Here is a 144,179-nt window from a genome sequence, read left to right as displayed (position 1 = left end):
ATTTTAACCATGAATATTTATGCTCTAGGATATTCTTTCGTAGATACAAATACTAATAATCCATATCTAACTGGTTTTGTTACATCTATACATTTGCAGATCTCACAACAACGGTAACAGCACAAAATACCAGAAATTTCTTATGACAGTCTGTAATGCATGTTGCTTTACGTAATACTAAAAGCGAACACTAAACCGAAATATAGACCACGTAACATAGTTTCCAAGGTGCACTGCCGTCTAGATACAAATCGCTCCCCTGTGTGTGTTTCAAGCATATCTATAGTGCGTCAATGGCCGGTGTAAAAATAAATTAGGATTTGACTTCCGAGCTAGAGAAACGAAGGTATTTAGGTTTCATGGGAACGAGTAGAGCGCGCTCAGCGATGCTCGTATCCTTTTTCACCTGTGAGGGAAATATTTTCCGGGAGAGGCTTTGCTGGTAGCGCGGCGCAGAATTCAGCAAGTGGAGAGAGCGCGATAAATCACTGCCCACAGGCGGCCCTAAGTCGATTAGACCAGCATTAGTCGCCGGCGGACGCTAGCGTTGGTAATTTCTGGTATTAGCGCGTGATGCGCTTTAGTGCACCCTAATGGTCGCTGCGCCGTCTCCCGGATTATGGTGGCTCCGCAATTAGTTAATTGGCGCCACAACGCCGCTGCGAAAGCAAATAAACGCGCCGCGACAAAGAGTTGCCCATACACTCTCCAGGTGACTACAGGCTCCATTCTACACTGGAACTGCACGGTCAGCTGTTGATGCCTGGACCTAGCTCACCGTGTTCTAGGCTTCACTGAAGACACAGTGTGACACGAAAATGTTAACTGTGTATGTAAAGGGCAGCCCCAATGTGAAGTTCATCTTCCGTTGTTTCGAATAACTTGAGCCAATGAAATGTATGTTTTATAATTTTATGTCAGATGACTGAAATGGCTGAAATGGTGATGTTTTGCTAAACAATACATAGCAGGTTCCTGAGAAACCTAATAGATTCTACTGCCCTTTATTTATGTGCAATAGACACTAATACATCATAACTGGAGACTTCAATGCGTAATAATAATGGAAACTATGGAACGATTGTTCAGAGAAAGGTTTAGCGTATCTACATCTACATCTACATCTACATGACTACTCTGCAATTCACATTTAAGTGCTTGGCAGAGGGTTCATCGAACCACAATCATACTATCTCTCTACTATTCCACTCCCGAACAGCGAGCGGGAAAAACGAACACCTAAACCTTTCTGTTCGAACTCTGATTTCTCTTATTTTATTTTGATGATCATTCCTACCTATGTAGGTTGGGCTCAACAAAATATTTTCGCATTCGGAAGAGAAAGTTGGTGACTGAAATTTCGTAAAAAGGTCTCGCTGCAACGAAAAACGTCTATGCTGTAATGACTTCCATCCCAACTCGTGTATCATATCTGCCACACTCTCTCCCCTATAACGCGATAATACAAAACGAGCTGCCCTTCTTTGCACCCTCTCGATGTCCTCCGTCAATCCCACCTGGTAAGGATCCCACACCGCGCAGCAATATTCTAACAGAGGACGAACGAGTGTAGTGTAAGCTGTCTCTTTAGTGGACTTGTTGCATCTTCTAAGTGTCCTGCCAATGAAACGCAACCTTTGGCTCGCCTTCCCGACAATATTATCTATGTGGTCCTTCCAACTGAAGTTGTTCGTAATTTTAACACCCAGGTACTTAGTTGAATTGACAGCCTTGAGAATTGTATTATTTATCGAGTAATCAAATTCCAACGGATTTCTTTTGGAACTCATGTGGATCATCTCACACTTTTCGTTATTTAGCGTCAACTGCCACCTGACACACCATACAGCAATCTTTTCTAAATCGCTTTGCAGCTGATACTGGTCTTCGGATGACCTTACTAGACGGTAAATTACAGCATCATCTGCGAACAGTCTAAGAGAACTGCTCAGATTGTCACCCAGGTCATTTATATAGATCAGGAACAGTAGAGGTCCCAGGAAACGTCATACAACAGAACAAGAATCACAGTTGAATTAATGCGAACGACTACATTCCCTTCCCTATCATTCTTACAGGAACTCCTGGTTTACAAGGGACTTTAGACAGAACGATAAAAGAAAAATTTATCAAACAATGAAGAAATAGTACAAGATAGACGGCCTGGAACCAGTTTTGAACTTCGACTGAACTTATTTTCCTAAGACTCAAATAAATACTGTTTATACAAATTAGATTTGAGAAGGCCACAGTTGTGAACGAAACTGTTTACGAAAGTTAAGGTGTACAAATTACCCAGAAAATTTCAAACTTTACTAGTTATGTATTTAAGAAGTAGCCAAGTATTCAAGCAAACCATCTTAGGAACATGATACGACATAAAAATTGGAAAAAATCTCCTGTGCAACGTCATAGACGGTATCTGAGAATTTAAATGAAAATTTTTTATGATAAGTGATTGAAAAGAGAGATTGCTGAAGACAAATCACAGAAGTGTGTTGAGAAAGACCTGTTCTGATGGTAGATTACACAGAGAATAACAAAATTAACAAATTGTGAAACATGTGACGATTTTTGTAATGTTCGTGTAGTTCAAGAGCTGAAATAGAATTAAAAAAACCGGAAACAAAACTACTGATAGCCGAAATGATTATATATCAGAAATTATCTATTTAAACGCCTTCAAGGTTTTAAGAACGGAGTGTTGTCTGAAGTAATGGTGTTTCAATAGAAACACAGGCAACACAAATAAAACGCTCAAAACTACTTACATAACATCTGCAGGAGACATTACCCAAAATCTAATCATACTTAAATTTCCTACTTCAGGAAATGATAAACAGAAAAGGCATGCAAAAGAAAAGAAAAAAAGAACACTTATCTTCTTAATCTCTGTACTGTTACAGATATATATGAAAACTATTATCAATGAGAGACAAAACCTTTGTATACCACTCTAGCAAAGGGACCTGCTGTCTTTAGAAATGAGCTCATCAGTGGAAACCAGTTTTCACACAGTTTCGGAATCATAAAAAGAGCATAAGCACGCTTTACCATTCCATCTTGGATTCCAAACCTTGAGGAAGTTTTTGACTCCATTTCAACAAAATCTGCACTAACAGCTCCTGAGAAATAAGGACTTGTTTTAACACTTCTTAAATCACTAACGAGTATAAGCGTCAGAGCTACATTTTCTGTCACAGTTAGCCAGGAGAGTTGAAAACTTAGAATATGTTAGCGAAACAGAACACAGCAAGACTCCTCTCAGCAGCTTTGTACTTGAGAAAATTTTTCTAAACTGGGAAAACCGTGAAGGAAACTGATTAATCGAACAAACCCGAAACACTCAATTCTGCTGATGACACCTGTTTTCCTTTAGTGCACATAAACTTAAAAAATAAAAACGCACAGAAGGCATCGAAGGCATAAATGAAAAGCAAATACAGAAAGAGTAAAGCAATGTGAAAATAATAAACTGAGAAAAAGCAGTACAAATGAACAATGTAGTCATTAGTACATGTGACCCTATTATTGTTCTTACTCTTTGTTAATTATCTGTCACTGTATTTGAATCGGGAGATGATAGAAAAAAGCACTCCGTCTTCAGGCCGCAAGTGGCCCATCAGGACCATACGACGGCCGTATCATCCTCAACTAGGATGCGGATAGGAGCGGTGTGTGGTCAGCATTCAGCTCTCCTGGTCGTTTTGATGGTTTTCTTTGACCCGAGCCGCTACTATTCGGTCGAGTAGCTCCTCAGATGGCATCGCGAGGCTGCGTACACCTCGAAAAATGGCAACAGCTCATGGTGGCCCGGATGGTCACCCATCCAAGTGCCGGTCACGCCCGACAGCGCTTAACTTCACTGCGGCATAGCAGTTGCCCTAGATGATGCAAAGATTAATAAAACAGCCAATCAAAGATGAAGTCAAGGAAAATAGTAAATAATGTTTGTATTGAAATTATTAACTGGTTTTGCACAAATGGACTAATTATAAACTTTGAAAAAATGCTACTCGTGCGGTATTGCACACTCAAAATACATACCTACCATGAATGTGGCTTACAAACAAAAAATTATTAATATATTCGAAAATTTTAAGTTATTTAGTGTGAATATTGATGAACACTTCAACTGGAAAAACCATGTAGCAGACCATGGATGTCAAACCTACGGGCCGCGTATCGCAAAAAGCAAGTATCAACAAGCCCAAGAAGTAAGCGTCTCTCACACGATCGGTTGAAAAAAAAATCCCATTACAATCCGCTATGAATAGTTCTGATAAACTGAATATTTTTTGCTCAGTGGCTATTGCTACAGTTAAGTATATTATGTGCGGCCCAAAAATACTCTTCCTCCACTGTAGTTCAGGTGCGTCAAAAGATTGGGCAATCCCCTAGTAGACCTACTAGGACGTTTAGGTTCGCCTATTTTTGCCGTAAAAATAAATGCGAACTTCGGGGACGTAAAACTCAGAAAGTTGACATATTTTGCATATTTACTTTCACTGTTGTGCAGGATAGTATTCAGGATTAATTCAACGCTCAGAAAAAATTAGTCATTTCGTGAAAGAAATTAATTAGAAATGCATGTGTAGTTCGCACACGTTTACATTGCAGACATCTGTTTACATAACTGGAAAAATTAATAATAGGCTCTTAGTACGTTGCAGTCTGATATTTAATACCAGAAGCAACATGTATCAACACTTCCCTGTAATGAATTAAACTTACGCACAGATATGAGTGCAATAGTCAGCTGTAAAAGTCTTGACAATCTTCTAATTAAAATGAAATGTCTACTGATAACGGAACTGTTTTCAAATCTATTTTAAAGTCGTTTCATCCTAAGAGCCAATTTTACAGAATTATTATTGAACTGATTAATTAGACATTTAACTGAGCTTGTCAGGAGCACATTGAGAAACAGGGGTTCAGCTCTCGTGCATTCGTACCAACAGACGTGTTCTGTTCTTACTACGCCTTCCTGAATCACACAGATTTGTATTTTACTCATGATTCCCTTGTGAGTACAGCTATTTGTCCGAATTTCAAACAGTTTTCCCTGTTTTATTATGCCGAAAGCATGAACGAGCTTTGATTGTTTTCCTTTGTCTTGCCTCAATTGTCAAGCACAAGGTCAGAACCTTTTCGAAGCCCAAACTGACCGTTTGACGTATTATCAAGTTTCTTATCTGCTCTTCTGTATATTTGTCTTGAGAGAAGCTTGTGTATATGACTGTTAAATACGTGATAGTTTCAGCATTTATCTGCTCCTGCTATCTTCATAATTGTGTGGGTGATATTCTTCTGCACAAGTGTTTCAAAGGGTTTCGAATTATGCCTCTTTTACTAAACCAAGTACGCCATCAAATTCAGTGAACACTTCATTTGTCTCTCCACTTCCAAGTCAGTAGGTGGTAGAGATGGCGGTTGTTGGCATCACATGCCATCCTGATATGGTCACGGACGGACAACGTCGACGAGCATCTGAGAACATCTGCGGACATTCGAGAATGAGGGAACTATTTTGGGGGAGTGAAGTGGGGGTATTTATGTCAGTGCATTGGGGAGTGCTTCAACAACGGTACGCCCAACCCAGGAGAGACAGCACGCCGTAGAAGCCAGGAGTCGCCTTTGTGCGCTGATAACTTCATTCGTTCTCCTCTTCTTGTTTAGTCACCTCCTGAAGGAAGCTACCTGGGACCGTAGTGTTGCCCAACTTCATCTTTCAGAGGCTCTGCCTAGCGTCACCCGCTTCATCAGTTTCCCGAGTAAGTGCCCTTTCGTTCTGAATACACCTTGTCCCGAAACAGCGTCTGGGTTTCAGGCTGAATCTGTTTCCCTCAGTATGACGTTGTTTTGGCGCACGTTGGAAGAGTATTTCAAAGCACCAAACGGAGTCGTGGTGCAACAGTTCGTTGTGAATAATTTTATGATGCCTCAAGACGTTCAGATGACCTAATTCGCTAACCATAAAGAGTTTAAAGACTACGTTTGTCCCACTTGAACTTTTGTGTAAATTTAAAACCACGACCTGTTTCTGCCCCAAGAGCTTTGCCACGAGATAATTGCCTTGGGGGCAGAAATATCATGTGTTCCTAGGTACACTAATCTCCAGTTACAACAATCTCTCCTACTTAAAATGGAAAGTGGCCCTTTTGGCCCTAGCTAAAAAACCGCCTTTTTCACAGCCCGCCAAGAGGCAGGCTCTCGGTGTACCGCGGCGAATCAACCCACCTGTTTCCAGTGTTACGTACACTCAACACGAAGTTAAACATCACAAAATGTAATATAATTGAACTTATTCCACAAAAATCGTTACGCATGTGTTAAAAGGTATTCACAGGTTCTCTGTCTGTGTTTACTATATTTAACACTCACCCTATCGAGAAAAAAAATTATTATTGAGACCTTTCTGTTATGTGGGCAGCCAACGGCATGTTTGACAATTACGTGTGACATGGAGGCTAGAAGGGCTACCAGAACTGATTTTCACTTCGGGCGAAAGCTTGAGACGCCAATCTCTCAATTTACAGGTCGGAGAAACACGTCGCCCGAGTTTGATGGAAAACGGCCTCCGTATTGCGTATGCTGTACGGTATTTACACTGATCAAGGCCGAAGTGGAATAGCTGCTCAACATGGGCTTGTTTGGCGAATACCTTAACGTGTAGACTGCACGACCTGTTTTTCGGAGCTATCCGCTGTCCCGGATGGTTCTTTATACCGTCGTCTTTAGGCTTGCTATAGCACCTGAGTTGTTGAAAATTAGTTTCCGGGCCACACTAACATTGGTTTTCTTTTCATCGGGTTCAAGGCTGTTGTCTAATGTATCAGTTGTTGTGCTGGCTTCGGTCTTCCGGATTCACTTTACTGTTTGTTGTTGAAACCATCTGGGCGCTGTTCTTTAAAGTGTAGTTATGCATCCGTTATCACTGCTTTTTAAGATCTGATAAGTGAATCTTAATTAATGTCGGATGTGTTGTTGTGGAATATTTAGGTCTAATATTTTTCTCCATTTTATTTCATACCGTGCTTTAGTTGAAACAGATCTACTAGCGTGTGGCGAAAGCGATTTGATATCTCAAAATACACTGTTAAATTTCTAACTCTAAAATTGCATTATTGATGTGCTTGCATCCCTATGACACTTTATGTGTTAAAGGAATTCATAACTACTACTTGCAGTCACCTTTCAAAAACAAAACTTCCATTTCTGGTTGAAATGGCTTGTTTTGTGGCCTGGCACCTTACCGTTCCCAGTTCTTCAATAGCTACAGACTTTCAGAAAGGGAATTCCATTCGAAAATAACAAGATCAACAATAAAATCTTTGTCCTGAAACAAAAAATGAAGACACTGTCAAAGAATAGTGAGGTCCAAAAGACTGTATACAACAGGAACACTTAAGCCAAGGTGTGCCCGTGCGGTTCTAGGCGCTTCAGTCTGGAACCGCGTGACCGCTATGGTCGCAGATTCGAATCCAGCCTCGGGCACGGATGTGGGTGTGATGTCCCTAGGTCAGTTAGGTTTAAGTAGTTCTAAATTGTAGGGGGCTGATGACCACAGATGTTAAGTCCCATAGTGCTCAGAGCCATTTGAACCATTTGAACTTAAGCTAACAGGACCTGGGGATAAGGAAAACCTGAAAGCAAACGAAGGACGTTTTCTGAGGAAAATACCTGCACCTAAGAGTAATAGTAATGTTGCTTAAAAATTAACATCGAACAGTGAGTCTCTATTCGAAAAACTGAAAGCCAGCTGACGTAATGCAGAGAAGAAGACTACTGTCTTACGGACGCCAATCCCATATAGTTCTCTAAAATGAACAAATTCGAGACTGGCACTGGAATCAGAACTGGAGACAATGGATAACAGAGCAGTACTTCTTTTTGAAACAGCACAAAAGGTGCGATTTCCGGAAAGTAGAAAGAAGTGTTGAATCCAGGAAGAAAAGGCAAGACACTGTAAGAATGATGCATTCTGAGAACAAAGAAAACCAGACACAGAGAGATATGGCTGAAGTTGATTTACCAAACTCTTCACAAGGCTTATTCGAATGGATACAGAAATAGATCTGAAACCGCGTGAGTGCTACGGTCGCATGTTCGGATCCTGCCTCGGGCATGGTTGTGTGTGATGTTCAAATGATTCAAATGGCTCTGACCACTATTGGACTTAACATCAGTCCCCTAGAACTTAGAACTACTTAAACTGAAGTAACCTAAGGACATCAAACACATCCTTGCCTGAGCCAGGATTCGAACCTGCGACCGTAGCGGTTTCGCGGTTCCAGACTAGAACCGCTCGGCCACCCAGGCCGGCAAACGCTAGTGTGTGATGTCCTTAGTTTAGTTAGGTTTAAGTAATTCTAAGTTGTAGGGTACTGTTGACCTCAGATGTCAAGTCCAATAGTGCTCAGAGCCATTTGAACCATTTCGACATAAACATATTACCACTGTGGAATTTTATCGAATGCCTCCGAGAAGGAAGAGGGCACCAACCGGGTCGCAGTTTTCTCCGTGTAAGGTTGCCACTCCCGGGTGGTCCCGGAGTAAACAGTAGATTGGAGACTCCGTTTGCTCGTGTTCACGTGTCTCGACAGCCCGTGACGGAGCCGCGCAGCACTGTGCGCCCCGCGCAGCCCGACCGCAGACACGGGTTCGCGGTGAGCTGCACACGGCGCGTCCTTCACTCAGCGGTGGCGCGGGTCGATGCGGTGGGGGCTGCCGCTCCAACTCAGCTCAGCCCGCCTCGAGTCGCCACAGCTCACCCTGCCCCGGAGCGGAGCCAGCCCCACCGTTACGGGCCGCGATTCGCCCGCAGCGGAAGCGACTGTTACTCACCGGCATTAATTAGAAGCCGTCCCTCACAACAGAGCGCGCGGCCCCGCTCCTTCTCTCCGCCGTGACTCACGGGGCCGGCCGTCGTCTTTTTAAGGCAATCGCAGCCGCCGCTCCCGCCGGCTGAGCCCTTTATTGGAATACTTGCGCCAGACGTCCCTATTTCTCCGGCGTGGCCCGGCCGCGGGCATTACGGCCCCCGGCTGGCTGTCGGCTGATTTACTGGCGACCGCATCCGCCTGCGGCCGGCCGGCTCACAGTGGCTCCACCCCGCACTTTACCGTTTCTGCCGGTCTTCCGCCAATCCTACCTGCTCTAACAGTCAAGGGCCATATGTGATTCCAACACGTACCGTACGCAAATGAAGCCCCTAGCTGTCTGTCTGAAGGCATCGCGACGGCGCGGTTAAAATTCCTCCTACAGAGAATTTCCACTCACCTGTGGTGATCTCTTCCTCTGTAGCAGACCACACGCATTCAAAATGACTCATTTAACGGAAGCGCGTTCCAAGCAGAGTACTGTTTGAGCCGGTAAAGCTCGCTATTTAAAAACCTTTTGTTTTTGAAATCATACGCCTTTCAGTTCCGTTGGTTCAAATGGCTCTGAGCACTATGGGACTTAACATCTGAGGTCATCAGTCCCCTTGAATTTTGAACTACTTAAACCTAACTAGCCTTAGAACATCACACACATCCATGCCCTAGGCAGGATTCCAACCTGCGACCGTAGCAGTCGCGCGGTTCCAGATATATTTCTGTATCCATTCGAATAAGCCTTGTGGTAAATCAACTTCAGCTACATCTCTCTGTGTTGGATTTTCTTTGTTCTCAGTTTTCCTTCAGTCTTGCAGAGTGTCTCGCCTTTTCTTCCTGGGTTCGTCACTTTCTTCTACTTGCTGACCGCATTCTTTCCTGAAATCCCACATTTGAGTTGTTTCGAAAGGAAATACTGTACTGTTATCCACTATGTCCAGTCCTAATTCAGCGTCTTTTACGTCACTGTTCATTTTAGAAAAGTATGTGGAATTTGGGTCTGTAAGACAGTTGTCTTCTTCTCTTCATTACGTCAGCTGCCTTTCAGTTTTTCGAATTGAGACCTACAGTTCCATGTTAATTTGTATGCAGCATTAGTATTACTCTTAGGTGCAGATATTTTCCTCAGAAAACTTCCTTTACTTTACTTCCAGTTATTCCTTATCCCCAGGTCCTGTTAGCTTAAGTGATCCTATTGTACACAGTGTTTTGGACCTCACTATTCTTTGACGGTGTCTTCATTTTTTGTTTCAGGACAAAGATTTTTTTCTTGTAGTTTTTATTTTCGTATGGAATTCCCTATCTGAGACACTGTACCTAGTGAAGAAATGGGAGTGGTAAGGTACCAGGCCACAAAACAAGCCATTTCAACCAGAAAAGGAAATTTTATTTTTAAAAGGTGACTGCAAGTAGTTATGAATTTCTTTAACACATAAAGTTTCATAGGAATGCAGTATTCCAATCTGCGACCGTAGCGGTTGCGCGGTTCCAGACCGCCTGGTCTGAGCACGGGGCTCACAACCCGAACCACACGTGGGTCTCTTACTTAGACTGCACATAATTCATTAGGGTCAATCCAACACATTTTTTCAGATACATTAATGAAGTTACATTTGAATCTGTCTGACATTAAAGAGGAATATAAAAAAAAAAAATTTCAATATTAGCTGATTTAGTGCGTGAAGTGTGAGTTAAGCCAATAACCAGCCACACTAAATTTGAATATGTCTGACATTAAAGAGGAATAAAAAAGCAATTTCAATATCAGCTGATTTAGGGCGTGAACCGCGAGTTAAGTCAATAACCAGGTAAACTAAATTTGAATCTGTCTGGCTTTAAACAGGAATAAAAGGAAAACAATTTCTTTTTATATGTTTAAATTACAGCATTAAGGAATTCCAAATCTTTCCCTTTTCTAGGCGGAGACTGAGCCAGAAACACAGAATGCCACAAAAACACAGTTTTGCTGTGAAATCCTACAGGACACCCGGAAGCAGTAACAGACTAGGGTTCGGCACCCACAAATAACACAGGCTAAGAGTCACGCCTGGAGCACATCCTACGAGAAGTTGTTCACACTATGTTCACCACAAACTGTAGACATTCCGGCCGAACATCCGCTTGCGGTGGCTGCCAGAAGGACGAAGCAACAAACAGGCCCACGCCGTGCTTCTCACACAGGCACTTCAATTATCACAAACATCTAGGACAACACCAACTCTGGACTCCCCTCTCACTGCGAGGCTTGGCACAGTTTATACGAAATGCCTTCCAGGCAATCAGTAATCGCCGCAGGAGTTTCACGATTCGCAAACAGCCCCAGTGTAACAGACATCACACATGTGCTTACCCCCGAGCTACAAATCCGCCAGTCTCACCGGCCGCCCCAAATCGACTGCCTCTCGCTGTCCCGCGCGCCCCAGCCGAAAACGCAAAGATGTACATGCACTAGGACGCGACAAAGATAACAAGCCGATCGCTGATGATCGACCAGCGATCTGGCTCACCGCCTTTCAGTACTCGCCGCGATGTCAATACGGGGTAGTCGGAAATTCCCGATACAAACTTCTAGCACATGTAGACGGTGGTGAGTACAGTACATTTTAAACAGGAACCCATGTCCGGAAACGTATCGTTTCCGTTCTACGACAGTTTCAGTTCCGATGTGTACCCCGCCAACGTCTGCTTAGGGCAAGAGAAACCTCTCAGAGTTCCCTGTTCTGGTATGCAACAGGGTAGACACGATGACGTGTACTACGTCAAGCGATCCCCAGATGTCACTTATTGTCGGCTTTGCTGTGAGAACGAGTCAATACCTGTGCATCACCGATAGAGGAGTCCGCCCCCGGTAGCTGAGTGGTCAGCGCGACAGAATGTCAATCCTAAGGGCCGGGTTCGATTTCCGGCTCTGTCGGACATTTTCTCCGCTCAGGGACTGTCTACACATTCATGGTGGTGTCTGTTGGTTCTATATCGTGTCTCCCTACCACTTTCGCGCAACGACGCTCTGAGCGTGTTTTTTAGGGAATTAACTAGTTTGAACCTGGGACCTGTTACTGGTAAGGAGACGCCAGACCACACATGACATGTAGAATTCAGAAGAGTTCAGTGAGACTAGTGATGAAATAACGAAATACTTAATGATCTCAGCGTCAGCTCCACTGCACTCCCTGTAAAGGAATCTTAATACTAACTAAATTTAGTAGAAGGGGTTCAAGGCTTTCCTATTTTTAGTTAGCTGGTAAAATAACGTCGAAAAAGCAGTTAAGTTTACCATTGGAAATTTTATTCTATTCACAAAACATTGTTTATAAATTGCACTATTGATAAAAGGAAGTCTTTTAATACAGGATGGTAAAAACCAACTGAGTTCAACAAAAATGTGAACGAATATTCCCTGAATGGGTTTTCAAGTTCTACAATGGATCGAAGGATGACCTATGCCATAGCATGTCTATAATCTAGGTTTAAATTAAGTTTCACAAAAGAGAAAACTATCAAAATGGTCTACAGTGACGCTCAATTATCTTTAATTACTTATCTAACTTGTCGTAAATTACAGTGGCTGATGTGGCTTCTAAATAACTATATAACAGAAAAATCATCGCATTTCACATCTTTACTTCAAGTGGCAAATGTGAACACCATGAGTTTTAATTGACGATCGACACTAGTATTACGCAAAAACGGGGTGTAACAGATGAGACTTTTGCAGTTCTGAGTGAAGCCTTATGAGCTCAAAAATGCGGCATCGCGTGCGTTCATTACCATGTCAGTGTTTAGAGTGTCAGGGCGGCGGCGGGCAGCACAGCTCCGCTCACCTCGCCATCTCGGAAGCAACTCTCCCCTAACTTCTCCTTACTACAATTTACCTAAGTTGGTTTAAAAAAACTATCTGGCTGTGTTTTCATCTGACCAATCAGGGTCTCAATGTTAACCTTGAGCTCTGCCTATAAAAATTCTTTCTATCCAATGAGAAACGTTATACTTTTCGTGGTGGGGCAATGTTTTTAAATTTTGCAGAGTAACAAAGACGCGAAAAACTCTCACGCTAAAACCTTTTAGCGTTATCGTGAGATCTATACTGTTCTTCTGGAGGGCTCTATCTGTCAACATGGGCTGGGGGGTGGTCCTTGACGTAACAGGGATGGGAAAAAGTCTCACACTAAATGTGCGGGTAGTGTGGTCTTAGCGGTAGGCTGGCGACGTGGGTGTCCAGTCCGTCCCTTATCGTACGGCCTTCTAGCTTAACACGGTTCTGCTCTCGGCTTCTGTCCTCATTTCTCCCCTCGGAACTGCGTCTGCCTCACGGTGGGAAGGTACGACATGCATTTAGGCATTCTTGTGTTAGTCTGTGTTATGCCATTTGCTCACTCGTTACTCGTATTACTTTGGTTAATTTAATGTCACGGTTTATTCGGAGCTATGTGACATACTACCGGATTTGCTTATCACCTCAGGGTTTTCATGGAAGGTGTTTGATTTGCCTGACACCTTTGGGTGTTGTGTTGTTCTAATCATCATCATTTCATCCCCATCGACGCGCAAGTCGCCGAAGTGGCGTCAAATCGACAGACTTGCACCCGGCGAACGGTCTACCCGATGGGAGACACTAGTCACACATTTACCGATAGAGGAAACGTGGTGCAGTACACGTTTGCAGAATACACAGACATGCTCCTTGTGTATGGCGAAGCTGGAGGTAAGGGAGCAGCTGCTAGTCGGCTGTATCCCGAACGTTTTCCACACCGTCACACTGCATCGCATAAACTGTTTGCCCAAGTTACACAACGGCTACGATAAACGGGTACTTTCACCGCTAGGAGGCAGGACTATGTTGCTCCACGGAGACGCCGCACTCCCGAATTTGAAGGTTTACTGCGTCGCATTGAAGATAGCCCCTTAACGAGTTCCCGAACCACTGCGCGTGCAATGGCTGTTAGACACAGTACCGTCTTGGTCGTCCCGCATGAGCAACACTTACGAAGGGTACACAATATGGGTCCAGTAGATTTTTACACAAAGCGTCACCTTCTGCACATGGTTCCTGCACCGTTGCTTCGACGCGCCTTTGTTTGCACGTCGAGTTCTCTTCACAAATGAATGTAGGTTCATAAGGGAATGTGTTCTTAATGGTAGGAATAGCCATGTCTGGCCGGAGGAAAACCCTCATGCCACGCATGTTCAGAGTTTTCCAGACAGGTTTGGAATTAACGTGTGGGCAGGTATTCTGGACAGTCATGTGCTTGGGCCATACCTCCTTCCATCCAAGCTCACGGGTCCCGCATACTTAGCTTTCCTACGACACGAACTCGACCCGTTCTTGGAAATTGTCCCATTGAATGTCCATCAGAAAATGTGGTTTCAGCAAGATGGAGCAGCACCTCGCTGTCTGGAGACATCTCAGCAGACGGTATTGTGAAAGATGGATAGGCCGGGGTAGGCCTACCGCGTGGCCGCCACGATCGCCGGATTTAACCCCTTTGGACTACTTTTTGTGGGGTCGTATGAAGAGCCTAATTTATGAGACGCCTGTAGATACAGAGGAAGATCTGCTGGCACGAGTTCTGGCCGCTGTGCAAGACATTGAAGAGACACCAGGTGGGATGGAGAGAGTGTACCAGAAAGTGCTTCGGAGGTACAATGTGTGTAACAACAATGGTGGTCGCCACATCGAGCCGCTGTTGCAATGAATCGGTACGTTGCGGCTGGTGCAGCAGATGCTGAGTCCTTCTTGTTGTAGACTAGTGTAAACCATAAAGTGTAATTTGTAATGCAATTGCGTAACTATTAACGGAACGAGTCAATATTCTTTTCAGATGGATTGCAACAATTGTACTGGGTCACGGCTAAGTACGTTCCTCACGAGGGTGTGGATGAGCTAATCATCTGCATTGAAACTGTCGTAGAACGGAAACGGCACGTTTCCAGATATGGGTTCCTGTTCAAAATGTTATGTATTCACTACCTTCTACATATCCTAGAAGTTGGTAACTGGAATTTCCGACCACCTTGTACTGGGAGCGGATTGGACTTTACGATCGCCGCATATCTCTGGCGAGTTGCCTTCCCGCGCGCCGTGTTGCGGACAGAAGGAGGAAGAAGGGGCTTCCTGTAATTTATCTCTGGACTGTGCGTGTGGAGCGACGTCGGTGTCGGTGGGGAAGGCCGCTTGGTCGGTGGGCCCTGCGGAAGCAGTCGGTTAGGGACGGAGCGTCGTGGGCTCGAAGATCCTAGTGTGGAGCGCCGGTGTTGTCCAAAGGCGGTCAACATGTGGTTATTCAAGGACTGAGAAGTGATATCTGGATTCTTCTCTTCGATCCTGACGAAAAATTACTGCAAGTTTGGTGTATGAGGCGAACATAAGAATTCTAAAAAGATGCACGCTCGTGGTGTAAGCTTTGCTTCGGTACTGAAGTCACCCGTCAGAGCGCAACTTGGGAGGAGAGCATCGATATTGGGATTGTCACCTGTTTAGGTACTTTAAAGTAAATAACTACACTCCTGGAAATGGAAAAAAGAACACATTGACACCGGTGTGTCAGACCCACCATACTTGCTCCGGACACTGCGAGAGGGCTGTACAAGCAATGATCACACGCACGGCACAGCGGACACACCAGGAACCGCGGTCTTGGCCGTCGAATGGCGCTAGCTGCGCAGCATTTGTGCACCGCCGCCGTCAGTGTCAGCCAGTTTGCCGTGGCATACGGAGCTCCATCGCAGTCTTTAACACTGGTAGCATGCCGCGACAGCGTGCACGTGAACCGTATGTGCAGTTGACGGACTTTGAGCGAGGGCGTATAGTGGGCATGCGGGAGGCCGGGTGGACGTACCGCCGAATTGCTCAACACGTGGGGCGTGAGGTCTCCACAGTACATCGATGTTGTCGCCAGTGGTCGGCGGAAGGTGCACGTGCCCGTCGACCTGGGACCGGACCGCAGCGACGCACGGATTTACTCCAAGACCGTAGGATCCGACGCAGTGCCGTAGGGGACCGCACCGCCACTTCCCAGCAAATTAGGGACACTGTTGCTCCTGGGGTATCGGCGAGGACCATTCGCAACCGTCTCCATGAAGCTGGGCTACGGTCCCGCACACCGTTAGGCCGTCTTCCGCTCACGCCCCAACATCGTGCAGCCCGCCTCCAGTGGTGTCGCGACAGGCGTGAATGGAGGGACGAATGGAGACGTGTCGTCTTCAGCGATGAGAGTCGCTTCTGCCTTGGTGCCAATGATGGTCGTATGCGTGTTTGGCGCCATGCAGGTGAGCGCCACAATCAGGACTGCATACAACCGAGGCACACAGGGCCAACACCCGGCATCATGGTGTGGGGAGCGATCTCCTACACTGGCCGTACACCTCTGGTGATCGTCGAGGGGACACTGAATAGTACGCGGTACATCCAAACCGTCATCGAACCCATCGTTCTACCATTCCTAGACCGGCAAGGGAACTTGTTGTTCCAACAGGACAATGTACGTCCGCATGTATCCCGTGCCACCCAACGTGCTCTAGAAGGTGTAAGTCAACTACCCTGGCCAGCAAGATGTCCAGATCTGTTCCCCATTGAGCATGTTTGGGACTGGATGAAGCGTAGTCTCACGCGGTCTGCACGTCCAGCATGAACGCTGGTCCAACTGAGGCGCCAGGTGGAAATGACATGGCAAGCCGTTCCACAGGACTACATCCAGCATCTCTACGATCGTCTCCATGGGAGAATAGCAGCCTGCATTGCTGCGACAGGTGGATATACACTGTACTAGTGCCGACATTGTGCATGCTCTGTTGCCTCTGTCTATGTGTCTGTTTTTCTGTCAGTGTGATCATGTGATGTATCTGACCCCAGGTATGAGTGAATAAAGTTTCCCCTTCCAGGGACAATGAATTCACGGTGTTCTTATTTCAATTTCCAGGAGTGTTATTTCGATCGAAGGTGTAGGCAAGTGAGGGACCGAATCATTGCTTGTCTTATTAAGAAACCTATGTCGCCCACAGCGTGTTAAACTATGTTATCTACAGTTATAACGAGTAATTTGGCACTCTGGTAGTATCCGCGAGTAAACTTTGGAGGTACTGTTAAGTGTTTGTGGTAAAGGGGAGATGGACTGTGCAGCTTTTCAGCTGGATGCTAATGAATCGTGTTAATTGCAGTTCATTGTTACGGTTCTACTTGTCGTAGTGAAATCGCCGATAGTAGTTGTTGTCGTGGTCTTCAGTCCTGAGACTGGTTTGATGCAGCTCTCCATGCTACTCTATCCTGTGCAAGCTTCTGCAACTCCCAGTACCTACTGCAATCTACATCCTTCTGAATCTGCTTACTGTATTCATCTCTTGGTCTCCCTCTACGATTTTTACTGTCCACGCCTCCCTCCAATACTAAATTGGTGATCCCTCGAAGCCTCAAAACATGTCCTACCAACCGATCCCTTCTTCTGGTCAAGTTGTGCCACAAACTTCTCTTCTCCCCAATCCTATTCAATACTTCCTCATTAGTTATGTGATCTACCCAACTAACATTCAGCATTCTTCTGTAGCACCACATTTCGAATGCTTATATTCTCTTCTTGTCCAAACTATTTATCGTCCATATTTCACTTCCATACATAGAGACACTCCATACAAATACTTTCAGAAATGACTTCCTGACACTTAAATCTATACTCGATGTTAACAAATTTCTCTTCTTCAGAAACGCTTTTCTTGCGATTGCCAGTCTACATTTTATATCCTCTCTACTTCGACCATCATCAGTTATTTTGCTCCCCAAATAGCAAAACTCCTTTACTTCTTTAAGTGTCTCATCTCCTAATCTAATTCCCTCAGCACCACCGGACTTAATTCGACTACATTCCATTATCCTCGTTTTGCTTTTGTTGATGTTCATCTTATATCCTCCTTTCAAGACCATGTCCATTCCGTACAACTGCTCTTCCAAGTCCTTTGCTGTCTCTGACAGAATTACAATGTCATCGGCGAACCTCAAAGTTTATATTTCTTCTCCATGGGTTTTAATACCTACTCCGAATTTTTCTTTTGTTTCCTTTACTGCTTGCTCAATATACATATTGAATAACATCAGGGAGAGGCTACAACCTTGTCTTACTCCCTTCCCAACCACTGCTTCCCTTTCATGCCCCTCGACTCTTATAACTGCCATCTGGTTTCTGTACAAATTGTAAATAGCTTTTCGCTCCCCATATTTTACCCCTGCCACCTTTAGAATTTGAAAGAGAGTATTCCATTCAACATTGTCAAAAGAATTCTACAAGTCTACAAATGCTAAAAAAGGTAGGTTTGCCTTTCCTTAAGCTCTCTTCTAAGATAAGTCGTATGGTCAGTACTGCCTCACGTGTTCCAGTATTTCTATGTAAACCAAACTGATCTTCCCCGAGGTCGGCTTCTACTAGTTTTTCCATTCGCCTGTAAAGAATTCGTGTTAGTATTTTGCAGCTGTGGTTTATTAAACTGATTGTTCGGTAATTTTCACATCTTCAACACCTGCTTTCTTTGGGATTGAAATTATTATATTCTTCTTGAAGTCTGAGGGTATTTCGCCTGTTTCATACATCTTGCTCACAAGATGGTAGAGTTTTGTCACGAGTGGCTCTCCCAAGGCCGTCAGTAGTTCCAATGGAATGTTGTCTACTCCGGGGGCATTGTTTCGACTCAGGTCTTTCAGTGCTCTGTCAAATTCTTCACGCAGTATCGTATCTCTCATTTCATCTTCATCTACATCCTCTTCCATTTCCATAATATTGTCCTCAAGTACATCGCCCTTGTATAGACCCTCTATATTTTCCTTCCACCTTTCTGCTTTCCCTTCTTTGCTTAGAACTGGGTTTCCATCTGAGTTCTTGATGTTCATACAAGTGGTTCTCTTTAATTTTCCTGTAGGCAGTATCTATCTTACCCCTAGCGAGATAAGCCTCTACATCCTTGCATTTGTCCTCTAGCCATCCCTGCTTAGCCATTTTGCACTTGCTATCAATCTCATTTTTGAGACGTTTGTATTAATTTTTGCCTGATTTATTTACTGCATTTTTATGTTTTCTCCTTTCATCAATTAAATTCAGTATTTCTTCTGTTACCCAAGGATTTCTACTAGCCCTCGTCTTTTTACCTACTTGATCCTCTGCTGCCTTCACTACTTCATCCCTCAAAGCTACCCATTCTTCTTCTACTGTATTTCTTTCCGGCATTCCTGTCAGTTTTTCCCTTATGCTCTCCCTGAAACTCTGTACAGCCTCTGGTTCTTTCAGTTTATCCAGGTCCCACCTCATTCAATTTCTAGTTTTTTGCAATTTCTTCAGTTTTAATCTACAGGTCATAACCAATAGATTATGGTCAGAGTCCACATCTGCCACTGGAAGTGTCTTACAATTTAAAACCTGGTTCCTAAATCTTTGTCTTACCATTACATAATCTATCTGATACCTTTCGGTATCTCCAGGGTTCTTCCAAGTATTCAACCTTCTTTCATGATTCTTAAACGAAGTGTTAGCTATGTTTAAGTTTTGCTCTGTGCAAAATTCAACCAGACGGATTCCTCTTTCATTTCTTAGCCCCAATCCATATTCACCTACTACGTTTCCTTCACTCCCTTTTCCTACTACCGAATTCCAGTCATCCATGACTATTAAATTTTCATCTTCCTTTACTATACGAATAATTTCTTTTATTTGAACATACATTTTTTCAATTTCTTCGTCACCTGCAGAGCTAGTTGGCATATAAACTTGTACTACTGTAGTAGGTGTGGGCTTCATATCTATCTTGGCCACAATAATGCGTTCACTATGCTGTTTGTAGTAGCTTACCCGCATTCCTATTTTCCTATTCATTATTAAACCTACTCCTGCATTACCCCTATTGGATTGTGTTTATAACCCTGTAGTCACCTGACCAGAAGTCTTGTTCCTCCTGCCACCGAACTTCACTAATTCCCACTATATCTAACTTGCAACTACTGAAAAGGCTGCTGCCTCTCTATCGCCGATAGTATTTTAATAATTTATCTTGCGACGTCATTCTGTGGTTTTTGTGTGGCCGCCCCCACAAGAGCTTAAAACCTCAAATATTTTCATACTGAGTTTGCTGAGGTTTCCTTCAATAGGTTTTGATTGGTCTCTTGTCTACACCACCGTACTGCCCTTTTGTGCTGTGCGTTATAGTCGCAGTGTTCTGTAATACCGCATCTGTTCCCTCGCCCTTCTTATGATTTGGGAGCCGCATCCATATCGACGTATAATCTCAGAACGCAATTTGCGTAAGTTGGTTACTCTCTGTTAACGTTTTGTACATAATGGAAAAACTTTCCCGTGCCGCATGTGATGCTGGAGGTCAGCACGTAGCACAACAGGGCCTGACCACAACGAAATCAAAAGATTAATGGATGTAACCACTGATCTTATGAGTTGATTTGTGTGTTTTTTAGATTTATTTTGAAAGGAAAAGATTTACATACCCTGTTAATTATAGCATATATGCTTAATTATTTGTAATAATTCGTTGATTGTCGTATGCATCACATGTAGGGAGGTGTATGGTGTAGAGTGTTTAAAAGGAATAAAAATATTTTTTGATACTGTGCGCATGATGGAAGCTATGGGGTTTGACCGTACGTTGATAGTTATAAGATTTTATTGTACTTAAGCTGTTGTTTTAATTTAAATTTTGTGATCAACGTTTTATTGCCTTTAGAGAACAAAGGTGATGTCTAAGAACATTTTGCTATTTCCAGTTGGCGTTATAATCTTTTATTTGACCTCGCGTTATGATATTTCTAATTTTTTCCTTTGCATGAAAAGGTAATTTGAGTTTTATGCTTTGTAAATTGATTTTCACAGCTTTTCTTTGTTCTGTTATTATTCAAGAGACTGTTGGGTTTATAACGCTTCAGGAACTTTCATTAAGAAACTATACTGAGGATCTTGCTGATCGTGATAACTAATAATAACTTGCTGCTAAAAATCAAGTTAATAATGTTGTGAAATTATAAATTAAAAAAACTTCTATTACAGATTTTTGTGCCTGCCCTTACTCCCCACAACTTCCACGTATCCAAGGTATTGGCATTCGGGCGTTGTCTGATGTTTTCTGGGTGACTATCCCAGCTAACGCCAGCGGAGCCACGTCACTGTGTAAGTAGTCTGTTTAGGTTTTTATGTTGGTAACGTCACATAGCGATCTGTATCAAAATCACTGGCTGTGCTGTGTGCAGTCTGTGGCTGGTTGGCGTTGTTCGAATATTCGCTATTGTAATGTTGGACAGTGGGATGTGAACAGGACGTAGAGTTGCGCATTTGGAGGTGAGAAGGCAGCAGTGGTGGATGTGGGGACAGAGATGGCAGAATTTTGAGAGGAGACGATCTGGACACGTGTCCATCACAAAGAGTAAATTTGTAATATTGGATATCATGAACTGATATACACTCCTATAAATGGAGAAAAGAACACATTGACACCGGTGTGTCAGACCCACCATACTTGCTCCGGACACTGCGAGAGGGCTGTACAAGCAATGATCACACGCACGTCACAGCGGACACACGAGGAACCGCGGTGTTGGCCGTCGAATGGCGCTAGCTGCGCAGCATTTGTGCACCGCCGCCGTCAGTGTCAGCCAGTTTGCCGTGGCAAGCGGAGCTCCTTCGCAGTCTTTAACACTGGTAGCATGCCGCGACAGCGTGGACGTGAACCGTATGTGCAGCTGACGGACATTGAGCGATGGCGTATAGTGGGCATGCGGGAGGCCGGGTGGACGTACCGCCGAATTGCTCAACACGTGGGGCGTGAGGTCTCCACAGTACATCGATGTTGTCGCCAGTGGTCGGCGGAAGGTGCACGTGCCCGTCCACCTGGGACCGGACCGCAGCGACGCACCAATGCACGCCAAGACCGTAGGATCCTACGCAGTGCCGTAGGGGACCGCACTGCCACTTCCCACCAAATTAGGGACACTGTTGCTCCTGGGGTATCGGCGAGGACCATTCGCAACCGTCTCCATGAAGCTGGGCTACGGTCCCGCACACCGTTAGGCCGTCTTCCGCTCACGCCCCAACATCGTGCAGCCCGCCTCCAGTGGTGTCGCGACAGGCGTGAATGGAGGGACGAATGGAGACGTGTCGTCTTCAGCGATGAGAGTCGCTTCTGCCTTGGTGCCAATGATGGTCGTATGCGTGTTTGGCGCCGTGCAGGTGAGCGCCACATTCAGGACTGCATACGACCGAGGCACACAGGGCCAACACCCGGCATCATGGTGTGGGGAGCGATCTCCTACACTGCCTGTACACCTCTGGTGATCGTCGAGGGTACACTGAATAGTGCACGGTACATCCAAACCGTCATCGAACCCATCGTTCTACCATTCCTAGACCGGCAAGGGAACTTTCTGTTCCAACAGGACAATGCCCGTCCGCATGTATCCCGTGCCACCCAACGTGCTCTAGAAGGTGTAAGTCAACTACCCTGGCCAGCAAGATCTCCGGATCTGTCCCCCATTGAGCGTGTTTGGGACTGGATGAAGCGTCGTCTCACGCGGTCTGCACGTCCAGCACGAACGCTGGTCCAACTGAGGCGCCAGGTGGAAATGGCATGGCAAGCCGTTCCACAGGACTACATCCAGCATCTCTACGATCGTCTCCATAGGAGAATAGCAGCCTGCATTGCTGCGACAGGTGGATATACACTGTACTAGTGCCGACATTGTGCATGCTCTGTTGCCTGTGTCTTTGTGCCTGTGGTTCTGTCAGTGTGATCATGTGATGTATCTGACCCCAGGAATGTGTCAATAAAGTTTCCCCTTCCTGGGACAATGAATTCACGGTGTTCTTATTTCAATTTCCAGGAGTGTATATATGATCACTTTTGAACATTATTACGGTAAATACATTGTTTGTTCTCTATCAAAATCTTCCATTTGCTAACTACGCCCATCAATAGTTAGTGCCTTCAGTAGTTAGAATCTTTTATTTATCTGGCAGTATTGGCCCTCGCTGTATTGCAGTGGTTGAGTAACAAACGTTTTTGTGAGGTAAGTAATTCATGAAAGGTATAGGTTATTGTTAGTCAGGGCCATTCTTATATAGGGACTCTTAAAAGTTGCGCTAAAAATATTTTGTATCAGTTTAGTGTTGATATGAATAAGTAAAGAGAGAAATGTCTGAGTACTTTCAATTCTGGTTAGCTGTCTGAAAATCAAAAAACGTAATAGGTTTTCCAGCACTGTCATTTATAAAATTTTTCTAAGAGGATGTTTCAGCTGTTACTGAGTATCTTTCGGTGAAAAACCAGAGTATTACACATATCCATAGGCGCTTACAGAATGTATATGAAGACCTGGTCGTGAATAAAAGCACGGCGAATCGTTGGCAAATGCATCTGTCGTCATCGCAACAAGGTAGCGGCAAACTGTCCGATCTCTTGTGTGCCGGCCGGTCGCACAAAGCTGTGACTCTTCCGTTTTTGGAACGTGCGGACACTCTCATTCGAGGTGATCGACAGGTGACAATCAAATACCTCGCTGCACAACTTGACGCCTCTGTTGGTAGTGCTGACACAGTTTTCCACCATTTGGGGTACTCAAAGGCGTGTCCCCATAGTGCTTCTCAGCTCCGAACATAAGACCACAAAGAGCAAGGAACGACAATCTGTGCGGATTTGCTTGCACGTTACGAGACTGATCGTAACAATTTCTGTCGAACTTTGTTACAGGTTTTTTGATTCATCTCTTCGGACCAGAAACAAAACGGCAGTCCATAAAGTGGCACCATACCACGTCTTCTCGGAAGAAAAATTTAAAAGAGCTAGATCCGGTGGTAGTGTTATGGCGACAGTCCTCTGGGACACGGAAGGGGTTATTCCGTTTGATATCTTCCTTCAAGGTGCAACGATAAACTCTTTATTGTGTGGTATCGTCAGGAAATTGAAGAAACTACTTCAGCAATGCAAACGAGCTTCCCCCTCTCCATGACAACGCAAGGCCTCAAAACACGTCTACACACCTGATAGGAGCTCACAGAACTTCATTGGACTCTTCTTCCACCCTACAGCTCGAATCTCGCACAGTGAAACTTCCATCCGTTTGGCTAAATGAAGGATTCAAGGAGCAGGAAGCAGTACGTTAGTGATGGGGCTGGGGTGTAATTGACGCAGCACGACTTTGTCTCTGACGTCGACCAATAGAGGTGTACCATACAGGCATATAGCCCGTACCAGAAAGGTCGCGTAAGGCCGATGTATTGAACGGAGATTACGTTGAAAAACAGGATGTTGTAGCTAAAAACGTGTTAAATAATGTGATGTATTCGGATTCTGAATAAAATGAACTTACTCTCAGAAGAAAAATGTACCATTACTTACTGAAGGACCCTCGTATATTCTCATTCATTGTTACAGAACAGCCAACAAATCCGTGATAGTCGCAACTCATCTGCTATCGCATTCTTTCGCAACAGCCAGCCCACGAGCGTTAACAAAACTTTTCAACGGTTGTATTGCTCGCAATAATATTTTAGTACAAATCGGTCTCTTCGAAAGTTTAGTTCTCGATGACAACTAGTGTCACATGCTATGCAAATTTCAGTTAATTTAAACGTCACAGTTTACACAGAAAATTTTGAATTTCGCGCTTTCGTCCTTCTCTTTCGTATTACTTTCCAACACTCAATGGCCAAATTTAGCTCATAATTCCGCGAAATAATTATGTCTGTTCTGGTGGCTGGGCTCCAGACTTCCTCCATACATTGCAAAGCAACTCATTCAGCTCTTTTTTTCTTTCGTCTGACTGGCCAATATGCGTCATAGCCAATCTATTATCCGAATTAAGTTACTTTCTCTCGCGTCTTTTACTACGACTCAATCGCAAGATAGTACTTTTAATTAGTAATCAGTAGAAAAGCAAATTTTGAAAACGCACAAATATCTAGTTGCTTCTCTCTTTAAATAAATGAAGCATCATAATATGTTTCTTGTTTCCCAGTATTATAAACTGGCGAATTACACTATACCAATTTTCCCTGAGAGTATGATTCACCCTCTCTGACACCTGTTGTAGCCCCGCAGGCTTGGGCGCCTTGCCACGGTTCACCCGGTTCGCCACGTCGGAGGTTTCAGTCCTCCCTCGCGCAATGGTGTTTGTGTTGCTCTTAGCGTAAGTTAGTTTCAGTTAGATTAAGTAGTGTGTAAACCTAGGGACCGATGACCTCAGCTGTTTGGTCCCAAAGGAACTTAGCACAAAATGACCCTCCCTGTACAGATATACTTCACACATATTCATATATACCTTTAATAGACATAACAATGTTCTTTTATCACTTCACTTTCGCTGCTTCATTCACACTAGTAATTTACTAAATCAACAATAGCTACTGTGGCTTCCAAAATGTACTGTTTTGACTACTTAAGATTTCATAGTCCATAAGAAGCTGACTCATTTCGGTCGCAGCCGTGACTACCAAGAACTCCTGCTGGATCGGAGTGCACATCTATCACAAAAAGTGTGACTCATCGTCTGTGTGAAGCAATCTGCTATCGTCCGGCAGCAGTTGCTTATTGTTGGTGAGGTGCGCGAGTTCTTTGCTGTCGTAGACATAAATGATTTAGAATGAAATAAGAGATTAATACAGGTAACTAATTAAATAACTAATTAAATACCTGCATTACTATGTTTTTCAAGCTTACCCATTAAAGTTAGCACTTTTATTTGTGTACTATTATCGAAAATGCGGAAAGATAATAAAGTAGGGTTACAGTCGGATTTTTGTTTACGTTTTGACGCAGTAAATTTAAAGAATTTCGTTTAATTGTCCTTTTTTCTTTCCAGCAAGTTATGTAGAGTGCATAGTTTCATTTTTTTAATTCTTATTTCTAGCAAAATTTTAATTTTCTGGACATAGAAGTTTAGCACGTAGAAACTTTGTTTACATACAGTCGAGACTAGGCCTAATTCTCGTTAACATGTTTTTTTGTTCATCGGAAATTAAATTTACTTATTCTAACTAAACAGTTATTTTTAATGTGAGTGAACAGTACCGAATGTGGCGTAGAATTTTTAGCTCCGGGGTTTAGTGTGATGTATGCAGCAGTTTTCTCCATTGGGGTGACTGTAGCGGTGTGGAAACCGGGGAAGTGAATCAGGCACGTTCTGTAGGCTGTTAGTATAAATAGGAAGATAGTGGAACAGTAACAGAAAATAGCTGCCCCTCAGGATGAATTAGATAGGGTTTGGAATGATACGGACGGGTTAAGAAGGGAGAAGGGCAAAGAGACTTGGGATGTAGTAACTGCTAGCAGAAGGAACATGTTTAGGACTTCATCAGACAGCTTTGTAGAGAATGTAAGAAATAGGTTTGACATGTTGCTTCAGTTAGAAGCTGATGAGACTCAGGCAGAGTTAGGTGTACACAGGGCAGAACCAACTTTCAGTAGAAAATTGAGTGAGACTGTATGAAGGTCAGCAATGAGAAAGTAAGTTTTATTGTTACATAGGTCTCATGTCAGAGATGTAGGCCAAATTTTGCAGTATGAATTAGGATCAGAATACCAAGTGAACATGTTTTATAAAGCTTGTGCTGGTCTGGGTCGGATGACAGAGCATTTAGGTTCTCTCTGTAAAGACTTCACCAAGGAAGACACTGTGACTGTTGTGGGGAGACAGGGCGACAGTACTGACAGAGATCCTGGGCAGAATATAGAGTGACTCAGCAAAGAGTGTATCAACATCGGGACATAAAATTGTGGAGTTTGTGTATTTACTGAGATGCCATGAACGACCTCATTTGAGCGCTTTAGTTTAAATGGTTCAAATGGCTCAGAGCACTATGGGCAGTGCACTGTTATGAGCAAATTTATTGAGAGCTTCATGAACTACCTATGGGGTGTTTGGGATTTCTCTCCTGAACAAATTCTAGAGCGAAGCGAAGAAAAAGCGTCTTCAGAATGAGTTCCTGGACGGACCAAGTTGCAAACACAGAAGTGGATCGACAAGGTACTTTTGTGTGCGTGAGCTCTTCAAGTTGACGCATATAAATCGTCCACTGGTAGTGTTGACCAAAATCACGATGCTCAAAAGACGCTCACTGGAACATTTGAAGTGGTATGTTGTTGACAGTCGGACAAATTCCATCATTCGATTGTTAGATATCACTGAGAAACTTGAACAGGCGTTTAAATTTAAGCCACATAACTGGAACAGTAGACACAGGAAAGGGTATCAGTACGGCGGGAACAACAACAATATCCACAATAATTATAATAGTCATAAAAGAAATAATTAACAACGTAATAATAATTTTCAAAGAGGAAATTGGAATTGGAATTTTCGCAACTAAAATCAAATCAGGGAACGAAGATTTGAAAGACAGGAGAATAAAAGGTCGGGACTAAAGGTGGCGAAATAAAACGCTGTTGAATAGGACAAGTTACGTCAAAAATTCTATGAGTGTCGAAAATTCAGCAAATAAGCTAAAAATTTTGGAGGTCTTGAGAAATAATAAACTGAGGAACAATTTTCAGCACCACAACCGCAAAAGCGGGAGCAAGAAATGTTGTATAATGTGTAGAGAGACTGGATGATGAGAATATGGGGCTGAAAAATTTGTTTAATGAAATAAGTGAATGATGGAAAGAATGTATGTTTCTTGAAAGATTTTGTGATCAGAAGAGAGGCTGAGGTGGATCTGAGTGTATCGGAGGCTGAATTAATGACGAATTGTAATGAGGCACTAATTATTATCAACAATTGCAGTACCGTATGTCAAAGTAATGGAGATGATTTTGTATCGCAGGAGGTCACTGTCAAGACAGTGGAAATGCAGTCTCATCACCTCTAGGTGTATCGACGGGTGTTTGTAAAGATATTAAAGTGTGCGTCATTTATGATGGCGGCGGATTTTAGGTCCGTTCTGCTCATCTGACGTCACAAAACACAGTCAGCCAATGAACAGAGAACGACGTTGCCAGAGCTCGACTGCAGTGCAGAGCACGGACGAGTGTCTTCAGTTTTAGAAACGTTCGGTCATAAATAAAGTAACTGAACAAAAGCAATGTCTTGATAGCAGACTTTCTTTTATAGAAATCTTGGAAAAAGCATTCTTTATACCAATTGCTTCATATTCTATTAATTAATTTAACCAAACAAGCAATAAGCCTCCTAATTCAGGCGATAGCAGGGAAAGGTGTTTCTATCATTCTCACAAACCGCTTTCTCACAATAAAGAACAGCGGTAATTCCTTATTTCCTGTTTTACTTCGACGAAACGTGAGTAATTCATAATCATACCAACAGTGTTTGTCGATATTTTGCATGATATTTTGAAGTCCTCCAGGAGATATATTGAATGACGAGTTGCATTAGCGTAATGATTAAAGTGTGTGGCTGCTAAACGAAAGGTTCTCAGTTTAATCCTTGATCGGTGCTTGATATTTTTTTTAATTTTAAAACAATATCGAAGCGCCTTACTTCACGAATTTTATTCGTTTGAATGTAATTTTTAGAAATTTCTAGTGGCAAACTAAAATCGACCATATGGAAAGTATACGCTATGGACTTACCTCTGCAAACTCTTCAAAACTTCGTGCAATGGTTTACTACATCTAATGCTGCACAATAACTGCGTTGAACATCGAAACAAAATTAACTCATTTATGGGGGGAAGGTATCAGTCAAGAAGATGTGTAAAAATAAAATTTTTGGGCCAAATAGTTTTTGTGAAATCGAATGATAAACTGTATCCAAGCAGTCGAAACACCATGTGTATGCACAGGCGAGCAGTGCAGTGATGACAAAATCGCGCACATCGCGGAATGCAGGGAGCACGTCTCTGTAGCAGCGAAAGGGTTAATGCGGCCGTGATGGCTTTACTTCATGAACTGCGCGCTCTCCCCCAAACGTAAGTTTGCGAACTATACTATGGCGCTACTTCTCTTGGCGTGTACAACTGGCAACGCAGCAATCTCCCGCGAATGGGCGAGCATGCGCGAACCGCCAAGATAAAAGTATTCAACTATAGTGACGCCGACGTAGCAATAGTCTCGTCAGCGGGTAATGAATTTTATTATGTACCGGCGGATGTGCGTGAGTTATTGCTAAAGGGAGATAGAGGTGATGTTCTAGTTGCTGAAGTTGCGAAAGTTGAAGTTACTGATTTAGATATCTCGGAGGAAGCAATTTGTGCACTTATTTCTATTGATGGAAGTGAAGCGAGGGCTCTTGATGAAAGCATGAATTATGAGTAGATGTGGAAGGACGGATATGAAAATGTTTCACATGAATGCTAAAACACAAAGTGGCAGAGACGCCTGAAACTAGAGAAAATGTAACCGACGTGTGTATGATAAATTCTTAGCGGTGAACAGCCGCTGTGAGACTATAGCCTTTGAAGACTCTTTTGTGTTAGATCTTGAAGTGGAAAATTGGTGTCGAATATTGAATGAAGGCAGTCCGGCCTGTGGCAAAGAAGATGATTCTGTTATATCGGTGATTGATTCTGGGCGGTGATCGGCCGCAACAGTACTCTTAACTTCTGAAGACACTTTGACTCCTGAGAGATCTGAATGAGCTTCATAGTATCCGCTTTTAATATGGAACTGAGGATAGATTGAGTATGAGTTACTACTCTTCGTACAGCTTGTGATCATTTGTAAATCATCATTTTGAGCCCAGATTTGTCTTCAGCTGGTGAATATTTCGTGTATTGTGATTACGAAATGGATTTAGTTTTTGATGACTATTTAGTCTCGGACCTTTGTTGCCGTTCTCGTAACGCTCTCGACGTAACATTACTGCATTTAATTATTGTAGTTTCTGTATATATAATGTAAGTTCATATCGTAGACCATTTCCCGTTGATCGGAGGTGTCCCTTCTCAAATAAACATTATTCAACACAATTTACTGTAATTTACATGAATTACAGAGGTTTGAACAGAACCCTTGTTATTAAATTATTCGTTTAACTTTTATTTTATATTCTGTATTTTATTAACTAGCAATTCTAGCTAGTGCGTAAACTATTTGACCGTAGGATCACAGTTACAGGTTATTATTTGCATCGAATTACCTATGGTTCATGAAAGCAGACGTGTGTGGCTAGATCTTATAACGACATCGAGCTATTTTTTTAAACAGAGCCATGCATAGACCAAGTAGCTAATGTACGGGTAACTACAGGTAGAGAAGCAATTGGTTAGCTCGCATGGGATGCTGTTTGGAAGAGCAGATACACTCTGCAATCATCGTTAGGTACCGTCGCAACAGCTACTAAGTTATAGGCAATTCACAGAACTGCCTGGCCCAATGAAGGAAGCCATTAGCCTTGATTCGACAGATAACACATGTTTCAATTTTTCTAATACTTAATTAACAGTGAATGTTTACGACTTATGTGTCTACTATAGCGAAATGCAAAGGATAAAGTTCAGGTCATACTGGAACTCAAACATCTATTACAACATCCGAGGATTTCATTATAGTTTTTCTGTAGGTGGTTCACTGATGGCAGCCTTTGCCTACTTTCAAAGAAAGTTTTCTCCAAAAGATTTATACACCTTAAATATTACGAACTACTACACTCCTGGAAATGGAAAAAAGAACACATTGACAATGGTGTGTCAGACCCACCATACTTGCTCCGGACACTGCGAGAGGGCTGTACAAGCAATGATCACACGCACGGCACAGCGGACACACCAGGAACCGCGGTCTTGGCCGTCGAATGGCGCTAGCTGCGCAGCATTTGTGCACCGCCGCCGGCAGTGTCAGCCAGTTTGCCGTGGCATACGGAGCTCCATCGCCGTCTTTAACACTGGTAGCATGCCGCGACAGCGTGGACGTGAACCGTATGTGCAGTTGACGGACTTTGAGCGAGGGCGTATAGTGGGCATGCGGGAGGCCGGGTGGACGTACCGCCGAATTGCTCAACACGTGGGGCGTGAGGTCTCTACAGTACATCGATGTTGTCGCCAGTGGTCGGCGGAAGGTGAACGTGCCCGTCGACCTGGGACCGGACCGCAGCGACGCACGGATGCACGCCAAGAACGTAGGATCCTATGCAGTGCCGTAGGGGACCGCACCGTCACTTCCCAGCAAATTAGGGACACTGTTGCTCCTGGGGTATCGGCGAGGACCATTCGCAACCGTCTCCATGAAGCTGGGCTACGGTCCCGCACACCGTTAGGCCGTCTTCCGCTCACGCCCCAACATCGTGCAGCCCGCCTCCAGTGGTGTCGCGACAGGCGTGAATGGAGGGACGAATGGAGACGTGTCGTCTTCAGCGATGAGAGTCGCTTCTGCCTTGGTGCCAATGATGGTCGTATGCGTGTTTGGCGTCGTGCAGGTGAGCGCCACAATCAGGACTGCATACGACCGAGGCACACAGGGTCAACACACGGCATCATGGTGTGGGGAGCGATCTCCTACACTGGCCGTACACCTCTGGTGATCGTCGAGGGGACACTGAATAGTGCACGGTACATCCAAACCGTCATCGAACCCATCGTTCTACCATTCCTATACTTGCTCTTCCAACAGGACAATGCACGTCCGCATGTATCCCGTGCCACCCAACGTGATCTAGAAGGTGTAAGTCAACTACCCTGGCCAGCAAGATCTCCGGATCTGTCCCCCATTGAGCGTGTTTGGGACTGGATGAAGCGTCGTCTCACGCGGTCTGCACGTCTAGCACGAACGCTGGTCCAACTGAGGCGCCAGGTGGAAATGGCATGGCAAGCCGTTCCACAGGACTACATCCAGCACCTCTATGATCGTCTCCATGGGAGGATTGCAGCCTGCATTGCTGCGAAAGGTGGATATACACTGTACTTGTGCCGACATTGTGCATGCTCTGTTGCCTGTGTCTATGTGCCTGTGGTTCTGTCAGTGTGATCATGTGATGTATCTGACCCCAGGAATGTGTCAATAAATTTTCCCCTTCCTGGGACAATGAATTCACGGTGTTCTTATTTCAATTTCCAGGAGTGTAATTGCCAAAAAGTAACTAACGATAACTCATGTAGTCAATATTTGAGATTTACAGAGTTGTAATAGTAGTAATGATATTTTGAAAGTAATTTAATTTCGTGACTGAAACAAAATCGATTTGTTTAGTTTCTACCTACCAGAAAATTTTAGTTTACTGCTCAGGGGTAATTACCTCCACGTCGGGAACCACTACTCCAGAACTTTCTCTAGTGTGCAGGTTTATTCGGCGAACAAGTCACTGTAACGAACAATGTTAGTTAGTAGCGAACGTGGCGGCGTAGCAGAATCGGTGATGTGGACATGTGTTGATAGAGTCAAGTGACAGGAACAAGAATTATGTTAGAATGAGTTTAATAGGGAAATGACAGGATTATGTAGCTGTAATGGGGATGTCGAGTTATCTGCTGCTTTCTCAAGAGAGAATTGTTTTTGGAATTTTCTACTTTAGTCGAAAGGAATAACTATGGTACGGCTCAAAAACGGTTCAAATGGCTCAGAGCACTATGGGACTTAACATCGAAGGTCATCAGTCCCTTAGAACTTGGAACCACTGAAACCTAAGTGACCTAAGGAGATCGCACACACACATGCCCGAGGCAGGATTCGAACCGAACACCGTAGCGGTCGAGCGGTTCCAGATTGAGGACTGAACGGCCGACCTATGGTACGATTGGGCATGTTTCTATTGTTGGTTGTTAAATATACTACATGAAAGGATGTCATATTCTATTGCAGAAGAGCCTTACCAGCTTTTATGTTTAATTTTGCGGTAAATGGTAACATTCACCTGAAGCAAAGTTGGGCCCGCAGTTTAATTTTCTATGGTGTTCTGTCTCTCTCAAAGGTCCGATTGCAAGTTCTTGGGATCGCAGCCGCATCACTTAAAATGGCGAGGTGACGAAAGTTTTCATGCTCCAGTATCGTACGGTAGTCTACTGCTAGTGGAGCAGTGCGTTCTTTACCATACTGTATTTGTAGTCGCCACGCTATACCAGGAAATACAAGGTACTTTGTAATCTTCTACTCAGTAGAAGTGAAATGTTAGTAGTGATCGCAATCATACTGTTTGAGAGTATATAATACTCAACAGAATGAGTTATCGCATTTCAGTAAACGGCTGCAGTGTGAAAATGTTTGAGCGTTAAAAGCAAAATAAAAAGAGAAAGTAAAATGTAGACGGGCTCACTCATCTCTCTACACAAAGCGAACAGCACAACCTCTGCGATTCATTAGCTGCGATACAAAAGTTCATTTTTGTACTAAAAGGGCTGGTCGCCGTCCCCAGTGAAATACCGCCGAGAGCCGTGTTTATCGGCCGTTCCCCTCCATTTGTTTAATGCCGCAGGCGTGACGTATCTCGGATGCCACATCGCTGACCTCGGCTACACTAGCTTTTGTTTGATAAACTCGTTTCTCAGTTTCAGACAAAGTTCTTGGAAAGGCGTTCGCGGGTGCTGTCCCTTTTCACAGTTTCAAAATTACAGCAAAACTATAAATGATTCATTCCTTCTCAGAGTTCTACATTTTCCAAAGTATAAAATGTATAAATGTGACAGGTGCGTTAGTAGAACCGTAAGCTCGCTGGGTTTGCATTGTGTCCACCAGTTGACGTTACGAGAACAGTGCCTTGACAAAATGGCGGCTAAGTAAGAAAAGAGATTTTGTTTGTCGGAATATGGGAGAGGTTTATCTGCTACAATAGCACAGCTTGTGCATTCAGAAGGAATTACGGAGAAGAACCGCTATGTAAAAACAGAATTAAGATACCATTTAGGGACAGTGGTCCCTATTAACAGAAAAGTACCGGCCGATGAAGTGTGCCAGATACTCATTCCAAAAAAGTCAACGATCTCAACAAAACAGGAACTTGGAGTACTGCAGCTAAATGTGTGGAAAATTTACCAGCGGCTGTTACATTTCAGACTGTACCGTGTGCATCTCGGGCAACAATGTAAACCGAAATATTACGAACGGTTCCTTTAATTTTGCATCAAAATGTAGAAAGCACTTGAGGATGAACATTTCGCTCCCAAGTTGGTAAGAGTGAAGAAACAACCTTGCATTTATCTAGAAAGGTTAATCACCACAATGTGAGATTGAGAGAGACTTTGCGGGCCGGTTTTCTCCTGCGACTGGTACTTCTTACCTTGATATGCAGCTGCGAAAATCGTTTTCACAATTGACTATTGATTCCGATTATTTCACCATCTAGCATGGAAGGACATCGCCTGATTGAAGCATCGAAATTTGTTGCTCCCTAAACGACGGACTTAATCATCGCTGGATTGAGCGTAATGGTAAAGAAGATGATGTGGCTCTGTTCTCTTGGTGCCATAGGTCATATGACATAAAACCTTGTGACTTTTTTCTTTGGAGATACACAATAGATTGTTTTTATATACTCCACTGCCAAGAACACTGGAAAATCTCAGGTCTCGGATCGATGCTGTCTTGATTACCGTTGGCAGGCTGTTGTTACATAAGAGTATAGCGAATTTGACAACCACTTGGACGTGTGTCGTGTGACCAGAGGGGAATCATAAAACATTTGTAGAGTGATAAATGGACACCTGGTGACTTTTCGCTTGCATTCATGTGTCGGTTACGCCTGGACATGTAAAACGATGGAAAATGTACAACTTTGAGAATGGATGAATCATTTATAATACATCTGTACATTCTTCATTGTGGATAGGTAGCAGCATTTAAACATTACGTGCTAAAATTGCAAAAGAGACTAAATACATGCCCAAGCGCACGCACGCACCCACCCACCCACACACACACACACACACACACACACACACACACACACACATACAAACGCAAACTAGGCAGTATTTAAAAAAATATTCGAAAATAAAACATCCATGGTCAGGGATATTTATTTAAAACTGTCATGATTTAGAATTAAAATCATTTGAGCGTCACTACGTGGGACACCCGTGATGTACTGCCCGGCCGCTCTGAAATGGTATGTTTACGATTTTTATTCGCCAGTACGTCGTGGAATTAAATTCTACCAGTCATCGTTTCCAAGACTGGTAGTTTAGTAACAAAAAAGCATGTTGTCGCAGGTTCGTATCCTGCCTCGGGCATGGATGTATGCGATGTGCTTAGGTTAGTTAGGTTTAAGTAGTTCTAAGTTCTAGGAGACTGATGACCTCAGCTGTTAAGTATCATAGTGCTCAGAGCCATTAGTTACAGTATTTGGAATTTCAAAAAAAGCTTTGAAATTCACATATTATTTGTAGACAATTGTATCTGAAGTAGCAGAAAAAATAGCAATACCCATAATTACCATACGATGTGAAAAAAATTATTTTTAAAGTTATACCTTTGCGTAGGATTAGTAGCCTCCTGTATTTGCTCGGACGTGGGCTGTTTACTGAGGAGTAATATTACAGAGATCCTGCTCTCGCTTGATCTGGCGGTCATAGCATAGGCTATGATCTGTTTCTACGTCACTGCAATACTTTGTGCCTCCTCTAGTCTCGGTTACTAACAACGTGACAATCTCATCGCCTTTTCATTCCACGTTTGCTATATTACTTACCTCTTTAATAAGCCATCTCCCATATTTCACCTCTTACTAGCTGTTCATAGACATCCCAGCGTCGACCTCCCTGTAAGATTTGTAGACTGTTCTGATCTTTAATAAATTCGTTTCATTGTCGCGTAATATTTTCTTCCGATTTGCCATTATATTGAATCGAAGGAACAGTCAGTAGTCTAGGTGTCACTTTCGTCATTACAGTGATGTTGTCTTACGTCACGTTGCGGACTTTGTGCGTAACGTAACACATTACGTAATGCCACAGTTTTAATATATTATGGAAAGGGATTTCACATCTAGCTGATGGTGAGGACAAATACCACTTATATTAAGCCACATACTACGTAGTAACATCAAGAAGGATTCCAACTTCACGACAAATCCTGACGGCAAAGTTATTAACTTTGAAATGCCATGTCAGAGAAATCAGGATTAGCATTAGGTAGATAATGTGGCACTAAGATAATAAATCGCAATAACCAGAAAGTACTCGAAAAAAGGAACGAAAAAAATGTAGAAGCTGAGTTAATTTAGTATGTGTGAAGTTACAGTATCAGTAAATTAAGAGTTTGAAAAATGCTGCAGACAAAGTTGTGGAGCAAGCTGCAATGGCGAACTACATCTTTTATCTATTCACGGAAAATGATGATAGTCAAAACAGTTGCAGGATAAAATTTATTAAGAATTCTTGATCACGGTTTCGGTATATATAAATATACCTTCATCAGAAGTAAAATACACTAAAACCACATCCTGCAATGGAGATTCATAAAACAATTGTGCCAAAGGTGTCGTCAGTAGTTAAAACATCATCTCCATTTATACTACATAATTATGGTGAGAGGGTCAATGCGAGCACACCTTACCATCAGTACTTCACCTATGTTTTAACTACTGACGACGCCTATGGCACAATTGTTTTATTAATCTCCATTTCAGGATGTGAATTTAGTGTATTTTACTTCTGATGAAGGTATATTTATATATACCGAAACCTTGGCCAAGAATGTTTTATAAATCTTTATCCTGCACCTGTTTTGGCTGTCATTATTTACCGTGAAGAATTTCAACAGTTGCTGTTTCAGCCATGTTTAAAATCCTTTATCTATGCCAAAAGTTGAATTCTGCAGATATGTATTACTGTTCTGAAGATGATTTATGAATCAGCTAGTCACATACAAAGAAATATATACGTTTATTTTTACTGAAACGCAAGAGAATAAACTCACTCTGTAATGATTTAATAAAAAATAATATATAATGGATGACAGGATATTTCGCATTATGCTGATGGTTCTGTTAGCTAGGATTGTATACAAATAAAGTGAATTTATGTCAAGAAAGAAAATCAGATTATATCAGTAGTTTCTTCGAATACTTATTATGCAGATGACAGGTGACACAATACAGAGCTCATCGTAAAACATCAACGGCTACTGGAAGTACTCCTCAGGGACAGTCCTGTTTCTGTAAATGTCTCCCATAAAACTCGCCGACGCCTTGGGGGTCCTCGTCCGGTCTGTGCTGTTGAAGTCCACCTGGTAGAGGCCAAACCTCACCCTATGAACAACCAAAGAAGGCAACATTAAAAAAAGAGTACATAACAGCTCACTCTATGCTGATGGCACAGAATAAAAGTCAACTTACTGACAGACAATATCACGGATACACTGGCATTAACGTATTAATGTATAAAGTTCTTAGAAGCGTTTACAGTCATCGAGGTTCCGACAGGGGAGGTACGAAAATTGTAACTCTGAAAACGAAACTAAATTGCTTTAAAATACAAAGAAGTATCTATTCTAACACCAACATTGGTCATTTACGATTAAAACTGTGCTTTTGTGTGTAATCCATGTCTGAAATTTAACGAATAAAAAATGTACAGGAGGACATGCGGTGAAATCGACGTGTTCGACTATCAGGTCTACAAGATTGGTAGATTCATTAATGAGCTATTATTTGAACAGGTAATACATGAAGTAATGCCACAGTCGTATTGACCAACATAGAAGTTGCTACGTTGTACGTTCACCCTTTACTGGATATCTAAAACAACACAGTTTCAAAAGAATCAGTACAACACAACTAAATGGAACACCTCGTGGCAATGATCCCAATGACGTAAAACTTATTACTTTTTATACCTAACTGCTCCACTACTGACACACCGGAATTGACGTAGCATGTTCTCATGTAACGACTGCCAATTGTGTATAGTGTTGTTGAAGTATAAGCATTACTTCTCAACAGTACAATGAAATTATCAAATCCAATGTGATTGACGTAAAGGGTGACAGTTATTGATCTATTGGGGAAAAAGTTAAATTAGTTACAAAGTAAGGCGTGCACACAGTTTGTACAACATGTAAACGTCACTACAGATATTGTGATTTAGGTTATGACATGTTCGGTATGAGTGGCAGCCAATATGGTGGCCAATCGGGCACCATGCCAGAAGTCTGTGGGTACCCCAGAGGCTTCTCCAGGTCCCCAAAGTGCCCATCCGTAACATCAAACACTTTCCTCCTTGGAATGGTCGAGCTCCGTCTCGCATGAGCCACATGTTGTCGAAATCAGGGTCACTTCGAATAATGAGGATGAAACCATCTTCCAAAACGTCCATGTACCGTTCGATAGTCATTGTGGCCTCAAGGAATATCGCAGCGACCATTCCGTGACTCGATACTACACACCGCATAGTCACCCGTCGAGAATGAAGAAACTCATCTATCGCGAAGTGCGGCTTCTCAGTCCCGCAAATGAGCCAATTTTGCTTATTCACGAACAGATCCAAGTGAACCATACTGACGTCAAGGTCCTGTTCGTCAAATCTGTTGACAATTTTCGCGAAACACAATCGCTGTTCCATGGCCCTGGAGCTTAATGGCTGATGGGTTTCAATTTTGTATGGGAAGATATGAAGGTCTTCAACAACAATTTGCTGCAGTGTCTCCCGGTTGATTACCACCTGTTGTGCAGCTCGTCCGATCGATTTCCGCTAGTTTGAAACACAACGCGTGTTTTCTAGATGTTTTCAGGCGTTTTCACCCATTTTGGGCGTCCGATATTTCCCACACTGTTATCATGAACATTACCAGTTCTCTCAAATTTCCGAATCAAATTCTTGATTTTAAGCACACTTGGACCTGTTGTCTTCATTTAGAACTCGGTAGCAAATATCTCTGAGCCGCAGTTTGGCTATTATTTTTCCCATAGGAAGCCTTCACATGCGCTATACGCTCGGGCACGCTGTACCGTTAAATTTCCACGAGCAGATGGCCGACAACAGAAAATTGCATTCGCATGCGCATAATAATTCCCATCATACACCGAGGCCAACAGTGCAATTTGAACGTCCTAATGCAAACAGTTTAGAAGTTTTGGTGATTTTGTATCATATAAATCACTGTCACTCCGTATGTGTTTCACATTCAAAGCAAAGCCTTCAACGTGTGTCTTGCAGAGGATCCGGGTTCCAGTCCCGATTTGTTTCCTTGGTGGGCTGACTGCACTTTGACTCGAAAGGTCAATTGAGGAGCTTCTTGAATAGGCAGCAGCGGATTCTAAGTCCGCATACCGACGGAGAGAGCTTTGTAAAGATCCTTTGTGCCTTCACACAGCATTCAAATAACGCTAATCGGAGAATATGACACATCGTAGGGTCTTCACAGGACGATGGCGGAGTTTAGTTCAATTTCTGGTAACATTGAATTTTGAATTTCGTTTTGGTCTTCCCAGTTTGATGGCTTTCTGGGGTGATCACGAAAAATTTAGTAAATGTGCTGTTGAGTGGAGGGGTACAAAGAAAATTACTTTTGAACTATGAGAGTGCTGATGCTCGACTTTACAACTAGACAAAACAGATTAATGAAGGCGTCGTCAGTGTGGTTCTGAAAGTGTGTTACTGTGCGTTGAAGAAATATTGACTCATTAGCTATGAGAAAGGGAGACATTTGGATGCGAAGAGAAATTAAAGGTCAGTGTAAGTTGGTCGGTGAGACATTAAAATGGTTTTATTGTATCGGTAGTGGATATATGAAAGAACTGGGATATCTTTTCTCATGCTTCATCGGGAGTGACGGTCATTTGTAAAAAATCGGAATTGGATGAATATCAGTTCGTGGAAGAAATTACAATTCTTCAAGCAGCGAGTAAAGATTAGCGACATTTATTGCTGAAATTAGACGTTACTAAGAGAATAGAAGTACCTCTTCCAGCAACCATGTATCAGTCATTATAGCGAGATATTTACTATGCAGTACTACCATAGCGGGCTATACCTTAAAATTTAGCAGTTTCATCATTCACTAATGCTTAAAGGCCTCCGTACATTACGGTATGGAATGTAGCCTTGGAAGGATTTGAAAAGTTGACGAGAATAAGTACCGACATGCAGAAAAATTAAGGATCTTAATAATTGTGACTATACAGATGAAAGTATAAAATTATATGGGTGGATCGAATAACTAGTAAGGAGATACTGAATCGAATTGCGAAACAAACAAAAAAGTGACACAATTTGACTTACTGAATGGTTCGGTTGATAGGACACTCCTGAGGCATCCGGAAATCGACAGTTTGGTAATGGAAGTGTCAAGATTAATATTTCAGAGGGAGTGTGTGTGTGTGTGTGTGTGTGTGTGTGTGTGTGTGTGTGTGTGTGTGTGTGTGTGCGTGTGTGTGAGAGAGAGAGAGAGAGAGAGAGAGTGTTAGTATGTGTTTGTGTTTGCGGGGATATAAAGTGTTCAAGAGCAAGGTTAGATGCACCGTTCGGAACTTACACATGGCCTCATCTGAAGCTGGCTTTCTCGTTTGCCACAGTAAGATCTAAGATTTTCGTTCCTAGCGATTAGAAAATACATTAGAAGCAGAAAAGCCAGCACAATAAGTCATTTGCAAGTCGTGAATGGAATTTTTAAATGGAGCTATATATGTCACTAATGCCAGAGATTGAAAACACGTCAACATTTTTCTCTTTTCCGGAATTCAATGATATGGGTATATAAATACAGCAATATAACATCCCCCCCCCCCCCCCACACACACACACTGTGTAACGGGTATCAGAGCATATTTTTGTAACTCTTTCCCTATCATGTACACACATTTGTGTGTTGCTTGTCTTTTGCCTGCAACGAACAGCCTTCCCACAAACATGTTACAGACACTACGTGATGTTTTCTGCACAACAGTAATTTCACCACAAACTGGACCATGCTTGCCGGAATAGACTAACCCATTTGTGTTCACGCCTCTACACTTCAACACCTGACCTGTTCCTTAGAGGAAAATAAGCATTGGTGGCTTGCTCTTGTCACAGGTACTTGGAGATACTATCCAACCTAAACAATTTGTAATAACCACAATTATCAGTCAGCAAATGACGTAACTACTGATGTAATATTGTTCAGTATACCAACCCCAGTCACCAACAGCAATATCTGTACTTATACACATTACCCTCTTTATACGTCCACAACATTCAAACGAGACCAGGTCCAACAGCAACAATGAATTCTAAATGTTTTTCAAAGCAGTATTTCAATGTCGAACTTTCAGAGGTTCCTCATGAGTAAACAAAGCGAAACGTGTGTGACTTACGCATATCCAGAAGCCCATTCTATGTTGTCGATGATGCTCCACGCCATGTAACCAAAGACATTCACTCCATCTTCGTTGATAGCTTTAAGCATTTCAGCCAGGTAACTCTGAAACAAAGACAGTAAAATATTTCCAACAGTTGTGCAAAATCTGGAAACAGACTGTGAAGTAGTCGTTCCATCACGATACACGCCTTTGAAACGAGTATTTGGCATTCAGAAATGTACGGACGCGTTGGTAGCTAGTATGAAACTTTAGTCACTTTATCTTATGTGCTTTATAACCAGCTGAGAATTAATCGAAGTTGGTTGACGACCATTGCCTCAGAAAGGTAGTCTGGTGACTGTACAAGGCTGTCAGCTAGGCGGTAATTACAAATAACGTGACGAATAGTTAATGTCTTCAATATAGTCATCGTCCATGAAATAATAATGAATACGTAATTTTCCAGTTTGAACCTTTCTTTCCAGTGCATTAAATATTTCTTGTAATTGCTTCAAACGATGCTGTATCGTACCTTCGGATACATAAATTCGAATAAACTTCTCAATAAAATCAGAATTTTATTTAAATGCAAAATATAATGTGATTGATACACATATAAATATATTAAAATATTCATGTTTTGAAAACTGTCTACTCGCAGGAGAATTTCACCTCTAATAGTTGCTTTTTACAAATTTGTGTGGGAATATTATTCATCTCTGTGTATAAAAAGCTGTTTCCTAACTCACTGGCTGACTAACTGCCTGACTTCAAATCTGGCGAAGGTGTGGATCTCTTACTGCGAGCGTCGTTTCGAAATTCCATCCCCAAGGGGTGTGAAATATCGGATGAAGGGCTTTTTTGCAAAATGTTGCTATTAAGGCAATTTTCAATCTGGACTTACGAAAATTGCTATTTGGTTTCTTGGTGAGAAATAAAGAAATATATTTTTCAGTATTTGTGGGAATTAAACCCTGTGGGGATAAATTCTGAGTGAAAGTTTTCTTGAAAATGTGTCATTACTGAAGAACGACTAAAGTAATTAAAAAATCTACATCTGTGAACATTGGTATTGGACTTCTCGGTTACAAATAAAAAATACGTGTTTTAGTTTTTTTTGAGGTAGAACCCCTATGGGGTGAAATGGGGGATTTAAACTTTTATGGAAATATTTACAGACGAATGAAAAACTAGTAGAAGCTGACCTCGGGGTAGATCAGTTTGGATTCCGTAGAAATACTGGAACACTTGAGGCAATACTGACCTTACGACTTATCTTAGAAGAAAGATTAAGGAAAGGCAAACCTACGTTTCTAGCATTTGTAGACTTAGAGAAAGCTTTTGACAATGTTGACTGGAATACTCTCTTTCAAATTCTAAAGGTGGCAGGGGTAAAACACAGGGAGCGAAAGGCTATTTACAATTTGTACAGAAACCAGATGGCAGTTATAAGAGTCGAGGGACATGAAAGGGAAGCAGCGGTTGGGAAGGGAGTGAGACAGGGTTGTAGCCTCTCCCCTATCTTATTCAATCTGTATATTGAGCAAGCAGTAAAAGAAACAAAAGAAAAATTCGGAGTAGGTATTAAAATCCATGGACAAGAAATAAAATCTTTGAGGTTCGCCGATGACATTGTTATTCTGTCAGAGACAGCAAACGACTTGGAAGAGCAGTTGAACGGAATGGACAGTGTTTTGAAAGGAGGATATAAGATGAACATCAACAAAAGCAAAACAAGGATAATGGAATGTAGTCGAATTAAGTCGGGTGATGCTAAGGGAATTAGATTAGGAAATGAGACACTTAAAGTAGTAAAGAGTTTTGCTATTTGTGGAGCAAAATAACTGATGATGGTCGAAGTAGAGAGGATGGCAAGGAAAGCGTTTCTGAAGAAGAGAAATTTGTAAACATCGAGTATAGATTTAAGTGTCAGGAAGTCTTTTCTGAAAGAATTTGTATGGAATGTCGCTGTGTATGGAAGTGAAATATGGACGATAAATAGTTTTGACGAGAAGAGAGTAGAAGCTTTCGAAGTGTGGTGCTACAAAGGAATGCTGAATATTAGATAGGTAGATCACTAACTAATCAGGAAATACTGAACAGAATTGGGAAGAAGACGAATCTGCGACGCAACTACAGTAGAGGAAGTGATCGGTTGGTAGGACACGTCCTGAGGCAACAAGGGATCACCAATTTAGTATTGGAGGGCAGCGTGGAGGGTAAAAATCGCAGAGGGAGACCAAGAGATGAATACACTAAGCCGATTCAGAAGGATGTAGGTTGCAGTAGGTACTGGGAGATGAAGAAGCTTGCACAGAATAGAGTAGCATGGAGAGCTGCATCAAACCAGTCTCGGGACTGAAGACCACAACAACAACATGGAAATATTTCATTGTGCTAAAGTTTTTGAAGGTAAATCTATGAAAATTTGTATTTGACTTGTCTGTTAGGAATAAAACATGCACATGTCACTGTTTTTGGAAATTAAGCCCGTAAGAGGTTAAAGTAGGAGATGAAACTTTTTGCAAAAATATTTCATTGCAAAATCGCGTTTAAAGCTGTATCTCAGTTAGAGATAAAATACGTCTCTCAGTGCTCCTGAAAATGCAACTCCTAAGGGGGTGAAATAGGGTCAGATTGATTCAATGACTCCTCACCACCCAGTTCAAGCCGATATGGACACAAACTTGAAGTTTGGAAGAGAGTGTGGGTCTTATATTGTAGGTGTTGTTTAAGAAAGAATTGTTCGAAATTCCATTCCTAAGGGGGTGAAATTGGGGATGAAAGGCTTTTAGAAAGTTTGTCACAGTTAAAGAAATTTTGAAATTAGAACTACAAAAACTGCAATTTTTTGCTTTACAATCAGAAATTAAAAAAAAATATGTTCCAGCATTTTTGGAAATTCAACTACTAAGGGTGTAAAACAGTTGGTGAAAGTTAGGAGTATTAAAGCTACACCTATGACAGTGGGTATTCGACTTCTCAGTTAGAAATAGAAAAATATGTGTTTCAGTGTTTCTGGAAATTGAACCCCTAAGATATAAGAAATTATTTCGTTACATTAAAAAAGTTTCAAAGTAAATTTACAAAGTTTGGTATTTCACTTGTCGGTTAGATATAAAAAATTGTTTGTTACGAGATGAAAGTTGCTGTGGAAATGTCTCCACAAGAACGCTAAGGGCATGATTAACTAAAATTTTAGATTTGAGGTACCAGAATCCCTTTTAGGTCAGAAGTACATTCGGAAAAGACCATACTTATATGACCTGAATTAGCGTGAAAATTTACAAGGAATTGAAATTTGTCAACAACAAAAAATTACATTAAATGAAGACGAAGAAGAATCTCTGCAGGACCGTACAGTTTACACGAGGAAAGCAATGGGCGTTAAGCTAAACTTGTAAATTTAAAATTTTTCTGTGTGTCCCTGATAATGTTTTCTTTGTCCTATTACTAATAACTATTTTGTGTTATTAATAGATCTGCTGCCTTTATTCTTGTACAGGTCAACAGCTAATAATGTCTGTTCTCTTCGTGCATACCTAGATCGTTCACATAATTCAAAACAGAAAACTTTGGACATATGCAGAATTATTTTAATTTTCTTGTTGACGATGAGCGTGGTATCATGCGACACTTTTTTCGTCGTTCTTTGTTCCATTAAATTAAAATGTAGAGCAATACTAATTTTAAACAGTAAGAGGAAGCTATGAACACAAAGAAAACGACTGAATGTAGAGTTGACAAATAGCAATTTTAAGAAAAGAAAAATATAAAGTACGTGAAAAATGGGTAAATACAGGTGTTGTCTAGTAGGAAAATTGACTAGGTCAACGTCATATAAGAGTTAAAGTAGTATACTTTGGACGATAGACATCTTAATCGAGATGAAATCATGTGAAATTATTATTATAAAACATGCAGATCTGCAGATATCTTAGCAATGCGTTGTCCTCTAGCAAAATATGAATAGTATAGATAAATTAATTTATCGCCGATCAGAAATATTTTCAAAGGCAACTTAGAAAAATTTTAAACCAACAGAGGTCGGAGGAATCCAAATATACTCAATGGAAACAATAGTTACTAATTATGTAGGGAAATAGCTTATTTTCTCCACGTCACATAAATGGATTATTCGGATGTATAGCAATACACCAATTAGTTGTATAAAAAAGAGAAACCAAAAATGATTGACTTTACTTGATGTATTCTTTTTTCATTTACTTTGGTTCTTCTTAAGAAGACTTGTAGACGATTTCTTATTTCATAATTCGGTCCAAGCTACAAAGGTCATGGATACCTTTACAAAAAAAATTCATATGATGTTTCCATGCGGAGTATACTGGAGTCGGAACAACACTTGCTTATATCTGAAACACGCATATTCAAGCTTTGAATGACTGGTGATACAAATACTCTGACGAAAGAAGTAAGCGGAATTTTCCTCATTGGGACCCCCCCCCCCCCCCCCCCAGATTAGGCCAAAAGCACTTCGAAACAATTAATAGAAAACTACATTTTGCCCCGTTAAATTTATTTTCATCTGCTCTGGGCCTGCCTCATCCCCTTTCCATCACATTAGTTTATGTGGGTTTCTGTGTCTAAAGTAAACAGCATGTAGAGCATCAGGACGACTTTTGTCTTAAGCATATTGAGAAATGTAACCGATACTGTAAAAATTTCGATTAAGTTGTTGTTTCCAAGTCTGTTGATCTGTGGTCTCCACTCAGTGAATAGGTTAGAGAGGCGGGAACAGCGTCCATGAAGCGGCCACGTCCACATAATAAACATAAATAATGTGTTCCTCTTCATGGCTCTTATTATATTAGACTTATGAAATTAATTGTTCACCATTTTGCACTGGGTGTCAGTCAGTGTAACTGTACACACAAACACACACACATAAAGAGTTTAGCACAAGTACACTAAATCTCCCATTTACGCTATATACTATTTTCCAGCGGCATACTGTCAACAATAGTGCATTGCACTGTAAACTGGACATGTCTTTTTCATTTTTACAAGTTATCGATGTGCATCTCAGAGAGAGAGAGAGAGAGAGAGAGAGAGAGAGAGAGAGAGAGAGAGAGAGAGAGTAAGTTATGTTGCCGTTAAACCATATTTGGTCTCGTTGTGGCACAGTCTTTGTCTGTGCTGTGTCTGATACATTATTAGTTGAAGTGAAATATGTGCTGAACCTATTCAGCAGTGCTGTGTTAACTTGCGATTTGATGTGTTGGATGGAAATTTATTGAAAAGGACAGCAAGGATGAATATGATGCATATATTGGAGACCTAAAAGAACATAAATCTATAAGAATGCTATTTTCTTGAACAGAAGAAGTATGAGATAAGACTGCAGAATTGTGCGCATAGTTTGTCGAAATAATTATTGCCATCTTGTTAACTTGCTCAGAGTTGAGAGAAATGCTACCCCTCAACCCTGAGTCATGCAGTAGGATGTCGACTGACTGAGCTGTTTGGTTTTTATAGAAATTCACTGTTAACATAGTACCTTTATAGAATCATTATTCATTCTTTTAAGCATAGTATTGTACAGACGAACGTTACGTGTGATGATCATGGGAAATTTAGTTCTGTCTTTTTGAATACATACTTCATTCTACAGTCGTTGCCTTGGAATATCATTTCATAGGAATACTTGTTTTCCCCATTCCACTGTTGAAAGAAGGTTTATTGTTACGCATTACCACACTGGGCCATACGGTATGTAACAGTTTGAATTTAGTTCGGAAATTTTATTTAAAAAAGATATCTAACTTAGCCGCTGCCTGCTTGATGTTTGCTGTTGCGCTTTCGAGAAACGTGCAACGATGTTGACAGTACGCGAGGTGAGTGGATAATTTGATTGGGCCAGATAATTGTTTTACTTCAGTTGTGTGTCTAATACAAACACATTTTGTATTCAGACCAGTTACAGTTCACTTCAAATTAGGTTCTGCTTAGCCAAAGGTTAGCATACGAGTTTAAATTGGATCGTAGTTTGTGGGTATACAGTTTTTTATTTCCAAAGTGGGAAGTAAATTTGGGATGAATTTCATACAGAAACGTATAGTGTGTGGCTTTAACATGAGGACATTTTCTTCCAGCATAATTAGTTCATTTTTTTTGGTAATACACAGCCAGATAATGTTGGATTTCTTGAATGCAAAAAATACCGCTGTGCTAATTTAATATTCTAGAACTTCTTTATCCGAAAATTCATTGTGTGTTCAATTTGTGAAATTTTGTGTCGAGTGACAATTATCCATTACTTTGTTACATAAACAGTTTGTATGATAATACAGGTTTTGAGTAGACTTAATTCATTGTTGAATATTTGCTACCGCGATAGTACACTTTTAGTGTGCTTGCACCTTTGCTACTTAACCAGCTTAATTTGTATCCAGATACCATTTTTTTCCATAAGAAACCAGGAGGTTGATTGTTGCTTCTGGTGAAGGAATAGTTTTAGATTCATGAAAGGGTCAGTCGGAACTAGTGCTGGTCTCTAGAAAAAATTCGATACTGGTTAATATTGTTCAAATGGCGTTAAGCACTATGGGGCTTAACATCTGAGGGCATCAGTCCCCTAGACTTAGGATACTTAAACTTAACTAACGTAAGGACATCACACACCTCCATGACCGAGGCTGGATTCGAACCTGCGACCGTCGCAGCAGCGTGGTTGCAGACTGAAGTGCCTAGAACCACTCGGCCATAGCGGTCGGCGATATTGGTTAATACATCTGTTGCTGAGATAAATGGATGTTGACACACATTTGACAGAAAATTCAGGTGGTATATACTCACTCCATAGTAGCTGATGCGCCCTTGGTCATCGAGTTCTCCGGTGTCGGCGTAACCATTCTCCGTTACAATGATGGGGTATCCCTCGTACTCTGTGGCCACCCAGTTCAGCAACTTCCGAAATCCCCATGGTACCACCTGTTATCAGTAAAATAATACGAAATGCAAAAGAGGAGCAGTAATCAAAATTAGTTATTTATGATGTTCAGACAGTGATATGAATATTGTTCAAACAGCCTAATGCACGAAAAAATAGCAATTTCAATAACAAACACAGCATCAGAAAATTAAATATTCCGTTGTTTACTAGCAGCAATAAAAGTGCCTTAGCGTAGTTGTATCAGAATAGACACAGTAGTAGAAAATCTCAGATACGCGACTTTACAGGTAGACAAATGGAAGATATCACTAGATGTAGCTACAGATAAATAGGCCGCCAAAATCAAGCGCTTGTGGTAAGAGGAGCAGCATGTGTGCTGAGTAATTGGTTGAGCTCTGTGTATCTGGCAACTTGCCGTGATATGTTCAGACCTGCTGCTCGGCAGAGCGACTCGGCTACTGCTGCGAGGGCAGCGCCTTTTGACGTGTTACAGCGTCTGTACTATTTGGAAGTTCCGGAATGGTAGGGGGAGAATGGGCCACTGCCTGCTTGAGTAAGTTAGGCAAGATGTCCCAGAAACTGAATATGTTGCAATGAAAACCTAATGTATTCACTAGACACATCAAAACTATTTATACACACACTACAAGAATCTAAAGGCAGTCTCGGATTCGTTAGAGTGAGATGAACTCATTAAGATTATTACCATGTGTATAAAATTTTTACTAACGAAATTGTTAACATTTATGTACACGAGAAATTTGTGTTAAAATCAGTAAAAAATAGTAAAGACACCCTAAGTGACCCTGTATGTCAGCTAGGGAATGACTATACGCCTATTATTGTAAAACCAAAAACTGGCAAATAGAATTACCACTTACAAATAATTTATTGAATAAGTTAAACAGCATTCCACAAAGGATTATCACCAGCATGAGAGAGTTGTTCCATTATCTTACAATCAATCAGCTTATTTAATGACATGTGCTAGCTTAATATACTTCTTGACAGTTGCTTAGGAACGACTGACAACTCCTAACGAACGAAAGCTAGTTGCTAGAAGACAAGCGACCACTGCTACGGAACACCCGATTAATGACAGTAAAAGGAAATGTAGAGGTTCGGACGTGTTAACTGCGCGAAGCCTGTGCACATAAGCTCAGTATACATTCGATACATCATGTAGTTCGGTGTTTGACGAAGGCTGTAGTGGAACCGTTTACGGTGACATTCCGAGTGGTATAGCAACATGTTGGTAAAACATCATTTGAGTGCTTACAGACGTGGAAGAACAACCTGGACCATTCCAAGCCAGTCAGAGTGTCACTTCTGTGGTAATGGATGCGTCTCAAAATATCATGTCACGATTAAAAAAGGCCACCGAACTTGGAAGTGCTACACGAAAGCATGCAGGTGGTCGTAGATGGACCATACCGCAAAGAGGATCTATACTCCTGGAAATTGAAATAAGAACACCGCGAATTCATTTTCCCAGGAAGGGGAAACTTTATTGACACATTCCTGGGGTCAGATACATCACATGATCACACTGACAGAACCACAGGCACATAGACACAGGCAACAGAGCATGCACAATGTCGACACTAGTACAGTGTATATCCACCTATCCCAGCAATGCAGGCTGCAATTTTCCCATGGAGACGATCGTAGAGATGCTGGATGTAGTCCTGTGGAACGGCTTGCCATGCCATTTCCACCTGGCGCCTCAGTTGGACCAGCGTTCGTGCTGGACGTGCAGACCGCGTGAGACGACGCTTCATCCAGTCCCAAACATGCTCAATGGGGGACAGTTCCGGAGATCTTGCTGGCCAGGGTAGTTGACTTACACCTTCTAGAGCACGTTGGGTGGCACGGGATACATGCGGACATGCATTGTCCTGTTGGAACAGCAAGTTCCCTTGCCGGTCTAGGAATGGTAGAACGATGGGTTCGATGACGGTTTGGATGTACCGTGCACTATTCAGTGTCCCCTCGACGATCACCAGAGGTGTACGGCCAGTGTAGGAGATCGCTCCCCACACCATGATGCCGGGTGTTGGCCCTGTGTGCCTCGATCGTATGCAGTCCTGATTGTGGCGCTCACCTGCACGGCGCCAAACACGCATGCTACCAACATTGGCACCAAGGCAGAAGCGACTCTCATCGCTGAAGACGACACGTCTCCATTCGTCCCTCCATTCACGCCTGTCGCGACACCACTGCAGGCGGGCTGCACGATGTTGGGGCGTGAGCGGAAGACGGCCTACCGGTGTGCGGGACCGTAGCCCAGCTTCATGGAGACATTTGCGAATGGTCCTCGCTAATACCCCAGGAGCAACAGTGTCCCTAATTTGCTGGGAAGTGGCGGTGCGGTCCCCTATGGCACTGCGTAGGATCCTACGGTCTTGGCATGCATCCGTGCGTCGCTGCGGTCCGGTCCCAGGTCGACGGGCACGTGCAGCTTCCGCCGACCACTGGCGACAACATCGATGTACTGTGGAGACCTCACGCCACACGTGTTGAGCGATTCGGCGGTACGTCCACCCGGCCTCCCGCATGCCCACTATACGCCCTCACTCAAAGTCCGTCAACTGCACATACGGTTCACGTCCACGCTGTCGCGTCATGCTACCAGTGTTAAAGACTGCGATGGAGCTCCGTATGCCACGGCAAACTGGCTGACACTGACGGCGGCGGTGCACAAATGCTGCGCAGCTAGCGCCATTCGACGGCCAAGACCGCGGTTCCTGGTGTGTCCGCTGTGCCGTGCGTGTGATCATTGCTTGTACAGCCCTCTCGCAGTGTCCGGAGGAAGTATGGCGGGTCTGACACACCGGTGTCAATGTGTTCTTTTTTCCAGTTCCAGGAGTGTATATGACCCCTAGTAGCGAAAGGGAACAGGTATCTCACACCTAGGTAGATCGCTGCAGACCTTGCAACCGCTGCCGGTAAGACTGTTTGTGCCAAAACTATTTATCGGCGATTGAATGAGACTGGTTAGCATGACCAGAAGGCTGTTAAAAGCATCCCACTTCAATCACGCCATCGTCGAGAAATAATTCGTTAGTTTATGGAGCACGTAGGTTGTGGTTATCTGCAGTGGTCCAAAATGACCACTCCGACGAATCCTGCTTCATTGTGGCAAGTGATACTCGACACCAGTTCGTGTGGAGACAGAGAGGAGCACGTTAGACACAACAGAAAGTTCATGAACAGCACTGACATGGCATAGGTGTTATCGTGTGGACAGGCATAATGCACAATGGAAAAACACCGCTTCACATCGTTGCGCGAAGTAACGTGATGGAAACGCGGTACTGCAGGATGATTGTTATGGATCACGTCCGACTTTATAGGGGTGCTGTATGTCCAGGCTTCCTCTTTATGGACGACAACGCTCGATCAAACAGCATTGCTAAAGCGTCGGGCGCTCTGGAAAATATGAAGATATTGAAGCTATGCGTTGCCTGCATACTCCCCGGACGTAAACGCTGTTGAGTATGCCTGGTATGCTTTTAGTACGTACTTCTCAACGGACACTCCCGACCCGATCCGGGAAAGAACTCAAAACCACCTGGAGACAGAAGGGGACAATACGCTCCAAATACTCCTCAACAGTTTGGTAGATAACAGGTGTAAAATGTGTGTTAGTATCCGAGAGTCCGATATTAGGCGTTATGTTGGGAGTCTGATCTGTTTCAAACAGGAACGTTATTTGGTTATCCTGTTGTCCCATGTGGTAAAATCCGTAATACTTTCGGTTACAAATATACCATTACACCTATATTACACACATAATTTGTTTAATGTCGTGCACCATTATCTTAGATTATTCCTGTCCAACGATATCTGTGTTCCTTGGCAGCTGTCAAGCAGCGTATATCCAGTATCGTTACTTGACTAACGTAGAATTGCCGTAAAGTAGTCAGTAACGTTTTTCTGTTGATTAGTTTTACTCCATTTCCGTTTGTTTTGTGTAAAATTGCATAAAGTCTGTTCTTATTGGTGCAGTGAAAATTGAGTAATGTGGTATGACGTTTTTAATAAGCCAAAATTAATTGTGATAATATGTCGAATCCAGCAAACTGTGGCCGAGTCGTAAGCTGCTGTATAGCATAACGTAATATTCGCATGACGAGATTTGTGAATAGGCAGGCTGAGCAGAGCTTAGGGACTTTCGTCTTCGTCTTCTGGTCGTTGAGGTTGGTTCTGATAAGGTACTGTTTACTCAGAGAGCTTCTTGGGCTTAAGTATTAGTCGCAATCGTAAATACTTTCGGTGTGCAACAGTTCAGGATCTGTTCGACACTGGATTTCGACTCAAAGCCGGGTCTTCAAGGCCTGAATATTTCGACCTTGGTGAATTTGTTACTGTATGAAGACTTGTACCCAGCTGCTGAACGGGCTGTATTGGTAGTTCCGGTGATATCGAGACTTTGAAGTTCGGTTGTATGCTTTTAGTTCATTTTCGTCTCTGCCTATGTAAGCTCTGCTTGCACTGTAAAGTTAATCGTTTGATGCTATTTTGAGTCTCTCTTATATTCAGTAACGTCCAATTTGAGGCCACCATTATAACTTAAATAAACTGGGGTCAAAAATTAGTCTACTTGCTGTAGCCTCCATTAATATGTACAACTGATCTTTTGTTTAGTGATCACAATTCGTGAAAGAGGCGATCAAAAGTTTCCGTTCGAAGGCCGTACAGTTCAGAATCAGGAAGCAACCATGGTGTCCAGCAGCGTGAAGAGGCCCGTAACTGACTGCGGCACATCCTAGTCCGAAAGGTCGATCATTCAAGGAGTTTCTAGAGGACCAGCGGCGTGGTAAACATATGACGAGAAACAAGAACCACATGGTGGCCGCTGAAGTGTTCACACTTGAGTTGACGTAAATTCTGCCCAACGACATCTGTGATATGGAGAAGTGCGTTATCGTGAAACAGCAGCACCTGTTTCCGCAGTGTTCCCGGATGTTTCGCCTAAACTGCACACCGTAATCTGTCCCGTGCAGCGATGTACCGTTCCTCGTTGATGGATACACCAGGTTGCTTGGAAGAACCAGGTTGCTTGGAAGACGGAATGCCTCCCGGTAAAAAAAGAACACGATGCGCGTGACCTTCCCAGCACATGGCTTGCCCTAGCACCTATTGAGACAGTGAGATTGTGGACGCTTTCACTCAAGTTCCCAGTACTGGTTACAGCTTTTGCCGCCTGCAACAATGTGCTCAAGGAGCGTGTGGCCGTCATCGCTGAAATGCATCGGGTGCTTCGGGCAAACAGCCACACGGTTTGCTTTTTGTTCGGCGTTCAACGGCCAGTGTATCCACTAGTTGTAGACCTTACGGCAGCCTAATGCCTGATGTATAATGTGTTGCATGTTACCGAAGCTGAGGACGAGGTCCTTTTGCGAGTGCACGATTGGTTACGCACGGTCCGCCATAATAACATAATGAACTGCCTGCTTGTTGTTACCCGTAGTGAAGGAAACTGGCCTCCCGGATCGATTGGTATGTCGAATCTTGGTGCACTTCTCCACATCGATGGTTTTCAACAGACATAGTGCTCCATACATATTCATCACTGTCCGATGGAAGTCTGCCGGTTTTCCTCCTGCGGTTTATTAATAACGTCATCATAGTCACGTTTCCGCATTTACTGGAAGAACTCGGAGAGATACGAATTCCACACTTACGTACCCTCGTCACAGTCATGCTTCGTTGCAGAAACGCCTCCAAAAAGAAATCTGTCGTCCCTTATTAACTGCGTTGTTTAATTACATTACTATTTATGATTTGCTTGTTAAGGCGCTTCATGAACAATCCTTGTCTCCATAAGGCCTTGAAGTAACAATGCATGACCAAAATCACTATGACAAGATGAGCCACATCAAAAACGTACGTCCTATACTCACTTTTTGGTGGTCAGACAAGTTATTTGAATCTGACTAGCGATGATGTTTAACATTATTGTTACCACAAGTAAAGTTACACATTATAGTCAATATCAGAAAATTATTTATCTGGTATTGTAGAAGCATCAGTCAGTTGGCATCTAGAAACGGGTTGAAAATTATGAAGCGATTTAGAGAAATCACGGAAAACGTAACTCAGGATGGCAGGACGTGGGTTTGAACCATCGTCCTCCCGAATGCGAGTACAGTGTGCTAAGCACTGCACCATCTCGCTCCGTGACACAAAGGTAAGACGAGTGTCGAACGCATTACTTTAGCCACCAATTCTACATTCTATTCAACAGTCTCCATTGATGGCCGAACAATATTAACGGACTTTGGAAACTAATGGATGAAACACAATGCTTGTTATGTAAAGAACATTTAGAATCCATTTGACATAACTTCCTTAAAAATTCACATCATACTGTACTGTAAGATCACAGACAGGACAGATAGAAATGTTTATTTTTGGTACCTCCCACATTCACTATGAATCAGGTAGTAAACCATTTCTCGTGCTTTAAAGGAACATGCAGACTGAAAATTTTGGATCTCATATTAAGGCTTTGTGACCTGTCAAATTTTTGCTTGCTCTGTGTTTAAATGGGGACCAACAAACAACCAGGATGTTAAATAATGGTCTGTCTGTGGCAAGTTGAAAGGTTTGATCTTACGATTTGGCTTATTTCCTTGCTGTATTTGGTGTTTCCAAGAATGACAAGCCAATTGTTTTAACTATTTGCCATTGATTTTTATGTGTCTACTATCCCAGCATAGCCTTTCCGTCTTTATGTCTCTTAAAGTTTCGATAAACATGTTAGGAGGTATCATTCTTCCCTGACGACCTCAGCTGGCTACTTCGATAATGCAGGAATGAAATGTTTACCTACTCTGGCACTCTTCCATGCATTTTTATTAACATCAGTCAAAAGTTTTATGTGGTTTTGATTCACACTTACTTTTGTTAGACATTCCCGCATATTCATTTCATCAATGTTTTGAGTACTCAATGAATTTTAAACGTATTTCTTAAGGCTCGTTATATGTTTTGATACTTTTCATGTGATGAACAATTGATAAAGTTTTGAAAGATTCTTTTTGTTTGAGTTGTTGGTAAAAATGTAATTGTTCGGTAAATTTATAACTCAGATAATTATTGATTACATGAAACGCTGTACCAACAGAATTACAGGACATCATAATTGCCTTTGGCGCCCTAATTCATTAATATAACTGCTTTAGGATAATTCCTTAAGTTTTGTGTCCCACCTGTTTGCTAACATATGCATTTCTGCCAGTTCTTCATATTATAGTCGTCTTCTCCGGGAACATTCTTGTCTTTAAACTGTGGCGGAGCCTTTCGGAGTCACATGATCGCTACTACAACATTTGGGAATGATGGATATTGTGCAGTTTCTGCCACAGTGACTGACAGATACAGCTAACATTATATTGCACTTACATTTCAAATGATACATTGCTCATTGGTAACAACAGGTTGTCTCTTGTTCATATTCTCACTTACTTTAGATCTTACGTTTGTTATTCGCGATAAAGAATTTCCTTTTTCTGCATTCCGTTTGTTGTCTGCATGACTGAGATGTAATTAAGTTTTGTCAGATCCTTTAAGAATTGTTTCATTGAGGTGCTTGAATACACCAGTACCTCTCTCGGTGTTCTCCCCAAAAGGAGTAGGTTCGTAGTGACAGATACCTATTGCTTTCGTTTCGTGTCTGTCTTTCATCTCTGTCCAATCTCTCCAAATACTGTGAAACTCCTACGAACTCTGATAATTGGACCACTTTGCGAGGGATCAAAAAATTTTAGAAATATACAGTACTTACATGTTAATCTGGGTATGTGAATGTAAAATGAATCGTTTCACGCCATTACCATTTATGTTACAAATTAACCATGGAACATGAAACAAACTAACTAACCAGCTTTCTGAAATGCATTATTATGTACAAGTTCTTTACTTTGTATTAAAAACAATTGCTAATATACAGCTCTCTAATTTTGGTTTCCCGAACTCGTCTGTATCACTATCTGCCTGAAATAATTACTGTAATATAATTATTTCCTCACTACTGTTCTCCTGACAATATTCTCTTCCATATATGATCCACTCCAAGGATTGTTACCTTCTGTTTGATGGAGAGTCTCAATACCAATGACATAGACCATCAGTCGAAGATGCTTATTTTCGCTTGCCGAATAGTAAAGGTGAGTCAAGCGGAATGCGATACAAAATGTTGTAGCGTTCCTTCCAAATTGGACGGCTGCCAAGGAGAGAAAGTCCTGCGTAGAGCCTTGCCCATGGAGTACAGTTCACTTCCAAATCCTCCAAGCTGGTGACTGATGGAACTTCGTCAGAAAACCATTTCGAATGCAAAACCTTTCAGTCCCGTCTTTGATATAACGAAAGACGTCAGCTGCTAAGTCAACGAACAATGATTACAGTCACATGGAGTATAAAATGGTTCGCAACTAAATCAGAAGAACTTTTTAAAGAAACTATAAAAGTAATGGTTGATATATGAGTTCTAAGGAAGACGAAGACAAAGTGAAAAATTATTGTTTCTGTATGTACAGTAGTACATGTAAGACAGACCGACATTTTCCATAAATAATAATTGCAAAGGAAACATTAAATTGTGGGAATAGATCAATAACTCCATCTTACAAGTTGACAAGTTATAACAATATGTACTCTTACTGACGAGTTGAATGACAGGTAACCAAACTGTTGTGAAGAAAAGTCCATGGTAGACAAAGGAAGTAACCACAGGGAAGTAATAATAATGCGAGAATTAAATGGATGAATAGAGCTGTTGATTCATAACAAAAGCTCTGAAAGAGTCTTACTAGTGCTCATGGATGGCAAAACTGTATCAGACTCTTTTGATTGGAAATATATAGAATCTATGAAGGAAACCTGCAAGACGAAGCTGAAGGAGGTTGGGGTATACATTGTAATGCCATGAAAAGTATGTCAAAATGGTAGGGGACGGAAAAGTATTATATCTCATAGTCCAAGAAAAATTAGCTATGAGCAGCTAAAAGCAACTTCGGAAATCCTTTGAATGGTTTTACTAAATTCATAAATGTCGACTCTCCATCTCTTGAAAGGAAGAAGACATCAGTTAAAGAAAGGAATCAGTAGGTGTCGTACAAATTATGCTGGTATATGTGCAATTTGTTAAGTACCTTGGCTCTAAGCATAAGTGTCTAACGGAATTTGGGAACCTAAGACCCATACAGGCTCAGCACTGGTGAATCGTGTAACTTCGTACTTTAACAATAAATACCAAAATGTACTTAAAGAGGGAGAAATCTCCATTCTACTTTTACGGTGTCGGAATCAAAGGGATATAAGCGATATTTCTCACAAAAATGAGAGAAACGCATGTAGAGCACGGCAAAGCATGACAAATTGTTGTGGCAAATGGATAAAACTGAAATCTCACTCGCTGCCACTCTCTGGTGAACAAAAAGAAAAATTTTTACAAGATGTCACGAAACAATTAGCACCAAAGAAATACATATGCACTTGCGTCCAAAAAAACCTGACAGAAAAGGCAAATCCCAGTACCTCATCTTGTCACCCCTGTCCAAGCAATATCTAATGCATAAGGTTCATAAATCATATAATCGTCTGAACTTGCTCCCATTTAAGCCGTCTATCCAACATGAATTCTTCCTTTCGCTTCAGCATGAAGAAGGGAAACCGAAAAGAACAACAAGTGATGATCCTCTTGAAGAACTTCAACTAAATAATGATACTGTCTGGAATCAGGTTATGAGTGGACTTTTTCTTATTATAAATGTTATATCAACAAATTCATTACATTTATGTTGGGTTGCAACGATTTTTAGTGTTGTATATTATCTACTTAGACTTTTTATGATATGCTAGAAAAGGGACCTGACCCTGGTGGCGCGATAGGTTCTCAATAATGGTACAATGTGTTAAACAACATTCTTTCTTATTGTGTTTGATACTGTAAGTCACAAAAGGAATAGTTTTCATGCAGCATGACATTAGGTTTCTGTTATAGCTTTAGATATAGATTCCATGATAACTGAATAGATAACAACCAATAATAAAGCATTACAAACTAGATATAAATCACAGCCTTCTTAATTCATGGTATTTTGGGAGCAAAGGGGTTACAGTGCATATAGACTTCTACGACATGTAACATAAAACTTATCATTTGTATTGACCTGTTCTACCAGCACGCAAACGGAAAATGCTACAATGCCTCTTTCTGTCTAATTTACACAATATACTCCATTTTACAACCTCAAGATAACTCTGGAATCTGTGAACTTTAACTACGGTTTTTCAAAACTTCATGTAGTGTACTGATACCACTGCGCTTGTCACCCTCTCATTTGTTGACCTATAAAAGTGTATCACACAGTGCCACTACACTGAAGTGACGTAAGTCCTGAGGTACCCGCCTGTGATATATGTACATATCGCTTTCCCATAACTAATCACCTCACTGAAAATGACTAGTGGCTGAGCGTGAGGAACAATGGTGTCCTAATAGCCACCCTTAAGGCAGTTAGAGCCATATATTGTGGACGCATCATCACAGTCAATGTGGATAAAATTTAGCAAAAAGCTTCGACTGGATTATCCACTGGCTGTTCTCTGATTTACGTATTACTTGGTTCAAATTGCTCTGAGCACTATGGGACTTAACTGCTGTGGTCATCAGTCCCCTAGAACTTAGAACTACTTAAACCTAACTAACCTAAGAACATCACACACATCCATGCCCGAGGCGGTTGCGCGGTTCCAGACTGTAGCGCTTAGAACTGCTCGGCCACTTAAGCCGGTGTAATATTGAAATGAATTATTAACGACAAGGAGAAGAAAATAAACTCCGAGAGGAATGTCAATACAAGATGATAAACTAGACCCTTAATCGTAGAAAACTAGGTGATAACTATTGTAATTCAGAGGGAATGCTGGTTTGTAGATGGTCAAAAAAAGGCTACAGATGCCTCTCGGAAGGGAAAGGAAACGAAACTGGCCACCTACAACATGGGTGCCGGATGTCAACGAACCTATTTACTCCAGAAATCTCCAAGGCCGGAAAGGCGGTAAATCATGGAGGTTGGGAAATGAACAACGCCATTGACTGTAGCCAACTCACAAAGATGGCTTGGACGTTGGCTTTACCTTCTATGCGACTCCACGCTGCAGTCAGTAGTGTAGTCATAGTATTTGTCCTGATTCCCGTTCAGGATCACTAGTTCCTATACAGTAGGCTTGGATGTTGCTTTGATGATAGTGATGGAGATCCTAAGGTAATGTTCGATGCACAGTAGGTTACATCTGGTATACTGAAAGACACGGCGTCGTCTGAACCTTACCCTGAGCCAAATTGCAGCGCTCACTGGCCACGACTCATTGTAGAACCTGATGACTCCACTGTCGAGTTCCAACGAAGGTGAGGTACCCGATTCTCCAGGCATGACAAGGGATGTCGTGTACACGTTCAGTCCAAAGAAGTCCGACGAACCTGCGAAATGTGAAAAAACATATTCGCATAGGAAACATAAAAGTAAATCATTTGGCGTCTTGTAGTCTCGCATCTGTTCCTTGTCGAATAATAGCGTCTCTTATCACTAATACACAGGACCTTTTTTCCGAAGTTCGTCGTGTGCCACTGTTTTGTTTTCGAGAAAAAATCATCAGCCACGCCGGCTGCAGAGTTCCAGTACAAGAAGACATCGTCGTTCTGCCAACCGGTTTGTAAAAAGAGGCTTACGTCGGAGTAGAGCTACCGTTGCCTCTGTTGCCTTTGAGGTGTCACATGACTAAAGAAGGCGAAACACTCAGAAGTGACTAATGGCATGAGGACGCAAAATGCAATGGAAATAACTACAATAATTATAATTAAACACTATCCGACGGGCATACAGCATTAAAAAGTAATATCTCGAATACCATTGTGGTTGTAAATCTGAAAGGTAAACGAGTCCCACCACTATAATATCACATTGCGGATAACTTAGGAGGGACTGATGCAACGTCACAGAGCGTAGTGAAGTTTCTTTTATTCGAAGCATGCATTATTAGCAACATAGAAGTTGTATAGAAACACGAGTAGAATATGAAAAGAGAGCTGCGCATATTACAGTGCTATGGACTGAGATTACTGACGTGAAATGAAAAAAAAGTCTGATTTCTAAGCAGATAAATACAGGGCAATAGCAACAGCATAAACATGTTGTAGTCGATTTTCGTATCGACAGGAATAAAATAGTTGTTGACAGCGTGGAAACATGTGAATTACTTTTGTGAGTACTGAAACTAAACCGGAACCAAACGTCATTTTACAAGTTCACATGACTATATTACAAGGAGCTGAAGAGTGCCCAAATCGAAGCTATGTGAATGTTAAGCGCAACTGATAAAATCTTTCAAATCAACTAGAAATTTGATAATCCTAGGTGATTAGAATGATATTCATGGAAGGAAACTGAAGGTGGTGGGCGTATGTAGAGAAAATGGGCTGTAGGTAGTTAATGAGAGGGAGAGATGCTGATAGAGGTCTGGTACAGGATTCAAATATTTATAGCGAACACGCTCTTCCAAAATCACAACAGAAGATTATATAGTTGGATAAGATTATATAGTTGGATAAGAGAGAAATCAACTGGTCTATATCATAATTAGACCGAGATTCTGAAACTAATTAATATTCGCTCCTCCAACTCATGACAAACCCGTTTACAAAATGACTATGACTGCTCATACTAGCAAAATTTGTCCACTGCGGTAAAACTAAATTGTGGCAGGTGCCGATATATACTTGGAACTATACTGACAGTGAAACACGTCATGATAAGTGCAAGAGGGAGAAACTAATCGAATTATACGCCGAAATGTAACGCTGAAAACTTACGAGAAAACTCTGAAGTAGCCCATGGGCTAAATAAAGGGGTCCAAAGTAGTCTGCAGAAAAGACTAGCTTCGCATAAACGAAGGTGAGACCTAATTCTGTCTTTTAGAAATAAGACATTTTGAGATTAGGTCTATTACAAAGTTTGTAATTTAAACAACAATCATCTACAGGGGAATAAATTATATCAGTCAAACGTCTACCAGTTTTGAAATTCTTTAAAATTCAAATTTTGGTGGCTCTTATTGTTCTCTTGCTTTTCTGGTGGACCTCGTTTTGTAGTCGTTGTTAGTAATAGGCACTGAGATGTTTTTTTAATTTCTGAACGAATAATTCTCTGTCTTAGCCACCATTATGAGATGAGTGGATAACGATCATCAGCACACTTGATGATAGTAACAAAATCTATCGCCTAATTATAGTGCCTTTCAGAGGCCAATAGCTGACATTAAAACAGCCGACAATAGAAACGTGGATTGTTTTGTACAGTGCTGCTGTCCCTAATGGACCAAACAACCACGTCACATACTACCAGTAAAAGAAACTATGTCAAAAAACTGTAGTAAATGTATGGTGATAAATTACGATGAGTAACAACGCACATACGTCAATTCAATATGGCCATTTACTTTGAATATTTCAACAACAATAAGTGGTAGGAGCCAAGAAACAAGTAAATACTCAAGGGCCAATCCCTCAAGTGAAACAACAGTAATCCTTACACGTCAGCCGACACAGGTTGCGGTGAAACACATTTCCCTCCAGTGATGGCTGCAAGAGGGCGTCCTACCTCTGATTTCCTGCTTCTCCTCCTCTGTGAAGCTGGGCAGGCGTGACCTGGGTCGCCCCTCGGCTCTGCTGTTGTTGTCCACACGCTCCCGCACCACAGCCGGATAGTCGCCGTCCACGAAGATAGGGTGTGCGTACAGCCCCAACTGCAATCAGGTAATCGCAAATGTTAAACACTTCCTCCATTTATAAATGTCAATGGACTTCGTGTGTTCTTTACTTTCCCTTCTTACTAAGTATACAGAAAACCTGTTAAAACTAGGTCATTTTCTCAGCTTGTGATTGCATTTCTGATGATTGAGAAAAGAGTAGTGTCTTATTAACGAGAACGTCATTAACTAAATCGGCATGACGAATGTGTGAGACACACTGAAAGGAACCATTTCCTTCCAGGTATATGCAGTTAAAAATGGTTCAAATGCCTCTCGGCACTATGGGACTTAACATCTGAGGTCATCAGTTTCCTAGAACTTAGAAGTACTTTAAAAAAATGTTCATATATGTGTGAAATCTTACTGGACTTACTGCTAAAGTCTTCAGTCCCTAAGCTTACACTCTACCTAACCTAAATTATCCTAAGGAGAAACACACACACCCATACCCGAGAGAGGACTCGAACCTCCGCCGGGACCAGCCACACAGCCCATGACTGCAGCGCCTGAGACCGCTCGGCTAATCCCGCGCGGCGACCTACTTAAACCTAACGAATCTAAATCACACACATCCATGCCCGATGCAGAATTCTAACGTGCAAGCGTATCGTGCAGTTAAAAGATTATAGAATTCTGAAGCTATGGAGCAGTGCTTCACTCGAAATAACAACATGCTTACATACAAAAATGGTTCAAATTGCTCTAAGGACTGTGGGACTTAACATATGAGGTCATCAGTCCCCTAGACTTAGAACTACTCATACCTGACTAACCTAAGGACATTACACACATCCAGGCCCATGGCAGGGTTTGAACCTACGACCGTAGCAACAGCGTGGCTCCGTACTGAAGTGCCTAGAGCCGCTCGGTCACAAAGGCCGGCGCTTACATACAGGTTGTTTGGAAATTTCGTTACAGAATTTTGCGGTCGTGGAGGGGAGTTAGTATGTAATATTTTGAATTAGAACCTATATCCAGAAAGGTACCGTTTCCGCGCTACAACGATTTGAAAATATGATGAATCTCCTAACCATGTTAATTTCGGTCAGTTATACTATTCCATAATGTACTCCTGTGATTAGTAGGCAGCATTTTAGTCGCAGTACTTTCATATCACACTTGTGATCTGATGTTGTCATTAGGTGTTACAATTTCATTTCTGTACAGTATTTTTTCGAACTAAGAGAGGCATTGGGATTTATGGACGAAAATTGGACTTAAATTACTAACTGTGCATGTGTTACTGTCGAATGTCTGCAGAGGCAATGATATTGAAAGCATGATGTAATCAAGATGGCGCTGGTGGGAAATTCAAAAATGTAAAATACACACACACAAGCAAATGCAGTGATTACAGCGTGAACTGATAGCTTAAGCAGCAACTGTAATGTGTGAAGTTCGATTTCTGTAAGGCACAGTGCAACTTCAAATGGACTATTTACCACATCTAAATTGTTATATAGTGCTATGACACCATATTCACTCATAGTCAAAAATTCTGCAAAAATTCCTATTAAATACAGCAGGTTCGCCGGCCGTTGAGGCCGAGCGGTTCTAGGCCCTTCAGTCCGGCATCCCGCTACATCTACGGTTGCAGGTTCGAATACTGCCTCGGGCATGGATGTGTGTGATGTCCTTAGGTTAGTAAGGTTTAAGTAGTTCTAAATCTGGGGGACTGATGACCTTAGATGTAAAGTTCCATAGTGCTCAGAGCCATCTGAAACATTTTTGAAGAGAAAGATCAGTGTTTATATCAAATGCCACAATGTTAACTCCACTAATTTAATATGCTATATTTTAAATTAAATTAATATAATTTCCAGAAATAAGACGTTCTACAATGCTTTATAGACATCTAATCATTTCTTTGATATACACAAGTCTCTAAAAACTCTTTAGCAAAGTAAAGACTGCAATTATTTCGTGAAGTATTGCAACGTTGTTTCACAGACACACATACACATATGTTCATTAGACTTTGATGAATTCAACATGATTGCGAAGTCTCAAATGAAGTGCTCTGACACTAATCAAGAATTAAACTATGGTTATGTAACTGTAGAGTTGACGTATAATTCTGAAACCCAGACTCCGTTAAAAAAAGTCATAACAAGCAAAGCAATAATGAAATGTTAGTGAAACAATTTTTCCGTTGCATGTGGTATGTAGAAGAGATAATTTCCGACAATGGCTCACACCTTCCATCCCAGAAAAGAATTTCAGAGAAGAAAGCAAATAAAACCTATATATCTTGATGACAGAATCAGTTGCCACATGAGTCAACATCTCTATACTGATACTGGTACTAAAAACTAAACAGCCACCTGCTAAATAAAGCAGTTCCAGCCATGCCATAAATTGAAGCACCGTGAGATTGAGGAACTTGCCCTCTGTTACATCCAAAAGAAAGAGGGCAGACGGAAAATTAGGGATAAATTTTCACATCCCAGAAATTTGTAGGTGGCACAGAACGTTCTAGTTGGGTCACACTATTTATCACGCAGGTATAAATCCGATATTCATATGTTTTGTTGTCTAATGCAGTCGGTATCGAGTAAAAGAGTAGCCAAACTGAATGCCTTAGGCACTGAGACACTTCGATGGAATTCACCGTATCTCCACAATCAAGCATTTGAAAGGGTAGAATGCTCAAAATTTGGGACAGAAAGGGAAGTAGATTTTTATTTTTACTTTTTACATACACAGGTTAAGGGAAGACTTATTTGATATCTTTCTTTGTGTATTTGTGAATGTATGTATGTGTGTGTGTGTGTGTGTGTGTGTGTGTGTGTGTGTGTGTGTGTGTACAGGCTAGTGCAATGGAGGGAACAGATAAGAATCATTCGTGTTTTTTCGAGTAGGAATACTGCCTAAATCGTGTGCTTGTGATTATGTTAGGCAATTTTCTTGTCTTCTGTCAGTCATGACATCAGGACTACCTAGTCTTTCTATCATAGGGCTGTGTCCGCACTGGAAGTATAGTGAGAAGATAACAGACTTTCCCGCTCTCAGGTGTAACAATACTACCTCAACTGTGAGCTTATGATTAGGTTAGACCATTTTTTGGCTAGTGTCCGTCTAAAATTCTACTAAGTAGCAGATCCTGTGTTGCTTAATATGGCTAAATTTTGGCAGCACTATATTTTGGTGACAATGAAAATCTGTGCTGTACCGAGATTCGAACCAATAACTTATGCTTGCTGCAAATGGTGACCTTTACTGCCTTGCCTATCCGAGTACACTCCTGGTGCCATCCCAAAGTTCCATGTCGTAGATGCCGTCTACATCCTACCTCGCACAGATGCTGTGGGTCCCATACAGGAAGAGAGGTGTGATTAAAGTCGAATCCCAGTTGTTGGACATTCAGTACTAAATTGAAGTGCGTGGGTCCTTCAGACAAGCGTGCACTTCTGAACCAACAGATACTGTAGTCATCGGCAGGCATATGAAATACGAGAATCAGTAGTGACAATGAAAATTTGTGCCGGGCTGGGAGTCAACCTGGATCTTCTGCTTGATGCACACCTTAAGCACCTCGTGCACCGAAGCATGTTCCCCGGACTGACCCAGTGATCTACATGCTACACTCGCACTGGCACAGTGGGCCCAATACAGGAAGAGACGTCGGATTAAAGCCAAAGCCCAGTTATTAGACAAGAAAATCTAAATTGCAGTGCCTGTATTATTCTAATATACTTTTCAATGTCCATACATCGTGTATTTTGCGATGTCCTTCAGATATAAATGAATGTCCGAAGGAACAGGCACTGCAGCTATCAATAGTCGTATGTTGTTCAGTATTTCATGCGTAATAACTGCGTTTCGGCTTTATCATACGCCTCTTCCTGTATAGGACTCACAGTATTTGCAGATATTGTTCTGATACTTCATACTGCTGTCGATCGCTTCCGTGCCTGCTCTTTAAGACAACCTTGCATGCATGAATTTTGGAAAGAAAGTGCAAAGTGCAACAACACGGACATTGCAGTTAAGGTTTCCATGTCTTCGTCTAATCATACGTCACATCCTGTAAGTGAATCACAGTATCTGTTCGAGAGTAGAATATGGACGACAGCAGTGACCCGTTGAAGTTTGGGTCAGTCAGTGGAGCACGTCCGTATGGTCGACGTAGTTAAGACGGCCATTCGCATCCAGTGGAATTACTGCAGCAAATACTTGGGAATTTTCATAAGTGCTGATATGATTCTCGGGCGTCAAGAAATTTATTATTCCTTGTCTTTTTTACTGTGAGTTAGTGTTTCCAATAGATTAAAAAATGTGTCGGTGTCTTCATTGTAGACATCGATTATGATACTCTATCCTGCACAAGGTACTTCGTGTCCGTATAACCACTGCATCCTTCTGAATGACATTAGAATTTTCATCTCTTGGCATCAATTTCAGATTTTTACCCTACACGCTGCCCTCCAGTACTAAATTGGTGATCTCTTGATGCCTCAGGACGTGTCCTTCGAACCGATCACTTCCTCTACTCAAGTTGTGTCACAAATTCCTCTTCTTCCCAATTCTATTCAGTACTTACTAATTAGTTACGTGATCTACCTGTATAATATTCAGCATTCTTTTGTAGCACCACACTTCGAAAGCTTCTACTCTCTTCTCGTCAAAACTATTTATCGTCCATATTTCACTTCCATAAAGGGCTACACCCCATAGAAATACTTCCAGAAAAGACTACCTGACACTTAAATCTATGAACGATGTTAACTAATTTCTCTTCTTCAGAAACGCTTTCCTTGCCGTAACCAGTATACATTTTGTATCCTGTCCACTTCGACCATCATCAGTTATTTTGATCCCCAAATAGCAAAACTCATCTACTACTTTAAGTGTCTCATGTCATAATCTAATTCCCTCAGCATCACCTGATTTAATTTGACTACATTCCATTACCCTCTTTCTGCTTTTGTTGATGTTCATCTTATATCCTCCATTAAAGACACTCTCCATTCCGTTCAACTGCTCTTTCACATCATTTGCTGTCCCGGCAGAATTGCAGCGTCGTCGCAAACCTCAATTTTTTTTTTTTTGCCCACGAATTTCAGTTCCTATTCCACATTTTTCTTTTGTTTCCTTTACTGCATACTCAATATACAGATTGAATAAAACCTGGGATACGCTACAGCCCTGTCTCACTCCCAACTCTGCCGCTGCTTCCCTTACATGTCCCTTGCCAGTCTGGTGTCTGTACACAGCCTTTCGTTCCCTGTATTTGACTCCGACAACTTTCAGAATTTGAATGAGAGTATTCCAGTGTGATGAGTATGGTAGTGAAACGATTAAAGTGAACATGGATTCCAAACATAATTAACTCATATGCATAACCATCAAACAATATTCATTTTCCTATGAGAGGTTGAACACCCATGTTGGTATGGAAGAGGTGGTTGCTTAAATCTTGGAATAAGGTACTGACGCGGTAGCACAAAGTAATTTCATGATATAATAACCACTGTTACATTTAAGGCAGCTCTAGTATCTGCATTGTGTTATTCGTTTGCGAACAGAGATAAAGCAATAACAGTCCAATCGATTAAATTATTAAAACATCGGTAATAACGACTTATAGGCTTCACAGGTAGCTAGATGGGCAGAAAAAGGCAGACGAGTAAGATAAAATGTTAAATAGGGAGTAACGAAAGAGAAATAAACAAATTAGACAGACAGCGCTACTATGCAATATCAGTCGACCGCTAAGACTGCTTTATTGGCGCAGTTATGATTACGGCAAAAGTATGTAAAAATAGAAGTTCAAAAAAACGTTTTTTGAAAAAAGTTTGTTAGTTGCAAAGGAGGAGCCTCCAACAAAATTGATCTAAAGCAAATCTTTCGGGCATACTTCGAGCACCATCACAGATAGCCAATCCTTCTGCCACCAGAGTTCACGAAGCGAAAGTATCAATACCACAACATACATATCTGCCTCCTTGAAGTTCATTCTTCGAGATAACTTCAATGAACACTGAAAGACTCTTTTGCTCTAAGCAGTTACTTTTATCTGACCAATGCAAATATCGCAAAATTGATCTTTTAATTTACAAGAGACCCATAGAGGGGTGAGTGATAGACCCCAACAAGTGAAAGATGAAACTCATAACAGGATGACCTCAAAACCAATACGACAGTGCAATATTCATCAAACGAAGCATGCATGTACGACGGTTCGAACTTAAATAGGGGTAATTATTTATTCACAACCGATACAAAAGAGTTACATATTTGCACCTGTTACACTGCTTCAAAGTAGTCACCAGCGTTGTGTAGAACCCCGTTGCCAGCGATGTGGAAGGTGCAGTATACCGTAAGCAGAGCCTGTTCCTTTGATGGTGCGAATGGAGCGGTCTACTGCCTGTCGATTCTCTGGAACAGTTCTGAAGCGAACGTCACGAAGTGGTTCCTTCATCTTCGGAATCAAATGAAAGTCACAAGAACTTAAATCCTGGGACTATGGTGGGTAGTACAGTACGTCCTAGTCCCATCGACCGAACAGGGGAGCCACAGCTGGTGCTGTATGTTTTTACTCATTGTTGTGCAAACTAGTGGGTGGTTTACGAAGAAAGTGTCATCGCTTCTTTCGCAAAGCTGGTCGCAGATGATGCTCCAAAAGCGAACAGCAATCTGTGCACTGACGGTCTCCCGTGGAGAATCGTAATGCATTACGATAACGCCCTCACGGTCGTACACGAGAATCACCATAACTTTCACCATATTGGGGCTATGACACATTTTCGACTTTCGTGGCGTCTCATAATGACTCCGTTCATTGGAGTGCCTTTCAATCTTGATCCAGCTCCGTTGTTCCTGTTTCTAAAACGTAGTGACACAGTTACGTTAGACCGCTCGCTCAGAAGTGACTGTGTTTCCCACAGAAGGGGCGTCCGTCTAAAAGTGGGCTGGTAAAACACAGTAAGGTAGTTGTAGAAACGATTGGTATTGTAGTTGTAAATTATCGTAGCTGTGTTGGGAAAGAACCAGTGCTGCTAGTTCTAATAGAAAGCACTGAAGCTCAAATTGTTGTCGGTACAGAGAGCTGGCTAACGCCGGAAATAAGTGCAGCCCAAATTTTTTCAAACGATCTAACAGTGTTCAGAAAGGATAGATTAAATACAGTTGGTGGTGGGATATTTATTGCTGTCAGAGGTAGATTGCCTTGTAGCGAAAATGAAGTAATAGTTCATGTGAAATATTATGGGAAGAGGTTATACCTGACAATCGAACTAAACTATTAATTGGAGCGTTTTAGCGACTCACCGACTCAGAAGACATAGTTGCTGAACAGTTCAAAGAAAACTTGAGTCTCATTTCAAATAAGTACCCCGTTCATACAATTATAGTTGGTGGGGACTTTAATATACCCTCGATATGATGTAAAAATTATACTTTTAAAGCCGGCGGCAGGCATGAAACATCATCGGAAATTGTAATGAATGATATCTCAGAAAATTATTTAGAACAGTTAGTTCATGAGCCCACTAGAAGCTTAAATTTTTGCGAAAGCATACTTGACCTTTTAGTAACAAATAATCCTGGACAAGTAGTGAGTGTGGTGACGAATACAGGGATTAGTATCCACAAGGCAGTTTCTGCTAGGCTGAATACCGTAACACCTACAACCATCAAAAAGAAACGAAAAGTATATCTATTTAAAAAAGCTGATAGAAATGCTCTTAACGCCTTTTTAAGAGACAGTCTTCACTCCTTCCGATCTGATCATGTAAGTGTAAAAAAGTTGTGGGATGTTCTCAGAGAGATAGTAGCAACAGCAGTAGAGAGATATATACCACATAAATTAATAAGTGATGGTACCGATCCACAGTGGTACACAAAATGGGTCAGACCGTTGTTACAGAAGCAACGAAAAAAGCATGCCAAATTTAAAAGAACGCAAAATCCCCAAGATTGGCAAAAATTTACAGAAGTTCGAAATATAGCGCGTACTTAAACGCGAGATGCTTTTAATAATTTCCACAACGAAATTCTGTCTCGGAATCTAGCAGAGAACCCAAAGAGATATGGTCATACATAAAGCACAACAGTGAAAAGACGCAATCAATACTTTCACTCCGTGATAGCGACGATGAAGTCACTGATGACAGTGCCACTAAAGCAGAGTTATCAAACACGGTTTTTCGAAACTCCTACATCAAAGAAGACGAAGTTAATATTCCTGAATTCCAATGAGGAACAACAGCCAAAATGGGAAACATGGAAGTAGATATCCTCGGTGTAGCAAAGCAGCTTAAATCACTTAATAAAGGCAAGGCCTCCGGTCCAGATTGTATACCAGTCAGGTTCCTCTCAGAGTATACTGATAAAGTAGCTCCATATTTAGCAATTATATACAAACCCTCGCCCACAGAAAGATCCTTACCTAAAGACTGGAAAATTGCTCAAGTCACACCAGTACCCAAAAAGGGAAGTAGGAGTAATTCGATGAGTTACATGCCTGTATTACTAAAGTCGATTTGCAGTAGGATTTTAGAACATATACTGTATTCGAGCATTATGAAGTACCTCGGAAAAAAACGAATTATTGACATATAGTTAGCACGGATTCAGAAAATATCGTTCTTGTGAAACACAACTAAGTCTCTATACTCAAGAAGTAACAAATGCTATCGAGAGGGGATGTAAAATTGATTCCATATTTTTAGGTATCCAGAAGGCTTTTGGCACCGTTCCTCACAAGCGTCTTCTAACCAAACTGCGTGCCTAAGGGATATCGCCTCAGTTGTGCGACTGGATTCGTGTTTTCCTGTCAGAAAGGTCAAAGTTCGTAGTAAGAGACTGAAAGTCATTGAGTAAAACAGAAGTACTATCAGGCGTTCGTCAAGGAAGTGTTGTAGACCCTCTATAGTTCCTGATCTATATTAACGACATCGGAGACAATCTGAATAGCCGCCTTAGATTGTTTGTCTTGTGAAGTCATCAGATGATCAAAATGATTTAGATAAGAAATCTGTAGTGTGCGAAAAGTGGCAATTGACCCTGAATAAAGAAGAGCGTGAACTTATTCACATGAACACTAAAAGTAATCAGCTAAATTTCGATTACGCGACAAGTCACACAAATATTAAGGCTGTAAATTCAACTAAATTCTTAGGGATTACAATTACAAATAACTTAAGTTGGAACGATCACATAGATAACATTGTGGGTAGAGCAAATCAAAGACTGCGATTCATTGGCAGACACTTAGAAAGTGCAACAGGTCTGCTAAAGAGACTGCTTACACTACTCCTGTCCGCCCTACTCTGGAGTATTGTTGTGCGGTGTGGGATCCGCATCAGCTGGGACTGACGGATGCGATCGAAAAAGTACAAAGAATGGCAGCTCGTTTTGTATTATCTCGAAATAGGGCGGATAGTGTCACAGACATGATACGTGAATTGGAGTGGCAATCATTAAAACAAAGACGTTTTTCGTTCCGACAGGATCTTCTCATGAAATTTCAATCACCAGTTTTCTCCTCCGATTGTGAAAACATTCTGTTGGCACCCACCTACAGAGGCAGAAATGATCATCACGATAAAATAAGTGAAATCAGGGTCCGCACAGAAAAATATAAGTGCTCTTTTTCCCGAATGCCATTCGATACTGGAACGGTAGAGAGATAGCATGAAGGTGGTTCACTGAACCCTCAGCCAGGCACTTTATTGCGAATAGCAGAGTAATCACGTAGATGTAGATGTAGATTGTGCGCAGGCCGGTGACGTGGGACGGGAGAGTCCATTTGCTCGGAGAAGGTACGTATTTCAACAATCAGCGACAATAGAAGATTCCATTGTCTCCACAACAGTGTTGCCACTATTTAAGTTCCAACCTACGTCCAAAGCCTTCCTGAAAGACAAAAAGCAAAGAAACTGAAATCGTCACTAGGACAGAAGTGCTACAGCGTCACGTTGTACTACTAACCACCAAAAAGTTTTGAAATTTTTAGAACCAACCAATTTTTACCATAGCAGCAACTGCCTAAGCCAAAACGGTGAAGGACTAGAACCGTTGACAGAAGGCCCTAATCTCCTTTAACAGTTGTAAACGGCATAGTTGACGGAATGCGGACAATTTGTTTATCATGGAAACTCGTTACCAGGATGTCATGAGGCTCATAGAAGAACCCACATACAAAACATAACATCAACCAGTTACATCTAAACTTAGAAGGTCTGTGACACTGGACAATTTTGCAATGAAACAAAATGTGGAGTGATGTAGACCTAGAACTAGTCCAAGAGATAACGGAGTTGAAAGAGACACCGGAAAACTATATGGTTTCTGCAGACCTAAGAGAATATCGCGTACGTGGCGCCGGACACAAGCAAAATAAGTACATATTGTTTACCGTGAGAATTTCGGGATATATCTCTTTACTGAAGTCCCCACAAATGCCAGCAGAGCACTAATGGCATCCTTGAGTGTCAAAAGAAACTCGAATGAAGCAGGTGTTAATGATCCGGATTTGAAACAATATAACGGATGTGGATAGAAAATAATAAATAATATCGTCAATTATCTGATTTAGCGGATGCTACACCAAACGTAGTAGCAAACCAGATCTTAATAAATGGGCAAATAAAAAGTAAAATAAAAACACGGTCAAAGGAAAGCACACAACCTGAGTGGAGATCCAACCATCAATGCAGCAGAACTGATAGCAGTAGTAAAACGGGTGCAGGGAAATGAAGCCTGAATAACGTTTAGAAGAAACATTTTGGACAAGCAACTAAGGAGACGTTGCTAAAAATATTCATTATCTGGTTTTGAGACTACTGGATGCAGCGTGTATGCAAGAATGATCATGTAGTGGTTTTGTTTGAACCTGGGAAGGAACATGCAGATCCATCGCAATTCTGGCTTGTGTCTCACCTGCGCCATTTGCATAAAATTTTTGAACGAACGTTTATGAGGGAGAAGAACAAAAAATAAACAGCGGCGTATGACACCCTCGATCACCAAAAATTACTAAGAAAATTGTATAAATTAACTATAGACTATGGGCACACTTGCCTAGTAAAAGAAATCCCGTAAAAAAGGTTCATTCTGCAACAGAAAAATAGCCGACAGAGAAATAAATAAAGCGTACTACCTCAAGGAACTATGTTGGCCCCTTTCTTATACAAAACCTGTACACCTGTACCACGGATACTGCGATAACAGGACACACAATTCTGGGTTTATGTGGGCTACATGCTCATTACAGATCACGGTAAAACATACGAAGAGACAGAAGTAAAACTCTCCAAAGCCTCCGAGAACCCGACGTTATACCATGCACAGAACAAACTGAGCACTGTTGCTACGCCTCGCTTGAGGTAGAGAAAATGTTTGCTCAAGAGAACTATCACATTAACAATTACACCTGCGACCAGATGCCCAAATGTAGGGCAGAGGACACGAGTCAGTCCTGTTTACGAGCTGAAATACGAACTTCCTCGTGACGCTCCCATACCTCCCCTGGAGAACAATCAATCGTCTAACAACAGGAGTCTCCAAATGCAACAACACCATAAATCAATGGGGATACGTGAAGGATTACTCTTGCTAATGGGAAACATAAGCACAACATGACCTTCTCCTCCGCACAATCTTGCACTGAATAATGAATTTGTTTTACCAAAGCGCACCGTCGTGAAAGCTCCCTAATTCTGGAGAGGTAAGATTTAACGCACAATGAGCACGTGAAGTAGAATAACTAAATAAGAACTACATTTGAAGGAAACGCACATGAACGATGATTTCTGAAGTTGCTAATGGGTCTCATGAAAGAGACTCAGGGATGACAAAATGTAATCAGAATGTTAGTCACAGTTATTAGCCAAAACCAAAACGAAAGACTGTCGAAAATGTGTTAAACGAAGCGGATATTTATAGGTTGTATTTCAAGAGCGTTACTGATCATTGGGATGTTAAAATATGGCACAACACAGACAATAGTTCTCAGACTGCACGTTACGCTGAGTTTCAATATGAAACTAAAATCACAAGCAAGATTTTTAGCAAATAGTATTTAATTTTTGACAAGTATGCCATAAATTTACTTTTATTACAACTAAACCAGTTATTTGTATGTTCGGGCAAGATGACAGACATAGTGGTCATGTGCGGGTGGGCTGTGCTTGTGGGAATGTGTACGTGTTTCTTACTTTAGAAGAGCGCCTTTTGGTCGGAGGCTCAAATACAGAACGGTCTTTTTCTCGTGCCTGTATGTAACACAAGACCTGCTCTAGAAGGTTAGTGGCAAACTGTCCTTTACACAATACTGTCGAGTTTTGATAAGGAGAGAGTTTGCCCCCCGTAAAAATACGGGTGCTAAAAACATGTAATACTTTGGGATCCAACACGATAGTACTACACGTTCACCCATTAACTTACAAAGCACGGATTAATAAAAGTCACACCGGCATATTGCCAGCACTGTAATTTCATTCAGATCATACAGGTGATACGTTTCAGGCACGCCGAAGGAAATTCATACCTATTTCAATCTAGCTCTCAAAGAAGTATTCATTTCAATACCTCTGCAGTTCCTCGAAATTTCCAGCTTCCGACTTTTCTCCTATTTCAGATGGCTCTTGCCCTGTGCATCTTCACATCTGGTTGATAAATCTAAATATTTCTGAGCACGTGACAGTTCCGTTTTGTATATAGTTATTTCTCCCTACCTGGAATTCGAACATTCTCCTCTGCGCGTCCACACAAGCTTCCGTGTCTTCCGCCGGCTCGTACCAGTCGGTACTGAGGGTAATGCCCACTCTGCCTGCGAAACAGTGATGTATAACATGTACAATTAGCTCTTGAAATTTAATCATTTAGCGACGTTTTTCACAGCTAAAAATTTAAATAGATATCTCTAAACTACAGCAATCAAATATGGGGTTCTTCATGGAAATAGAAACGTTATTTCTATGTATTTTGATTAATATTTCACGATTTCTTTCCGACGCTGTCGACATCAATGCCCGATGCATAGTTCTTGACCAGTTATCAGAAGGATTTCATCTGCAAGAAATTTCCAAAACCAGCACAACCGTCTGAAGATACCTACACTAACTTAAGAAGCTAGCATCACGTCAGAACTGATTATCATTAGAGGAATATCATGTTGCTCTGATACTGATTACTTAATGCTGGTTACCATAAATATAACGTAACTGTTACTCCACGCAAATAACTCAGTTGTATTTTGTTCCGTAGACAGTCATGTTCATCTTGTCAGTCTAGATATCTTCAGTGGTTTCCACCTTTACTGTGCGTGTTTCTTGCACTTTATCAGTTTTCAGAACTATTCCAACTTCTTCATTTAATAATATTTGCACTCGGTGTCCTTATTCATTTCAGATATAATCCTATGTCTGTCTTTCCCTGTAGTGTTCACCTTTCAAGGTTCCATCTCGCATCATGCACGTTATTCACTGATGTCTCAAAACATGCCTTATCGCCCTGTCCGGTCTTCCAGTCATTGTTGTTCACATATTTCTTTCCTCACCGATTCTACGGAAGAATTCCATTTTTTTTTTCCCTTACCAGTTTACTAAATTTTCAACACGTTTCTGGCACACCACATCTCACACCACACATTCCACATGCTTAAATTCTCTTCGTTCCCGGTTTCCCCATCGACCATGATTCACTACATTAAATGCCGTGCTAGAAATGAGGCTTATGGTTGATTCTGAGCCGTGGCGACTGGCTCTAGTTATGCTCCACTAGCGTCGCTGATATCGGCACTCGTCTGGTCTTGTACCTCTGACTGTTCCGCCTGTGGTTTTCCGGCTTGGCGTGTGGCCGAGCTCTCTCTCCTAACAGGGGATCTGAGGGGGTGGAGTGAGTATGGGGTTTCCTAGACCTTCCTCTGTCTTGGTGGACCTGATCGTTGTTGTGTTTTCGCGGTGTTGCTATTGCGTGTGTGTCTATTGTTGTGGTGACAGGGCTTGCGTCCTTCTCTCAACGTTTCCGTGGCTCTTTGCCTGGGCCTCGCCGTCCTTGCTGTTTTGCCGCGCACTGGATGTACGGTGCTGATAAGTTGACGCGTTTGCGTGCGAAATGGTGGCGGGTCCGTCTCATCACGCTGGACTTCTTTTTCTTCGCGTAACTGGAAGCATTAAGTTACGTATGATTCGTATGCTGCTGTTAACCAGTGAAGGTGTAAAAGGGAGTAGAGTGTTACTTCTTGTTTTAAAGGTTTCTTACAGTGTTAATTTGATGTAGTATGTTAATTAGTGTGCTCTTCGCTCAGTTTCGGTTTTATACTGTCTTTTAATATGGGGGGCAGCGATTTGTTAGGTCAGTGTGATTTTAATTGTTCTTTTATTCTGTAAATGTCTCAGTTTGGTTTTTTGTTGGCTGATATCATGTGTGTGTTCGGCGTGTTTTCTGCCCTGGCTTGTAGCCTGATCATCTTCGAAATTGCTCGGCGGTTGCTTTCTACTCGTTTGTTCTGAGTACCACCGTGTATTAGCCGTGCTCCCATCCTTTAGTTACATATCCGACCTGTCCGTCGGAACGGACGAGATCTTTTTATATCATTAATGTGGTGTAAATTTTGGTTACATTAGGAATGAACTTGACAGTGAGCTTAGGGTGGTGACTGTCTGTGATGCTTTTGCAATCACATCTAATTATCCAATCTCATAGATTTTCCAAGTTTGGTGAAGGACAAGCGACCGAAATTTAAAGACTTGACATTTTCTTAAGAGAACAAAGGTCCGAATTAAATTTTTATATTGTTATTCTGAGCCTGTAATTCTGAAACAATGAAATTTTTTCTTTAGTCGAAATTATAATTATGTACCAACCACAAGTTTGTTCATCAGCAAAGATCCCTAACTTCCTATCTCCTTTGAGTGCTGTGATTAAATTGCAATTTTGGTATCTCTAGCACGTAACTTGAGCAGTCACACAGCTCAGATACCAGTAAACTTTTTTTTTTTTTGCAGAATATGCTGTATTTGCCTCTACTAATATGCTTCTCTTGTCCTCCACGGCTCGCCTGTTACGCGTTATTTTGCTTCCAAGCTAGCAGAATTTCTTATATTACGCTACTATGCTGTTTCAGAGTTTAATATTAGTTTCGTCGCTAACCTGACATCTCCTGCACCTTTTACATTTGCCTTTCTGTGGTTTACTCTCAGTCCGTGTTGTGTATTTGTTAGGCTGTTCATTTAATTCAACAAGTAATATAACCAATCTTAATGTTTACTGAGGATAGCGATGTCAACAACAAAACTTAGCATTTCATTATGAATGTTAATCATATTTCTAATCCTTTCCTGTAATTTCATTATTACTCCTTCGGTACATAAATTGAAAGGTAGTTGGGAAAAACTGTAGGTGTTAGACCCGTTTTAAACCTTGGTCGTCCAGTAACTCTGTTCACTCTTCGGTTTTGGGAGTATTAAGCAATACCTGTCCTTCCCTATAGCTTGAAACTATTTTTTGTGATTTTCTGTCATTGTGCGCTATTTTAGTTCCATTGCTTTACGAATGTCTCTTCATATCTCTTACGTCTCACTTCGATTACGGCGTGCGTTAAAATTACGTCTGTGGTGCCTTTACATTTCCTGAAGCCAGAGTGGTCTACCAGATCCACAGTTGTATTTTCTATTCTTGTATTTTATTATTGTTACCAAATTAGATTCTGTTAAGGTGATTGTAGAATTTCTTACAATCATTTGCTTTTGATATGCTCAATATAATGTTGATGGTTTCGTTCCGAAAATAGGATGGTACGTTTCTAGAATCACTGATTCTACACACATACATTGTCAAGTTCCTTCAGGGTTTTTCTAATTCTAGAGGGTTAATCCTTCTGCCTTATTTTCGCAAGTCTTTTAAAAGGCTAACAAACCCTAATTGCTCGATGCTATGTGTTTTCTTCATCAACACCCATTTCTTCTTCTGTCGCATCAACAGAGAGTTCTTTCGCCTGTACAGTTCCTCAGTGCACTCTTTCCATCTTTTCGTTCTCTCCTTTTCGTTTAACAGTAGTGTGTAACTGTGTGTACAATATCAGACTGAAAAGTAGGTCTAGTGTATTTATTCGCAAACAGGACAAAGAGTGAATCATTGATTTTATGTAGCAGTATTAAGATCTTCAGGCACTCTCTTGCATATGAACACACGTCATTGAGAGTTAATACTACTATGCACATAAGAACAACGGCGGTGATACTGGTGATTGTAGTAGTAAATCTATATGTTGTAACAACGATATCATTCTTATTATCATTGCTCTAAACAGTGTTCTTATTAGTCAGTTGTATACTGAGAACAACGACATGCCAGGAGAAATGCATAGCAGCAGAGCAGATTTGATCATGTAGATGAAGGGGATTGGTCAAGATAAAAGCTGGAATATAATGAAGGTAAATCTATCAAATAAGAGAATAATAGAAAGTGATAAGGAGAGCTGGGACGAGGCTGGCATTGTGAGATAAAGATTCACTTTCTTCTGGACCAAGTAAAGAAAGCTCGGCTGTTTCTAGAGGGTGTTACGACAACACATACATTTTAATCTTGTCTTAAACGAGGCGTGGTTTTGCATGAGAGCCAATTACAGGCTAGCTGGTTCGAATACATAAATGAGTAAATGAACTTGTCCATTTTAATTTAAGTGATAGTAGTTTCGTAGACACGTACTCCATTTTTATGAGTCTTACAAAGGGAAGGCCTCAGACACGGCCAACCGATTAGGCTCAAATTTGACATGTCGCTTGTGTACAATCTAAAACGAAGGAATCTAAGATATTTTGGGTCAAAAACTCGCGTTTTTGAGAAAATCACCCATAAAGGTAATGACGAGTAATCTACTGAAAATTGGCGTGATCGATAGATAATTGTAAATACAGCATTTTTCACCATCAGGTGTGGGACCCGAAAACGTATAGTTTCCCAGAAATCGAGGTAAGGAACTTTTACAAAAAAAAATGGCTCTGATCACTATGGGACTTAACATCTGTGGTCATCAGTCCCCTAGAACTCAGAACTAATTATATCTAGTTAACCTAAGGACATCACACACATCCATGCCCGAGGCAGGATTCGAACCTGCGACCGTAGCAGTCGCGCGGTTCCTGACTGAGCGCCTAGAACCGCGAGACCACCGCGGCCGACAAATTTTTACAACTGTCCCTTCTGAACCCAGATGGTAAACGATTTTCGCCGCCAGAACCGATAGCCCAACGGCCAAGGTAACTGCCTGAGAATCGGAGAACCCGGGTTCGAATCTCGAAGAAACTGTATTCATTCACAAAACGTATTTCATTCGGCGCTTTAACGACGGAAAAATCACTACATGTATCCGCGAGGTTCACGGCTGCCTGATGACGGAAAACAATTCTTTCCGATTGACTTCTATAAGGTTCATACTGGACACGTTCACTCTTCCAGGTTAACAACTACAATATGACGAAGAGGCATCTCTCCCTGCGTTCATTCTGTCCCGTGCCTCGCTGTAAACAAGCGTCGGCGTTTGGGAAATTAGTTTGCCTACCTTATTATTATCATTCCTCGTTGATTTACTTACCTTATTAAATCTCCTACCCCTATCAATTGAGATATGGAAAAATACAAAACGAAAGGAATGACATCCGCTTCGAGATTCGAACTCGGGTTTTCCGATTCCCAGCCACTTACCTCGGGCGTTGCGCTATCGATGCTGCCGGCGAAAAGCGTTTACCATGCGGGTACAGAAGAGGCAGCTGTAAAAGTTTCTTTCCTTGATTTCTGGAAAAGTTTGTGTTTGCGGAACCCGTACCTGATGTTGAAAAATGCTGTATTTGCAATTACCTATCGATCCCTTCAATTTTGAGTCCTTTGCTCGACATAACCTTTAGGGGTGATTTTCTCAAAATTGCAGAGGGGTTGACCCAAAATATCTTAGAGTCCTTCGTTTTAGATTGTATACAAGCGACCTGCTAAATTTGTGCCGAATCGGTTGGCCGTGTCTGAGGCCTTCCCCTTGTTAGTTGAATGTTCTGTCAACAATGTACAAACTCAGCCGCTCTGTAACGTAACGTGACAGTTGCCTTAGCCGATGTGTCACCTAGTGAAACGCTCACCATTCTGCGTGGCGCGGAACTCCTGGTCGTACAGGCGGTAGACTTTCCCGTGGGCGCGGATGAGAGTGTGTGCTGCAAGGTAGTTGCCGATGCCTGGGGCGTACTGAGAGGGCGCCTGATAGCCCACGCTCGAGTAGCCGCTCGTGAACACTGATGGCTCGTTGAACGTGATCCACCACTTCACCTGCAACAGACCACAGTCTCTTCTAAACGTGGAGCTCCAGAGAGGTGTTACGTATCAACACGGTATCAGGCAGCTGGCCGCAGTATTTCATAATTGCGAGACCTTGTTGACTGTGTGTTCCTTGCGGGAGGGTCAACAAGTGCGACACGAAACGACAGCGTTTCATCACATTAGCAGGTGAGGCGGAAAGCAGGACATCAGCTATTTGCTCGAACTGGGCAGCTAGCATCAGCAGAGGCTTAGTAAAGCAATACGACTGAGAAGTATCACATCAGTTTGTTACATGACGTAAGAAGGGTGGCGCAGTGGTTAGCACACTGGACTCGGATTCGGGAGGACGACGGTTCAATCCCGCATCCGGCCATCCTGATTTAGGTTTTCCTTGATTTCCCTAAATCGCTCCAGGCAAATGCCGGGATGGTTCCTTTGAAAGGGCCCGGCCAGCTTCCTTCCCCATCCTTCACTAATCCGTTGAGACCGATGACCTCGCAGTTTGGTCTCTTCCCCCAAACAACCTGACCCAACCAGGGCGTGATATGAATCGCTGATGCATTCGGATTACGGAAGACAAAGCCGTCATTACAAGTGACTTTGGGTCAACACCAGCCGATGTTTCACACTATAAATACTCCAGCATGGTCAGAAGGATCGATGGGGTACAAGATGCGTGTACTCGATTCCCTGACACGGTATTATTGCTGGGTATAAGCCGGTTATAGATTTCCTGCTCGTACTCAACACTGCCAACAGCCACCGCAGAGATGTCTTCTTCTCCGTAAGCACCAGTCACGAGTTCGGCGCTGTTGACAGCTTACAACGCAGATTGGAAAGCCTGGGGACCTTGGAGCAGCACACCAGTGTTCCTTACATTTCAGTGGAGCCATGTGGCCTACGTGCAAGGCATGCCAGGATCGGCGCTCTTTTCAACAGCACGACAACCATCATCGTGGTTCATAGAGCAGAGATGAGCCACAGTTACTGGAGGACATCGAGGACCCCCTAGGCAGCAGTGTGTAAGCCACATACGCAAGCGCCACCTTCTTCGAGTGCGGAGGGTGGAGACACAGCATCCACTTCCTTAGTAGCTGCTGGGCGTTAGCGGTGCACCCGGACAAGCAGCGGCATCGCTAAAGTAGAGATGTAACTGCAGAAATAAGTGGTTAAGTGACTCTTCTCTTCCTGCGCCCACCGGCGTACACAGATTACATCCATCCCCTCTTCCCTGAGGAACCGGCAAGTGGTGGACTGGGAGGGTGCCTCCTGACATACCATCCATCTGCCACGATTCCCAACAGGAGCCACCTGCAGGCTACATAAACACCACAGACTGTTCTGTTTGTTTCCTTCTTTTCTCTTCTTCTTTTATTACGATGAACAGAGTGCAGAACTGAGAGCCCGTGAGCTTGCTGGCAAAAGATAAGGAGACTAGCAGGGTCGTCAATTTTTTAGCTTAGGACTGAGCTTTAGCCTCAGGTTGTCAACACAACCATCATGCTACCCCATCCCATGTACTTTGGGCAGCGCAGGCAACTGTGCTCCATAGATAAATTTAGCATTGCTCGAAGAATCTATTTAGAAAGATAAAAATGCTAGGAAAAGAGTCATTTTCCAGAGCGCAGCGTGAGAACCACACAGTTGCCTCAGAGGCAACGCTACCCAGTAATGTTCTGTTTAAATTTCTAAAATAATCTTTTCCATGTGTTTATAGCTTTAATTTCAGCAGAGTGCGTATATTTTCATGCCTGTATACGTGGGAGCTCTTTTATTTCTCAGTTTCGAGAATGATATCATGGAATGGGAGATTTCTTTTGGCTTCATACTCTCACCACAACACTTTTCGTTGTTAAAAACGAAATCGGAGAGAGTAGATGTTTCTTTAACCTTATTACTCAAGTGTTACTGGATGATATTCGTAATGTCTGCTTCTATCAATCAGCAAGATTCCTGCTCAGACAGAGACTGCCAAGTCTGAGAGCATTAACATAGAGGACACGCGCTTGTAGTAGATTTGAACACTTGCAGCTGGTAGAGCGGGGAACAACGACTTGTTGTCAGACGACTGATGAGCTGAGCCTTGTTGTGGCACAATGTATACCTCCACTTCAGCACTGCCTGCAGGGACCGCGTAGTGTTCAACCAGTAGGGCCGCTGCTCACCGCTTTCAAGATCGTGAGTCTGGCTATATCGGCAAACAGTGCAAGCAACGACGCGATAGAAACAAGAATCCGTTCTCGCCCTTCAGGAGCCATTGGTACAGTTCTAACATTTTGGAGCTAACTAGTTGCTTTCATTACGAACTTTGGTGATTTTCCTGGTATTCGTTTCCATTTTCCGCTTTCTTTCTCTAATGAACTAACTGCTCTTATAGTCACCTCTCATATCTGCGAAATATTCTCAAAACTATCATGTCCACTCAGTTGTGCCAGGGTTAAATTTTACTATTTTAAGCCCTTGTCCAGCTATTGAAGTTCATTCAGTTGTATCTGTGGCGAACTCATGCGTCGATGTTTATGATAATAAACGTGATTATTATAGCGACCGCTTTTTTCTGTTGTAGGTAAATGATCCATCATCTCATTAATATATCTATGTGTGTGGTGAGGTTCCGATATTTTTACTTTTGATTCGGCCACTCATTTTAATTATAATTTCAATAAGACGTTTCCGTATGCGCAACACTATAATTTACTTTAAATTATTTTGCATTATGTTTAGGGTGTTTCCTTTCTCTGCAGGTCACCAGAGATCGGTCTGTGGCATCTAGATGTATGGTAACAGCACAAGACATCCCACAATACTTTTGGATAATGCGTCCAAAACTAAATTTTAACGTGTCTGGATACAGCAACTTACTATCGACATGTTTAAGTAGTTCTATTACGGGGCAGTGAGTCAAATTTAAAATGAAAAATATTTAAAGAGCAGCTATCGCAGAGTGACGAAGTGAGATATGAAGGTCAGGAATTACTAAGAGGAACAGTAAAACAAGCTAATGGATTAGGGAAGTGGACAGAGTGGTACATGTTGTTAAGAATACAATGAAAGTACATTCTTGATGGGCAGAACATTTGTCTGGGCAATAGGTGCAAGATGGACTTAGAAAATTCTTTGTCAGCGACGAGGAAACACTGTAACGATTACATAATGGAGGTTTGACAGAAGACGTTAGAATATCGGGAGCTCCATAGGTGCTAATAGCTGAAGATTATGGTGCATGGAAAAGTCTAGAGAGACATTTATTCAAGACTGTAAGACAAATAACTGATAGTGTTAAGTGATGACTATGGTAACTGACATAGAAATACACAGCTACCCAATGTTTAATATTAATAGAATTCGAAACAGATTCCCACTAGAAAAATTTATCCTTATTTTATGATCGATTTCGATGTATGTGGTCATCAGATGTGTCTACAAAAGAGAAAACAGAAGACGCAAATTTCTCAGTGAGAGCATTATAAAAGCATACAACAATGTTGTTTGTTGCACCTACATACATGATCTGAGAAGCAGCTACATAGAAACACACCAATCTCCCTAAACCTGTAAGCAGAATACGAAAAGAGAACCTGTATCCAAGTTTGGCACCTTTAAAAGACATAAGATGCTAATAAACCTGTTATAAACGCAAATATCCAGTAGTGTAGGGTCAGCGTCATCATACTGTGCTCACCAGCAACAACAACTGAAGACACACAATACATAATTACGTTCAACCAAAACCGACTGCGGGAAGACCTTGGGCTGCGGATCGGAGCCGCCAGGCGGGGAAGCCACCGGCGGTGGAGCACGCACGAAGGGGTAAACTCAAGGACGAGTCGAAAGACAGACCAACGACAACAGTTCTCTGGCAGATCTTGGGAGCGAAGACAGCTCTTTTACGCCTCATTAATGGAAAGTATTTGGATTTAACAATATTTTACTTGTACCTAAGTTCATTATAAATGCCGATTACACGTTTACTTTCAGTTTTAAGGGTTGTCAAATGGATGTAAGTTAATAGCATTATTTTTCTCGATTTCGGTAGGAAAATTACTTTTGGGGTGCACTGACACAGAGTCGTTGTGCAAAGGCATCAGTGCCGTTTACATTGCTTTTTAGAATTAGTAAGATATTAGCTACATGATTTTCTAGTAATTCGTTGGGCCTTTCAACTCTTTTATTTTACTAAAAATAATTATTTCTGTTTCACGAACAAAAATGTCTACCAGTTTGTGTGCTATGCTATTGCCAATTGCAGCACATTCTCATCTGAAATTTATTTTGTGAAGAAATCTGAAGAATTTCTGGAAAACAACAAATGCAATGGTTTCCACTTTGCTAATTATCTTGTGAGTCAGTAAATTACACTTTATAATCGTGACCTTAGTATAAATATTAGTGTATTTAGCGATGCTAACGTTGCACCATCAGGAACACTTAGGTTATTAATGAAATTAGTCAGTTCACGTGTATTCCTTACTCCGAAATACGAAACAAGTACGTTGCTTTTAATTTTGCATTTTGTATCTTATTGAGTTCATATCAAGGGCATGTCCTTTAGGTGACAGTAAATCCAATAAATAGCATGCTCCATATTTCTGACACACTGTACATTGGAACAATGACCAACTCAATCAGAAAAAATATTTGCTCTACACTAAAGTCGCACTTTTATTTGGCTACTGGAAAACGGTTTCGGTACTATGTAAAATCATCAGATCATACCACTGGTGCAGTCGTCCGTCTTTCCTAAGTGGGGGTATCATATAAATGCCCTATATACGTAACACACATTCATTGGCAAATGAGTTTGACGACTGCACATTGGGGCATGGTCTGATAGTGGTATGTAGTACCGAAATCGGTTGACAGTAGACAAAATTAAAGTGCGACTATAGATCAAAGCAAATATCCCTTTCAGGTCAAATGGGGTTGCTATTCTTACGTACTTTCACTTGAGGCATAGGCTCGGAGATACTTGTGATCGTAATTTTATGTGTCTTCCACAGTTGTCATTAAAAACTAGAGTGTTTTCAAAGATAAAGCTGTCATAAAATTTAGAAAACAGAATTTTCTCTGGCTGCTAATCTCACATTTAGATATGATTCTAACCCCATGGATATGAGAGAGCACAAAATATTGGTAAAGAAACATGCGAGGCATTACAATGTGAAAACATAATTGCTGTTACCAGTCCGCTGCTCTTAGTTTATGAAATGTTACGTCGTAGTCACGACCGATACCACCAGCCTTATCACTTTTGGTACCTCTCTGTCGACTGTATTACCACGCTTTTTTTAAACTGTGCAGACATAAAGAAGACGCGAAATTGTTTAATCCAGTTGTATACGATTAATGGTCTTTGAATCATGTTCTGTACCGATTACTGATTGATAAAACGACGTCTACAGTAATAACTCGTACGTCCTCTATATTATTACTCACGTCATAAACTGTAAAGTGGCCCCTAATCACGGCTGCAGTCCTAAGCAATCACATGGTGTTAGTAGTGTTGTTCTTTTCTTTTCATTTGATGTTTTCTCCGTACGCAGAACTGCTTCGGCTTTTAGATTATAAATTGCTCACGATATACCACATTCTCAAATCACGCACCCCTCTCTGTAGAAATTCCTCTTTGTTCCTATCTACATCCTGAATGTAGTTTTCATTTAGATTGAGAGTTATTAGCGTTTGCTTTTCAGAACGAAGGAACGTCTGATCACTCTGATGTCACAGCTTCATTCCCTGTATTCTAGACATACAGAAACGTCCTTAACCAAACTTCTTCCTGGTCTTATGTTCACCATAAAATGAAAAAAAAAAAACGCAGTGATAATTTCCAATTACATGCTCAGTAAGTATCTTCATTCAATACAGTACAGCAACGTTGACCACTTATGTTACTGAGAAGAGTGTTATGTTTGATTCCACAAGTTAGTGCGTTCGATACAGAAATAACCACACATGCATTTTCTAATTCTACACTCCTGGAAATTGAAATAAGAACACCGTGAATTCATTGTCCCAGGAACGGGAAACTTTATTGACACATTCCTGGGGTCAGATACATCACATGATGACACTGACAGAAACACAGGCACATAGACACAGGCAACAGAGCATGCACAATGTCGGCACTAGTACAGTGTATATCCACCTTTCGCAGCAATGCAGGCTGCTATTCTCCCATGGAGACGATCGTAGAGATGCTGGATGTAGTCCTGTGGAACGGCTTGCCATGCCATTTCCACCTGGCGCCTCAGTTGGACCAGCGTTCGTGCTGGACGTGCAGACCGCGTGAGACGATGCTTCATCCAGTCCCAAACATGCTCAATGGGGGACAGATCCGGAGATCTTGCTGGCCAGGGTAGTTGACTTACACCTTCTAGAGCACGTCGGGTGGCACGGGATACATGCGGACGTGCATTGTCCTGTTGGAACAGCAAGTTCCCTTGCCGGTCTAGGAATGGTAGAACGATGGGTTCGATGACGGTTTGATGTACCGTGCACTATTCAGTGTCCCCTCGACGATCACCAGAGGTGTAAGGCCAGTGTAGGAGATCGCTCCCCACACTATGATGCCGGGTGTTGGCCCTGTGTGCCTCGGTCGTATGCAGTCCTGATTGTGGCGCTCACCTGCATGGCGCCAAACACGCATACGACCATCATTGGCACCAAGGCAGAAGCGACTCTCATCGCTGAAGACGACACGTCTCCATTCGTCCCTCCATTCACCACTGGAGGCGGGCTGCACGATGTTGGGGCGTGAGCGGAAGACGGCCTAACTGTGTGCGGGACCGTAGCCCAGCTTCATGGAGACGGTTGCGAATGGTCCTCGCCGATACCCCAGGAGCAACAGTGTCCCTAATTTGCTGGGAAGTGGCGGTGCGGTCCCCTACGGCACTGCGTAGGATCCTACGGTCTTGGCGTGCATCCGTGCGTCGCTGCGGTCCGGTCCCAGGTCGACGGGCACGTGCACCTTCCGCCGACCACTGGCGACAACATCGATGTACTGTGGAGACCTCACGCCACACATGTTGAGCAATTCGGCGGTACGTCCACCCGGCCTCCCGCATGCCCACTATACGCCCTCGCTCAAAGTCCGTCAACTGCACATACGGTTCACGTCCACGCTGTCGCGGCATGCTACCAGTGTTAAAGACTGCGATGGAGCTCCGTATGCCACGGCAAACTGGCTGACACTGACGGCGGCGGTGCACAAATGCTGCGCAGCTAGCGCCATTCGACGGCCAACACCGCGGTTCCTGGTGTGTCCGCTGTGCCGTGCGTGTGATCATTGCTTGTACAGCCGTCTCGGAGTGTCCGGAGCAAATATGGTGGGTCTGACACACCGGTGTCAATGTGTTCTTTTTTCCATTTCCAGGAGTGTAGTTTGAGTTCAGAGGCATATGCCTGATAAATCGTTATACTGTATTTTCATAAAATGTGTCAAAAACACGTGCAATTACTTAAGACTAACCGAGAAATAAGAACACAGTCCTGTCTGTTATTGCACTTTTAAGAAATATTCACTGTATTTTACTAGGCATTTCCCCCCTTATTTATAGTTTCGCTTTGTTTTATGACGCTCCTCGCTCCTTCTTGCTTTCCAACATACTGACACCATTACTCCAACCGTCTTCACCAATTTCTTTAAAGTAAATGAAACTTGTTCTACGCATCTGTGTTTTCACACACGTGGCTTTTCCGCCAGTATTAAATTCTCCAAGGTATACATCATATATCTATATTTAACCACATTGAATTAAGTTACTTATTGTATGTGTCATTACAGTGTTGCATGAAGTCGGTCTTTAACGTCCATTCTGTACTGAAAATCTCATAATCCCAAATTATTTTACAAGCAAGAAAGAATCAGGCTGTGAAGGCCACGTGCGGAAATTTTTCTCTATCGAGGGAAATAGTAATTCAAATGATCGTATTAACAGAGATTTAAAGATAAAATAATACACTGTGTGAATTATAGGATAGTTATCTTTGTAGCCTCTTATGTGTTTCATTTTGTATGACTGTAGTAGTCAACAAACTAGGAAGTACTTCATACCTGAAGACCGTAATGCTGTGAAACTCTCTTCGTTCTTAAGCTCTGTAATAGTAATACAGTGTGAATTTGTAGAAGTAATACTCACCCTGTCACCAAAATTCTCGAAAAGTATCCTGGCGTATTCGACGAAGTAGTCTGCAATCAGTGGGTTTGGCCAGCCGCCGATATACTGCAAAGCTTGCGGTAGGTCCCAGTGGTACATCGTCACCTGAACACATAGGTAGAGATCAGGATACCAAGAGCAGCAGGCTACAACCGTTCATGGTAATACCATGAAACGAGAATGCAATAAAATTCTGTGCTCCTGTAAATAAATAATTATTTCCTGTCTGGTTCAATATATGTGTAGTGCTAAGTTTATTTCACTTACACCTTGTTGTCACAGGCTTTTGCTTATCGAGGTAGGGGACCATCAACACTATATCATTATACACAAGCGGTATTAATGTTTCATAGCAGTTATTATCGTTTTATCACAATGGATTTCCAATTGTTAACATTACTGCATTTGCGTTGTCGGGTTCCACGTCTCTGCTTCCGCCGACTTTTATTCAGCTTCTCGCTGATTAAAGCACTCTCGTACTCGAAAGATATAAATTCAGTTAAATTTTACAGTATATCAATGGAGCTAGCGATCTATGTTGGAGAACACTCTTTTGTTCACAACAGTCATGGTCGCAACGTATAGCCAATAATTTGTGAATCTTCAGGTTTTTTGTGGCGCAAAAACAGTTGCATTAAGTTTATGGTGTGAAGCCGCAAGATTTCTCCTTCTGCTTCTAATATTTCGGCGGCATAACGTTCACCCATCTTCAGAGTGAGCCACAACACTACCGCTCCAGTACGCGGCAGTGTTGCGGCGCACTCTGAAGATGGTTGAACGTTATACAGCCGAAATATTAGAATAAGGAGGAGAAATCTTGTGGCTGCACACCCGAAACTTATTGAAACGGTCAATAATTTACCTGTTTAATCATCATATCCAGCACCTACATTAAACCAAAGTAACACATCTAACAACCACATTAGCTTACGCGAGAATTAATCGTGTTCTTTTTGTAACCAGTTACTATTTATGATGATTACTCTTCACAGTCTATACCGCGCAGCTGCTGTTAATTCCACAAAATGCTATAAACACAATTGTGAATTAAAAATATAATTTCGTAGGACGCAGCATTTACTTTTGTGAAACTGTACTCACACATTTTTATAATTAACGGTATAAGTAGTTCTTTGTTAATATAGATGCAGAGATTCTCCGGAACCTGTGTATTTTGTCGTATTTCTGAGCATTTTTTTTCCAGATGTAGCATTATTCTACAGTGAAATTTTTTGAAAGATATTTCATGACAGTCAATATACTACACAGCTTTTGTAATACTTACAGTACTGTAGGCCATGAATTTGGCGTTATAAGGGAATGTTGAGATTTTCATGCCTATTGGCTATTACAGAAATATTCTCTTCCTCCTATCTTTTTTATCTCATCATTTCCCTTATAAATGCCTTTTTATATCCTCGACGCAGAAAAATAGGAGATTAGTTTTAGACACTTTATTGGCGAAAAACCATCATGCACGTCAGCGGCGTCGAAAAGTCGTAAAAAGAAAGCATCTTTTTGTGTACAGGAAGAGTCTTACGAGGTGGCCACGTATGCTCATCACCGACTTCGTTCAGTTTTGTAGTGTATGTAGGCTTGGCCAGATACGAAAGTGGCTGAAATACGAGCTGAAGAAATCAAAGAGTTTAGAAAAAAAAGCATTTTTGGCTCTCATCGGGTTAGACATGAGCCATTTACGTTAACGTAATTTCAAGGCAGCGATTGGTGCAGTGGAAAGTTCACGGGATGTGCATCCGTGTCTGTAAGTGGAAACTTTTTCATTTAACTTGGTTTATTTTCTATTTTAATGTTAATTGTACTGCAAGAAACCAAAATAATGTTCAGTATGTCGTTTAATTAGTAATTTCATAAAATGCGTCGAAAAGAGACAGACAAATAAACATTTGGAACTGCAAATAAATTGCTAGAAAGCGGTTGTAGCGCGAGAACTTGGTATATAAAATTAGATTCTTCTATTAACAGTTGACGATTTACGCGTAAAAGAGGAACTTATTCTTCCAATGCAGCTGTGGAGGACTGTTGACTGACAAAATAAGCCTAACACATGTCCTGTAGGATTTAATTATAATCCCCTCTAGAAAATTTATTTGCCGAGAACTCGTGATGCTAAGAGAGAGTGGGGCAAATAAACATCACCCGAACAAGTTCCAACATTTTGAAACCATTTGAGGCGGCATTAACGGAGGAGGAGAAGATCTATAGTTACTTCCAACAGGACTGAGTAATTGCCCATACAAACGGCCGAATCTTGGAGCACATTTTCATTGTCTTCAAGTCTGAAAGAGTTGTTAGCAGAGGTCGGTCTGTTCGCGGCCCTGGGTGGCCACGCAGGACGCCTGATCTGTCACGAGCTGTTACTTTTTGTTGTGAGCCCTCAAGTAAGGTGCGTCGCAACAACGGTCGTAGTCTTCAAGAACTGCAGCAGACCATATCGGAAAACGCTGCAGCATCTCCATCTGTCCAGCTACGGTCCGCCTTCAGAAACTCGCTGACCAGGGCCCAAAAGTGCCAAGAAATGAATGGTAGTCACTTTCATATCAAACTTCCTGGCACATTAAAACTGTGTGCCCGACCGAGACTCGAACTATTGACCTTTGCCTTTCGCGGGCAAGTGCTCTAGCATCTGAGCTACCGAAGCACGACTCACGCCCGGTCCTCACAGCTTCACTTCTTCCAATCTTTACAGAAGCTCTCCTGAGAACGATGCAGATCTAGCATTCCTGAAAGAAAGGATACTGCGGAGACATGGCTTAGCCACAACCTGGGGCATGTTTCTGAATGAGATTGGCACTTGCACGCAAAAGGCAAAGGTAACAAGTTCGAGTCTTGGTCGGGCAAAAGTTTTAATCTGCCAGGAAGTTTCATATCTGCTCACACTCCGCAGCAGAGTGAAAATCTCATTCTGGCACTTTCATTTCTTCTACAGTCAGGTTAGCACTGTATTTCCTTTCCTCTACTGTGTTTCTTTGTACCCTGGAACAAAGTTCTCGCGCTTAGGGCTGGAACAGCGCGACCGCCACGGTCGCTGGTTCGAATCCTGCATCGGACATAAGTGTGTCTGATTTCCTTAGGTTAGTGAGGTTTAAGTAGTTCTAAGTTCTAGAGGACTGATGACCTCAGATGTTAAGTCCCATATTGCTCAGAGCCATTTGAACCAACTCTGTTCTCCATGCTATTTTTATTTGATCCAGCCTGTAGTACAATCCGTTGTAGGGAATTATTTTCAGTGCTAGTTTTTCTTTTGCCTCTTCTTTCCACGCTTTTCTGAATATACAAGGGTATTTCGGAAAGTAAAGATACAATGTACGCCGGAGGAACAGAAGAGTTTTGGCGAGCAAGTTGGCAACACTGGTGTTAACTTTGAACCGTTAGCTTTCTCCTCGCGGTCGTTCGGTAGTTTAACGTTGCTTCTGGTAGGAGTAGGTCGTGTTTAAAAGGGCTGCGCCTATTCAGAATCCCGCCAAATGCGAAGTGCGCTGCGTCATACGTTTTCTTCATGCAAAATGTCAGCGACCATCGGATATTCACAAAGAAATTGTTTCTGTGTATGGGAACATTATGAATCGGCAACATGTAACGAAATGGTGTCGTCATTTCTCTGAAGGTAGGACCGATGTTCATGACGAACAAAGAACAGGTCGGCCATCTGTGACCTTTGATGCCCTTCTTCAGAGAACGGAGGAAGCAATTCGTGCGAATAGACGTCTCACATTGAAAGAATTGCATCAGATCATACCGGATATGTCAGTGACGTTGTGACTGTCAAGTTAGGGTACAGGAAATTGTGTGCGCGCAGGGTTCCAAAACTGTTAACGGAAGAACACAAAAAGAAAAGGATGAGCTTCGTACTTTACTTCCTCACACGCTATGCTGAAGCAGGTGATGAGTTCCTTGATCACTTCGTGACAGGTGACAAGACATGGGCTCATTACCATACACCTGAATCCAAGCAACAATCAAAGCAACGGCGGCATTCGAATTCACCAAAAGCCAAGAAATGCAGAACGTCGATTTTAGGGAAGAAAATCATGGCTTCTGTTTTTTGGGACACACAAGGCATTCTTCTGTTGGAATTTGTACCTTCTGGAACGACGATTAATGCTGCTGCATATTGCCAGACTTTGAAATGTCTTCAAAGGGCAATTCAAAACAAACGCAGGTGAATACTGACAAGTGGAGTCCGCTTGCTTCATGACAACGCTCGGCCTCACACAGCGCTCGTAACCAAAGCACTACTCAAACAATTCAAATGGGACGTATTGGACCGTCCACCATACAGTTCGGACCTTGCGCCCACCGACTTCCATGTCTTCCGTTACCTGAAGTTACATCTTGCTGGAAAATCATTCCATGACGATAAAGAGATCAAAGATGAAGTTGAAATGTGGTTCCGACAACAGGCGGCAACCTTCTATGACTGTGGGATACAAAAGCTTGTGCACTGACTTAACAAATGTTTGGAAAATTGGGGGTGAATATGTGGAAAAATAACATATAATCCAGTTAAGAAGATGAAACAGACGTTTTCTAAATAAATGTTCTATTTAAGGACTATGAGCCATTGTATCTTTGCTTTTCGAAATGCCCTCGTATTAATAAATAAAGTATACTGAGCATTATTCCCCTTGTTTTCAGTGCAAGTATCGTATGAATTGAAACTAGAAGAGATCAAAAAGTTTCTGCATGCGTAATTCAACCCAAGACTCTCGTATTACCGTTCCATACCCTTTCCGCTGCTCCAGACGCTGTACACAGCTGACCTGCCGAATTTGACATGCTGAAAATTTCAATATGCAGATGAGCTGACAATTTCATATCGGAGTGAAGACCTTTCTGAAAGTAAAGAACACCTAACGAACAGACTTACTAAACTTTATGAGTACTTTAAGACATGGCGACTGAGACCAAATGTTTCTAAAACGGAGGTAAGCCTGTTCCACCTCTCTAATCACCTTTCATCAGCAAAGATCAGTCCACAGTTCGGCCCACTTGGCGCAGTCAGATATAACGAAAGCCCAAAATACCTGGGAGTCACTCTGGACAGAACTTTAACATACAAAAAACACCTTTCAACTTGGCCAAGAAGATACAAACACGAGTGAACCTTGTGAGAAAGCTGGCAGACTGTACATGGGGAGCAACCACATCAGTCCTCCGAGGAGCATGCCTTGCACTGGTATGCTCTGCAGCAGAATACTGTGCACCAGTCTGGCTCCGAAGCTCCCACGTAGTGAAAGTAGACGTGCAACTGAAGACAGTAATTAGTGGTACAGTCCATCTACACCTAGTTGCTGGCTACCAGTGCTTTCAAACATCTGTCCACCAGGCTTCCGTCAAAAGGCTGCTCTTTACAACCCCTGTCAGCAAGTTTCTGAAAAAAACTCGATCCCTCTTCATGACGATTTGCTATCACTGCTCAGGAAATGCCTCAAATCTAGAACACCAACATATGAAATGGAAGTCCAAACGCTATCCACAGGATTCAATCAGGACGCAGAGTGCAAACGTGAGTGGGAAGCTACAAGAACCCGAAACCACGAACTTGTAGACAATCCTACAGTTCCAGTTCCAGTCTTCCACCAACCCAGGGATGTGTGCGTGCAGTTAAACAGATATCGGACTGAAGAGGGTAGGTGCAAATACAACATGCGCAAGTGGGGCTTTTCAAGTGACAGTGTGTGTGACTGTAGTGACACCCAAACAATGAGCCATATTGTGAATGACTGTCCTATCAGACGCTTCCCTGGTGGCATTGAGAAGCTCCATCAAGCATCCCACGAGGCACTCCGCTGGATGGAGTCCTCAACATCCAAGTGTAGTATGAGCCGTTTTAAAACTTATGTCTGTATATAATATCAAATATTTATTTTTTTACATATTTGTTTGTTTTGCTAAATGTGTATTACTGTAATTTATGCATACGATGATAATAATAATAATAATAATAATAATAATAATGACTCATGTCCCACCCGACTCGCTCTGGAACTGCTTTTGTTTTCTAAACGCTTGGCCATCTGGAGCTCCCACCTGCGTCCCGTTTATTTCTGGGCATGCCCTGCATACATTAAAAATTTGGACGAAATCGATTATGACCAGTATGTTCAGTGTCCTCTTCGATACTCAAAAGCTGTAGGCCACAGAAAAGTAATTATTACTGTTTTATACACATGTTATTGCCCTACTACCAATGAATTGCATTGACAAATGGTTTTAATTTTTTGCATCAACTACAGATTACTTAATGTGTTGTTGTTACTTTAAACAATAACTACTATCGTTTTATCCTTTCAATTTTGTCATTGAGCAAATAAAGGAAGATATTTAGCGACGGATTTAATTATTTGACTCACATGCTAACAGATACGGTAAATTCGTAATGGAAGAAATGAACCGAACGTTATATTGTAGAGATCTACGTTTTCCTTTGCGTCCATAAATGATTGAAGGTCTATGTTTAGAATAGTTTCTTCAATAAGTGTAAAACTTCCTTTACTTTTGTTTCTCATTAGTTTCAACATGTTATCTCCATATTTAGGTATCACGATAAGCATTGTATGGTACAAGCTTCGACAGAGTATAATGAAATTCTTAGTTTAATATTCTCACCTGATAGTAGAATCGAAACTGAATCGAATTATCTATACGTTGATTTGACGTGCTGCGCAACCTCTGACTGCCAACCAATATTCTGCAGTGTTTTTGTTTTCACAGTTCATTGGGGCCAGGTGAAAAGAGCTCACGCAACACTACAATCGAGGCTGTTTAAGAACTACGTGCCCCATTTCTGGAGAGTACAAGATTTGGTCTCACCATTGGTTCGATGCCGTTCTCGAGGAGCAGATTGATGAGGTTGTTATAATAATCGATGCCGGCTTGGTTGATTACGTCCAGGTCTCCTGTTGGTAAAATCCTCGACCACGCGATGGAGAAGCGATACACTCCCGCCTGTAAGGAAATACCAAAAGGTAATGATAGGGAAGTCGATTAGCGGTAAAATGTGTGTAAAGCACTCAATAAATGTGTCCACTAAGAAATGATCCAGAGAGGAAGACAATCATATACATTAGTCATTAACCTATAAATCGTCAGGAAAGTTCTGCATTCAAACAGCTCCATTTTTCAAAACTGGTTAAATTTTCTTTGTTTATAGGTTCCAAAACATCAATAGCTCTATTTACTTTCTGTTCTTAGCGTGTTACCATTCTTTGGAAATGTCATTTGACAATTTGTGCTGTATATTTATCGTCAGCTGCCTGTCTTCCATAATGCAGCCCATCCTCATAAATTTTCCGGTCATTTGTAGAAGCCAAGTCCTTGAAGATGAGTCTCACGAACATTTATCTTCGCCTATATCGTCAGATATCTCTCAGTTCAAGTTTTACGATATTTAATTTTCACAAATTATGTTATCTTGTTCAGTACAATAACTAACAGATATTCAATTTTCGCCAAACTGATATTCTGTCCTGATTCATAGAACTTCCCAGACGAAACATTTGTATGACAACTGCTTAGTTAGATTTTTACTATCATAGAAGCAAATTTGAGTTTCTGTTGGTAGTAGTTGAAAAACGTCATGAGGCATATCGGAATGATGAAACGACGTAGGCAACCCTCAGTGTGGCGCGGAAAGGACTCATCAAAATCTTCCATCATCTACACAGTAATTAAAAAATTTAATAGATAATGAAATTAACTTTAAACAAGGCTGAAATCATACTTTTTTGTTAACTCCCCTCTCTCCATAGAAGAATGTGTACAAACATCATTTGTGCATTTAAAAGATAAACAGACAGACAGAGTGAACATAGTTATGCAGTGGCTAAGGAAAAAATATCTTCAAACTATTGTATAAAACAGTCTTATCTTAATTTCAGTGAGAGCGACTCTCTTTGCCTTAATTTCTTTCGTCTTTTCCCTTGATTGTTTGTTAAATGTATTATTTTCCCTCGATCGTTTGTTAAATGTATTCTATGTGCTCCCGTGCGTATCTTACATGGTAAACCACTCTCTAGTAATACTGAAATTGTTCCCTGATACCTTAACACGTGTTTTATGCTGTCTCTTCTTCTTGGCGGTGTTCTCCACATCCTGCTTCCCTCTCCGATTCCGCACAGAATTTCCGTAGTTCTAATTTTATTATCTCAATTAATTTTCAACACCTTCCTATAGTACCACTTCTCAAACGGTTCCATTTTCTTCCTTATCGATTTTTCCACAGTCCGTGGCTCACGTTGCATTCAATGCTGTGTTCCAAGTGTATACTCTCAATATATTTTCCTATAATTAAGGGATGTATTTGATTCTACTGATCTCCTTAGATAGTTGGTTTTTATGTCCTCCTTGTTCCGTCAGTCACCCGTTGTTTTGCAGAATTCCTTAACTCTGTGTACCTCATGGTCCCCAGTTCTAACATTAAATTTATCGTGAATTTCAATTCTTTTACGTCTCATTAATTTCGTCTTTATTAGGTTTGCTCTCAACAGCGTTTGGCGGTCGTTAGGTTGCTAATTCCATTTTACAGACCCTGTAATGCTTCCTCACTTTTACTGATAGCAATATTACCGGCAAACCTTAACATTTCCGTCCATTCAGCCTGACCCAAACCCTAGTTTCCCTCATTATTATGATGGCTTCTACAGTGTGAAGATTGGACAGTAGAAGGTAATGACTGCACCTTTATATGCACCATCTTTAATCCGAATATTTCTTTGTTCACCTTCTACTCTAATTTTTCCCTTTGATCTCTTCCACAAATTGTACAGTATAAGTCTTTCTACAGTTAACCATATTTATTTTACAAAAACTATAAAACTTATAAATTTGTCGTTTGTGACAAATGAATAAATAACTTTCACCAACTGCGACATAATCGCGTGTATAAACAGTGACCCAATACTGTAAAATGCTTTTTTTATTCCAGTCTAAGATCACAAATGAATCGTCTAAAGAATTCATTTGTGATCATAGATTGGAATGAAAAAGCATTGAAAGAATAACTCACAAAGTTAGCTCGCATATCTTTGCTGCAGGTAGTTGTGTACAGACCTCTACAATTACAGTTGTAAAATGGCAACATGCGAAGAGAAGGCGCTGTATATTCTGTGGTGTCACGAGACAAAATGGCCATTTATTGTGCAGCGAAGTTTTAGAATAAAATGCGGAAGAGAAGCATCTGGCAGGAGTATTGATACGTCGTGCACGACGCTTAAACAGACCGGCAGTGTGTTGGATCTACCGCGAATTGGCCGGCCTTCAGTAAGTGAACGAAATGTCGGTGCTGTGCAACAGGCGTTCTTACGAAGCCCCTCCAAATCTACTCGACGCGCATGTCACAATTTAGACATTCCTAAACCACAGTGAAAGGAATTCTATACAACGGACTGCACCCGCATGCACAAAAGATCCAAATAAGACAAGCGTTACAGCCAGGCGATAGAACTTGTCGAGCAGCTTTTGCGACTGTGATATTGACCCGAATCATCACGAACGATGAGTACATTCAACGAATCTGTTTTTCAGATGAGGCTACTTTCCCCAAATCAGGTAAAATTAACCAGGACTATGTAAGGAAATGTGGTTCGGAAAGTCTACATGTTGCTTTATGTCACGTTAGGGAGTCTCCTAAAAGGACCGTGTGGTGCGATTTCTTAGACAACAGAATCATTTGACACTTTCTTTTGGTCGAAAGTAATAGCTAACCATGCTACAACTATTCGCAGAACAGCAACAGAGAGACTTGCTGCCTGACGTGATTCTTCACCAATATGGTGCACCACCACACTGTATATTGCAGGTTAGAAATCTTGTAAATGAAACTTGCTGAAAAGTAGATTGGGCTTGATGGCGCCACTGTCTGGCCTGCAAGATTACCAGACGTAACGCACTGACATTTCTTTTTGTTTAGGTGCGTAAAGAACAATGTTTACGTTACATAAGAATCTGATCTGGATGCATTAAAAGGAAGGATAACAAGTAATGTTGCTTGTGTTGCACAAGGAATGTTGTCAAACGTATGAACTGGAATCGATAAGGGATAGACATTCTTCGAGCAACAAACGGTGCACATGTTTAAGGTAAATGTCATCCTTAATTTATTTGGTGATTTATTCTTTCGTTTGTCATAAACCGCAAATTTATATGTTCTTTAGTTTTTATAAAATAAATACTGGTAATTGTACAAATACGTCAGCCCCACCATGTACATTACCTGTATTTCCCTACACCGTATACCCGTACTCGCATTTTTCTGAGAAATTCTCCTTGCAAAATTCTACTGGACTACACTACAATGTACTATACTGTGGTATATATGCTAATGAAACAAAAATGATTATAACATCTCCATCTGAAATTAGGTAGATCATCATGACTGTAAAATTAAAATTTCATGTGGCTAGGATAATATATCCAATAAGACATCAAAACGTTGTGGTCCAATGATACGGAATGTTCTTAGTCACGTACGTAATACGTCATTGACTCATATAGTTTTTCCCGAAAAACTGCATGATGTCATTGACAGCTCTCTTTATAAAAAGGATGACTCTACAGTTGAGAAATTTACCGCCGAGTGCTACTCCTTACGTCATTTTCTGGAATTCTTGAAAAGGTAATGTACTTCAGGGTTTTCGCTCACTTCTTCGTAATGGGATACATAGCACTTCACAATTTGGATTTGAAAAGGTCCATTCTAGTGAGTGAGCACTTTATGCATTCGTAAGGTACATTTTAAGCTTTTTAATTGATAAAATATCTGTGACTTATCGACGGCATTTGATTGTTTCAGCCATAATATTTATGCAGAAGTCAAGTTTTTTATGCAGTTCAGCAAATGCCGAGTTTAGTTCTTACTCCTGAAACAGCACATAGAAAGTTACCGTCGGCTAACCCAGTAATACATAAAGTGAAGCTACAGCATCTACATCAGGAGACGATACAATTAGAGTTCCACATGATTCTACTATTGGTCCGCTTTGCTCTTGCTGAAGTTAATGATTTACCATTTTATTTGAATTAGGAGGCAGAATAAGTCCTGTCTGCCGATGTGACAAGCACTGTAATGAAGCAAAGCAAAAATGATCAGCAGAGAAAACAGTAAATGATGTTTTTGGGGAAGTTACTGAATTTTTCCACAACTGTAATTACCAACTTTGAGGATACAGATGTCAGTAAGCAAACTATTTTACAAGTTGTATGGGTTTATACAGCTTTTGTGCGACTGTAGTGCAAGTTTAATTAAAACCATTCTCGACGTTCTACCACACATATTTATAAGATTTTCGTGCATAGGACTTCCACTGAGACAATTTATATTTATGTTTCTATTTTGTGTAGACCCACTGCCGTCTCGTTATTTTGTTCTTATGTTGCAATACGCACCAATACTTTGTGTCGTATTGGTGGTAATGAGAGCTAAAGCTCTCTGTATATTTTTATATTTTTCGAGTGATTTTTGTATAAGTTGTTACTTCGCTGTGCTACAGTGGTAGGTTACCTAATGTGAGTACATTCATAGATTATATTTTTTTGTGCTGTGTGGGGGGATTATTATATATCTATTGCGTATTTTATTAGTTTAAATAACATTTGGTTTCCAATGTTTCTTTGGTCATTTATTTTGCATTTCTTTCTTTGGAAATTTAGAAACAGGGATGACATTGACATATATCGAAAAGAGGCATTTGTCAACTTCAGTGAAACAGTTGTGAAGCTAGACCACTACAGAATTTGAACTACGGTATAAAGAATGTAAAAGAGTTTGTTAATATGGCAACAGGCAGTCAGTATGTCAGAACACGTCGCCAAGAAAACTCCAACTCTCCACAATAGTAAGAATAAGCATCACCTAGCCCAGCAAGACAACTTCTTTATCCTAAACGGAAACATAGAAGAGAAGCACATATTGAATGTGCAAATAAACATTAGCAACCAGACTTATTAAAACAATTAAAACATACAATAGGTAAATACCAACCACCCAGACACAACAAAGATAGTACCACAATCAAATAAAAATTTATAAATACGGAAGTTAGGTCATATTAGGTAACTCTATATGGACATATGTTCATATCAGTGCAAGTTCTGTGTATAATACTATAGCAACACATAGGTGTAGAATAACGTTAAACAATACCATGAATTACTTTAACGACAGTAAATTAATATTATTATAATAATTTAAAGAGTCGGAACTCTTCATGATGATAGCAAAACGTCTCATAAGAAATAAATATTTTATTCCAGAGACGGCTGAGGTGTTTTAACCCTTTAAGACCTAAATTCTTATCTGGAGGAAGGGACATTTTTCCTTATGCGGTAATGCTCTTAGGAAATCTTTTAATTGTTTTAGATGCAAGATCTACACAAAAATATGTACCCATTTCAAAAATATACTTGGCTCCATTTCATGGACTAAAATAAGGGATTACGAAATATTCTGTATTGTAGTAAATAGTAGAATGATCATTCAATAATTACCAAGCAAAATAACAATAAAAATATATAATTATGCAGTGGAATATAGCGAACCAACCATATCTGTGTATTCAGGTGGTCACGCTAAATTGACTGGCTGATTATCTTCATAGTGATGCCAAACAGCTGGCAGCACTTGGGCATGATAAAAAGGCTGAATGTTCAAAAATGTGTACTTCAGTTTTCCATTGGGAAAATATACTTTTGTTGCAGCCAATATACAGAACACGTTAATATACACAGTTGTAACCAGAGGGTCTGAAGGGGTTAAAATAAAGCAAAGCGCGTATCATCATAATGAGACATATTACCGTCATAAAGGATTACCAAACGCATTTAACTTATGTAACTGATACTGAGGTAATAGAGGCGATAAAACAGCGAAGATGACAATTTCACTTTAAGTGATTTGAGTATTTTTATGCATAATGTATTATAGGAAAATGTTCTAATGGAACTCCTCTATTATGGAAAACGTATTCATTGGGCAGAAGAAAATAATTAAAACTATGTGATGGTGGCAAATCCCGCAGGTATGGCGCTGGAAATAAGCGTAGATGACTCCTGTATATGTCATGTTGTTCGAGGTAAAATGATCGACCGCAAAACTGCAGACCAATATCATGAACAGCGATTTGCTGCAGAATTCTTGAATATATTTTCAGTTCGAGAATAATACATTTGCTTGCGACAGAAATGTTTATGTTCACAAATAAGCAGCAGTCGGTTAGTCCTCACTCTGCTTGAGTGTTCAATGGGAAAAGAAATTACTAATAGTGGTTCAGAGTGAACCCTTCACCAGGGACCACACAATGGCTTGCAATGTGTATATATAGATTTATATGCAGATGTCGATTCAGATATCTCTTCAAGCAGATGGAAGTATTAACCACAGCCTAACAGTGCCTTGAGAATAATAGAGATATTCAGCAGTACAAAACTAGAAGGAAAAATGTTTCCCCTTCACTTTAAGGAGTCTACCTTTGGCACAGGAAAGAAGAGATATGCAGCTACAAAACTCTCCGATAGTCTATCCATGGAAATAAACTGTCTGACAGATAGCAGAAGGGTTTCCAATTGTAGATTAAAGATGCTCCTTCCTGACAGCTTGTTCTGTCTCAGAGAGGAATTCTTCAGCAGCAATAATTTGTCATTAATTGTGGATATTCAACAAGTGCCCATGTAAATATTATTATTTTTTATTCTTTATATGTAATTGTCGTACACTTGTTCTGTTGACATATTACATATGATGCCTCGGGCATGGATGTGTGTGTTGTCCTTAGGTTAGTTAGGTTTAAGTAGTTCTAAGTTCTAGGGGACTTATGACCTCAGCAGTTGAGTCCCATAGTGCTCAGAGCCATTTGAACCATTTTTTTTTTTGTAAAAGTAAATGAATTTACTAGGTAACGCATGTTTTGACAAAAATCTGATGTTTAAAATGATCGAAATAAATATCTACTAACAAGCCAGACAAATATTATTCCATGGCTAAAACATCTTGCTGACCATAAAATTTGTTCTTAAGCTCAAACTCACAATTTTGTTTCAACACAAGTTCTAGAAGGTCTGTACCGAGCGGGATGGCGCAGTGGTTAGCACACTGGACCCGCATTCGGGAGGACGACGGTTCAAACCCGTCTCCAGCTATCCTGATTTAGGTTTTCCGTGATTTCCCTAAATCGTTTCAGGCCAACGCTGGGATGTTTCCTTTAAAAGGGCACGGCCGATTTCCTTCTCAATCCTTCCCTAATCCGAGCTTGTGCTCCGTCTCTAATGACCTAGTTGTTTACGAGACGTTAAATTCTAGTTTCCTCTCCTCCTCTAGAATGTCTGCAAATTCCATAATTTATGTTTTGGTAGTTCTGTAAAATTTATAAAGCTTTTGTTAAGCTTTCCAGCTTCACTGGGTACCTGCCAGTCAGTTATCTCGATATAGCTGCTGTTTACGAACGTGCGTTACGTGGAAATAAGGGCCTTTTTACAATTTGCCACGTTTATAATGTAGATATCTCCTTCAGGTACTTTGATATGGGTTCTCAAAACAGCGCTTGTGGATTTTTTATCACTATGTTTTTAGTTTCTTAAATTGTGGAGAGAAAATTTGTGTTATTAATTGTTTCTTTGATCTATCTCTCAAAATACTGGCAGGATCTCTCTGAATTTCGTTGATGTTGTTTTGGGCAAAAAACTCTTCTGTGTTTTATACTTCGTCATCTACTTTTTCTACAGTAGTGGCATTGCCTTCATCAGCTTTAAGAGCTATAGATTTTTCTTTCAGTTTTTAACTTAAATTACTGGCTAGTTTTCTCTCATTGTGTGTTGGTTCCTCAAGTGATTTATTAAGGACAAGTAGACTTTGTACGTCAGTAAAACCTGTTCTGTGAGGTCTTTTACACCAAATTTTACATATTTTATAATGTTTCGGATCAAATGTCCATTTGTACAACTTCTACCTGATACTGGAAATGAGACCTTTCTCAAGCAACTAGGTTTCATCCATTTTATTCTTGTGTTGATAACAGGAGGCTGAAACTCATATTCGGCAGCTTATTAACGCTGAGTGAACAAACAGCGGTCATATAACAGATTTCTTTCCATATTTAGTAATGACTGTCGAATAGAACAGCCTCACAAGATATAGTGAATACTGTTACCTTATTCTAGTCTCAAATGAAAATAAACCCTCTCATCTCCATCTCATAGAAACTCCTTCGGCCTTCTCTCCCCTAATCTCTCTCTCTATCTCTATCTCTTCCTCTCTCAGTTCGGTCACACTTCCTTCCTCCCACTACCACCACATTGCAGTCACTGTCACATTTTAGCAGGCTTTTTCATTCCATTTGAATGCATATCTAGTTTAATATTATGTTATTCCCAAGTTACACTCTCCGCAACTCAAAGTTACGCACTTAGCAATGTAAACAATAAAATATATTGGGTGTTTTTAGTTGCTCTGCTTGCTCACAAGCAACTCAATGTCACTGGTATTCTTTGGGATAAGACGATGCATGTAGGTCTAAAATCAAAGATATAGCACACAATGGTGATCAACAGTAAAACTATTTAATAACTATCTGCAGTGGCTCCAATCAAAGAAATGATACAAGAATGGAGACTTTGGTGGTAACGATACATCATAAGGGCAGCCCCTACTTCAGTTATCAGCTCAGCTTATCATCTCAATGTCAAAGGATAGGGACAATGTGGAAGGTCTAAATTATGGTGGAAATGCCCTATAAAAGGAAACGGGAATAATACGATATTTTATATTCCAACATAGCCACTTAGGTTAAATCTGCGCCATTTGAGTCATGCAGTACTGTCAAAAAAGTGCTAAATCCTTCAGAATGTAAGTGTAACTGTAAGGGATTTCCATCGATGTAGAAAACAAATTTCATAATGTAAGGTGTAGTTAATATTTTACAATATTTTATTTCTCTCATTTCTGTAGCATTTCGCTCATTACTATTGCGTCAGTTTTCTTGATACAAACTGTATCGTTCTGTTACTGTTCGGCAAAAAACTGAAGCAGAAGTATCGTTCATTATGACTACAGAGTTCTAGAAAATGGAGATATAGCTTCAAAACGCTTTGGACAGTAGTTATAAAATAAAAATATTGTGATTGAGGATGGAATATTATTAACAAACTACATCGTAAAACCAGAAGATACAGTCAAAGATAGCCTTCGACTTTATATGTAACAAGTAACGTATAGCTAAAATAACGGAAAGAGACATTGTTAATGGACTGATATTATGCTATGCTCTAATGTCACAGAAATTGTTGAAACCATACCTCATTTTTCTCACATAATGTTCTAAATTGCATCACCAATTGAGTGTCACATATATGCAGTCTCAGTAAATTGTTTTCTTTTCTTTTTCTTATAATTTCCATTAAGTATCCTTGGCCGTTTCTGACACCATAGCAAAGCGACGTTTCTGAAAGGCGTATTGCAGTCAGTTCCAAAGGTTTCCGAAGGAGATGTACTGGACTTACCCCGATACTTTTAAGAGCCTCGACGTCTTCTGCATACTTGTGGTACGAGTCACAAGCTACGTCACCATTAGCACCGTTGTTCGTGTACTCCGGATGCTCGTGGAACATGTGGTCCCAAATGTTTTCGCCTTTACCTGTAATGAGTTGACGACAGTGAAAGACTGAAAGACGTAACGACGTGTGCACGTATCAGGCAATACAAAAAAAAAAAAAAGGTCGAGTGATCGAGACTCATGAAAAATACTATTTGCTATTTGTATTTTCATCGATACAAATTAGACCACTCTATTTATGGTACTATTTAACATTTTAGTATCATTTATTTACACTACATTTTTAATTTTCGAAAGTTGTGAGCCAGGAGAGAGAGTGCCACCAGGCTTCCACGTCAGCCTGAATCCGTTTAATCCTCCTCTGGGCTTTAGTGCGAAAGAATGTCTGCTTGGGCAACGAAAGAATATACTTGTGTTATGCTGGTCAACATAGAGGGTAAACACGAGTTTCACCTACAAAATTTCGGAGATTCGTCTGGGAGTTTCCTGAGTATTGTGTTGTAATAGATTTACTGTTTTCGGAAACAGGTTTCAGAGTAATTGTGTTTGTTCGATTTTTGACGCGAGTTGATGTTTATTCCTATATTGCCAAGAAAATATCTCCAGAACGACGCGAATGTCAACGGAATGCGCTATGTGTCTTGTTTGACAAAAAAACGTGTTCCATTTACTCTCGATATTTGTTATTTCCTTCTCGATCTTTGCCCTGAATCTCGCATTTGGTATTGCTCACTTTTGTCTCGGGTTTTTCTTTCCAGAAATGTTAGTTATGCGTTGACTGTGATATCCAGCAGTATCTACAAGTTTATAATAATAGTTGGTAGACATATGCGTCGCGTTTCCTGAATGCAGTAGAAGAGAGGCACAACGAATTGATGCGGTTGCGAAGGGACAACAATCACTAGGTGTGTGTGTGTTTGATGCGTGTGTATTTGTGTGTAATGCACTTAAAGAGATTCAGTTGTTGCCTTCAGGTCCCTTAGGTTGCGTAAAAATGATAGTCTTGAATAAAATATGAGACTCAGAAATCTCAATAAGTCTTGAAAATGTAGATTGGTATCTCTCATTTACAACGCAGGTAATTTAGCAATTTCGAGGAAAACGTTTAAACACACACATACACACACACACACACACACACACACACACACACACACATACATGCACACACACGCACGCACGCATGCACATACACATCTACACACGCTTATCTAAACGAACTGAAAACTAGTTTCTGTAGCCCACTTCAGCCTCTCGTGCGTTGTACTCACGACTGGTTGTTACAGGGTTAGAGGAGGAACAAGAAAACACAAAATCGTTCACAAATATGGATCATTCAGGAGGACACCTTACTGTGTAATTTGTACCAGTAGACGCTATGGCACACAGTGTAATACTTAAAACAGTTGCCTACGGAACACCGCACTCTTAATCAAAACGATTAAATGTCACTGAACAGTGTAAACATTAAAAAAATAATCTTGATGAGAAGGTGCGAATAAATATTAGTACAGCCGTGCTAGGAAGCCCTATTGATGGAGTTTTTGTAGAATATTGTGTCTCCAGGTAGAGTCGTAAGCTTTATTTATTTAGAAAAATATGGATATACTGTGCCGCGAAAGTAAGAAAGCCTGCTCTGCAACAGTGTTCAGCAGTCATATGTTCCACAACTGATCGAAAACTCGTGAAGCCCTTCTAAGAACGGTTTGAGAACTTTCTTGAAAGACATAATATTTCGGCCAGCGACTGATAAACTTTTCATTTTCACTACTGCAATTGCGGCCTTACGCCATTATCAAGTTCAGAGGTTTTGTCTTTAAGCCATGTGTACTTTATACAAGCTCGTGTAAGAGCTTCCTGATCACTGATGTCCAGACCAGATGGCGAATGATAATTCGGACCAGGCTCTTTCCTCTACAGCTGAGATTAAAGCGGTACGTCTGCAGATACTGGGACCCGTTCAGTCCTATACTAGTTTGGGGATATGTACAAAAATTGCTTCCCCTCACGAGATGAGATGCTGAACACAGAATTAAACCAATCTAAGAGAACTTGCTTTCCGTTTACGATAGCCGTAGCCTGTTGCATTGATTTGTAGTGTGAATGGGCACAACATGTATGCCTAACAAGAATATTAGGAATCTTTAGGTTTGACGTCGAATCTATTCCTCTCGATAGTCACACTTCCGCTGCGGAATGCTGGAATCTGGCTGTCAGTGGCAGTGCCCATTGCGAAATGTTCTACCATTGTCTGGACGATGTCTCTAGAAGTTGTTTGGAGACATCCCACTTCAGCACTGCAGTATTTACTGGATATAATTCGCATAGATTGCCATACTTCTGTAAAACGACTGGACACGTTAATAAGAATAAACGAACAGTTTCTATGATCTACTTGCTCTGCTTCATTGTGTGTCGAGGTTTGGTTCTCATTACCCTATAGGCTGCGAGCTTCTTCGCTGTTGACCATCACTTAAATAGATGTAGAGCTGATTGCTTGACCCAGATTCCTAACTGACACTTACCTTACCGCAAAGGCACACCCTGCTTGCTAAGATTATCTAAGAAGTTCGGCGTGTATGTATCAATGGCATGGTGGTTCATACTTGTGGTGTGGTCTAACCGTTCAGGGACGCTGCCTCGGTGTTCAAAAAGAAATTTCTAGCTGTACAACTTCAGGGTTTCTCTGTTGATAATCCAACATAGTGGCTTGCCTTTGAGACTTCTCCACCTGGCAGATAGATCCAGATTGGCGTCACTGGACTGAAGGTTACCAGTAACTTCCACTGAATAGAATCTGCGAGGATTGGACAGCGAAAGAGAAGTGACTGGCTGAGGTTGTTGAAGTGCGTGTGTGATTGCTTTTGTTGAGGATGAAAAGTTCATGCTATATCATGAAACTTTCTAATACATGACCCTCCTTGCCGGTCGAGTGTGAGCCCTGTAACATATATACGCTTTCGTGCTCTAGTAGAATAGATGCTCGGGGGAAATATTCTGGAAGGCCTTTGGCAACATGGTAATCTATAGCTTCTTCGGTGGTGAGTATACAGAGACTGCAATAATCGTTTGTACATCATAAATTTTAACTGCAGCTTCTTGCAGGCCAGTAACCTGGCATGGCAGAGAGGAATGGTGTGATTTGCAAACACACCGACCTATCTTTGGCCCTTGGTTCAAGTGGCTCTGAGCACTATGGGACTTAACTGCTGAGGTCATCAGTCCCCTAGAACTTAGAAGTACTTAAACCTAACTAACCTAAGGACAACACACACATCCATGCCCGAGGCAGGATTCAAACCTGCGACCGTAGCGGTCGCGCAGCTCCAAACTGTAGCGCCTAGAACCACTCGGCCACTCCGGCAGGCTTTGGCCCTTGCACCAGTCAGGTAACGCAGTGTAGCAACTTCACTTCGACCCTCTCCTAAGTGGAGATCTGCGGCAATTAATATGCGAAATGTTTGTCTCAGGAACACTCCAAATTATAACAAATACTCCATATTTCAAATATCTCTGAAGAGATTAGGATCGTCCCGTGGACTGAGATCTACATGCTTCGTTGGTGTACTACCTGTTAGCTTCTGTGTTTGACAATTTCTTTATGCATTGTCTTTGGGAGGAAATTTTGGAGGAACTTCAATAACATTAGCCATTCCCGCATACTGGAGTTCAACAGCTGCAATACTGGAAGCTCTACAGCGGAGCACCCATGCTCTTTCCTGAATCCCCAGAGAGACCTATAGGTTCTGTTGCAACAAAGAGTTCGCAGTTCCACTTCTAAATGCAGGTGTTAGAACTGTCAGAATGTATCTTGGTGTCGTGACATTGACTTCCTGAATTGGCTTTCTGAGAGCATGAAACGTTCATGGTTTAAAAAATAAGAAAATACAAATTATTAAAAAATTTGAGCAGAATAGTGATTGTAACAGAAATAAAAAAAACGAATTCTGAGAAACACAATATATAGGAGACTACAACTTGATTTATAGTGGAGTTCGTAAACAACAAAGAGCAGCTAGTGTAGTTCCATTAATTGTTGATAAGAAGTGGGCTAATAACACAGAATTCACACTTTTGTAAATGACAGAATACGACATATTTAAAATACACGGCATTCATTTGATCTTAATTGGAAAATATGCCCCCGAAGAAGGTGAAAAGGAAGACAGTTAAAGAGTTTATAAAGAACAAAATACATAAATAGAGGGGAAGCTGAGAAAGTTTCCAGCATTTAACAAACTCTTGACAACAAATATGTTCTTTGTAAATAAAGACATAAGTAAGTTCATTTGATGCGGAATACGACGTAGATCGTTAATTGCCTATGTCATTACGAATAAAAAGTTGTCATCACAAGTGAAAGATTTAAGAGTCAACAGGGAAGTGGTGTATCAATGTATCCGTGTTTGCTAATACCTAAACAGAGACTCCTAAAAGGTTGGAATATAATGAAAAACATGAAGGCCGAATGAATAAATGTTTAAAATGGAAGTATTACAAAAACTGAATAAACAAATTACACGAAACAAAATTATATGCTTACGTATAAAACAAGAAATTAACCAAGGTATTAATGAGGAACGGGAAAACGCTATACAAGCTGCAAGAACTACAGCCAGTGAAATGTGAGGTAAAAAAAGAAAGTAGTGAAAGGAAAAAGGATTAACGTAGTGATATGAAGAAACTCCAAACATAATAAGAGACAAGAAATTAGCTTCTCTACAACAAGTGAATGATGCAAGAGAGAGATATTGTGTTAAGCAAAATAATGGGAAAGGTATTGGAAGGGATGTTCACCAAGAGACTTGGAATGAAAATATAAGCACTGTTGAAAATGGTACACATGGGTGACAGGTGATGGAACATCAAGTGTCTAGATAGTGGAGCAAGAGATGTAGCAAATATTAATATGTCCTAAGATAGAAATGGGTACAACTTTACAGACATTTAAGGTCTAATACTTCACTGAAAACAGCGGAAGAAGACGAAGAGCCTATTTGTGGAGAAGCAGATTAATTAAATGTAGACGAACTAGAATTTTTTGAATGCTGGGCTTCATAAGGTTCCCTTTTTGTGCAGCGACCGTGGAATATAAAAATATAAAGAATGTAGCAACCTGTCACGGAAACATAATTTATCTTGTTGCAAATCGATTCCCACTGATATCCGTTATCATCGGTGCATTTTTCTAACCGATACATGCCGTTAGCAGAAGTACTGTCCTTGGCAGATTTCTATCATGATGTGATGCATCATACGTCAAGTGCAAATGTCAGGTGTGAAATGATAGGGGAATAAGTGTTTGGAATATAGAATATAAAATACTTATGCAAGATTATTAGGTAAAAAGATACGAGCCATCACAGACGTCTTATCACAAGAACAAAATGGTTTTACAGTTTTAAGCACGCCTGTTTCTTAGCAACCGTATATAACGTTCATATATAGGAATTCTAGAGCCAACCGGTTGAAATTAACGGCGTTTGCAACCGGTGGCTTTATAAGTAATATGTCTGAAAACGGTTCTGCAAAGGGACAGTCCTGTACACATGCCACTGTCACAGCTAGGTAGACAGTAGAGAAACAACAGGAATGCAGCCTTGAAAATCATAACGATTTGATCGAGTATGTGTGCAAAAATTATGGGAAGTCATAACTCAAAGAGGATATCTGAAGCACGTAATTAAAGTTCTAAAATGTATGTATAAAGACACAACAGTCTGCGCACATGGTGGAAAAAGGAGTTACAGTAAAAACATTCATACTGGGTGATTATAAATGAAGTGAAGATCTCACGGGTGTCCAGTGTGGGCTGTAATTATCGTATGGCAGTGAAACTTTGTAGAAATGCTAATGCTTTAATGCGCAACCGATTCATGATGGCCGAACATTAGTTCCAGTTGCCGCCAGCAGGTGCAAATCTCTCCTTGCGCACTATTTGTATACCGAGCGAGGTTGCGCCGTGGTTAGCACACTTGACTCGCTTTCGGGAGGACGACCGTTGAAACCTGCGACAGACCATCCTAATTTATGTTTTCCGCGATTTTCCTAATTCGCTCCAGGCAAGTGTCCGGATGGTTCCTCTGAAAGGGCACGGCCGACCTCCTTCCTCGTCCTTCCCTAATCTGATGGGACCGATGACGTGGCTGTTTGGTCTCCTCCCACAAATCAACCAACCAGTCAACATTGCTCATATGACATCCAAGCGGCCATTCTGCAGGCCGTAACGTGCGTCAACTGTGTGGCCATAGAGAAGAGAGATCATTCGCTGTTACTGAAACTGTTTTATATGAACGGCAGTAATTAGAGTAATTACAGTGTTGCATTGGGAGATTATCGTCGACTGAAAAGTTTGAGGAGTGGGATGTTGTCTCGAAATGGCTTAAAGTAGATGATAATAAAAGTCGAAAATACGGGTAAGCTCGGCGTGGCACCTAAAAGTGAAAGGCATCCTATCCCGAGGTTGCTGTTGTCACGGGTAATGCTACAGATCGTTCAGTGTCCTTAGAGTATTCCAACCTGTGGTCAACAGCACCGAAAGTTTCGCGGTCTGTTTCAAACTGGTACCCGTACGATGGTGCAGCAACTGAAATACCATGTTTCGCAGCAACGTTCGTAGATTGCTCATTGGTTTCTGGTACAGAACAGCGCTGATGACATGAGGGAGGCAATGGTGTATAGAGTGATGAAACATTTTATTCTGCAGAATGCAGTGATTACACATGATTGCTGAATATAAGAAACTGTTAAACCGCGTGGTGTGTACGAAAACACGATGCAGGGTGTGGAATCACAAGCTCCTTTAGTCTCGGTCCATTCTTCTCTAAAGGGAATACACCCTGAGTGCCTATCATGTGTTCCATGAGGTGTATACGTTATCGAGGCCTCCTTGTACAGCATGTGCTTCCTGCTTTGCAGGAGCATTACTGTGAGCAAACCTTATGCCTTTTTCACTTGTTTTACCTCTTCAGTCCACGTCCCGTTCCTAATCCATTACAAGTGGAAATATTTCTTTACGTCTTTCGTGCTTTCACAGCGCCTGATTTGTACCTGGTGTCAAAAATTGGAACAAATAATTTTTCCACCGTAAATCGGCATCGCATTAGCGTATCATAATATCTACCACCTCCCCCCATGAACCATGGACCTTGCCGTTGGTGGGGAGGCTTGCGTGCCTCAGCGATACAGATAGCCGTACCGTAGGTGCAACCACAACGGAGGGGTGTCTGTTGAGAGGCCAGACAAACGTGTGGTTCCTGAAGAGGGGCAGCAGCCTTTTCAGTAGTTGCAAGGGCAACAGTCTGGATGATTGACTGATCTGGCTTTGTAGCAATAACCAAAATGGCCTTGCTGAGCTGGTACGGCGAACGGCTGAAAGCAAGGGGAAACTACGGCCGTAATTTTTCCCGAGGGCATGCAGCTTTACTGTATGATTTGTAAGTAGGCTGTTTACATTTTCTTATTGGTAACGCCACGTAGCGCTCTGTATAAAAATCACTGGCTGTGCCATGTGCAGTCTGTGGCTAGTTTGCACTGTTGTCTGCCATTGTAGTGTTGGGCAGCGGCAGCTGGATGCTAACAGCTCGTAGCGTTGCGCAGTTGGAGGTGAGCCGCCAGCAGTGGTGGACGTGGGGAGAGAGATGGCGGAGTTTTGTAATTTGTAAGACTGGATGTCATGAACTACCATATATATTTTGACTATTAAGGTAAATACACTGTTTGTTATCTATTAAAATCTTTCATTTGCTAACTATGCCTATCAGTAGTTAGTGCCTTCCGTAGTTTGAATCTTTTATTTAGCTGGCAGTAGTGGTGCTCGCTGTTTTGCAGTAGTTCGAGTAACGAAGATTTTTTGTGAGGTAAGTGATTTGTGAAAGGTATAGATTAATGTTAGTCAGGGCCATTCTTTCGTAGGGATTTTTGGAAGTCAGATTGCGTTGCGCTAAAAATATTGTGTGTCAGCTTAAGGTCATTCGTGTATAATTGTTCAAAGAGGACGTTTCACATAGACCAGTCGTGTACAATTTTTCTAAGGGGACGTTTCATATGGCGACCCTGCCAGGATACCTAACTGGAATCTTCTGATTTTTTCTTGTAGTTTGTGTAATTAATGTAGATTTTTTTTATTGCTAGCGCATAATCATAGAGAGGATTTCCTTTGTAGTTGTAGTCTTTCATTGTTGTACAGTACAACAGTTGTGGCATGCATTTAGAGTTGCACCAAGTATTTCGCAGCTGCGCTTGCAATTAACTAGATATTATTTTCAGTGCTATGTTAATGTGTTCTCTTATTTTTGTTCTTCAGATTGTGTTTTTCTGTGTTGTCGTGTGAAAAATTGTGACAATAATGGAGTGTGAAAAACGTAATACTAGGCTCTAAAGTAAACTGAGAAATGACAGTGAAGACGAAAGCAGTGTGTTAGCGCCACCATGTAATGAATTAACTAATGTTCAAAGTAGTAATTTGGTAATTGTGTGTAGGGAAATGGAGCGGGTTGCAAATAATGGTGTAGGCAGTGAAAGAATTAGTGAACAGTGAAGCATTATCGATCGATCGGTCGGCAACAGCTCGCCTCAGGATTCCGAAATGACAGGACACAATCTTGCAAATACTGTAGATTCAGATTTTGCGCCCTCACCGTTTTCTCAAATAAGTCAAGACACATTTTCTGTTTTTCAAAATGCGAATATTGCCGGTTCAAATGCACTGCTGAAAAGCACTGAGGAACATGTTTCAGACACCAGTGCACTGTTATTACAGTTAATGCAACAAATGGGACAAAGGCTACAAAAGTTAGACACAAAGCTTGAACAAAATCAGAAACAAATGGGACAAAATCTTCAAAAGTTAGACACAATGGAACAAAATCAGTGACAAACACAACAAAAGCTTCAAAAGTTAGACACAATGGAACAAAATCTTCAAAAGTTAGACACAACGTTTGAACAAAATCAGAAACAAATGGGACAGAATCTTCAAAAGTTAGACACAATGGAACAAAATCAGAGACAAACACAGCAAAAGCTTCAAAAGTTAGACAACACACTTGAACAAACACGTGAAGTTTTAACTAATGAGTTACATAACATCGAATCGAAATGTCAAAACGTCTGTAATGACGTAAAAACACAAATTTGTGAGCATTTCCAACCTATTTTTTCGCGGCATGAAAAAGCATTACAGAATCACGAAGCAGCCATAAAAGAACTGCAAACTATTGTTCACGAAAATCATGAGACCTTGCAAGCTAAAATTGACTCAGTTGCATCTACCGATTCGGTTACGGAACTTGCAAAATCTCAAGCGAACTTAAAGGACACAGTAGATACTCTGAAAATTGGTTCAGAAAGACACACAGAGGAAATAATTTCACTGTCAGATAAAGTAGCCGAACTTTCAGATCAGTTCACTAACTTATCTACGAAGGTAGATGATGATCTGAATGACACAAAACCTGTAGCCTTCACTGACACTGAAGAGTATGAACAAATTAGGAAATTCAAACAGAATCAAAATCAAATCAACACACAGTACAAAAGAGAAATGCGGGAAGTACAAGATCAGTTGGCTGAAGTAATACAAGAATTACATATTTCAGAGGACACTCGCGCCCCAGTATGGGAAGAGGGACTTAGCAATACAGAACAACCACAAAATAATAACACAGGGCATTTCGGAAATCATGAAAGTAATTGGCAAGGTGCACCGAATTTTGAGATGGAACCGCCAATACGACGTAACAATGACCGATATGCTACCCGCCGACACGATGATTTTGACTATAAGCTGTTCATTACTGCACGTAAATTCAAAACATTTAAGAATTCTGGCAACGACATTCATCCACAAGCGTGGCTCCATCAATTCTCTCATTGTTTTCCTCCCAACTGGTCATTAGAACACAGATTAGAATTTATGTGTGGCTACTTAGAGAATGAACCAGCTGTAAGAATGCGATCGGTCATTCACGATTGCCACAGTGAAGGAGAATTTTACCATGCCTTCATCTCAGCATATTGGTCCCAAGCCGCACAAGACCGAGTAAAACATAGCATCATAATGATGAAACATTTCGAACAATCTGAATTTTCCAGTCTTGTCAAATATTTTGAAGACATGTTACATAAGAATCAGTATCATTCAAACCCATAAAGCCCCTCAGAACTCATCCGCATTTGCTTAATCAAATTACCTGAACATTTACGACAGATTATTTTAGCAGGACGATGCAAAGATGACATTGAGGCTTTTCACGGGTTGTTACAAGAATTAGAAATTGACATTGACAATCGCGGAAATCGAAAACAGGAACACAACAATTACAGGTCACATCCGTCGCAATTCCGCGATGAAAGAAATAATAACTGGACACGACAAGGCTATTCTCACAACTCAAATCGTGACCAGAACAGACACCACCCATATGACAACCATTGGCAGAGTAGTAATAATTACAGAGAAAGGTCGCATCTCTGTAATAATGAATATGACAGAGAAAACCATGGAAACAGACAATATGGGAACCAAAATAATTATTATCAGGGGAGACAGAATAACTTCAGACGCAACGGTCCACCACGCAATTACGATTCCGGGAGAAATTCTCCACCACATGACCGACAAACAAGAAACAATGTAAACTACCGACAAAACGACAGACCTGAATTGCATCAGAACTGGCGGGATTCCTACAGGACAGGGCCCTCTCGACAAGGTGGATTTGTAGAGGTTAGGTCTCCTAATCCCAACAACGGCTCGCGCCAACAAAGAGAAAGACAATGACCCGCACCGCAGGCAGCCGCGTCGGCCGGCTGGCTCAGAGAAAAATAACAAAGGCGCTAACCTTGAGAAAAATTCCAGTATTCTTTACCGTCGTACAACGCATGATAATTGCGTTCAAGTTAACTCTGAGCACTAGGAAGAGTAAAGGATTGTACTACATTTCACATGTAAAACCATTTATTGAGAGATAATCTGTTTTTTAAATTAGTCTTTGCCATAAAACTTTTCACTCACATTTCTAGTATACTTTGTCAGACTAAGAAACTATTAACATGCAACAATGTTTTGAAGTTCACTATTCAGTCTAGAACCTACGGAACATATTTAGACAGTATTTACGAGTGCATTGTTATAGTGAACAGACATCACTCTGTTATTTCGTGTGTACATTCTTGCTTGTTAGTTGCACGATTACGTAACGACTATAAGGCTCACATACTTAGAACATTTACCAGTATTGCTAATGAGATTTTAATGCAACATTTTGGTTACTTGAAAATACATTCTGGATTTAAAGTACTTTCTGTGAGATACCAGATGATACAGTGGTTAGTTTATGTGACAGGTACACGATTTTATCACGACGCTACTAATGAGTGATAATTTACAATGTTGCTTTTGCAGTTTATCTGTTTTATATCTCCACAGTTTTTCTGAATTTTTCTGGAAAGTAAAACATGTTTTAGTAGTAACGTTTGTGGTATAAGAATCGTACTTCAAGAGTTATGAAATGTATGTAAATGAATGTATTACAATGCCGACGAAAATGTTTTGGACACTGTTATATCAATAAGATTTTGTTTCTAAAGATTTGTAACGCAAGTTCTTGAACTGTGAAATTTTTTATATGAGATTGCCACTGTAGCGGAAACTGGTGTCGTAAATATTTCGGTAAGACAGTTAAGTGACCACCTGCATGTAATGCGTCGTGGGCACCCAGCTGGGCGACAGCCACCGGGAAACAAGACATTAGTGTGTGCCTTTCAGAGGCACAGGTGAAAAAAAAAGGGAGGCCATTATCCTCGCTATTGACAGTCCTTTGTAGAAAGCACCGCAAATACGATACGCTTATTTCTTGGAAACATTCTTACATCTGCACACCTGATTATGACAAGTGCCTTTCTACGAGAGTTGAGAGAATTTGTACTAACTTATGAAATGTCACATGACTATGGAATGATATTTTTATGCTTTGCCTTTCATAGTTGCTTGTTTCATTTGATATCTGTTTTCCAGCTGTGTTACAGCATTGGTTTTATAAAATAAAAGTAAATGCATTTGCTAATGTGAAAACTTTCTGTCAACAGATCTGTTAAATAATAATTTTATGATCCACATTCTTAAAAAAGAGGAGCACTTGGAAAGGAAAGAACAATAAGAAGGGACTAGTAACAGGAACTGCATACATAATTTTCTTTTGAAGTACTTGGTAATTTATTTAATAGAATAAGTTGTGGTGCACCACTTTAAATACATAGACATTAAGATGTGATTATAACTTTCCCTTATCTGCATTGTTGTCTTTAGTGTACTATTTTTTCTGCTTGTGGGTTTGTCATGTTTAGGTATAAGTTATTACATTTATTGCTGCTTGCTATACTTACTTGCATTTTTTATACATTGCTGTTTGTGTTAATCGTTTTGTGCTGCTGCATTGCGTCGTCCCTTAGTTTAGCATCTGAGCTCAGTAGATTTTAAGTTAGCTTAAGAGGGGGGAGACTATATAAGAAACTAACTATGATGAATTGGAAGAGAAGCATTGAGAAGCTATATGAAAATGATTTGGCCAAAAAAGTAGTGTATAGTGGAGAAAAACTATTTTTGAAAGAGGGTGTGAACAGAATACAGAAAGCAGGTTTAGGTAGGACTTTTTGGGAATAATGATGAACTAAGGGAGATCTCTATGCAAAATACTGCAGTAAAACAAACCCTGTCCTTTCCTTTTGTATTATCCGTCTATGTGTTTATGTACCCTTGTGTATTTGTCTTTTTCCTGTCTTTATGTGTTTAGCTAATAAGATTTATGTTGTAGAAATTTTCAAATACTATGTTATTTTCTTTGTAAATATTTTCAGACATGATTTATTGTGTTTTGTTTTAATGCTCATGTGTGAAGTTGATGTTTCAAAAGTTATTCTGATCTTTTATGTATGTACTTATAATTTTTGTAACACTGATGTATTTACTATTTCGATTCTTTTGTAAAGCCTGTACTACTGCAAATGTTATCTGTATAGTTATGTTCTTTAAAGATGTATTTTGTACCTTTGTTATTGCATTCTTATGTTACAAAATTGTAATTGACACCAGTTCATCAAATTAAGTAACTTGTAAATTACATTTCACTGCACACGTTTCTGTTAGTCATAGTATATGGACAATATGTGAGAAGTAGGGACTGATAGTGTTTGCACATGTGTTAATAACTCAGTAAGGGACTGGATAACAGCATTGCTGCTTCTAAGGACATTTCAAAAACAATTTTTCTGAGTGCACAAGTGGTGGTTATGGACTTGTTATATTATCCGCAAGACACTTCAATGGTGAGTGTGCCCCTGCACAGTGAAACAGATGGCTGCTGGCCATCTCTACGAGGACTACAGTGGGTCTACACCTTTGATGACCCACCAATACCATTATTTCTACAAGGACTGCAGTGGGTCTGCACCTCTGGTGGCCCACCAATACCGTAATCTCTACCAGGACTACAGTGGGTCTGCTCTGTGATGACCTACCTACCGATAGTCTTCAACGTCGACTGACTCTGTTGTGGCCCATTACCTGTCTGCATGTCAAAAGTCAGCACTGTCTTTCGTTGGAAGGACAACACTACTTCTTCAAGACTGCATGGAAATCCACTACTTCCGTGTGCATTTTCTTTTATTGCTCAGTCTTTGAGAAAAACACTACTATTTTACTGTGATGAATGATCAGGACTGTCTATATGGACTCTGAGAAAATTTTAGCTTTTGACCAACATTGTACCAATAAGTGTGTGCATTTGATATCTTTGTTATAGTAATTATGAAAAATTTCATCAAATCATTATTGGCCACTGCCCAAAACAATTTGTAAAAATTTTTTGTGGGGAGCATGGGGGCTATGTAAGTAGGCTGTTTACATCTTCTTATTGGTAACGCCACGTAGCGCTCTGTATAAAAATCACTGGCTGTGCCATGTGCAGTCTGTGGCTAGTTTGCCTTGTTGTCTGCCATTGTAGTGTTGGGCAGCGGCAGCTGGATGCTAACAGCTCGTAGCGTTGCGCAGTTGGAGGTGAGCCGCCAGCAGTGGTGGACGTGGGGAAAGAGATGGCGGAGTTTTGTAATTTGTGAGACTGGATGTCATGAACTACCATATATATTTTGACTATTAAGGTAAATACACTGTTTGTTATCTATTAAAATCTTTCATTTGCTAACTATACCTATCAGTAGTTATTGCCTTCCGTAGTTTGAATCTTTTATTTAGCTGGCAGTAGTGGTGCTCGCTGTTTTGCAGTAGTTCGAGTAACGAAGATTTTTTGTGAGGTAAGCGATTTGTGAAAGGAATAGGTTAATGTTAGTCAGGGCCATTCTTTCGTAGGGACTTTTGAAAGTCAGATTGCGTTGCGCTAAAAATATTGTGTGTCAGCTTAAGCACATTCGTGTATAATTGTTCAAAGAGGACGTTTCACATAGACCAGTCGTGTACAATTTTTCTAAGGGGACATTTCAGATTAAATGATGATGGCGTCCTCTTGGGTAAAATATTCCAGAGGTAAAATAGTCCCCCATTCACTTCTCCGGGCGGGGACTACTCAAGAGGATGTCGTTATCAACAGAAAGAAAACTGGCGTTCTACGGATCGGAGCATGGAATGTCTGATCCCTTAATCGGGCAGGTAGGTTAGAAAATCTGAAAAGGGAAATGGATAGGTTAAAGTTAGATATAATGGGAATTAGAGAAGTTCGGTGGCAGGAGAAACAAGACTTCTGGTCAGGTGACTACAGGGTTATAAATACAAAATCAAATAGGGGTAATGCAGGAGTAGGTTTAGTAATGAATAGGAAAATAGGAATACGGGTAAACTACTACAAACAGCATAGTGAACGCATTATTGTGGCCAAGATAGATACGAAGCTCACACCTACTACAGTAGTACAAGTTTATATGCCAACTAGTTGTGCAGATGACGAAGAAATTATAGAAATGTATGATGAAATAAAAGAAATTATTCAGATAGTGAAGGGTGACGAAAATTTAATAGTCATGGGTGACTGGAATTTGGCAGTAGAAAAAGGGAGAGAAGGAAACGTAGTAGGTGAACATGGATTGGGGCTAAGAAATGAAAGAGGAACCTGCCTGGTAGAATTTTGCACAGAGCACAACTTAATCATTACTAATACTTGGTTTAAGAATCATGAATGAAGGTTGTATACATGGAAGAACCCTGGAGATACTAAAAGGTATCAGATAGATTATATAATGCTAAGACAAAGATTTAGGAACCAGGTTTTAAATTGTAAGACATTTCCAGGGGTAGATGTGGACTCTGATCACAATCTATTGCTTATGACCTGTAGATTAAAACTGAAGAAACTGCAAAAAGGTGGAAATTTAAGGAGATGGCACCTGGATAAACTGAAAGAACCAGAGGTTGTACAGAGTTTCAGGGAGAGCATAAGGGAAAAATTGACAGGAATGGGGGAGTGAAATACAGTAGAAGAAGAATGGGTAGCTTTTAGGGATGAAGTAGTGAAAGCAGCAGAGGATAAAGTAGGTAAAAAGACGAGGACTAGTAGAAATCCTTGGGTAACAGAAGATATATTGAATTTAATTGATGAAAGGAGAAAATATAAAAATGCAGTAAATGAAGCAGGAAAAAAAGGAATACAGACGTCTCAAAAATGACATCGTACAGGAAGTGCAAAATGGCTAAGCAGGGATGGCTAGAGGACAAATGTAAGGATGTAGAGGCTTATCTCACTATGGGTAAGATAGATAATGCCTACAGGAAAATTCAAGAGACTTTTGGAGAAAAGAGAGCCACTTGTATGAATATCAAGAGCTCAGATGGAAACCCAGTTCTAAGCAAAGAAGGGAAGGAAAGATGTACTTGAGGACAATGTTCTGGAAATGGAAGAGGATGCAGATGAAGATGAAGTGGGAGATACGATACTGCGGGAAGAGTTTGACAGAGCACTGAAAGACCTGAGTCGAAACAAGGCCCCCGGAGTAGACAACATTCCATTGGAACTACTGACGGCCTTGGGAGAGCCAGTCCTGACAAAACTCTACCATCTGGTGAACAAGATGTATGAAACAGGCGAAATACCCGCAGACTTCAAGAAGAATATAATAATTCCAACCCCAAAGAAAGCAGGTGTTGACAGATGTGAAATTTACTGAACAATCAGTTTAATAAGCCACAGCTGCAAAATACTAACACGAATTCTTTACAGACGAATGGAAAAACTAGTAGAAGCCGACCTTGGGGAAGATCAGTTTGGATTCCGCAGAAACACTGGAACACGTGAGGCAATACTGACCATACGACTTACCTTAGAAGAAAGATTAAGGAAAGACAAACCTACGTTTCTAGCATTCGTAGACTTAGAGAAAGCTTTTGACAATGTTGACTGGAATACTATCTTTCATATGCTAAAGGTGGCAGGGGTAAAATACAGGGAGCGAAATGCTATTTACAATTTGTACAGAAACCAGATGGCAGTTATAAGAGTCGAGGGACATCAAAGGGAAGCAGTTGTTGGGAAGGGAGTAAGACAGGGTTGTAGCCTCTCCCTGATGTTATTCAATCTGTATATTGAGAAAGCAGTGAAGGAAACAAAAGAAAAATTCGGGGTAGGTATTAAAATCCATGGAGAAGAAATAAAAACTTTGAGGTTCGCCGATGACATCGTAATTCTGTCAGATGCAGCAAAGGACTTGGAAGAGCAGTTGAATGGAATGGATTGCGTATTGAAAGGAGGATTTAAGATGAACATCAACAAAAGCAAAACGAGGATAATGGAATGTAGTCGAATTAAGTCAGGTGATGCTGAGGGAATTAGATTAGGAAATGAGACACTTGAAGCAGTAAAGGAGTTTTGCTATTTGGAGAGCAAAATAACTGATGATGGTCGAAGTAGAGAGGATATAAAATGTAGACTGGCAATGGCATGGAAACCGTTTCTGAAGAAGAGAAATTTGTTAACATCGAATATAGATTTAAGTGTCAGGAAGTCATTTCTGAAAATATTTGTATGGAGTGTAGTCATGTATAGAAGTGAAACATGGACGATAAATAGTTTGGACAAGAAGAGAATAGAAGCTTTCGAAATGTGATGCTACAGAACAATGCTGAAGATTAGATGGGTAGATCACATAACTATTGAGGAAGTATTGAATAGGATTGGGGAGAAGAGAAGTTTGTGGCACAACTTGACCAGAAGAAGGGATCGGTTGGTAGGACATGTTCTGAGGCATCAAGGGATCACCAATTTAGTATTGGAGGGCAGTGTGGAGGGTAAAAATCGTAGAGGGAGACCAAGAGATGAATACACAAAACAGATTCAGAAGGATGTAGGTTGCAGTAGGTACTGGGAGATGAAGAAGCTTGCACAGGATAGGGTAGCATGGAGAGCTGCATCAAACCAGTCTCAGGACTGAAGACCACAACAACAACAACAATAACTACCAAATTTTGCAGTTTCGGGATAGTTACGGCCCACACTTGACATTCGCTCACGAGTCCTGTGGTCACGAAACACGGGCTCCCCAATCCCACCGCCTTTCAATGATGGCTGAGTTCCGAGAGGTCTCACCGTCGTTTGGCACTATCCGTCAGGTTCGTTTTCCCCCCGTCACTGCCACCACTTCACAGTACTTAAGAATAACTTTGTGTTTTATATTTTACGTTTTGATGATTTCGCATTACAGACAAACCAATGTTGTGAAGATAATTTCATAGAAATAAACGTAATTGGGCTACATAGCCGTATAAATCTTAATTACAAGATTACTTTCTGGACCCCACATGTCCCTCATACAAAATACTAAGGAAAATGCCCTCAGCAACGTGTGTATTATATTGGAAGAGTGCGGGTTCACTTCTCGTACCCCTATACCTTATGAAGCAGTTCAGATTCCAGTGTCAGGGATGTCTGGTGGATAAGCAATCACAGTCAGCTTCAGCCTATTACGAAGGTGCAGTTCCCACATCTAGAGGGCGAGGTTGACGGGTTGTGGGTGGCACGGGTGGAGGGCAAAGAAGGAAGGAGCATCTGGGTGAGAAATTCCCAGCCCTCGACGTCTGCCAAGCAACGCTGAAAGAGGCCTGCTAGAGGTTACGCAATTTGGACGCTTGAATGGTGCTAAGCTGTTCATGAGCCCAACGGAGTTAATGACGATTTCTACGGCGGGTTGTCTCTTACGATGTGAGATGATGATGGCTGCACCGGTAAACAACGGTTAAGTGACGATCGTTCTATGGACTGTTTGGAATGTGGGATGCAAATAAACACAGCAAAAATAGAGAGTATGGCAATCAGTACAAGACGTAATCTGTCCAATATTAAAATATGATAATCTACCATTAGTCAGATAAGTGCATTTTAATATCTTGGAAGCACAACAACTGAAGACTTCAGGTGTCATCAGGAGGTGAAAACTCAAATCGCCATAGCGAAGGAGGCATTCAACCGAAAGAGGAGACTCTTATGTGGCAAATTAGATAAAGGTATCAGAAAAGGCTTGCTAAATGTCTTGTCTGGTGTGTGGCACTATATGTAGCAGAAATGTGGACGCTGAGACGAGAGAATGAAAAAAAGATTAGATGCATTTGAGACGTGGATGTGAAGGAGAATGGAGAGAATAAGCTGGCTGGAAAGAGTGAGTTATGAAACAGTATTGGAAAGGGTTGGTGAGAAAAATATCTACTGAAGGTTGTAAGAGAAAGGAAAAATAACTGATTGGGACATTCATTGAGAAGCGAGTGCTTGCTAGCAGATGCTTTGGAAGGATTGGTTAGTGGGAGAATACTGAGTGGAAGAAGGAGATACAAGATAACAGACGACATAAAGGGGAGAGGAAATTATGCAGGCCTGAAGAGGATGGCAGAAGAACGGACAGCCTGGAGAAGTAACATGTGAAAACCGGCCTTTTGGCGAACACTGATGGTGATGATGATATGAGCCCTACGTATCCACAGTACTGAAATTATCTCTTAGTGATGCAGCGAAGATTATACAGGAAGCTCCCCCCTATATCTGTGTCTGAGATAGACCACAAACGCAGTAAACGAACATAAATGGAGAAAATGGGCAACCACTTCTTCTTTTATTTCAGAAGAATCCGACTCAGCAAATACCTACAGGAAATAACTACAGGAAACTGGTGTTGCCGCAAAGGAATTGTAACGCTTTGGGTTCAGCATTTTAATCATAAAAATTAGCACAGTAAAGTGACTTAAATTAAATCAACATATAACATAAATAATGACTAAAAAACCTTGGATTAATGACAAACACTACTTGTGAAAGTAGGTAGATTGGAAATAAATGCAGCGTTTACAAAGGATGGTTAATCGTACGGCTCACCAGTAGTGTAAACTTTTGGACTTAATTTTAAAAAGTGAGTTGTATTATGGAACAAATATGTCATTATCTTTCTTATATCACATTCTAAAAACTTCAGTCTAGAGTATTTTATAACAATGACTGTCATAAGCTCGAGACGAAAAGTGGAAAGGTATCCATGATATAACGATAGTTAAACAGTAAGTTGTTGACAGACGTATTTACGGTGCGTTTACTTCAGTGAAATACATCTCTTGAGATCACGTCGTGTTAAAAATGACTCGAAAAGGAGAATGATTGTACTTAATTTCTGAACGGCTGTACAAGCTCACCATCCTCGTTCCAGGCGCCCTCAATTTGATAGGCGGCGGTAGCAGCTCCCAACAGGAAGCCATCGGGAAACTGGTTGATAGAGCTGTTAGACGCAGCTCTGACCAGGTGGATTACTGTCACCGTGGACACTAAAATTGCTAGACCTCTCGCCATGATCCGCTATACCGTCAGTGGGAGGCTGGTGTAATGTCCGTCAGCACTACCTTCTGATAGTAAGCAGCCTTTTATCATATAATACGTAAAAAATCCTCTTCAAAAAACTCATTAGTCATATCCGTAAACTCTTAAGAAGATTGTGTCTTTCCTCATAACACACTATCGTGATCTAAATAAGAAACAATAAGGCAGTACGTTGATACCGGCGATTTCCATTAAGTGATTAGGAGACTACTATCGCCCTCAAATATCGTGGGTTGCTTGTGTTACGTTATCAGTCATGTACTTTGGTCAAGCTCAGAAAAACACGTTAAGTGACCTGACCTTCCCCATTTATGCTTACTACTAATTATTTAAAATTAGGAAGTACACACACAATAGATGTATAGTATATTTTATTATCTGTTCACAGCTCTCCCAGATTCCCGAGTTGAATTTTACGAAATCCAGTTAACCATTAAAAGAATTTTTGATTACTTTAGGTGCAAAATGACGAGGAGAAGTAGGTTATTGTAATCGCTATGGTTGTCGCCGGAATAATACTTTTCATGCCCCTTTCAAGTAAGAGCCTACACTGAAGAGCCAAAATAGTCGACACATATGCCTAATATCATGTAGAGCCTCCTCGAGTACGCAGAAGTGCCACAACATGACGTGGCATGGACTCCACTAATGTCTGAAGTAGTGCTGGAGGGAACTGATAACATGAATCCTGCACGGCAGTCCATAAATCCGTAAGAGTACTCTTCTGAACTGCACGTTGCAAGGCGTCCCAGTTATGCTCAATGACGTTCATGTCTGTGTAGTTTGGTGGCCATCGGAAGTGTTTAAACTAAGAAGAGTGTTCCTGTAGCCACTCTGTAGCAATTTCGGACGTGTGGGGTGCCGCATGGTCCTGATACGAATGCCAAAGTCAGTGGGAATGCACAGTGGACGTGAATGGATGCAGATGATCCCACAGGATGCTTATGTGCAAGTCACCTGTCAAAGTCGTATCTAGACCTATCAGGGGCCACGTATCACTCCAGCTGCACATGCCTCACGTCTTTACAGAGTCTCCATCAGCTTCAACAGTCCCCTGCTGACATACAGGTCCATGGATTCACGAGGTTGACTCCATACCTGTACACGTCCATCCGCTCGATACATTTTGAAACAAGACTCGCCTACTAGGCAATATATTTCTAGTCATCAACAGTCCAATGTCAGTGTCGATGGGCCCAGGCGAGGTATAAAGTTTTGTGTCGTGCAGTCATCAAGGGTACACGAGTGGGCCCTCGGCTCAGAAAGTCCATATCGATGATGTTTCGTTGAATGGTTTGTACACTGATACTTGATGGTCCAGCATTGAAATATGCAGCAATTTGCTGAAGGGTTGCACTTTTGTCATGTTGAACGAAACTCTTCAGTCGTCGTTGTTCCCATTCTTGCAGGATGTTTTGCCGGACACAGCGATGTCAGAGTTTCGATATTTTACTGGATTCCTGATATTCACGGTACACTCATGAAATGATCTCACTGGAAAACCCCCGCTTCATCGCTACCTCGGAAATGCTCTGTCTTATCTCTAGTGCGCCGACTGTAACACCACCTTGAAACTCACTTAAATCTTGATAAATTATCACTGTAGTAGGAGTAACCGATCTAACAACTGCGCCAGACACATGCTGTCTCATATAGGCGTTTCCGAACTCAGCACCGTATTCTGTCTGTTTACGTATCCCTGTATTTGAATACGCATGCTTATACCAGTTTCTTTGGCGCTTCAGTGTAAAAACAGCGATTTACAAAAGAGAAAATTTCAGGAGTGCATTAACATGGAATCATTTACAAACTTTATAGTAGTTTGATCCTAAAACGCTGGAATGATGTAGTAACCACATGGAAATTTGATGCTAATCAAGTAGCGTAAACTGGTTGCTATGTACACACACATAAACACACACACACACACACACACTTCTGCTAATAATCATATATGCAGTTTTTAAGTAGAAATTGCTAAAAGCAGAATAAATAAAGACCTAAACGACTAAAGTGACACACAGCTGACCAATTGACTGACGGTCAATTAATCCGCAAGCGATGAAAGAGCCAACTCTGGAAAAAAGCCTCCGTCTTCATAGCAAACATGTAAATGAGCACTGGAGCAGTACCTCTCCTTAGAATGAATATGCCAAACGCAACTCGTTGTGTTCGAAAGTAGGGTGCATATTTATTGTTCCTTTGTGGATCATCTTATAGACTTGGCAAAACTTGTATGGTCTGTAGGGAGATATTACAAACCTGCGAAGATATCGTTATAACACACTCTACTAATCCAGATGGGAATATGTAATTTGAGATATAGTACAAAGTATATAAAACAACTTAGGCCAGCGTCATAACGTACATGCGATAGAAGCAGAAACGGTAGTTTCAAATCTGAGTGTAACGCCCAGTAGCATTGTGGGAAAGTTTCCCAGTGATGGTAGGTGGTGCGCATCAGAGATTTCTATTACTTCGGCTGCCGTTTGTTATATGCATCACAGCGGTCTGTAGATAGGAATCCGATGCACGCTGCTATGCGCTGCATCTACTACCAGACGAAGCTTTAATCTGGCATAATCTACTCATACAATATAAGCTGCATATAAACTCCAGTAATAGACCCATGGGCCCGTTGCAACAAAGGGTATAACACTACAGAAACAACAACTCCATGTTCAAAGTGTTGGTTATGACGCACATTTCAGTCATTGCTGCAAGGATGAAATTTTGTAGAGTAAAGTGTGTTCTGTGTGACGCAAATATTCTACTTCGGCTTAAAGTCAAAGTACACCAAACGGATGTACAACATACCGCTGAGCAATACCACCAAGTCAGGTATATGCAGATGCTGCTTCAGATAACAATAGTCTCTTTGACGACTGCATAAGAAGTAAAATTATCAAAAAACAGATCACCTTAGAGACAACCACCGAGAAACTAAGATAGGTGCGTTTTGAATGGAATTGATGTGTATAGGGATCAGCATATGATAACGTCTAATTGCCCAGTCATTGTACATGAACACCAGAGGCCACAGAAACCGTGGACCGATAGTCTCGGTGAGTGTAAGCCTATTATAGACCCAATACAGAATATGTTTTGAATCAAAGAAAGTGGCAATGATGATCAACAAAGCTATCTCAGTAATACTGGAAAAACGCTGAGAAGAAATAGACGGTGATACAGCCTCATGCTCAAACAAATTTTGTTAAAATCGACTCAGGCCGCGATGTATTATGCTTATAAAATGTAAATTACTGGACTGTTTTAATGCTGGTGCTCTTTTGACTCATAACTCCACACATGTGAGGGTAATCCTTGGAATAGTGCAAATCCAAGCAATACAATCATTGTTATGTCACCTAATACGGACTGTGTTTCCCATGTTCTATGATCACGGCGCCGCACCTACACGGCAGGAAATGACAAGCATCTGACTGATAATTTAATCTTTTCGCATTAAAAATTCACTATGTCCATGAGTTGCGTAATTTTTCTTACAAAGCAATCCAGAAGTTGGCAGAGGGTAGTGTAGGAAGCAAAGTATTTCAGTGGTAACTTCGTCTTGTGCTATGTACGCCAGTAATTGAGCCTGATACACCCGGGAACAGTCATTCATCAAATAGAAAAGCTCTGCAGTGATACCAGCATACCAAAGAATGATCTATCCGTGAAAGAACCTCATATCCTCCAGTACAATTACCATTCGTTCCATTACGAAGACATGGTGATGTTTGGAGGAAAAACATCTGCTGCTGTGTCATCTTTCCTGTTCTCTTGAGGTACAGCGCGTCAGATATCAGTCACACGTGACTTGTCAGAAAACCGTATACACTGTCATGATGGCAGCTCATTTAACGTATTTGAGCTCTACCTTATTCTTATGTATAGAACACACACCATCTGGCTCGATCTTCTTCGGATTTCTTCACCTGTCTGAAAGCTAGTCCATGATAAGAACATTGATTTCTTGACCCTCCAGTACTGTTTGATGTATTTAGTTGCATGTGGCGAGCTTGGCAACACATCAAAACGGTTTTTGGGGAAAATGGATATCAGTTGGTGCCAAAAAGTGCGTTAGGCAAACATAGATTAATCTCATTTGAATGCAGAGCTCTTTGTGCAGTAAAACATTTTTCCGAAAAAGAAATTAGAGTAGTTCTGTAAGAGCCAGTGGACGAGGCTAATGGTCTATAATTCTTCTTCCCAGTTCATCAACAACACTGTACGTTATTCATGTTCAAATACCTGTTTGGTCTCTCCATGGTGTGAATACCGTCATTTTCAGGTTCATGCAGCAGAGTAAATAAATCAGGAACTGAGATCTTAAATTTTTCTAATAATAAAGAGACCAAGAGTGGCAGGATGAGCAAAAGTGTTGAGAACAATACGAGTCTTACGTCTTTACTACAGCCAAGTTGAAATTACAATATTTTCTCGTCATAAACTCAAGGAAGGTTATACCTAATATATCTGTTAGTGTAGTAGATAGTCAGAGGGAGAATACTGGTGTATGTAGTGATAATGTTGCACCAGAGAAGATCAGTTACATCAGTGTTACTGCAAACGGAGAGGAATCTGAACTGATGGCTCCTTTTGACACAACTAACAGTGAAGAGGTGTTGTCCAATTGTAGGTCTGTGCCTCGTACTGCTAACAGCGTTCAGCTCGATCAGTGTTATACTGCTTCCACTCCTTAGATTAACCTTTATTGGGATATGAGTAGCTTAGTATTGGAGGATATGAGTGAATTAGAAGTAATAATATTACCTAAATCAAAGAAAGTGCAGGAAGCACGAAACGACAGTACAGACTTGTTAAACGATCGACGGCAGGCTAATAGAAGAGAACAGATGGATAGTATGAAAGAACTAAGTTCTAGTACGAAAGAATTTAAAGAGAAAAACTAAAATTTATAAAGCTATTTTTCATTAATTTCATTATTTAATGAGTTCAATAGTCAAATGAGGGAAGAGTAGCAGCGTGAATATAATTGGAGAACTGTAGATGGACGTGCTGAGACACTTACGTGTGAGGTCGGAAACGCTGTAGAGCATCAACGACGCTAGTAAAACACTACTAGAATTCAGTCATTTATTCACAATGTGTACTAGTCATTGTGCTTCAGCACCAGCATCGGCTATTTCTCATTCAGCTGCTTGTTTGATTCCAGCTGATGTCTGTCCTGTGCGATCCATGCATGCCCAGCTGAGATTTAGCAACCCCAGAGACACAGCGGGTTGCCAGTGAGTGGACACTGCCATTGCACAATGCAAAGTGAACTTGGACTGGTTGCTGTAGTGTCCTATGTCCTATTCCAAATTCCACGATGACCCATCTGCGATGTACCTCATGTCGGTAGTCGTGTGCTTCCAATATGCTTTCAATACGCAAGAAAGTTGAGTGTTGAACAGGAATGTGGACACTAAGAGGCCCCATTCCTGGCATCCATATGAAAGTTCAGCCCGGGCAGCATCCTGCGAATTGGTGTTTTTGGAAGATAATCAGCTCGTGCATTAGAGGATGGTAGGTAACGAGCAGCATCAAGTTTATCAGCTGAAGGCTGTCAACCCAAGTACAGCTTTGACTAGTTCATACATGGTACTGGAGCACCTAGGACATAGTTTCACAACAGTATCGTACCAAAGAATCGAATGTTATTCTGTGTGCCATCGATCTCAATGATCAACTCATGATGGGAGCTGGAGAGATGGGGTATTAAAAGAGAGGTAGCATGAAGATATGACGCAAGGCACGGTTTTAATGATTGCATGTCTCCTCATTCTTCTATATTCACTTAACAGGTTGTTAACTGCTGTGTTTGTTCCTCATTAAGTGGTCTTGTGAAAGAGACATTCTCACAACATGCCTCACAAGCCAACGAATATGTTTGTCTTGTTTCTTTTAGTACTCTGCCACAGTCTTCTTTCTGCTGAATGTGTCTCCTCATTTGACAGACAGTGTCTTCATGTGTTGCTTGGCCCTCTTGTGACGTAACAGATTGCTTCTTGCTTCCACCCCTGTCTCTGGCATGATTTACATTTGCCTCTGGCAATGTGAATTAGTTTTAATAATTATTCTCCTGTTCTGTACCCCCTACAATTCTGTGCCATAACGGAATGCAAGTGTGGGTTTCTGCAGCCACTGTCACAGTCCCTAAAATTCTTCTGAATAAGTGTCCATAAAATTCTTCTGAATATGTGACCACACTGTCAATGTGTAGAACCCACAAATGTTGGAGAATTTTACATATTGATAGTGTGTTCACATACCCAGAAGAATTTTGTTGAGCATAATCGTAGAATTAATTCTGTTTCAAATAAGGAAGGCAGTCAAAATGCAGGGAAATGGTATAGAACCTGAAGAAACCTTGCAGGAGAAACTGGCGCTTTATGAGAAAAAAAATGTTCAAATGTGTGTGAAATCGTATGGGACTTAACTGCTAAGATCATCAGTCCCTAAACTTACACACTGCTTAACCTAAATTATCCTAAGACAGACACACACACCCATGCCCGAGGGAGGCTAGAACTTCCGCCGGGACCAGCCGCACGGTCCATGACTGTAGCGCCTTAGATCGCTCGGCTAATCCAGAACGGAGCGCGGCGCTTTATGAGAACATCAGTCTAAAGACGAGGAGAGTATTTCAAGTAAAATAAATGCTGTGCCTACTTAGGAAGAAATTAATCCGGTAGAAGAACAAATAGCTAGTCATATTATTGCTTCGCAGAATGTTGTGCAAGGGGTAAAATTATTTAAACTCAACACAGAATAGGAAACATCACGGACTGAAGGGGAAGTTCATAAAAGGGCTATCAAATTGATGAGCTCAGAGCTGTGATAGAAGAGCTGTTCTTAAATGTTTTGTGGGTGTCAGATGGGACTGTACATATAGCAACTGGGTACTCTAAAGCAGTTAGGTTACTTTTGCTGTTTAAGGACGTTCAGACAGAGATACGCCAGAAGAGGTATGAATTAGACTAGAAGTTGTAAGAAATCGTATCCTTTGTTGAAGAAAGGCTGGGCGATGGACTTTTTAACAAAAATGGTCTCATTAGAAGTCATATTTCTGATGAACAATACAATTCAGGAGCTTTTCCTTAACAAGAACCGCAGCATATGGCAGAAGACCGACTCACCGCAGTTGTAACATTTTAATAATGGAACTGTGTTATGAGGAGGCTTGCCAGTATTTAATTATACTATATAATGCTACATATAAGAACTGGGAAATTCATGTCTTCTTTATTGTCATAATTCTCACTGGTCTTCGGAAAAGTAAATTAGCAATTTTCAACAAATTATTAATGAGTTATCGAAGGATTGTGCTTCTTTCCTATCAGCACTTACTCTGAAGAATTAATACTTTCAAGAAAAGAGTTTATGACAAGTATGTGTACCTTTTTTTCGAAGCTATGGCATACTGGATGAGACCTACATGGGTAATCGTTCAGCACACAGTTTATAAGCGGAAGAACTGCTAAGTCACACAAGATGCGAGGGCTTTTACTGTAGGACGGAAGGTGTTGGTAAAGTTACTCAGATTGTCTAGTAAACTACACTCACTTACTCATAATTCATCCTTATTTAATTTGATCTATTCAGATGATATGTGTGTTACATCTTTATACACTTGGACCACGTGGGGAAGCTGAAAACCAGGTCACAAAGTTCATACCAGCTGTCTAATGTGAAGGCTTTTCATGCTTTGGTGCAATGACATACATTCTTCAGCAATCTCTTCGAATTTCAGTCCTAAGTGTGTGGCACATATGGTAGGAGTTAAATGGCATGATGTTAATTTGTAACCTTGATTTTGGAGAAAATGTGTGCAATAGAAGCCTGTTCTCTTTTTTCCTTATAAGTCAGCAGACTTCTGGATGTTTCTTTTGTTAAGATGAGTGAACCAAGACGGGAAAAATTTCCATACATGATTAAAAGAGAACGTATGTGTGATAGCATGATGGAAGGAGGGTTGGCCTCAATAAATAAGCCCTTTTGCAATAATAAAGAGCATTAATGTCACTCAATCTATATTGCTACTGCACCATAAAAAATGCTATTGAACGCTACAAATATTTTCATAGTGGAAGTCAGATTAATGTCTCTTTGATGACATGTTTCAGTATCTTATATATTGTCTTTCAACTCACAATATATGTGTGTAGTTTTCACTACAGTGATAAGGGTCTGTAGTGCTAAGAATGCACTAAGAGTGTGCTCCTGTGGTGAGTACTAGTGCTGTGAGAGAGAAGGTAGATGATAATTTTTCTTACTTCTAGCATGCAGCATGCTGGATGGTATATGCTCTTGCTTATGGTATTGTTCACTAATTATCAATTAAGCTATAAATGAGGATGTGAATCATATGGGAGACAATTTTTTGAATAATAAGCTTTTAAATTTTTTATAGGAGTGTTTCATTTTGTCAATGTATATAATTTTGAGCTATCAATTGTTATGATGTATTATGTTTTCTACTAGATAACAGAGTATTTGCAGGTTGCTGCTGCAAAGAGTGTACCTGCACATGTCTTGTGGTCATTGATTGTTATCTATTTTTAACACGTTCCCTAGGTCAGTTGACACACTGTTGATTAACCATTTAATAGTATGAACTTGGATCTCAGTACAAAACATTTAGTGATGTCATCTGTGTCTAGTGCTTAAATGCTCATGTGAACATCCTCGATGGTCATGACAGTCGATCACACAGTTCGTCAGTAGTATTTCTAGCCTCATAGTAGTAGCTGGGTAACATGGACTGTTATCTTGCGTGTTGTTGTTTGTTGCGGTCTTCAGTCCTGAGACTGGTTTGATGCAGCTCTCCATGCTACTCTATCCTGTGAAAGCTTCTTCATCTCCCAGTACCTACTGCAACCTACATCCTTCTGAATCTGCTTAGTGTACTCATCTCTCGGTCTCCCTCTACGATTTTTACCCTCCACACTGCCCTCCAATGCTAAATTTGTGATCCCTTGATGCCTCAAAACATGTCCTACCAACCGATCCCTTCTTCTAGTCAAGTTGTGCCACAAACTTCTCTTCTCCCCAATCCTATTCAATACCTCCTCATTAGTTACGTGATCTATCCACCTTATCTTCAGTATTCTTCTGTAGCACCACATTTCGAAAGCTTCTATTCTCTTCTTGTCCAAACTAGTTATCGTCCATGTTTCACTTCCATACATGGCTACACTCCAAACAAATATTTTCAGAAATGACTTCCTGACACTTAAATCTATAATCGATGTTAACAAATTTCTCTTCTTCAGAAACGGTTTCCTTGCCATTGCCAGTCTACATTTTATATCCTCTCTACTTCGACCATCATCAGTTATTTTACTTCCTAAATAGCAAAACTCCTTTACTACTTTAAGTGTCTCATTTCCTAATCTAATTCCCTCAGCATCACCCGATTTAATTGCACTACATTCCATTATCCTCGTTTTGCTTTTGTTGATGTTCATCTTATATCCTCCTTTCAAGACACTGTCCATTCCGTTCAACTGCTCTTCCAAGTCCTTTGCCGTCTCTGACAGAATTACAATGTCATCGGCGAACCTCAAAGTTTTTACTTCGTCTCCATGAATTTTAATACCTACTCCGAATTTTTCTTTTGTTTCCTTTACTGCTTGCTCAATATACAGATTTAATAACATCGGGGAGAGGCTACAACCCTGTCTCACTCCTTTCCCAACCACTGCTTCCCTTTCATGCCCCTCGACTCTTATGACTGCCATCTGGTTTCTGTACAAATTGTAAATAACCTTTCGCTCCCTGTATTATACCCCTGCCACCTTTAGAATTTGAAAAAGAGTATTCCAGTCAACATTGTGAAAAGCTTTCTCTAAGTCTACAAATGCTAGAAACGTAGGTTTACCTTTTCTTAATCTTTCTTCTAAGATAAGTCGTAAGGTCAGTATTGCCTCACGTGTTCCAACATTTCGACGGAATCCAAACTGATCCTCCCCGAGGTCCGCAGCTACCAGTTTTTCCATTCGTCTGTAAGGAATTCGCGTTAGTATTTTGCAGCTGTGACTTATTAAACTGATAGTTCGGTAATTTTCACATCTGTCAGCACCTGCTTTCTTTGGGATTGGAATTATTATATTCTTCTTGAAGTCTGAGGGTATTTGGCCTGTCTCATACATCTTGCTCACCAGCTGGCTCTCCCAAGGCCGTCAGTAGTTCTAATGGAATGTTGTCTACTCCGGGGGCCTTGTTCCGACTCAGGTCTTTCAGTGCTCTGTCAAACTCTTCACGCAATATCGTATCACCCATTTCGTCTTCATCTACATCCTCTTCCATTTCCATAATACTGTCCTCAAGTACATCACCCTTGTATAAACCTTCTATATACTCCTTCCACCTTTCTGCCTTCCCTTCTTTGCTTAGAACTGGGTTGCCATCTGAGCTCTTGATATTTATACACGTGGTTCTCTTCTCTCCAAAGGTCTCTTTAATTTTCCTGTAGGCAGTATCTATCTTACCCCTAGTGGGATAAGCCTCTACATCCTTACATTTATCCTCTAGCCATCCCTGTTTAGCCATTTTGCACTTCCTCTCGATCTCATTTTTGAGACGTTTGTATTCCTTTTCGCCTGCTTCATTTACTGCATTTTTATATTTTCTCCTTTCATCAATTAAATTCAATATTTCTTCTGTTACCCAAGGATTTCTAGCAGCCCTCGTCTTTTTACCTACTTTATCCTCTGCTACCTTCACTACTTCATCCCTCAGAGCTACCCATTCTTCTTCTACTGTATTTCTTTCCCCTATTCCTGTCAATTGTTCCCTTATGCTCTCCCTGAAACTCTGTACGACCTCTGGTTCTTTCAGTTTATCCAGGTCCCATCTCCTTAATTTCCCACATTTTTGCAGTTTCTTCAGTTTTAATCTACAGGTCATAACCAATAGATTGTGGTCAGAGTCCACATCTGCCCCTGGAAATGTCTTACAACTTAAAACCTGGTTCCTAAATCTCTGTCTTACCATTATATAATCTATCTGATACCTTTTAGTATCTCCAGGGTTCTTCCACGTATACAACCTTCTTTCATGATTCTTAAACCAAGTGTTACCTATGACTAAGTTGTGCTCTGTACAAAATTCTACTAGGCGGCTTCCTCTTTCATTTCTTAGCCCCAATCCATATTCCCCTACTATGTTTCCTTCTCTCCCTTTTCCTACACTCGAATTCCAGTCACCAATTACTATTAAATTTTCGTCTCCCTTCACTATTTGAATAATTTCTTTTATTTCATCGTACATTTCTTCAATTTCTTCGTCATCTGCAGAGCTAGTTGGCATATAAACTTGTACTACTGTAGTAGGTGTGGGCTTCGTATCTATCTTGGCCACAATAATGCGTTCACTATGCTGTTTGTAGTAGCTTACCCGCATTCCTATTTTCCTATTCATTATTAAACCTACTCCTGCATTACCCCTATTTGATTTTGTGTTTATAACCCTGTAATCACCTGACCAGAAGTCTTGTTCCTCCTACCACCGAACTTCACTAATTCCCACTATATCTAACTTTAACCTATCCATTTCCCTTTTTAAATTTTCTAACCTACCTGCCCGATTAAGGGATCTGACATTCCACGCTCCGATCCGTAGAACGCCAGTTTTCTTTCTCCTGATAACGACATCCTCCTGAGTAGTCCCCGCCCGGAGATCCGAATGGGGGACTATTTTACCTCCGGAATATTTTACCCAAGAGGATGCCATCATCATTTAATCATACAGTAAAGCTGCATGTCCTCGGGAAAAATTACGGCTGTAGTTTCCCCTTGCTTTCAGGCGTTCGCAGTACCAGCACAGCAATGCCGTTTTGGTTAATGTTGCAAGGCCAGATCAGTCAATCATCCAGACTGTTGCCCCTGCAACTACTGAAAAGGCTGCTGCCCCTCTTCAGGAACCACACGTTTGTCTGGCCTCTCAACAGATACCCCTCCGTTGTGGTTGCACCTACGGTACGGCCATCTGTATCGCTGAGGCACGCAAGCCTCCCCACCAACGGCAAGGTCCATGGTTCATGGGGGGGTTATCTTGCGTATCTTTATGAATAATTTTTTCTGCTACTAGTAACGATTTCCTTACATTTATACACTGCACGAAGCATTTTGAGAAATGATTTCAATTTTAAAGTGTGTTTTATGTGTGCTACGCCATTTAATTGTGAAGTTTTCGATGCATAAAGTGCAGCGTTGTTTTGCTGTCTTTACTACACTACGCAAAATTGGATGAAATCGAAAAACAACACGATAAGCAATCTATGTTAGTAAATGGCTACAGACATACGGTCACAGAAGAGGTCGCCTATCAACCGGCTCCCAGACACAATGAGAAATTGATGTTCACTGTATCCTCTAATTACTGACCAGATAGAAAAAATGAATGTACTGTCGTAGTGTACTCATTAAGAGGTATAATATTAAGTAAATTATTAAACACTATAAGTCAGGTATTAAAATTAGAAGCTCTGTGTACCCACCTTGAATCAGCTTACATCACGCCACATAAATTATCCAGACCTTATTCAACAATCTCAGACTTCCAACAAACATGACACATAATTTCCAATCTTTTCTCATCTTTTTATTTCTGATTCACCACAAAATAATTAATATTTTGTTGCTTACTACATTTCAGATCCCATTAAGTAGAACTTCAGCATTAGTGATGATGTTTCAATTTATTACGTCTTCAGCGCTAACTCCGTTAACAACACATACTGCAGGCAGTATCCTCCCAAGCCATTTAATGTAGGACATTTTAGTATCTGAAGATGGCTAGATTGTTAGTCAAAATTTGTAATACATCCAATTAAAGAAGAGTTCCTGTGTGTTGTGGACTTCATAGTTAATTTACAGGCGATTACATGTCCCCTATTTGACAATATTAACAAACTTAATAAAGCTTTTACATGCTTAAAGTTAAATATTTAGCATATGCACTATGTTGTAAAGTAACTAGACTTTTGTAGTTGTTTTATACATGGTAGTTCGATGTTTTAAACAACTCGAATGGCATGTACTACTGGCGCTTACTAAGGACTTTGTACCTAAATACAATTTTGGGCATATCTTCATTACTAAGTGCAAAATGCCAAAAATTAAAAGTTGGTCAAAGCATCCTTGTGACTGTTTAAAACCAGTAACTGACTAACCTGTGTGTGCTTCTCTACGTCAACTGTGGTTTACAGATTGTCACACAGGTGGCGCACTAGTATACACAGTTATAATTTTAAAGGACACACAGAAATAGTTATTTATGTCATGACAACATTTATTTATAACAAGTTGTGAGATAAATGCGAAAACGTACATGAAAATGGCCCTCACAACATAAATATCAAATTCACACTAGTTGTGTTGAGAATACATAAGGACAGATATTAATCATAATTTTCAAATAGGAAATAGCTATTATAACGATGGTCAAAACCAGGAAACGTAATTTCCATGTTTTAAATAAAATGAATAAACATGAGAAAAAATGCTTAAATATTTCATTTGTGTCTAATGGTCGGTAGTCTGTCATTACGACTGACGTATGACTTCCAAGCAGGCATATGTAATGTAGATGATGTCGAAGCGTGTGTGTTGTGAAATTTGGCAACGATTGTGGATCTATGCTGACAGGCGTCCTTGCAGAACACACCAAGACCGGTAAATCAGCACAAGTGCTTTCAAAACTTTAAGTTTCCATCACTTTTGAAAGTAGTTTTTTGTACACCTCCTCCAGCTGTGTCCACTTATCATGAGAGTTCTCGGTTGTCTAGAATGATGGGAGAGGCCTACCAAGTTCTGTCGGTCCACAAGTTTCTGGCTGGATGGAGTGATGAGGAGTGGTACTATTTTGAATTGCCTGGAAGCAGGCTCTGTCGCAGGGAGGAAAAACAGGTCATAAGATAAGAACGTAAAGGCAGAAGCAGTAAGGCTGGGAGGAACGTAATTCATCCACGAAACAAATGGTTTACAGAACAGTACTACCAGTACTACGACTACAGCATCTGATAAAGTCACGTTACATGATAAGTTGCGGCTGAACTGCGAAGCAATCGCATCATGTTTCTGCTAGAAGCGTATTGATTGGTGCGCTCTATTCGAAAATGTAGCAGATAAGAGATCGGGGGGAAAAACTACTCATTTATCCCAAAACATATGGGGGTTCAAAAATGGTTCTAATGGCTCTGACCACTATGGGACTTAACTTCTGAGGTCATCAGCCGCCCAGAACTTAGAACCAATTAAACCTAACTAACCTAAGGACATCACACACATCCATACCCGACGCAGGATTCGAACCTGCAACCGTACCGGTCGCTCGGTTCCTGATTGTAGCACCTAGAACCGCACGGCCACTCCTGCCGGCAAACATATGGGGGGCAGGAGTACGTATTGAGGAGTATAGATAATAATCTTTTGCTCTGTCAGGGCGTGAGTAGTACTGATATGTTGTGCCCTCCTCAGTGCACTGTATGGAGGCATGCTGGGTATTTGCTTGGACGTAGGGTATTCATGGATGAAGAAGTTGTGCATAAGACAGCAGTAGGAAGTTGAGGGAAGGTCAGTGAGGGGGCAGGGGGATCGGGGGTTTGTGACTGTGCAGGAAGTGGTAGTTGACCTGAACATAAACAGATTTAAATATTGCGCATAAACAGGTTCAGAAATCCTCTGCACTGTTGCTGCAAACATTAACTGCTATAAAATTCAAAAGCTTATGTCAGTCTCAGATTCATCTGTAGGAATCTTAAGGGAATGTGTTTAACCCATAAAGTCCCAAATTGATTTTTTAATTGAATTTTTTATTCCTTAATTATAATGTAGATAGTGTATGAACCACAATAAGTACAAAAATAGCCAAATAATATTTATATTATGGCCGTCCTCAAAATAGGACACTGGGGTCTAACAGTGTCTTATAGCATACTAAACTGTATTCTAGTCTTAACTATTTATATCTTGTGAAATGGTACAATCCACTTCACACACAGTATTACACGGCATTTAACACAATATGTTTAGGTTTCCCCCTTGCATTTAGCTCTTACACATCTTCTTTGCGTGCTTCTTTTGTCAATCATATGACTAATTCCATCAAAATAGATGTCTGGTATCACTCTCAACTGATTTGATGGGTATTCCATAGGACGTCCAATATTCGGTTTTCCAGTGTCCAATTTCAGGTATGTAACTGCAACATTACGTCTGAAATCCAGTAAATCCTAAGCATTATTCCCATGTACTAGTCTGTAGCACAGTCAGGCATTTATGGGGGCCATTTCCAGCAAACGTGTAATAGGACCCAGTACCATTTTTCCCTCTAATTACCATCGCATATTTTCCAACTAACTAGTCATGGTGGTCAACACCTCCAATTACGCGTTATACGACTTCAAAACGGCAGGTTGTTGCACTTGTGTCATCTTACTTGCTTATCTACTGTACCGCGTAGCTGCTCCCAAAGGTTCAACTTGGTCAAAACTTGTATCAATTGTAACGCATCTGTTGTCACCGAGCGAGGTGGCGCAGTGGTTAGTACACTGGACTCGCATTCGGGAGGACGACGGTTCAATCTCGTCTCCGGCCGTCCTGATTTAGGTTTACCGTGATTTCCCTAAATCGCTTCTGGCAAATGCCGGGATGGTTCCTTTGAAAGGGCACGGCCGACTTCCTTCCCCATCCTTCCCTCACCCGAGCTTGCGCTCCGTCTATAATGACCTCGTTGTCGACGGGACGTTAAACACTAATCTCCTCCTCCTCCATCTGTTGTCGTGCCATCGGCAAATAAGACTGCACCATTCCTGTCGAACTGGAAGTCGTAGTTTCCTCGAACTGTCTTTTTCAGTTCGTTGCTGCTCAGTAGTGGAGAGTCACCGACTCGATTCTCTCTGACAGTCCCAGTTGCTCGAAAACCCAAAATTCTCAGATGAATCACAAGATCTCTACTAGTGAAGAAATTGTCAAAGTTCACACAATGATTCTCGGGTTTTTCAATGCAGTCCAACATGTTTAGGACGACTCTTGATCCCAATACTAGGTCATCCCTTGCAGTATCTTCTGGATCCTTTCCACAGTATAAATCAAATTTTAAACTGTAGCCACTAGCTCCACAAAGAGACCACAACTTATAGCCAGATCTAATAAGCTTGCCTCGGATAAACTGTCTATCTGGAACTCTATTATTTGCTACTGGGTAAGATATTCATAAATATACTTATATATTACGCTGTACATTTCAAAGTAACTTCATATCCTGTAATTTATATATAAAAGAGGGGTCGTTACTTACCTCAGCAACAAAATCTGGTAAAATTACCACGTTCTAAAAAGAAAATACATCAGCAGTAGCAGAGTTTCATATTGGAACGTGCCGCAATAGAAATAACTGAAATGATAGCACCAAGTGCCAGTGTCCCATTTCGAGTACACAAAACTTTATAACCACGGAAAACAATGAATACAACTCCAATTGAGCTAACAATGCCAGTAGTTTAAAACACACTTTGTTGACTATAAATAATGACAAAAAGATCTTTGCCACATAATTCAAATATTACTAAATTGTCGTTAAAGTAAATACCTGTCATAACGAAAAGTGTGCCTTAGTATTCAATAATCAATTAATGGAAGGATTTATTGCTTTTAATTTCCTCTAAGCATACATTTGTTATAAAAAGCATCAACAGATGACGTAGAACAGTAATAGATGCAAATTAATAATTTACTGTGTGTTTATAAATAAATATGTGCTTTGTCCTCAAAATAGGACACTGGTACTTAATGGGTTAAAAAAATCTACTACTGACAAAATAGCGTTTCAAGATTGGTTGTTGTCGTCACACTAAGCAGTCACATCAGTATAAATGATCCAGTGAGTGTTCTATAAAATTTCGGGCGTGCAGTCGCATAGATTCCACTTCTTCCAATATTTCGGCTGTATATCGTCCAGCCATCTTCAGAGTGAGCCGTGGTGAATGACGCTAAAGCACTTGCTCCGTTCTCTTAAAACCGCGGAACGCGCTACTGCACATGCGGCCACGGATACACATGCAGCCAGAGACGTTGATCGGTGGCAAAGAGGTAAAAACATATGCAAGAAATTAGATCTATGCCTCCACGGTCGATCCACAAGGTGATATCGATGTATCACTGCGAGCGGTGCCATCGCGAATGGGTTTATCACAGAAAGTGCCGGATTCCATGATTTTTCCAAGCTAAAGCAGCTATCTTTATTAATTGGCTGACCTCTGTGGTCGAGCGGTTCTAGGCGCCTCAGTCTGGAACCGCGCTGCTGCTATGGTCGCGGGTTCGAATCCTGCCTCGGGCATGGATGTGTGTGATGTCCTTAGGTTAGTTAGGTGTAATTAGTTCTAAGTTCTTGGGGACTGATGACCTCAGACGTTAAGTCCCATAGTGCTTAGAGCCATTCGAACCATTTATTAATTGAATTCGTCGCCAACCGAATTTCATTTGCTTCTTTCACTACTGAGTCAAGATGAAGTCAAGGCTAAAATTTCGGCGTTATCGTACACCATGGATTGCCCAGTGCCAATACAGTGCTCCTCCACAGCCGATTTATTAGACTGTAAGAGCCGGGTATACCTGCGGTGCTCTGTGCATCTCTCATGGACAGTACATATCGTCTGTCTGATGTATGAACGGCCACACTGACAGGGCATTTTGTAAGCCTCAAGCTTCCGAAGCACCAAATCATCTTTAACGGAACACATAAGTGCTGCTGTGGTTGAGGAAGAAAAATCATTTTCACTTTCTGTTTTCTGAGAATCCGCCCTATTTTTGACGATAGGCGTCCAACATATGGCAGAAAAGGCATGGATTTAAAACGTTTCGTGTCCTCTTCTGTGTTCCTTATACCCAATATTGGTTTCATTTGCGGTGCCTTGCATACCTGCTGTGGAGAGTACCCTATGACTTTAAAAACTCTTCTCGAGTATAGAAGTTCGTCTCCAGACTGCTCTCGCTTGCAATGACGTGTGCTCTGTGTACCAGTGCTCTGAGAACACTCATCGTTTGCGGAGGATGGTGGTAGCTGTTTGTACGTAAGTATAAACCTGTAGGGGTCGGTTTCTGATATACTGAATGTCCCAAAGTGCCATCGTATCAAAACATCCTAAAAGGGAAGGAACCCATCTTTTCGGATTTCAATATTGAAGTTCATGAGTATGATGTACCTCTTTGCCGCCGATCAATGTCTCTGGCGGCTTCTGAATCCGTGGCCGCATGCGCAGGAGCGCTGTCTACGGGTTTAAAAGGACGGAGGAAGTGCTGGATCGTCAGTCACCTTTGGTCACTCAGAGGATGTCTGGACGATATACAGCCGAAATATTAGAAGAAGAAATAAAATTTCTGCTGCTGTACGCCCGACATTTTATGGAACAGTTATTGCGCTGCGAAAATATGAAGATGCAGATCCAGTGAATGGCTTTGTATACTGCTAAGATCGTATTATGTTGTGGGGAGACGGCATGTTCCTCGTGAAGCGCTATCGGGTGGTTTTTAAGGCATTGCATTCATCTGCAACTCTGATCGGGAACTGCGTACGTAGATGTTCCACTTTTGCATCTGTACGAGATAAATCCCAGCCACATGCCGCCTAGAGCGTGTAAAGTGCAATTGCCTGGCCCTCTTGGAAATAAGTTGCTCTTTTCTAAAAATAACTGCTAACTGATGCACTTATATTGCATATCTGGGAATCTAGGAGAATATTGGCGCTTCCCTAACCTAAATCTGTCATCAGGGATCTCTGAAAGAGGAGCTGCCACTGAGTGGGAATCAAGATTTGTAATAAATACTAGATATTTGCTGTAATAGAGAAGACACAGGAACAGTAATTTCTTATTTATGGAACGCGTTTACGACTATAGAAAAATCGGTACATTAGGAAAAATTCAGATGATTGCTGAATTATGACGATGTAGGAATTACATTAAGAGAAGTACTTCAAAATCATGAAGATTAGTGTAATCGTACTGTAGGGCACATCTTCTCAGTGGCTCATCTACGAACTATGGGAGATCATGTGAAAAAACGTTTTGTTTACGACTTCGTTCAATTTAGCGGGAGGTGCGTAAGTTATTGGTCACATAATCGTTAATAGTACCACACCATAAATTACAGTGAAGTTTTATTGACAGAGTGCATATAGATTTTCGTTATCTCAAACATGGTATTCCTTCTATTGAACCGGCTCTGTCTTGTTGACATACTCCCAATTAAAAACAACCCGAGAACAGAAGAACTGTGGTATTCCGAGTATTCCTGTAGAAACCCTTTTGAAAACTCAAAATAACGTGGGAATACAACTGGCTGCAATGATTGCATCTTCCGTTATTTGATGTGGGTGGAAATGTTGCTCATGTAAGATTCTGAAAACAACTGTTTGCTTTGTGCTTTGAAATACCTAGGTGCAGGCATCTGAAGCGATCTAAAGTAGAACGCAAAAAACCGTATGGTGAGATCAACTCATTTACAGGAATAGTGAGGGAATGCACTCCAGCCACGAAACGTTACTACTATTAGGATGGTGCACAAGGTTGTGGAGTTCTTTCTTAAGTTTTGTAAAACATTAGACACGT

The 144,179-nt window shown here is 41.1% G+C and overlaps 1 protein-coding gene across 1 annotated transcript; it reads right to left on the bottom strand.

Annotated features, from left to right (window-relative positions):
- Nucleotides 1–36,695: 36,695 nt before the first annotated feature.
- LOC126282414 (myrosinase 1-like) lies at nt 36,696–124,534 on the bottom strand. The gene is made up of 11 exons (XM_049982071.1): nt 124,381–124,534; nt 104,659–104,792; nt 94,984–95,118; nt 88,132–88,254; nt 79,816–79,999; nt 74,419–74,513; nt 61,585–61,729; nt 59,260–59,408; nt 47,818–47,952; nt 41,017–41,123; nt 36,696–36,972 (listed from the first exon to the last, which is right to left on the bottom strand). Exons 1-11 carry the CDS (start codon nt 124,532–124,534, stop codon nt 36,846–36,848), a joined length of 1,488 nt encoding a protein of 495 aa, XP_049838028.1. The 3' UTR covers nt 36,696–36,845.
- Between the last annotated feature and the right edge of the window lie 19,645 nt (nt 124,535–144,179).

The sequence above is a fragment of the Schistocerca gregaria genome, chromosome 7, assembly GCF_023897955.1.
Source record: "Schistocerca gregaria isolate iqSchGreg1 chromosome 7, iqSchGreg1.2, whole genome shotgun sequence".
Classification (NCBI taxonomy): domain Eukaryota; kingdom Metazoa; phylum Arthropoda; class Insecta; order Orthoptera; family Acrididae; genus Schistocerca; species Schistocerca gregaria.
Note: the sequence above shows the minus strand (reverse complement) of the source record. Positions and strands in the feature narration are given on the sequence as shown.

Excerpts from the sequence above, each read along its gene's own strand:
- LOC126282414 (XM_049982071.1), bottom strand. The coding sequence starts at position 124,534 with ATGGCGAGAGGTCTAGCAATTTTAGTGTCCACGGTGACAGTAATCCAC. Across the intron at positions 80,000-88,131 it reads TCGAGAATTTTGGTGACAGG|GTGAAGTGGTGGATCACGTT; the intron begins GTGAGTATTACT and ends GGTCTGTTGCAG. Across the intron at positions 61,730-74,418 it reads GGAGAATGTTCGAATTCCAG|TTGGGGCTGTACGCACACCC; the intron begins GTAGGGAGAAAT and ends ACCTGATTGCAG.